Source organism: Micromys minutus (assembly GCF_963924665.1).
Source record: "Micromys minutus genome assembly, chromosome: 6".
In the NCBI taxonomy this organism is placed as follows: domain Eukaryota; kingdom Metazoa; phylum Chordata; class Mammalia; order Rodentia; family Muridae; genus Micromys; species Micromys minutus.
Window position 1 is genome coordinate 3684577 of NC_137975.1, and position 144179 is coordinate 3828755.

Consider the following 144179-nt stretch of genomic DNA (forward strand, 5'->3'; position numbering starts at 1 on the left):
GTAGGACACCACGGTGTGTTTGAGATGTTCTTTCTAACCAAGGACCGCCTTGACTGATGACAGTTCACTATGGAGTTAAACAATAACAAAAAGAAAGCTGAAATGAGGTGTCTGAGAGAATGGAATGTAAGACTCACACCCGAGGACAGGCAGCCCTGGAGGTTGTCAGTATGGCCGAGTCGAGTTTCTTAGTGCTCTTTTCTTCAGAGACAATCTGCTGCCTCAGAGGCATTCTCATAACTGACTGAGGGATGAAGCTGGAAGGAGAAAGGACTCATGGGGTCCCCAGCGAGCCTCGGGTGATAGTCCCCTCAGCACAGGGCAGCCGAGGCAAGGAAGCAAAGCCTAAGGTTCTCTGCTTGCTTGGAGAACAGTGGTTGGTTTTGGTGCATCATGCTACCAAAGACTGCATGGAAAATTGCACCTCCCTCATGAAAGGACAGGAAAAGATGAACTTGCTTTAGTGTTCAGGAAGAAACGCTGATGGAAGTATTAGACACTGGGATCTAACGGGGAGCTGCGCCATTACATTTTGGAGAGCCAGGAGGCCGTCTTCCTCTCTGCCCTATGAATTCACTGAAAATTCTTTCTACTGTCCTCTCCTGTTTTTTCCCTTCCTCTCCCCAAGCCGTGTGTGTGTGTGTGTGTGTGTGTGTGTGTGTGTGTGTGCGTGTGTGTGTGTGTGCTTGCTTTCTTTCTCCCACTGCACATGTTCATAATTAAAATAGTCTCCCCTGGGCTGCTCCCAGCACACCAAGGATGCTGTTCCTCCTGCTCAGATCCCAAGCCATCCGCCCCCTGCACTGAGTAGGGCGGGCCAGTGGAATAGAGAATCACCTAGGAATCAATTCTCTCTGTTTTGAATAAACTACATTTGTTTTTAGGCCCCTCCTTAATTTCTTCAGCTTAGTTTCCTTTGAAATGAGTGTGCAAGTCAGAGCCCATGCCAGAGCACTTCCAAGGTCTGAAAAGCATCTGCTTAGAAGCCCCCGGGGACCTCAAGAGAGCTCCTCCGCATAGCTCCCACCCCAGGGCTGTCGAGAATGTCCATCCTGCATGCAGGCCGCAGCCGACTTGCCAGAGTGCCGGTGGGGTGCATAGCAAGATTTGAACTACTGTTCTAAACCAGCCTCGCAGTGTGAAGACTTGATTGTGCAACCTGGCTATTCAAGAGGAAACCAAACAGATTTGAGGGCAGGGGCTACCTATGAGTGGAGAGAAAAGTGCGAAGTACGGATGCCCAGAGGGATTCTGGGACAGCAGTACAGGACAAGAGGAGAAAAGAATCCCAGGCCATGCTTGGAGGTAGTGCAGATGATGGTGCAGAGACTGGACAGGAAAGAAAGCAAGTGGAAACCAGTGACAGGAGGCAGACTTAGCGGAAGTGGTACCAGCCTAGTCCTTAAAGTGACCACTGTATCTTTAAACCTATCACTGTGGGAAACTGAGGTGGGTTTAGGCCTGGGATAAAATAGTAGGACATTAATAACCAGATTCAGGCATGTGAGCAACTTCCCATAGGAAAGAGGCAGAGATTAGACTCTCGCAGAAGAGACTCGGGAGTGAAATTCTCCCTACAGGTCTGCAGAGGGCATCCAGAAAGGTGGGGACCCCCAGGATACTACAACATAGAGCTCAGCTTACCCATCAAAGACCCACTCACTGAAAAGCCTGAAGGCTGTCTTCACGAGGCTCTCTGGGTCACAGCCAAGAAACAAGCTGCAGGGACCCCAGGCATCCTCCAACTCCGTGAGTCAGACTTTCCCCAAGACAGCAGCCGGCTAAGATTTTCCTAGGGTGCTGTTCTACGCATGGAAGCCTGCCTCGGTGATTTTCCCATCTCACACCTGGAGTTTGGGCTGCTCCCCAAGCCAAGAATATCGGGGCTCCTTTGCCCTGGGCCTGAAGGAAGACAGCAGCCAGCTGAGCCGGTGCACTCAAACAAAGAGCTTTTTGTGGGCGCACTCTCACTGGATACTGAATAAACCTCAAGGGGTAGGAATGCCTGCCAGTTACCACTTTTTAGCTAAGGCAGTACTAAATAATGTAACTTGCCTGAGGTGGTAAGAGACCAGGGAGGCTGGCTTCCCAGCAGTCGGACCTGCCCCTAACACACAAATACAAACCGCAAACTACAGCCCCAACAAAATGTCTGATAGCTCTGGCTTGCTCCCTCTCTCTGATACATCTGATATACTAACTGTTCAAAAAGTTATCTGTGGATTGATGTTAAGGTGATATAGGATTGGACAGTGAAGAGGTAGGTGGGAAAAAAGGTAGGAAAATGGGGAGAAACAGATTGTGGGAGAAATCAACATGGAGCTGGAGAAGGCAGACCTAGTTCCTGTTGGCTGTAATTAGTGATAGGTAAGTATCAATATTCTACAGGTCTTTTTATCTCTTATAGAAAGATAAGTTTGTCTATTGGATGTAATCTTATTGTATAGAGGGTTTGTGGATTGAGAATTTAATATATAAACTTGCATGAGAAACTATCGGACCTTGGATAATGTTTATGCCGGGGGGGGGGTGAAGGAAAGAAAACTCCGGGTGGTCGTATCCCCCCTGAAACAGAAACAGCAGGGTGGGTGAATGACCGTCCTGGAAGGGACCGTATGATAGTCTGCGCTTGGCTCCATACTAGAACAGCGTCCTTGGAGTGAGATCTTGGGACCGGATAAAAGGATAAGCCTCCTTTTTAATATTTACCGCAACCGTTATCAAATACACATGCCATACCGTGCATTCTCGGGCAAGAGTCTGTTGGCTGTTTGCTGTCCTATAAATGAAGATCATGGACGTCTCAGAGAAAACTACCACTTACAAGATCGCTTCCATTTCAAATCTGGTGCCTTAATTTTTTAAGATGAAGCCATGGGAGCCGTTCAGAAATCAGTCACCTCTTGTGTAAGATGAAGTCCCGGCACCCATTTGTAAGCTTGTGTACAAACATGAACCTGTGACACAGCGTGTTGTCCTGTTAGTGAGTGATGGAGGGACATGCAGCTTCCTTCCTCATGGGAAGGCGTGACAAAGGGCTGGGATGCCAGCCACTGGCAACAGAGGGTTTAGGACCGGCTCTCCCAGAAAGGCCAGCCTTAGCTTCACAGTGAGATCCTTCTTCAACACATTCCTCCCAAAGGGGCAAGGGATGGGGGAGAAAGGAAAGAAAGAAGAGTGGGCTGTCATTTAAACCAGACTCCTCAAACTGCTAAGTAAATCCGAACACTTCTACACGGGTTACAGGCTTCTACATGGGGGGGGGGGGAGATACTCAATAGAAACTGGCAAACTATGGTCTAAAATACTGGCCCCTGTTGACGTTTTCTGACTCTTAGACAAATTTAAGTCAGTCTTTGCGATGTTTTCTCTTCCCTTGAACATCCCTTGTCTTCAGCTTCTCCTCCGTTCTATGTGGCCCTTTCTTAGGCCCCTACCACCTAGTATCAACACTGCCTCTGCGGGGCATGGGGCATTCAAGCATTTTGTCTCTTGCCTCCCTTGCACAGAGACACCAGCCCAAGCTACACAGTGACGGGGCCATGAAGCACCATGTGCTACTTTGGTCTAAGTCAGACAGAGCAGTTAAGACTAAAAGCGTTGGTCACTGTGACTTGAAGGGGAAAAAAATCAAGCAGGTGGAATTGTGAGGCCGGAGGTAGCTGGGTCCGCAGTCACTGGGTCCGCAGTCACTGGTTAAGGGGCTGCCTGGCTGCCACTGCGCTCTCTTAGCTGTAAAAGGAAATCTCTGGCTTAAGCTACTGGGATTTTTTTGGTTACTTCAGTCTGGTCTGGGGGAGCCTAATAAACACCTCCAGTAGCATTTCAATTCTCAAGGAAATCATCTGTGAGAACAGTGATGTAAACAGTTTCAGGAAACTCCTCAGGGCTGCTGAGGTGAGCATCACAGCACAGCAGCCCCCTGCGGTCTTACCACTGTGAGCTTGAAAGTGTTCAGGGCTTCAGGCAAAAAGGCCCCAGAATTAGTTTCTACCTATATAGGGGGAGGGGCTCATTTTCAAAATGGTTTTGAAAATTAGCCACATAGTCCCAGGGGCAAGGCCACGTTATCAATTCCCTTTCGTTTTAGGAACCTGTTGGAAAATAATTCTGGGTAACAAGATGAAAACTACGCGACTGTGTGTTGTATGGTGTCGGCTGAGAGGGGAAATCCCTCTGAGAACTTCCAGAGAGGTCTTCCCTGCTCGGAACATCACAGCTGTCTAGACGGTGGCACCACCGCACGCACTCAAGGAAGGCTCTCAGGGAGCTAGCAAGGTTCACCCCAGGTTCACACTTACAAAAGACACCCCCATTACACGGCTCCTACGAAAGTCAACCAAGCAAAGCAGGCATCACTGGTCCGCCCCGAGGACGTGCCTCTGCCCTTGAAGCTCACAACCCTACCAGTAGAGACGGTCCTCTGCCACTTGCTGTCCCGCTGATTCAGAAAAGGCCTCTGAACGCTGGCAAACCTGGTGCCCGGAACCTGTCTGATTAACACTCTAGATACAAGTCCTTCGGGTCTGGCAGCACAGGCCAACCGAGTCCCAAACCAGTTTATTAGTTTAACCGAAAGGTGAACAGATGCTGGAGATGCAGAAAGACAAGCGTGCAAGCAGCTGGGGACAACATCCAGCTGTCTGCCCAGGAGCAAAATCAAAACAACTGAAGTGGAATTAAATAAACAAGGCCATGTTTTACCCACTCGGACTTCCACTGTCTTTTTTAAAAAATGTAAATATATATATATATATATTTTACATTGCAGTATATAAATCTAGGCTCTACATATACAGTATAATTACACAGGGTGAGCACATGGTCATAACATGTATGTCTTGTGAGCTACACCCTAAACCAGGGCAATAGCTCTGCATTGATTTTTTGACCTTGACCCCCAAGAAAGCCAGGCGGAGGCTAGGTTTCCCTCAGTCTTCATGATGGTTGTAACCCTTGCCAGCTCCCCTCCATGCACAGAAGTAAAGACTCCCAAACGAAAGAAGAAAGTGCCTTCTGACAATTAGTTGAAAACTAACTTGCCTCCACGTTCCAATCCAGCCTCCTAGAAACACCAGGGTAGTGTCAGAATGTTCAACAAGGGAATCTGATGACTTCCTGGCTCTCTCTTTGGTCCACTGCCACACACCTTTGAGCTTTTCCCGGTGTTTCTTGTTCATACAGCTATTTACATAACACAAACGCTATATAACCTTTGGGGCTATAGTACAGGGTTAGGAAAGAAATTCCCTGTTACAATCTGGACAGCATATTCTGGTTTCATTCTCTTTATTTTTGGAATAAAAACCTGCATTTGGAGAAAAATAATTAAAAAGGGACAATAATTTGAAAGTGCTTTTTATACATGTCCGCTCCCTCACATATGGCTTATTTCATTCAAGCCCCAGCATAGCTCAGAGTATGGTGCCATTACTGCTGAAAAACCAACATTAACAGCGTGGCTAGGAGAGCAAGCGTGGGACGAGAGAGGAAGCTGCTCCCATCTACCAGAAGGGGCGGGGACAGCATCCACCGGCCCCTCCCTCCCTGTGACTTGAGCACAGGGATGCTCCAAAAGTGAAGATGGAAACTAGTCACTGTTAGTCAACGGGGGACATTTTCTAAGGGGTTATTAGCAGGGGGTGGGGAGTCACTGCTCAGAAATCTTTCACGGGCTTGAAATGGTTGCATGTAGTCAATTGCAGCAGAAATGTTTACACCTGAGGGACAGATTGCACAGAAGGTAGAGGTACAAGGCTCCAGATTGCAAAAGACTGAACGCACACTTTTACGTGCAAAGGGCAGTCCGAGGGTGGTGAGTGGGTTAAGACAGAGACCAGTCCAGGTGAGTCGCTGTTTCTCTGCGCTTTCTTCTCTGGCTGAAAGGTTACAGAAGACCGGGGTACTTGTGCAATAATGATTGTGGTCTGCTTTTTAGGAGAGAACGCAGAAGCACTACAGGGTTTCCGGGAATTGGAACAAGCTCCTGTTGACCCTGGGGACATTGTGATGGGGACCAGCAAGGCACGCAGGCCTCTGAAGCTCCAGCAGACACCGGCAGAGGGCAGAGACCACTGACCCATCCGAACCTTTTCATGTGGTCTTTCATGCAGCCCGTGGCCACTCCAGCCTCTGCAGTTTGGTCACCTGGTGGCTTGTGAGAAAGTAATCCTGTCCCTTTACAAAGACAGAGCTTAGGTGTGTAATACTGACATGAAGAACACTCGGCGTCCACAGTCTGAGACCAGGTTCTCGGTCCCTTTTGTTTCCCTGTAAAAAGTGACCTCAACTTCCTGGGCCATTGTGCAAATTGGTTTTTCCATAGTCCAGAATATCCTATATAGTCCTTCTGGTATATCTACACACACACACACACACACACACACACACACACACACGTATATATATTTTAAGATATGGACCGTTTTGTATTCACTCCCAGGTCTAAGAGCATCAGTGAGCCATTTATCCTTTAATGTCAAATTCGCTTCCACTGTCCCCCAGAGTGCTCTCTCTACACTCTGTAAATATCTGTCGCTGTCACCAATGGTCCTCAGCACTCGTGGTGGTTGGCTCAGCCTCACTCTGCCTTGGGCAAGCAGGGGTGTGCTGTGCCTTTCAGAGGGTGATCTTGCTGTGCCTGTTACTCCAGCATCCCCGCTTAGCTGTCCTGGGCAGCGTCAAGCTGGTCCGACTGCGCAGCCTCACCTGCTCTTCCACTGAGTTCTTTTTTCGTAAAATGAAATCAAAGTTCACTTGGCTGTTCATGGCATAAAAGACGTTTGCAGAGTCTGGGATCACCAGTTCTAGGAAAGAGAAGGAAACAGCAGCTGGTCAGTGCGGCCAGTTCTGCCCTGGCCCGAGGCCTGGATGGAGTCTTTGTTCCTTGACTATAACCTAGACCAGGCAATGTGGACAGTTCCTCGTGACGGGTCCCCAAACCGTGATGCCTATCTGAAAGGAAGCACATGGAGTCAGAGTTCCTCCCATGAACCTAACTATTCAAATACAGAATGTTAAAGCCTCAAGAAGGTGCAGGAGTAGAGACACCAAGGACAGGAGGGTCCCAGGACCACAGAGTGAGAATGAGAACCCAGGCTTCCCACAGCCCGAGGGAGTCCAATTACTTCAACAAGACCTACAGCAATTGTCAGACACCTTTACTTGGATTAAACTAAGATACTTTCGGCATAATTCCGAGTCAAACGAGTTATTTATTCTTCTTGGGTCACTGCTTTGTCCAGAGTTTGTTTGCCTTTCAACACCAAACAACATCCACATAAGACAGTACATGCCATTAATTTTTAAGCAATAGTCAAATTCAGTGATGCCCAGCTAAACACCTGCAATTTATAAACCAGGGGAATACTAAATTGTGTCAATGAAAAGTTGTTTGATTCTGCTTTAAAGACCACAGAATAAAATGGGCAGATGTGGACACTGGGCTTTGTGGATGTGAGGTCAGAAAAGAAAGTGGCAGGGGCTGCTGGCTGCACACCTGGGTGAAGTGAGCTTCCGGTGAACGCCTCACAAGATCAACAGGCTCTCCCAGACTGGTGCATGGTGTCCAGGGAGCCACAGGGACTAACACCCCAGTCTTCCCACTCACGCTCGCCTGTTTTGGGATCATGATAATTGTTCTCCCGTCTCTAGAGCAGTGAGCATTTCTGCAAAGCTCTTTCTGGTACATTATTTATGGTGATTTCATAATTGCCCTATACTATACTAGCGACCAGAGAGGGCATTTCTCTCCAGGGAGCTGATTAAGAACTTTGGCCGGTACCACTCAGCTCGGGGCAAAGCTAAGCCCGGGTTTCCCTCTTTGAGCCGCTGGGTCCACAGATCCACTGGCCTCCTACGCCGCAGCCACATGCTACCGTTCAACGGACCACATTGGGGATTTATCACTTAAACTGTAACTGCATTTAGGTATTGCAACTGCCAGTCAGCGGACAGCTCCACCTGAAAAGGGCTCGCTTCATAGGCACAAGGACCTGAACTTCATTCCCAGAGCCTGCACTTAAATAAAATAAAATAGCTAGATTTGGAGCTGGAGAGATCTCGTGAGGTTAAAGAGCACCCGGGTTCTATTCCCAACACCAATAACCACCTGTAACACTAGTTCCAGAATTAAAAACCAAAACAAAAATAATCAAACAACAACCAAAACCCAAACTCTGGCACAGTGACATTAGCGCTTCCAGGTCAGACAAGGCCGAGAATCACAATGTCAAAGATGTGCGTGAGGACCCGCCCAGATCCAACAGGTTCCATGTGGTTCCCTCTGGTGACACGCAGAGACTGCTCGTGAGAATGTACTTCTCATGGGGAACCCAAACAGTGGACAAGAGGAATCCTACAGAAAAGCGCAGGAACAACAGCAAGCAAGCGTTGGGGGCGGGTAGCAGCTTGAAACACTTGATGCCAGGATAAGGTGATATGCAGCTTGTCAGCCTGGCACACCTAGAAATCACCAGCAGGGGGCATGAGAGACAGGTCAGTGAATATGAGCGCCTGCTGTGTAGAAGCAGGAGGGCTCCCCTGGGCTTGCTGGCCACCAACCTTGCTCCAGGCTGAGAGACAGTAGGACACATTTTTACCCACCTGGCCACACATGTGCGCACACACACACACACACACACACACACACCTGTGCACTCATACAAATATATGCATATGTCCCTGCCAGCACTAGGAGCCAATGGAAGTATTACATGCCCTCTCTGCTGTCAGCAGTGAAGCTGAGAGTGTGCGGGCAGTGCCTGCCATCCACGGAGAGCATGCCTACCTTTGTCCTCCGAGATGACCTGCACCAGCTCATACTCCTCGGCTGGGTCCGACTCCAGATTGTGCTTTGACATGGCTCTCTGGATCACAGCGGGGGTTTTATCCTGGCTTGTCAACTGCAGAGACCACAAACACATTTGTAATGTGCTAGGCTCGTGGTTCCTAAGCTCCTGACCTCTGACCTTTGCTGTCATGTAGGTCACTAGGAAGGACAGAGTAGGTGGCATAAGAAGCTTCTGGGTGGCGGGAAGAAGCGCCAGACTCCTGAGAGCTAGTACTGCTTCTGAGTAGGTGAAAGATGGCGGACGGTGGTCACGGGGCCACCTCACTAAAACGAGGAAGACTACTACCTACCATCCTACCCCAGTGAGTTCCCAAATAAGAGAACATATATGAACGATGGACAACGGGAGACATTCTGAGCCCTGGGCCAATGACATCTTCATGTGTCAGCCTAACGCTAGGACATTAATTGACAGCCAACAGAAAGAAATGGATATAGTTCTGTCCACTGGCACTGCAGAAAGGGACAAGACACTATGACCAGCAAACCGTCCGCTAGAGAAATGAAAACCCACGTCCACAGAGGACTCCTGAGCCACGGGACGAGAATAAACTAAGAACTCAAAACTGCAACAGTGGGGAAGACTCTCGAAAATGCACCGAGTAAGAGACAAAGTATGGCATTAACCATGAACCCTTGTCTGTGGCTTTAGAGAACCAGCCTCAGGCTTAAGGGGACTGACTGGTGGAAGGGCCCAGGGAGTCTTGGTGTGGCTTCATTTGGCTTGAGGTGGCAGACAGACAGATATATACACAGAGACTTTTAAAACTCAAAGAACTGAACATTAAAGTCTGTAACTAAATGTGAATCACACATCAATAAAAATCAGCTTCTAATTAAAGCACAAATGTAATGTTCATCCTCAAGTCTGGGTTCCGTCGTCCTTATCTCGGCCTGAAGGTTGATTCTGAGCATAAGCTTGGATGGCATGAGAAAAGAACATGTGTGTGTCATGTGTGACATCTTTAAAGGCCAGAGAACTGAAGAACTCAGGGTATGCATATTTTAAAAGAAAATCTGTTCTCACTAGGAGCAGATTGGTGGAGCTCGGTGTGCACGGGTATGTGCACACACACACGGGGGGGGGGGGGTGAGGGAGAGAGGGGGGAGGGAGAGAGAGAGTGGGCTTGATTTCCTTAGGGCTAAGATGCCTCCCTCTGACCCTCTTGGCAGCTGGCGTTTGGGATTCAATAACTAGCAAATAAGGGTTGAATAGATTTATCTAATACTAAAACATCTGTCTTCTATACTTACAAGGAAGGAATTGGTGAACACAAAAATTTTAAAAGAGGAAACTATTATTTAGCAATATAAAGAAAATTATCTCCAAATAGAACCAAAGTAGACTGGTAGTGTAATGTTGAAGGGGAAGGCCACTTGTGGGATAAATGTTAGGCTAAGATAAATTAGATTTCAGTTTAGAAATCAAGCCTTCCTCTTCAGCAAGAAAACCAGCTTACAGAATACTGGCAGTGGCCATGGGCTTTCCTTGGGTGTTCATTATTTTGTGGCACAAAAGCTACACAGAGGAACTGATAGTTACATTAGTATTAATAGCAGAGAAAGCTCCAGATTTCACCCTATGCAACATAAAGGGTCTCAGGAAGGGACAGTGACAGGGGCTGTTCTCCCAAAGGCAGTTCCTATTCCAAGGAAGGAAAACTCTGGGGACTCATCTATTTATATCTACTCAACACCAGGAGAGTGCATTCGATCCACGATGTCTCCTACAGGTACAGTTTTGTCCTGAGCACACTGGCGTGGGCACGGTCCACAGCAGTAACTGCTGGGTGCATGCATACATTTGTACTCTGATTCCAGACACTGTGGTCATGTAGGTGGCCCCCATCTTCAGGTTGGCCTATAGAACAGAAGCATTCGGCTAGAGTGTGCCCAAAATACAACTACTGCAGATGCCCTGGGCTCCCGGGGCTGCTGTTCCTCAAGAGCGTCTTTGTTAGCTACTCCCTTAAGGCACTGTCTGAGCCTCACCACATGCTTGTTCCCACGCGATGGGGTAACACACTACTGGACTCCAACACCAACCCTGCATCACCCATGCTTCTGACAGTACTAAACAGTGTTATTTGGATGTCCCTGAAACCTCTTCCTCTGGTAACTTCACCGGCCACTGGCCACCAGATGGCCCCAGATCCTCCCTCTTCCATGGAAATCCTCCCTCTTCCTTACTCTCCACAAGTTACCAAATGGCTGGTAACAGGATGAATGGCTCTAAAAGTAAAACCTCACTTTCCCTATCACCTTGAGCCCAGCGTCCTCGTTCAAGGCCTTATCATCCCCTGCATGAAAGAGGGGAGCAGCTTCCCCGGCTTGCTGCCCACTCCACAAGGCTAGTTACGCTTCTCACGAATGAACCTGATCGTTTCTTAACAGGAGGCCTTCAGTGAGACCTTACTGCCTGTACAATTAACACAAAGTCCTCCACCAAGGTCAGCAAACCACTTCCAATCCAGTCTGGCATCTGTTAGGATGTCATTTAGTATGTGACCTCTCTCTTCCATCCAAGTTCTTTGAAGATCAATGAGTCTTGCTCATCTCCCTCTCCAAAGCCCAGGCCGGTACCTAGTGAGGACACATCCTCAGTGATTACTGTATTCAATGTCGGACCAGCAAAGGTTAGAAGGCAATGACTCGGCCCACTTATGGCACACCTAGGCCTCAGTTTTCAGGCAAATGAAGAAGACATGGAATTTATTGTAGATTTTACTACAGAGAATATTTTTTCTTCTCTCTCTCTCCCTCTCTTCCTCCTCCCCCTCTCTCTAGTGCATGACAGGCTCTGCAGACTAAGAAATTTAATCACCTAACACAAGGCCTTACACAGTTAAGGTTATCCCCATGAGAGGCCGTGTATGTATTCCAGAAAGACAACCATCTAATGCAGTTTTTCTAAGAAGCACATAAAAACTCAATTCTATTTACTGATGAAGTGTAGCTACTTTCCTACTCAAACTGCACCTCCGCCTTAATCACCCACTTCAGGAGCTCAGCTTGGTCCAGATGGCTAAGGGGGAAAGCTTAGTCACCAGGAGCTACACTACTGAGAAGGCGTGTTAATTTGGTAGTCAGTGCAACCGTAGGAAGAGTTCCAGGAAGGCGTGTGAAGCAACAGCATCCACCCTGGACTGTCCCACGGTTACCCACACTGAGCATCATGAAATGAGACCCCCAACCTCCAAGAATAGGTTTAAACAATTCTTAAGATGTCAAAACTATATCCTATAGGTGCCTGTGCCATTACGTTGCTGTTTTTCATGCTGGTTTTGTGTGCATGTGCAGACAGGTGTGACAGACCCGCCCCGGCAGGACGGCGCCTTACCATGATGCTCTTGTACATGTTGCCGTTGTTGTCTTCCACACTGATGCGGATGATGCAGGTGTCCTCGTTCTGCTGATTGTAAACAGGAGGCAGGACTGTGGAGGTGATGGACGTCACGGAGACAGAGCGCTTGTGGATTTTCGGGTTGTTGTTGCAGGTTGGAGGGGAGGACAGGGGGTTGATTAGGGACGACATCCCTGAGGAACTCGTGTCCATGGAGTGGATGGAAGAACAGGAGGAGGAGGACTCAGAGAGCTGGAAGAGTGAGCACATGCCCAGAGGAAAACATTAGAACCTTCACACACACACACACACACACACACACACACACACACACACACACACACGCCATGGGCTCATGGCTCATGCGACTGTCAGTGACTCAGTGTGAACTCACTCTGAATCCAAGAAAGGCACAGTGGTTCTTCAATGGCCTGTTCTTAGTTGTCCCTATAAAGGTGACCAGGAGATGGCAGCAGATTCCAGACTACACACGCCCTATAGCCTGCGTTTACAGATGCTCGGAAGCCTTTGTAAGAGCTCACGGATTCTCACCAACAGTCCTCAGTGCCGCCTCGGAGAACACTCTGCCCTGGCTACTTCACACCCAGCTTTGTAGTAGGAGATAAATGTCCTCATGTTTAGAAGCATCTAAGATAAGGACTACAGCTTATGTGGTTCTGCTGGGAGGGCCTCAGAGATCACCTGACTCCTATGTCAAACAGAGAAGCCGGAGGCCCAGGGAACACTGGCCCCTGGTCCATCCAGCCAGTCACACCACTACCAGGACCAGAGCGCTCCAGGCATGGTGCAGCTATGACAAGTGCGCTCACTTGGGCCCGAGCCTTGATCCCCTCAGCGCTGAGCCTGCCCATTAGCTTACACTCACCTTTCCCACTTAGGTCACACTTGCAGGGTGGTGAGAGAGGGGCATTAAAAACCAGCATCATCAAAACCAGGGCCGAGAGCAGTGAGGCAGCAAAACCAAGGCACAGCCCCTGAGTATCTCCGCCACTTTCCTCATTGCTGCTAGGACTGCGGCATCTACCTTACAATCTACATCAAGGCCATCTGAGAGGTGTGTGCTGCAATGTCCTTCGCCCAGTGACTGAATATTTAAGATCCAACAAATGTTAATCACCAGACAAAGAGATACTTAAAAGCATCAGGGTGTGTTCCTGACATAAAACTATTAAACTGAACCGTTCAAACATCAATGGTTACAGAAAAAAGTATGTGTGTGTGTGTATGTGTGTGTGTGTGTTTAATATTCAGAATGAGTTAAGCTGGATTATATTATAATAATCCTATAAAATATTCTAGAAGTCATTAAAACTCACTATTAACTACTTCTATATAAATCTGCCATTCCACAGAAACAAATTAAATTTAGCTTTCTGATAATGTGGCTTCTAAAAAAATATAGGGACTATGTTAGCTGTAATTTCTCAGGGTTGCTTCTCCCTGTGGCATCCTCTGTTAAGGGTTCTTCCATGGGTGTTCTATTTGGCCAGCAAGCTACAGTGCCAATTCTAATATGTCGTGTCTGCAGTGGAACTGCTGTGATACCGTTTAGCCATGTGTTGCTGGTGTTTGGAATTCTTCTTCTGTTTCCAAGTGACTCGGAGTGGATAATTTTAACAGCATTATCTGGCCTGCAAGTCTATCAGCCAGGAAGGTCTGTTCTCCAAATGCTGTTTGAATTTTTTTCACTTTCACTCCCTTTTCCCTTGGGCTCTCCGTGATCCTAATAACATTCATAGTTGAGGTGATAACGCATTAGGGTGGTGAGCTCACATGAGTCATAAAGGGAGCATCTGATGGGCCCCCACCCTCCTTCCAAGAATTTAAGTGGCAAGGAGCACTCACAAAGTAACTGCTCACAAGTGACGATAGAGTGAATACAGAGAGGAATGCGAGTCACACTTTACTTTGAAAGAAAACAACCTCATGTGGGAGAGCAAGAGAGACCTCTCGGAGGCCGCTGGGGGGGCTATCACAGGACACCAGGTTATGACTATGGAAGACATCCAGGCTCATGTGGGATTTCCTGGGTAACGTACAGGGATCTTGCAGCACATTCATCTTTAAGTTTGTAGAAACCTGGCTCTGGGAAAGATTCATGTAAAAATATATAGATGTAACCTATGAGAGAAATTATCAGACAAAAAGCAGAGTTGTGGCAACAGCAGCATGTGCAGGATTACAAAGACCCTGTGCTTGTGTGTATGCGCGTGTGCATGCATGTGGGTTTGTGTGTGGTGTGTGTGTGTGTATGTATGTGTGTGTGTGTGTGTGTGTGTGTGTGTGTGTGTGTGTGTATGCTGCTGGGACAGAGCCCAAAGCTGTGTTCATGTTACTTATAAACTCTACCAGTGAGCTGCATCCTCGGCCCGAATCCTCATGGTTTCCTAGGGTAACATGGTCTTACTCTACTGCACCAACAGTCTGAGCAGGGGTGAGAAGGTGTGTGGGCAGCACAGCCATGCTCACTTCTGTATGACCCCAGATTATGGGGCCCGTTAATCATTAGACCCTGTGAAAAAGTGGACAAGTGTGACCTCACTCGAGATTTTTTAAAATGTATGTGTTAAAATCTCTGCATGTGAGAGGAAAAGAGGTGTGTGTGTGTGTGTGTGTGTGTGTGTGTGTGTGTGTATGTGCAGGTATGTATATGCCGGGGCACACACATGTAGAGGAGAGAGAGTGACCTCAGGTGACAGTTGCTGCCCTCTGCCTTGTCAGGGACAGGTTGGTCATCATTTTGTACATATGCCAAGAACTTCTGAGAGGCTCCTGTCTCAGTAATTCTGAGTAGTTCTGGGATTCCAGGTGGACATACCTATCTGGCTTCTTGTACTTTGAAGGAATCTCAACTCGGGGACTTAAATTTGTGTGACAAGTGCTTTATCACTCAACCGTCTACTTCTGGAGAATGACAACATTCTGGGTTGTGGATACATGGTTTTTAGCTGTCTGCAGCATTTTCCCTTCAGCTTATGAAACACAGTGAACTGTAACTGCCCTGGGCTCCAGTCACGGCAGAGCTGACCTCTCTGAGCGGCCCATAAGGAGGCTGAAGGAGATATTTTGTCTTACTTGTTTGTGCAGCCATGAGGAATGAATTGGATGAGGATCCCACTGTCTATTTCCACTGTGGGACACTAGCTCACCATTACCAAATCCTTACCCCACTGAAGACTGCGCCCTCTGCCCTGTGACTTGTTTCCCGCTTCCTCCCAGTGAAGCCAGATCCTCCCTCCCCAGTTCGGTTATTTATGCTGGATGGGACCACATGATAGCTTCTGGCAATGGAATGCTAGTTAGTAGGTATGACCAAGAAAAGGCTCTCCCTGCGCGTCTCTACAGGGCGAGGCTTCTTCCCCTCCCTCCAAACAGTTCAGCATGCTGGGAGGATGTTCTGGAAAGCTTATTTCTCCAGATAAAGAAAGGACAGGTAACTGGTTTTGGGCTAAAACTGTGGTGTAGGGCCAATCCCAAAGTAGCCAGACCCCAAGAAACATGGAGGTTGTTCTGCCTTGTGGAGTTTTAGAGAGCTTCCCTGGGTGGCGGGCCGAGGGGCACTCGTGGGAAAGTAAGACAGTGCACGGCACCAAAAAGCTGCCATGCATCCAAGTCCCGCGCTTTGTTCCCGCTTGGGAAATCCCCTATCTTTTGACTAAAGTATAGTTATTTTATGGGCCATAACCATGTTTCCAGGGATAAACAAATATCCCCTTAGTACTTGTATCTCTTTCTCTTGGAACTCTGGCTCTGATGTACTGAAACCTAGACACAGACATTGTTCAAGTGGCAAGCAGCAGGTCGGGGACGGCAGCAGGAGGGAATTATGGGAAAGCTGAGTGTGTACCTTCTTCTGAGGCTCATCTGGTGTGTCCATGGGAGTGATGGAGCCCTCCTCGGCCTCTGAGTGGTTTGACTCACAGGAGGACACGCTGACCGAGTCCATGCTCTCACCAGAGCTCCCGCTGGCTGTGGACTTGGGCTGCTCTTTGGTGGGCGTGCTCCCGGGGATGAGTTCAGACCCCAGAAACAGTCTGCAGGAGACAGAATGCCAAACATCCAGGCTGTTACAAACCCAGAACCTATGACTGACCGAAGAATGTGTGCCAATTAAGCCCTTAATGCTTTTCAATCATGTATGTTCTCATATAAGTATTTTTTAAAAAATACTATACTGTTTCTAACAAATACTAGTTGTCCCAGTAGATTCTGTCCAGCCTCAAATGACACATAAGTTGTTTAACTGATGCAGCCAGAGTCCTTCTAAGTCCTTGGTCCCCATCTTTTAGCAGTCAATGGACTGCTGTGACGGTCAGAATACCAGCACCCCACCCTTTATTGCTTCCAAGCCCAAAATGAACTTTGTGAAGCTGGAAAAGGTGGGTGTGCTCTGAATAAGAAGCCAAGGACGAACACTTCTGCTTTGAGCCATCTGGCAAACTAAAATAGCCCGAACCCTTCTCTTAGGTAAGAAATATTAAAACCTCTTTTGAGCTGAGCTGGTAAGCTGTAAGGGAAATCCCTACAGGCCAGGCCTTACAGAAAGGGGAACTGAAAATCGGAAGCGGATGAGCTATTTCTGCAGCTGCTCTGGTTGGGAAACACAAGGTATGAATGTTGGCAAAACAGTCATTGTTTAAAAAAATTAATTAAACATAATAATGGGGTTCCGTTGTCATTCCCATACATGTATACAGTATGACCTGATCGTGGATTTAACAAACATTTGGTACCGTGAAATGGGGGCTCTGCTTACCAAAATAAAGTGGATAGAACCTAATCTCATATGAAGCCAGGCACTCAAAGAGCTTTACCCTCAGTAAGGATATAGGCACAGGAGACACAGGGAGGTCTGTCTGTCCTAGCTTGAGTCTGTACAGAAGAAACAATGACTCTATGCATGACGGACCAGATGGGCAGGAAGCCATGGAAATGAGGCTAAGGGAAAGTCCTGCATGCGTGTAAGAGGAGAGCCAGGAGACAGTGAGACTGGAAAGGGGGACAGACAGATGCAGTGCCCAAGAAGATTCCAGAACTGCTGAGCCACAACCCACTGATCCAGGAAGCACTGCACCCTCCATTCAGGAAGATAACCGATATGTCTGCAGGCAGCGACTGGGCTGGGACGTGTCGAGGTGGACTGCTTGGCCTGCGCTACTTGACCAGGGAGAACTGGCCAATAGGCCCTAAGGACTGTCCTTGTTGGCCTCTGGCCAATGCAGGTAACGTCACCAGAAGGATCGGTCTCAAGTTTGTAAGTGAAGGGATCTGCGTGAGGAAGAAGCTTCTAGAACTAAGACCTGCCTTCTCTGATTCCTCAAATGCTGAAGACCAGCTCTGCCGAGCAGAGCAGGACTCAAGCTCCTGCTAGAGAGACTAGTGCAGAAGCCTGGATCAAAAAGCACAATGTTCACTCCCTTCCTCCTCTCCCTTCATCTTTCCAGATGGTAAAACCTCCGTAAACTCAGCTCTGAGCCGAAGCTGGGTGTGTGCTCTGATCTTCCCGTTGTAAGTTCATGATCCACTGTTTCCGTACTTCGGTTTCCTGGGCTCTGTGACTGCAGCTAACTATAGAAACTTTCCTTCATCGAGCTGTAGATTTTATAAACATACGCACTGCTCCTATAACAGCCCTAGCTTCCGGCTCACCTTGCCCGTTCTAAACACGTTCACTGATCACTTACTCCGTGTGAAGTAGCATTTACAGTCTACAGACTCCAAGTGAATAAAGCCCAGGCTTATCTCCGTGGCGTTTACACTGTACAGACACATACAGCACACAGTAGGGTGGAAGAAGTTCAAAGACAGAAGACAACCAAGAGAGGGTGCCGAGGAGAGGTGACATGAAGGGCTAGAGTGGCCACCACGTTTGTCACGGAAAGGAAGTGAGAAAGTGAGCCAGGTGGCTCTTTGGGAGAAACATTAGTAGAGCGGAGGTAACTAAAACTAACTGCCTGATGTGTGCAGAAAGGCCCTGAGGTAGCTGAAGTGCAAAGGGTAAACCTGGAAAGGGGACAGGCAGACGGAGACAGGCCGACCGACCGGGTGGTGCTGATGCTGTGGGGTGGTCCTGTAGCTAGTCTAGGGCCTCTGGATTCTATCCAAACAGAGTGAGGTCTCTCAGAGTTGAGCACAAAAGGCCTCCTCATCTACCGTACATGATGAACAATGTTTCTATCCCGGCAGTGATTACTCTAAACTAAGAAACAGCCCACAGGAGTGAAATGAACAGAGGAGAGCCCACCACCACATCTCTCAGGACAACGCATTCTGGACAACATCGGAGGAAGCTGGTCAGGAAAAAGAAGGCCATTTCCAGCCATCGGAAGGGCTACTGTGAAGGCCCTGAGCAGGCGACAGCCTGGTGCGTTTTAAGGTTTGGCTAGAAGACTGGCGTGGTGAGTCTTGGTGAACCAGAGCAACTTCTGTAAGTGAGAGAAGGTTGGGAGTAGATCCCATAAGGCCGAGTAAACTAGGACCTCTAGAGTTGAGACTTTATTTCAAAATAAAACCATTGGTGTTTTTTAAAAGTGGTATAATCTATTGTTCAATGGGTCACCAGGCTATTGAGTGGAGAATGAACTGTTGGGACAGGAGGACAGACAGCTGACAGCAAGACTGTCACCAGAGTGTCCGGGGGAGGGATGGATGGACCTAATGAGCCGCTTGAGTGCAGGACAGAAAATGCACCCTTTAAGTGAGCATTCAGAGCTGTGAAGGGGGAGGGGGACTCACAGGCTCAGCCTCTTCACCATGCTCTTCCGAGGCTTAGGGGAAGTGGTGTTGGCGTCGGCAGCAGCTTCAATCTCACAGGAGAGGGCATAGCTGAGAAAGACGGGGAGGTCTGAGGTCAGTATTTAAGCACAGAACAGATTCCTGACTCATGTGATTTATTGGAATACTGGATTTAGAGGAAGGTTCTGCATGTCCAAAGTAAAGCTGTGGACTGTGGAGTCCTGGCACCGAGGATCAGTGGGAGCTTGCTGATGGCCACGTTTGATAATTATACAGTGCGTACCTCCCCTCCTCTGTTCACAGACAGATGGACAGATGGACAGAGCCTGTTCAGCTCTGCAGGCTTCAACATGAGGACGTGTGACACTGGCAAGAGCTGAAGCCGACAGCAGCCTGCCCCTCGATCATTCCCATCCCACCCCAGGGCTGGAGGGACGGTGGAGTGGGGACAGCCACCTTCCCTCTATGGATCACCCCGCCCTTTCTGCTTCCTCCTCGCTATGTGACTGTGTCCATAGACACATTATGTTGTTTTCTAACATTATGTTAGAAAAGCCAAAGAAGGTGCTTTTGTAAACATCTAACCTTTGGGGAATAGACATATGAATTATATTAGTTATAAAAAATATATATATAGTTACTGACATTAGCTCTAATGGCCCAAACTGCCTCAATTAAAAATAGCCCTGCTCCAGATATCGAATGCTAACTGATCCAGCCACCAGAGGAGTTTGTACTTTGGAGTCTCTTGTGGGAGCCTGAGGCTGTAGCTAGCACAGGTGCAGGCTGGGGAGGTATGTGGTCATGACGCCGTCACTCCAGCATCTCAAAGTTAGGGAGTAGCCAGGCTGACCTGTCATGACTAGTTATAGTACCCCTCAAAGCATCCAAGTCTCAAAATGGCAAATACTTATTGGCTGTTTATTTCCCTCTTCTTTATGATAAATCTTCAAAGAAAATCTCAGGTCTACCTCAGGCATCAGCAAACTTCCTCTGAATCATGGAGAGATAGTATTTTAGGCTGTGGGCCATGTGACCTGTCTTTACCGCATGAGAGCAACCATGGCTGTAAATGAGTAGGCTGTACTCCATTAGAGCGTTATTTATGAATCCTGAAATTTGAATTTCAAATGGCTACTTCTCAATGCCATATTCTTTTATTTTTTCCTTCTGCCACTTAAGAATGTGAAAGCAGGCAGCGGGCCACATATGGCCCACAGTCTAATCTGACAACCACCAGACTAGAGGGAAGGTCGGAACTCACTGGGCCAGTATCCAAGCCCTGGAATCAGTGTGCCTTTCTTTGCACATCAGCCAATGTTTTGAAAGCTCTGTCCTCTGCCCCAGCCATACCAGAGGCATCACTGGCCTCCACACACCCAGGCTGTCAGAACTCCAGGCCTTTACTCATGCCCCAATCTTGCTCTGTCTGGAAAGTTCTTCTCTAGCTCTTCTGGTGGTATCTCCCTGCCCAGCCTCCGTGGTAATATCTGCCAATCTTCCTGATGCCCCAGCACTTCCTGGCCAGTGACCTGCCCCTGCTCATAGGTCCACAGATCTTCACTCTATTTCAGACCCTACAACAGCCACCCAAGAACTGTCCAACAGACCCAGCGAGGTCCTGGCCACTACACGCCTCTTTCCGGGACCACCATTGCCCAGGACAGGTGACAGATAGGTCTGCCTACCTCTCCTCCTCTGTTAGAAGCTGCTGCCTCTGGAACCACTGGATGAACTTCGGGTCTGGGCTCATGCAGTAGCTGTTGCAGGCTGACTGAAGGAGCTTTATCTGGGCGATCACTTCAAATTCCTAGAGTGGACAGAAAACCGGGAGACTGAATAATAGGGTGAAGCAAATGTAAAGCTTTTTGATGTGGAACTGTAACCGTGATGTATGGAGAAAGCCACTGAAGAAGACTGCAATTCGGCTGCCTTAGAGAGTCAATGAGTAAGTCTTTCGGGGTGGGATACAGGTCAAGGGTAGAGGGCCTGCCTGGTGTTTACATAATGCCCTGGTTTTAATTCCCAGCACAAACAAAACTAAAATTTAAAATATGCATCACTTGAGCTCCTTAAGTCCGTGTATGCTTCCGTTCTCGACCCTCTCTTCTCCTTGAAGAAAGAGTGCATATAGATAAAACAAGCCACCCAAGGAAGCCAACTCATTGGTCACCAACTCAATTCATAATGGCACCTTCCTTCCTGCTTCCATTCTTGAATTTTTTTTTTAAATATAAGATCATGAAATATGTAAAACAACAACAAAGAAAAACCCAAACTTTTTTTCTACTTCTATTTCTTATTTTAAGAAAAAGAGAAATGAGTCAAAGCTCACGGCTCTTGTATCTTGTGCCTTCTCCAGCTCTTTCTCCTCAATAAATCCATGCTGGGACATGACAGTCTAAACAGTCCAGGGTCTCATAAAGCTGAATGTTTAGGTTTTCCAAATCCTTGGGTTTTTACTACTCCAGTAAACCATCTAACTAAACCTTCGAAAGCTTGCAAGAGAAGCAAGGACATAATTATGCCCCAAATTACGTATAGCTCTTCACATGTTCCAGGTCCCTTTCTAATGTCACAGTCATGACAAACTGTAGCTGTCGGCTTCACACTTAAACTCTGTAACTTCTCTGTCTTAAAAGGAAAGAGGGTAGTATCCAGGCTTATGCTGATATTAAAGGACCATAGGCAGTGCACTGTGGGAGCCTAACAGGATGGGACAGACGCAACTGGAGAGCTGGCAGAGTTGTTGTCCCTGTCTTTGAATCAGTGGTCTCATCCCAGTGCTAACTCAGAATATTTACCACACGCCACAGGAGGTTCAGTGGATGAGGGACAGAAAGCTCCGGCTGGTTCATGCTGGTATCCTGTTGCTGTGGAGTCTACCCAGCTAGCTTCTCTGCCCGGTGTCTGCATGACGGTCTTTGTTCCTTCATGTTTCCCTGGCCTCATAGGCTCAGACTAGACTCAGCCCCCCGTTTGCTTCTCTAAGAAAGTCTCCCCACCTCTGCTCTGAGCTTGTACAGATATATTATGGCTGCCTGCTCATCTGCCTGTCTCCCTCCTAGCCTGTAGGCTTCATGAGAGTAGACCTCTGGTTTTCCACAGCACAAGTTCCCAAACTCCCTGGTCAGGAACAACCAACCAGTGCTGGGAGTGTGGGTGGATGGACAGCCGGGTAAAGGACAGTGAGACCCTGCAGGGAGTCACCACACTCACTCGCTTTCCTTCCAAACCCTCAAGTGCCTATCTCATGTCCATGTGACACAAAATTATAGCAAAATTCACACTTAGAAAAGAAAACACAGTTCAGGAGGCTGGAGAGATGGCTCAGTGGTTAAGAGTACTGGCTACTCTTCTAGAGGTCCTGAGTTCAATTCCCAGCAACCACATGGCAGCTCACAGATGTCTATAACTTGTTTCAGGGGACCTGACTCCCTCACACATGTAGGCAGAGCACCAATGTATATAAGATAAAAGTAAATTATAAAACTAACAAACATATTGCAGAACCACTCTATCCCAGAAGGAGCAGGTTTGATATAGAACACCCTTCCTATACTGACAGGTAAGATAAAAGATAATCACCTACTTCTAGTAAGGACGCCATGTCCTTTCCTCTCCCAGACAGACCCACAGGCGTGGTCGTTTTGTTAATGTCATTCACTTTTAGAAACTTCTTAAGTAAACTTGGGGGTTTTTGTTGTTTTGGTTTTAAATTTAATTTTTTAATTAAATTTAATTTACCTGCACATGAGCACACACAAGGTGTGTACAACGTGGTATTTTGGAATACGTATTTGCTACGTAATGACTAAAACAAGCTACCCAATGCATGAACTGTTTCACATACTTTTTTGTAGAAGAATATTCCAAATATATTCTCAGCAGTGGTTTTAATGTGCATAACATATGGCTAATAACTATGAAGAAACCCTGTATTTGTAAACGTAGCTGTGAAGAAGGCGATGAGGGAGAAATCTCTCAAAATCTCTCTGTCTCTTTCTGTATTAAGGATCAGATACAAGGCCTCGTTGAGTGCCAGCCACATGCCCTCCCATGGAGGTGTCCCCGGCTCTGCACTGCCTTCACTCTATTAAAGAGATCTGCCGAAGGACTACATTTGAACTCTGGCTTGTTGCCAGCTTACTGTGAGCCAGTCCTTGATCTCTTCTGTCCTCACTTCTGACTGAGGGTTAGGGGAAGAGCCAGCTGGGCTCCTGTGGAGGAATGTGTAGGAATGTTCAACGTGATGCCAACGTAATGGTATGTTTTAAAATGTTCAGCGGGTATTATTTTTCACACCCTGTCTCCGTGTCTTTCGGTTTTTCAGGTGAAATAATAAAATGGCAAAGTGCAGCTGAGGGTTGTACTTACCCTTCTTCTTTTCTCAAAGTTGATCAGTCCGCCCTGAAAGAAATGTTTGGAAGAATGTAAGCAACCCAACTGCAGAGCCACGTGCTGTTGGATCACAGTGAACAGGGTAAAGAGATGAGAAAGCCGTAATTACTAATGTTCTTACAATCTCGGCGACTCTAGAGCAAGGCAACCGTCCTTTTCTTGGAGAAAAATGTCCCTTTATTTAGGATGGAGCATCTCCTAATATGTCTGAACCCAACCACAGTAGGAATGATGAAAGCACTGTGAGTCAGACCAGACACATTTGCCAAGCTAGTGAGGAGCGAACAACCCGCTCCGCTTGTCCTTCGGCCACACAACAAAGACAGATGGCCACCGACACACGCTGGAAGCCAAATCGCCAGCGATTTATCATAAGGGAAGTCACTTCTCAGCAGCATCGTGGACATTAAGTTTCAATTCTTCATCACCACCATCCCTCTCAGGGGGTAAATTCGATTCCTCAGCATTTGCTCACTCCCTGCAGTTTCTCAGCCCTGATGGGAGTCCCCGGGATAAGCTGAGGCAGAGGGTGTGAAGAGACATGAGCTTGGGAAATGCAAAATGAACGGGCATGTCTATACCACCTAAATAACCCAGGGAGTGTGTAAGACAGCTTCCCTTTGTAGCTACAGCACACGCGCAGTGGGTTTCACAGGGGAACTGGTGATGGGTGACGATGTAGGCTGCCTGTTTGGTACAGTGTTGTGTTGGGGTTTTTTTCCTGTGACTTATGCTTGTTTACCATCGACAGGATCCGGACATGAGAGGCAAGTGCTCTGATTTAGAAGCCGAATCCTATAAATTACATTCAAATCTCCTTTCAAATATCAACTCCTTTTCTAATTGACATTTTATTGCTACTATTACCAGTCTACTTGTGTGAGTGGATTTTATGTCTTTCCTGATGTGGGTCCAATGATCCACTCCTGAGCAGGCAGCAGCGACAGGATCCGTATACAACGGAATGAGGGGAACCTACTTGAAAATCCATTAATCTGTCTCATCCACCCCTGAATCCATCTGTGTCGCCGATGCTCGGACCCCCCCTCCTCAGCAGGCAGTGCAGTCGTGTGTGTGTGTGTGTGTGTGTGTGTGTGTGTGTGTGTGTGTGTGTGTGTAGCTAACCTTGCTCTATCATCGAGCTAACGTCCCTTACCTTCCGGCCATTTCTGCCCACCTGCTGCCATTCCTAACCACTGCTGCTGCTCGCATGAGCTGTGCTTTGTGACATCTCTGCGCCTTCTGGTGTTTGTTTTGTTTTGTTACCACCCAGTCATGTGTATTGTGGGCTCTCAGCAGATCCTAAGAGACACACGCTTCTTTCCCACGCAGCCAGGAAGAAGGCTACAGGCCTAGCTCCACTAACTGCAGAGAACCTACCTCAATGTAGTCCTGAAGGGCAGTGTCCAGCATGGTCAGGTCTGTCAGGAAGGTGCCGAGGTAAGGCACGGTGCCCTGCATCACACCCTGAAGAGGAGGCAGAGCAGGACTGTCTTCACTGTCACCGAAACGTTAAAGGCTTCACAACACACACACACACACCAGAGAAAATGCTCCTGGATGAGACTGATTTGGAATCGCTAGTGTCTCTTGCAGGACTGAAATTGCTTTAAAGCCTACACACACAGGACAGAAACTGCATGACCCAGTGTCTAACTTTCATTCAGGAAAAGCAACCTCCAAGTGTGAACCAGTAGACCACACTGCGTGCAGTGTGTTCACCGTGGGGTCTACTGCGCTTAGGCCCTGGTATGCGGGCTGCTCTCTAGTGTGTGTAGACACTTCTAGCTGTTTGGAGTGCCCCGAGAGCCTCAGCCTCAGCATCACTCAGAGGAGGGCTTCCTGATGAGCGAAGGAGTCCAGGCTGTCAAGTGTGGGGGGCATCACTGTGAATGATTGGCCATCAGAAAGACAGAGAGAACAGTGACGTTAGGCAGGTTAATCTGGCAAACTTCTCTTTAACCACATCAATGGTGGGTGGTCTCAGCACCGTCGATGTGACAGCAGATGCCACACAGACACCTCAGAACTCCTTCAAAGAATGTGAGAAGAGGGGAAAGTCATCTCTGTGAAATTCTTTCCAAACAGGTATGACCCCAGTTTAATCACTGAAGACACACACAGGCCCAGACTGTGGATGTCCTACGGGACACTGAGGTGACTTGATGACTGTGGTGGTCAAGACAAACAAGTCAAGACTCTGAAGCTGCCAAGGACCACGAGTGACTGGAACATTGAGACATCTATGTGCTATTGGTATGCTAGACTTGGATCTGAGAACAGACAGGTGGACTCCAAGTGAAGTCCAGACTTCAGCTGGCAGGGTTGCGTCTGTGTGCCTTTCTTAGGATTGTCTGTTGTACAGCACCACTTTAGACAATGTGAAAAGTGGCAGAAATGAATAGATTTTTTAACCTCATCTCCTGTGAGTCTCTGTTCTCCACAAGGCCACTGAGGCACACGCATTCTTCCAGAAAGATAAATGGGGGGGATGGAGTGGCGCACGGATCCCTTCTCATATGTGCAGATACTTTGGGAAACCGGCAGGAACCAGGACAATACCAGGCCTCCTGGCGCAAGGAGGGCCGTGTTCTCGGCCAGTCCACACAGGACTCTGTCCTTCGGAAACTCACTGTCAGCGCAGTTTAGTTTGCCCTTCTCTGTTGTGTGTGCAAGGTCGCATCCTGAACTAAAATCATCTCTACCCTCCCTCAGTAGCAGCTATTTTTAACTGTCTTTGAACAACCAAAAAGTTGGAAACACTTTGAGTTAGATCAGCTTTAGGTTACAGGAGAGTTTCAGCTCTCACAAACATCGCTATGATATATCCACCCTCAAGGAAAGTTCTCTCCAGGCAAGGATGAGAATTGTCCTCTTCTGTCCCCATACCCTATGCTAAAAGTTGGGACTTAAGGACGGGGTGAAGATGATAGCAACTGCTTTATTGTCAGAAGGCTGCTTTCAGAAAGGACGCATGGTTTTCTCTGGGATGTGACAAGATCCGGTTAGGACCCAGAATATTCAGGAGACTGGGCAATGATCAGAGGTGGGAAGCAAAAGGGAATGATGTTCTCTACATGCAAAGACCAAATCTTCCTAATGGGAGACAATGTGTTTCCTTGGCCACTTCATCCCCAAAGCTGACAGACATACAGAGCCTAGGAGGCTTCTTACCAAGATGGCGGCAGCAAGCAAGTGAAAGTGGGTGGAGACATCAGGAGCATGGAGATACCTCCACCAACATCTGCATGTTCTCTCACTCCCTCCCTCCTCCACCCTGTGTGTGTGTGTGTGTGTGTCAGGAGGATGGAGATACCCCACTGAACACTTCTCCATCAACAGCTGGTTGTCTGCTGAATTTGTAACTCTAGGTGTTCATTTTCTGCTGGGTCTAACACTTTTGCTAAAGACCTCCCAGGCTAAGAACAGATTAGGCGCAGAACGGAACAGCCTTCTGACAAGTGTGGGCACCCCACAGAAGGAATATGCTGATGCTGTGAGCCAGCCGCCCAGAGGTGCACAGGCCTCTCTCCAGCTGGCAGACGTACCATGTCCTTCTGCAGCTGCAAGCGCCTCTGGGTCCGCTTCTGGTTTTCTTTCACACTGCTGTCCAGGTTTGCAAATTTGGAGGTTCCTTCCTAAGGAACAGGGCACAGAGGAAGGTCATGAAGGAGACCAGTCCTGAGAGAAGGAAAGGCATCTCTACCTGGGTTCTACAATACAGTCTCTTCCTGTGTCCCAAGATGCCATGCTGGCCTCCTGCAGGCCCAGGCTGAGTTATGGCTGTGCACAGGGGCCCTGCTGCAGCCTGTACATGTGGCGCTCTGGGATGATCTTGGTCTCTATCGACTCTGTAAAAGCAGAGTCCCCAATCTGACTAGAATGTCCACCACCACCAGAAGGTCAGCAATTCCCAAAATGGGAAGATATATATTTGCTCATCTTGGTTTTCATGCAAAGTAATCTTATATCGTAAAGCTGAAGCTTTCTTCCTGCACATTTTATGACTTTGTTATCTTGGCCTGGAATGAATGCGCCAGCGTTCTCTGAAGGAAGGCCACTGTGTGGTATTGCTTAGCTAAGTGAAACCTTTACACAGCGAGGCCTTGAGGAAGTCCAGTGCTGGAGTACATCTTGATTAATGAAAGGTGAGCCATTTGTGGGTTTCCCTTAGTCCTGATGCCTCCCCCGTTTGGAACTCTTAACAAGTCTACCCTTCCTCTTGAGGCCTGAGGACAGATGGCCCCCCATGTTCCCCACTTGCTGCCTGGAACAAGAACCCAGCTTCGACATAACAACTAATCATGGGTTTGCTGACTGAACATAAAATGTTTCAGTTTTGTGGTTTCAGGGTCTTGTTAACTTCTTATTTTCCAGGAACTGCTTGAATGGACGGCAATTTCACAATTCAGTATAACCTCTATGTTTGTTTTTCCTTAGTCAGTTTCTCCCAGGGGAAGGGTATCACATGACCTTAGCATGTGACCTTACATCATCGTACAATTACAAAAGGAACCCTTCTGGGTGTTAGGGGCTGACTAAATGAAGCCAATTCATCAATGCATTCTATCGGTAACCAGCTGTGATCCCGGCTGGGGAATGCCACTGGGGACAGAGTCCAGTCTCAGACGTCTCTAGCACAGGTGACATTCCACAGTTTTCTTGGGGACACATGACAGGAAGCTAGTGCTACTTCCTGTGCCAGGTGGCTGCGAGAGCTCCCAGACCTTTTGGATCTAGTTTGCAGTGAAAAATCAACTCTGCCCGACATGAAGACAAACATCCACCTCTTCCTAGTGTATAACTTCTTCCAGAACCTCAACGAGAGGAGGGAGAAAGGGCTACAAACTATTATGCATTTATCTAAAACAATTCTTCTCCTCCTCCTCTTCTTTTTCCTTCTCTTCATACTCTTTCTCCTCCTTTTTTTAAAACAGAGTTTAACAATGTAGCTCTGGCTAGCCTAGAACTTGCTACATAGAGAGTTGCCTGCCTCTGACTCCCAAGTGCTGGGACTAAAAGTGGTTCCTCCATGCCAGGCTTACTTAAAATTCTTAGTAGGGACTTCTAAAAATGTTAAAACCCAAGAATCATAAGGCAGCAGAGGGATCTTAAGGAGCACTGAGGACTTGATCCTTTGAGCAGGGGAGTAAAAGGCCAGAGACAAGGAGCAAAGTTTGTTGATTTCATGACTGGTTTCATGAGAATGGGATTCCATCCCTGCCTGCAGCGTTCAGACCCGAGGAGTCAACCATGCACAGTGCATTCCTATAATCTGAACTCTTGGGAGGTCAAGGCAGGGGGGATCCTGAGTTCAAGGCCAGCCTGGGGCACACCATGAACTCAAGGCTATTTGCACAGTAAAATGCTGATAGAAGAAAAAGAAAAGGATGAAGAAAGAAGAGGTGACTCCTTGTTGCTGGCTCTTCCCAATGCAAATCCAAAATTCGCAATGATTCCCTCTGTGGCCTGAAACTCCTTACACCACCACCCCACCACAGAAACCGTTGAGCTGTCCTGCGCTTCTGTGGCCCGCAGCTCACCACCCTGGCTCTTTTCCTCCTGCCTCCTTTGCTGTTCACACTCCTCGCTACTCTTTCTGCTTCCTCTTCCTGCTTCTCAAGCCATTTTGTTTTCCCACAGACTTATCACAGGAAGTGACTTCAATCATCTCTGTGTTGACGAATTCTAAATTTCTCCCGGTGCTTCCTCCAAGCTCTCACATGGATCCCTGTTCCTCCTGCGCTCTCTGACCTCTGACCTTCTCCCTAGGCAAGTTTCTCCCATTGTCTTGCTTTGTCTCTGCTTTTGCAGAATCCAGGTGCCTTCTGTTGTTCCCATGCCTCAGAGACTTATAGTAGGTCTCGATGACTGGCTCCTGGGTGATGGCTGGATTTTAAGATATGATGGTTAAACTGCAGCTTGGAAGCTACTGGAAACTTGTGTTTGGATGGGTCTTCACAGTGTGAATGCCCTTGCTCCAACCTTGATAGTACCTCACTGGCCACTCCTTTCCACCGGAGCCAGACTCTTGTGGGTGTTTAGACATGCCTTACACTATTGCAGCCAGGGACACCTGTCATCTACCAAGAGGGACAAGAACCAAGATTTGATGGTATTCTGTTCTCCTATTGGTTTGAAATCTACAGAGTCAAAGATTCGGAATTATTCCAGGTTTCCGAAATCGCAAGGTTATAATAAATTTAAGTCAGACTTTGAAAAGGAATTTTAAAAAAATCATTTTTAACAGTTAGAAGGAACAGCACAAATGTTTGCTGATTACTCTGCTGCCTGGGCCGTAGTACTAGAGAAGCGGCACATTCACATCCCACATTCCACAGCTATCAGTCAGTGTAGGAGACACATTAGAGACAGGTCGGTAGTTTCCCCAGTGCTTATTCTGAGAACGTAAGTACCTTGATGTCATCTACAACTGTGCTGAGGAGTTACGCCCAGAACTACACAGTTCGCATGAATAATGATCAACAGGGAGGAGAGGAGAGGGGTCTGTGCACACACAGACCGCCCGCAGCATTCCACCGGCACTCATGACAATGCACAGGCCACCTCGACTCATCGCCAAGGTTCTCAGTTCCTGGGGATTTGAGCCTTATATGACATTTTACTTAGAGTACTGAGGTGGATGTCTCCATTTCAGAAAGGTTTATGGGATCTTTAATGTCTAGATATAGCTTTGCCTCTAAGGTTTCAGCCAGAAGACCGTCACCAGGCAATGAGCTGCACTCAGTTCAATTTATGTGCCTGTGGAGGATGACGCCGGGCTATTGGGATTTCGGTGTGCGGCTCCAGTTGGTCTAGCTTTGTGCTGCAGACTGGGAGGCCACTAAGCCAGGTCCTTCCAGCCAGATGGGTTTCCATTTAAAGTCTGCAAATCCAGAAAGATGCGAAACAAGGGGCAACATAACACCAGGAATCGCTGTGTGCTTAGTGTGCAGTTCCTCAGACACCAGGGCACACTGCCCACCAATCTCAGCTGCTCCCAGAAGGAACCGGAGCAGGAAAAAGACAAAGTTATGTGAATGACAAATCCAGTGATTGGTGCAGTCCAACAATGTCTTCTGGATGTATAGTTCATGCAAGGAACTATACCAAGCATTGGGAAAACAAGGAATGGGCCTCTGATTGTCCCTAAGTTGGTGTCACAGTTCAGCTATACTTGATGTTGGGTGTGGACCTTAGGAATTACAGGCATGCTCCATTTACCTATGGGCCTTAGCTAGGTATAAAAAAGACAAGAAATGCAGATGGTAGAAACTGTGAGGATAGTAACTAGCCTGTACTAACCGATTGTGCATAAAGTTATTTGTCATTATGTGAGTAATTATTTTAACGTGCCCACAGTCATCAACTATGAGAGAACTCCTGGACACAGAGGCTGTTATCAACCTCCATATTTCTAAGGACTAGTTCAATGTTTCATAAACACTAGGCACTCAACACATTTCTAAAGGAGTAGAATGACTCAGGCTATTCCTTTGCCCAGCAGGCTCGGGAGTCCCCACTGATCTGGTGTCCACTAAACATTGCCAACTGAAAAAACATTGTGCCATTTGGTCCAAACAAAGGGTGTGGACCTGCAGGCTGGCCTCTGCCGTTGTAAGAGCTGTGCTGCTGAGAAGGGAAATAACCTAAGGCCTCACATCCACACAACCGATGGCACTGAATATCTGCTTGTTGAACACATACACATTTGAACCCAGGTTTTGATGTCCAATTGTGTGGGTGAGAAGGAGAAAAGCTCAAGTGGGCTCAGTATTTTCTCACTCCCAAGTTTCCCAGATTCTGTATGAGATAAAAATTCTGCCTCCCAGGAGGCTGAAGGAACTTTAAGCTGATCGTCTCCGTCACCTGGGGCCCCCTAGGATCCTCACCTTCATGAGTAGTTCCCGACTGGTTAGATGGTTATTATGATCAGAGAAGATATCTGAAAGTTCTTCAAACATCAGCATCCTGTCCCTATGAAGAAAGGATGAAGGAAAAATAAACAACAGAGACACAGGAACTCCAACACGGCAGCGTAGCTGTCTTCAGTACTTGCTGCCTGGAAAGACTGTTTGGCTCTCAGGACTCGGGTCATGCTGCACAGATTGAGCTGATGAGTGTCTTCCCGTGCATAACTTTGTAAAAGACCAACAGGGGCACCAGAAAGATAGGAGGAATTTTTCTAATGATGCCTATTTAATTTTAAAAAAGTATGATTTACTTGGAGCATCAGGTTCTAGAGTGATGCTTCCTTAGTTCTAGAGTGATGCTTCCTTAATTAAGTTTAAAAAGCATTTATCCTAGTAATATACACATAGTCCTGCAAAGGTCAGTCACCTTGGACAGACACCTAATTGTAGAGAGAAAGAGGTTATGGCCAAGAGCTTGCCCTATTCTCACTGCTAACTGTTGAGAGCTGCAGATACGGAACCCAAATGTTTGGCATCCTGGGCCAGAGTTCTTACTCTCAGAGTCAGGGTGGCCCCATCATGGTTCTACAGCCATGGTGGATGGGTTCAAACCTCACCTCACTACCTCCCTAATGTTCCTGGACAAGTTGCTTAACTTTCAGATTTTAATGTTTCCCTCTGTACATAGGAAACCTGTTGCCGGATGACACAGTGAAGCACCTGTAGGGTTCTGGCTCCTCTCTATGCACTGCCCCTCAGGAGCACCCTGCTTGCCTGTGCACACCTCTCTCCACAGCCAATGAATGGATGATTCTAAAGGCCACAAATGATTAGCAACCAAATCTCCACATATGCAACATCGTCATTATCATAAAATGCCATTGCTAAGACTTATTTGCATTTTAATGAGTATAATATTATTTGTGCAACAAAACCATAAAACTATTTCTGCTTTGGAGAAAGATAATTAAAAACTTAATTATTAAAGTATTTCAATAGAAATAAAGTAGGTAGGTAGCCTCTGTTTGCTGAAAGCTAGAATTGTAGATCATGATGAAAATGGTGAATAGAGAAGAATGGATCTTCTCTTTGACAACTGTGATGGTTTGCATACCCAAGGAGAGGTGGCACTTTTAGAAGGTGCAGCCCTGTTGGATTGGTGTGTCACTGTGGGGGTGGGTTATAAGACCCTCATCCTAGCTGCCTAGAAGTGAATATTCTGCTAGCAGCCTTCAGATCAAGATGCAGAACTCTCAGCTCCTCCTGCACCATGCCTGCCTGAATTTTACATCCGACTGTTCCTCTGCTTATGGGAAACAGTAATGAGGGTTGATATCAACTGCCAACTAATGACTCCTTAGGACCCATATCTTTCATCAAATGTATGTTCAGAGGAAAATTTATCAACTCATCTCTCTCCTACAGAGTGACCTGCATTACTGAATATCATAAAAAAGGAGAAAAGAAGAGAAACAAGAGTGGGAGTCATGAAAGAAAAGGCTGCATTTGCTGAGCCCATGCTTGAGGTCACACAGGCACAGGGGAAATTTTCCTGAACAGAACACCAGTGGCTTATGCACTAGGATCAAGAATTGACAAATAGACCTCATACAATTGCAAAGCTTCTGTAAGACAAAGGATACTGTCAATAGAACAAAACGGCAACCAACAGATTGGGAAAATATCTTTACCAATCCTGCATCTGATAGAGGGCTAGTATCCAATATATACAAAGAACTCAAGAAGTTAGACTCTAGAGAATAAAATAGTCCTATTAAAAACTGGGGTACAAGAGCTAAACAATGAATTCTCAACTGAGGAATATCAAATAGCTGAGAAGCACCTAAAGAAATGCTCAACATACCTAGTCATCAGGAAAATAAAAACCAAAACAACCCTGAGATTCCACCTCACACCATTCAGAATGGCTAAGATCAAAAACTCAAATGACAGTAGATGCTGGCAAGAATGTGGAGAAAGAAAAAGAACACTCCTCCACTGTTGGTTGGGTTGTAAGCTGGTACAACCACTCTGGAAAACAGTCCGGCGGTTCCTCAGAAAATTGAACATAGTACTACCTGAGGACCCAGCTATTCCACTTCTGGGCATACACCCAAAAGATGCTCCAACCTATAACAAGGACACATGTTCCACCATGTTCATAGCAGCCTTATTTATAATAGCCAGAAGCTGGAAAGGACCCAAATGTCCTTCAAAAGAGGAATGGATACAAAAATTGTGGTACATTTACACAATGGAGCCCTTACTCAGCTATTAGAAACAATGACTTCATGAAATTCTTAGGCAAATGGATGGAACTAGAAGCTATCATCCTGAGTGAGGTAACCCAGTCACAAAAGAACATACATGGTATGCACTCACTGACATGTGGATAGTAGCCTAAAAAGCTAGGAATACCCAAGAAACAATTCACAGAACTTATGAAGCTCGAAAAGAAGGAAGGCCAGAATGTGGATGTCTCAGTCCTTCTTAGAAAGCAGAACAAAATACAGGAAGAAATACAGGAACAAAAAGAGGATCAGGAACTGAAAAAAAGATTACCCAGAGACTTCCTCACCTGGGGATCCATCCCATATGCAGTCCCCAAACCTGGTCACTATTTGCTGATGCCAAGAAGTGCTTACTGGCAGGAGCTTGATATACATGTCTCCTGAGAAGCTCTGCCAGAGCCATGCTGATAGAGATGAGGATGCTTGCAGGTAACCGTGGGACTGAGCATGAAGGAGCTAGAGAAAGGACTGAAGAAGTTGAGTTGAAAGGTTTCCAACCCCATGGGAAGAATAATAATGTCAACCAAACAAACCCTCCACAACTCCCAGCGACTAAAACACCAATCAATGGACACACACGGAGAGACCTACGGCTCCAGTTGCATATGTAGCAGAGGAGAGAACTGTCTGGCATCAATGGGAGGAGAGACCTTTGGTTAGTGAAGGCTCTTTTTCCCAGTGTAGGGAATGCCTACGCACTGAGGTGGGAGTGGGACGTTGGGAATGCAAGCCTCTTCATGGAAGCAAGGTGAAGGGGAGGGGAAGGGAGGGGGGAATGGAATAACATTTGTAATGTAAATACAGAGAATATCCAATAAAAATGTTTAAAAAAAAATCACCATGAAAATCTATCTCCAATTATGTCTGTAAAAAAAAGAGAGAGAGAGAGAATGTATTATTTGGTTGAGGTGGAACCCACCTGTGGTGGTTCCCTGTTTGCTGAACTCTGGGGAAGGATTAGGAGGGAGGCCTTGGAGGAGGTGTCACTAGGGATGGGCTTGGAGGTTTCAAAGCCCATGGTAAATCTAGCTTCTCTCTCTGCCTCAGTCTCCTTCCCTCAACCCTGACTGCCAGTCAAGAAGTAACGTCTTAGCTACTTCTCCTGTGTTGTACCTGCTGGCCACCATGCCCCCTGCTATGTTCATAAACTAATCCTCTGACACTGTGAGCAAGTACCTGATCAGTCAAATGCCTTCCTTTATAAATTGCTCTGATCGTGGTGTCTCCTCACAGCAGTAGGGCAGTAACTAAGACCTGACCCTAAATGTGAATCATACCATCCCACGGGCTGGAGTCCTCAGCAGAACAAAAAGGAGAAACCAGTTTCAGTACAAGAACTCAGTGATCTGCTTTCTGACTGCAGATATGATGGGATCAGCCACTTTCTCTTCCCACTGCCACGCCTCCTACAGCCCTAGAACTGTAAACCAACATGGACCCCTTCTTCCTTAAGTTGCTTTGGTCATCGTGTTTTATCAGGGCAGTAGAGACTCTACCTAAGACAGCTTCTAAATTTGAACTAAAATGGGTACAAGCTGCCCCTTCCTTTGGAGAAGAAAAAGAAAAAAGAAAAACCTCTGGTGCACAAGCCAAGTTTCAGACGTTAAAGGAATACCGTAATGACAGAGTAAGATCTCTGTGTTGCTGATTATTCCAGAGGCTGGACCGAGAAGTATGAGGAGAAAACAGCACCAAATGTTAGTAGTTAACAACCTCAGTCAGGCGCCGTGAAAGGAGCCCCTCCCCTCATTAAGACATTTTAATATGCTGGAGTGGAAGTAGACACAACCTCTTCCTACCAAACCTCAAAAACTGAGACCCTAATGGTGCACATTATCCCTCACACTCTGGCGCAGCTCAGGGTTTTGGAATGAGGCTGAAAAATAGCCGGAAGTCATGTAAACTGTCCAACGCCATCACTCCACAACCTCATCCCTCCAGATCCAGATAACGAGCAGCCCTCCAAGTCGCTGAGAGGCTGGTGAACGTGGCTCTGCATCCACGGAGAGTGAGTGTGGTTTCTGTAGCTGCCCACCCTCGGAATTCATTAAGGCAGCCTTCCTGGAACGCACGGAGGGTTTCAAACATGTTTCTCTCGTCATATAATATGTGCTCTGACGGTAAGGATCCATGGTACGGAAGCAGCAACATATAACCCCAGCCGGCACAGAGCAGGCTCTGGGGAACTCACTTCGGGACGGCAGCCCAGGCCTTTTTCAGCCGATAGATGGAATTGGACTGAAGAGCGGAGACGATGGCTCTCAAGGAGGAGAAATTCTTCAGGATTCTACATTCCTGTGTGGGGAGTGAGGAGACATAAAAGGCATTTAAACATCAGTATTACAGTGGGTTGCTGGTTTCCGGTGTAAGAGGTATTACAGCTGCTATGAATTCTTACCACCGATAGGCAGCTGTATAAATACTGGACATCAAAAAGTGACTCCTTCCTCCCACCCCAGTCACCAAAACACTTTATAGGTCTTGGCACCATGAGCTTGTTTTTCCCTCTAATATACTTTTGCGTTGTTGTTACAGTTTTATGGTTTCCAGCTTTCCCAGTAAAAACCACACGAGGAGGGCCTACAAGGCAATGCAGAGAGTGCAGCTTTCTTCAGCAAATAGCGTACGCATGCCTTAGAAGTACACGTAGAGAATCACTGTGCCCTTCAGGCCTTCCGCGTGGGCTGGGAAGCAGCCACCGTAAGTTCGGGTGGTACAAAGAGCTCGAGGCCCGAGAGGTGTACAGAACTTGGCAATAAAAATTCACCACAAGCTGAACTTCAGCTTTCACGGTCTTAGCCAAGGGGGGAGTATTTTTATCCACATTCATCTGGTTTCAAATTGGCTTGTCCAAGGATCGTAAACATTCAGAAACACCTTGGTACTTCGATGCTTTCAAAATAGCTTGGGCTTTTAAAAATAAGATTCAGTATTGGCAGTGTTTTGAAACAAAACAGAGAAAGGACAGGAAAGGTTCTGGGTGTCGTTTTCTGAGCAAGAAGAAAGGCTCCATGCTTAAAAGCACTCTACCCCAAAGGGCCAAGCCCATAGTGTGGGCAGTCAGTGGTCCCGGAGGCAGAAAGTTTGCAGATAGTAGGGCTGGTAAAACAGGGAAAGGATCCCATTGTTGGCTGGCCTGGGGTCTGTCTAGGTCAGAGCAGATGCTTTGTAGAGGTCCACGGGAGTGCAGTGTTCCTTCCACACCTGAAGACACTGGATGAGCACCTTTGGCTTCATGCAGAACATGTCAGCCAAGAGGTGCCAGAGTGGTTGGACAAAAAGGCAAACTTGCTTCAAGAATCATTTTTCTAAGCAATGTTGATCTGGACTATGAAGTTAAAACAGAACTCTCCAATTTGTCATGACAAAATTTTGCACGCCAACCAAACCTGTATAACCTGAAGTGTTGTCTTCAGAGTAAATTTTAATATACTTCATAAAAGTCATGCCCAGTCTTTTAAATTGTCTTGATGCCCCTTTATTTAAAAAGAAAACAGAAGAAGAACAGAGGCAGAGAGAGAGAGGGAGGGGAAGAGAGGGAGAGGGAGGAGGGGAGGAGGAGGACGGTGAGATATAAGAATGACAGAGGAGAGAAAAGACAGAAAGGAGGAGGGGGAGGAAAAGGAGAGAGGAAAGGGGGGGCAATGGCAGAGAAGAATATGATTAAGGAACAGAGGGAGAGGGAAAGAAAGAGGGGAGGACAGAGAGGAAGGGAGAAGGAAAGAGAGACAGGGTAGAGAGGGGGTTGTAGCCCTGCTGCTGTCTGGAAACCTCCCTCTGACAGCACGGTTCAACAAAGGTTCAGCATCCCAAAAGTATGTTCTAAAAATCAGGAAACTTGCAATAAATAGAGACACCCAGGCCCCAATATATCATGTCCACCGTAATAAACATATGGAACACATTATTCAGTAACAGGCTGAGGCTAAGGGCTTGCGGGAACACATGAAGCATCTAGTCCTGTTTCTAGAAAAGAAGGCATATTCCAAAAGATGCAGTGTAAATCCAAAACTGCAGCGGAGGGGCCAAGCCAAGGGTACACACCCATATTCGGTCAGAAATAGTTTCTACGTAAAATTAATATCATTTTTCAAACTTTTTTTCAACAAAAATCAACTATGAGTAATGAAGGGAGCATAAATCTTGGCAGGGCGCCGCCTGCGAGTTTTATGAAGTTATTCTCCCCAATTTCAAGAGACATAACATATTCAACATTGGGGGAAACCCACTGTACTATCAAGGCAAAGGCCTCTTGGCTTCGTGCACATTGTATGCGATGCGGAATACACTGGAGTTACTCAGAGTTTTCTTATCATGTAAACACACGTCTATATTTAACTTCAACTGAAAGTCCTGATCTGAGTCACTTTGCCCACACCGGGATGCTGCGTTCAGGCTGTCTACGTAGTTCAGCAAATGTGAGGCATGAAGACCGTTTACTTTTGAGACATAAGTGTTGTGATAAAAAAAAATTCTTAAATTTCTAAGAAAGAGGCACTCCGCGCCAGCACCACGTTCCCTCAAAACTCTTGCTGTTACTTTTGTGGAAAAGTGAGTTCTTTACAATGTCCATCCTCTGTTTCTTGCTTTATGTGTGCTTGCACACGCACGCTCGCGTGCAGATACTAGCTTGTAGGGGGTAATAAACAGGCATCTTAAAGATTCAAAGCAAGGCAACTTCTCTGGACCTATTGTGGCTTTGCTCTTTGGTCAAAAACAATACAAAAGTGTGACAGACTTGGGTGTTGTGTCCTATAAACAAGGCACGGTGGAAAAATACATCCAATGGGACATGAAGCTGAATGTGTCCTGGTTGAGGGTCAGCTATGGCCCAGAACATAGACTAATAGGTGTTCATATATTAACTAATCTCATAATCCTTCTCACTGTAGCTTCTTCTTACCCAGAAGAAAACTTTCATCTTCAAGAACGTAGAAATTCAAGAACCTAAAATCCTACTCTTCAATGAAGTGATAGCCATTCTTGCTTTTATAAAAAATGTGTGTATGTGTGTGTGTGTGTGTGTGTGTGTATATATATATATATATATATATATATGGTTGCTATTTGAAGACACACCAGAAGAGGGCATCAGATCCCATTACAGATGACTGTGAGCCACCATGTGGTTGCTGGGATTTGAACTCAGGACCTCTGGAAGAGCAGTCAGTGCTCTAAACCACTGAGCCATCTCTCCAGCCTCACTACTGTCTTTTTTGATCACGAAACTCAGAGATAACTTTTCCCTCCTTCATTTCTGTTCATTTTCTATTGCTGACCCCTGTCCTGCATAGGGTGAGGTCACTCAGTGAGTCTGGCTCCTGTGCAGCTAAATCAGTTGTGGTCCATCTTATTACATCCCTAAAGTGTAATGTTGTAACATGAACACACTAGGAACTCACAACATAGATGAACAATGAGCTAGAGACTGTGACTCTCTCTACACCGTGTTAGACACAAGTCATGTGGGGTGGGAATGGTGGCTCCAAGAGACTAGATTCTGAGCCTCAGCAGAACATAATTCATGCCTGCAGTCAGGAAGGTCATCTACCAAACACAACGACAGGTTTTGTTAAAGACAATTACGTGAGCAATGTTGATCCACTTCTGGATGACTCTGGCTCGCTGCTGAGTTTTGAGTTCTTTGCTCCCCAGGATGGTGCTAACGACACACTTGGTGAGGGTATTGAACTGAGAGATGGTGGCCCGGATCGTAGGAGCCAAATGTTTGTTTTCTTTTTTATCCCGCTGAGACCAAATGCAGCCCAGGCAGTGGTGAGGTACTACTTTCTTGAATAGTTGCTGAAACAAAAGAGGGATGGACATGAGGAACACGCAGGTGCTTTACGCAGCGTGGCATCTGGAACATCTGGAATCAGTGGTGTGTAAGTGCACAAGCCACTGCTTGACTTGCCACATGGTTTCCATCTTAACACACAAACAAATCAGCGGTGACTGGATCAGAGAGGCCCATGTGCTGTGTTGTTTGTCTGTTTGTTTGCTTGTTTTGTTTTTGCTTCTTGAAACAGGAGCTCTCTATGTAGTTCTGGCCATCCTAGAAGTCGCTACATATACCAGACCGGCCTCAGCCTGTATCTGCCTACCCAGTGCTGGAATCTAAGGTGTGAGCCACCACACCCAGACTCCCACATGATCTTTTAGATTTGTCTAACCGAGGGGGAAAAAAGATGAGCAAAAGAAAATTTAAATCATCAAAGACATATTTATCTACTCGCCCTGCCCCAAAAGTCAAGTAACTCTGGTAAGATCAGTGCTACTAATCAAAAAGGAAAACTGGGAATGGTCATTTAACCCCAAAATCCTGGACACTCAAGAACAGCAGCTGCCTGCCATGGGGACAGATGATCTGGGGCCGCCTGGGAAGAAGCTTGGGTAAGAATAACACACGCCAATCTCCCAGAGCAACCGGGTCTCGTTCTTCAAAGCAGAGAAAGAAACTAACAGGGGGAAAAATTAACTTCACATACTCACAGAAGAATGGGGGACCTAAAGTCTGGGTTTCAGGTCTTTTCCTTCAAGCAATGAAAGTCAGATTTTCTTTATCTTTCCCTTATATTAGCAGCTGGACAACAGCTGATCAGGCTGATCGGACTCTTGTTTATACACTGAACATACGGTGTATGAACGCTGGTATTAGGAAAGGTGACCGTCAGGTATTCCACACAGACTGCGCAGTCTACCTCCCCTACTCTATTTGCTTTCCAATTGGATGGAAACTGGCCATTTCACATGCTACAAAAGTTCAGTGCTGAAGAGTAAAACCACTGTGATAATTACTAGTTTTTGGCTATGTTTTCCAGCAAAGTCCAAGCTACGAAATGGGACTAGCAAACCAAATGCGCACAGCACAGAGAAACAGCCAACATTCAAATATGCAGGAAGCTCACATGGAGACGGGCTGCCAGATATGGTCACATGTGGACTCCGTGAGCTTCCTTCATCCCAACTTGGGCTTTCACCCCTTTACAGTCCTCCAAATAAACAGTTCAGCTCTTGAAATATTTATGAGTCCGAAGGGAGAGAAATACTCACAGAACAGGGTAGATTCTGTTTCACTAGGATTAGAATTCTTACTTCCCTCTGTGACCCGAGCCCTGAGGAAAATGCACTTTCACCCAGGGCTGAAGGAGAGCTGGGGCTTGAATTATTCACACCAGTGATTCACATAGAGCCTTAACTCTCCTTGTACAGACAGACTCTCTCAAAGACTCAGAAGGAATTGTACCACAGTCCCCTCCCTGGGCCAATGGCGCTGTCACCACCCCACGTCTTAAGTGGAGGCACATCCGAGACACAGCAAGAAGACCTACTGCGTCCATGTAGGTCAGCTGTTCCGCCACGAGGTCCTCTGAGAAGCTGGTGAATTCTGCTGACCCTCCACTCTCCAGTTCCTCTTCCTCTTCCAGGCTGAAGGAGGTGCCCAGTCCATCTGTCACAATGGGGAAGCAGTCAGCACATGGGGCCTCGGAAGGCTTGGCTCACAGCACCAGGCTATCCTCTCAATCTGGAAGACGGGGACTAACTCTTCAGAAAACCACAGGCAGAGGTGAACACGAAGAACTGAAGCAAAACGGAGACCCGATCCTGTGTGTTCTCGTGTTCTTACTAAGCTCAGAGAGGCCTTGAGCGATCCCCTGAAATCATTCAGAGGCTAGCCTAGGCAAAGACTCCCGAGGGGAAGCTGAGCACAGCCCTCATCTCAACCCCCACCAACTCCATCATCACTTCCAGACTAATCCCGCTAATACCCGCACCCCAGCCCTGCGACCCTTGATGGTTGAGCCACTGAGAACCAGGTGGCCAGCCAGTGTCTGGTAAGGAAGGACGGGTCATCTGGCTTTCACAGATGTGGAGGAGACCCATAGAACTTTCAACAGTATTTAGCAGACTTGAGTGCTGCTAAATCAAAGGGCTGCTGTCACACAGGCCTCCACACAGAGGGTGCGAACGTGTTCAACAGATTGAAGGTAAAGGCTCCGGAAGCCTATACAGCTGCGCACCCATCAGAAAGTTACACAGGTCAGAGCCTGAAGAAGTCCTTGAAAATGACTGCCCATCTGGAAGGGCCCGGCTCCGGGAGCCTCCAGCCTCCTGTTTGAAGTCTCCTCACTGATGTCTTCTCCCAGGCCTGAGCTGTTTCCTAGCCTCATTCCCACCACCCTCCCTGCTCCCTTCCAGTCAACACTGCACTTCCTCTGGGGACGGGGAACCTAGTCACACACAGCCGTATCTAGGCGGAAATTCAGTTCTGGGTTACTGCTCCCTCAGCATGGTCACGGTTGTTTTTAAGTCTTTTCCTTCTCTTTATGGGGTCGCTGTACTGAATTGATAAATCGTATTCAAAGCTTCTGATGAGAAACGGGGTACCCAAAGTGAGACCTTTACCTATCCAGTACCATGTGCTACCTGCCCACTCTGGTGGCAGGGCTGTGATTACAGGACTGGCTCTGGGCCTCAGAGCTGAAGGTTCTGTTATGAATGGGATTAGGTTACATCTGGGAACGGTAGGAGAGAGTCACTATTCCTGCTACCCTAGTACAAGCAAAAGTACCCCACCCCATAGAGGACGGTGGAGCCTCATGGCACTACTTCTCCACTCAACTCCGGCACTTTCAGTGAAGAAGAAATCTGCTGTGCCAATCAAAGGTTCAAAGAGCCTTCTATTCCTCCTGATGACTACAATGTACTCTAATACCCCTAAAACAATGCAGAAGCTGTCTAGCTTCTGTCAAGGAGAATACAGGGTAAGGACTAACTGCTCACTCATCCATCCATCTACCCATTCATCCACCCACCCACCCACCCATCCATCCATCCATCTACCCACCCACCCACCCACCCACCCATCCATCCACCCACCCACCCACCCATCCACCCATCCATCCACCCACCCACCCACCCATCCACCCATCCACCCACCCACCCATCCATCCACCCACCCATCTATCCATCTATCCATCCATCCATCCATCCAGTACTTGTAAATCTGGCGTGCACCTAGCATGATGCTATGTGTGAAAACTATGATCCTTTCTCTCTGAGACCTGGCATATGCTTTCCCTGCTCCTGATTCTCTATGGAGTTATATTAAAATCTCTATGCACAGTTCTGCTTTTGCAGACATACAGGAAAGCTCACTGCTTTCCCTAGTGTGACATGCGGGGGGGGGGGGGGCAGTGAGGAACACAAGGTAACCAAGTCCCGACACTCCTCTCCAGGAATGGAGCCTGCACTTCATAAACAGGGTCTGGAGCATTCTTGGTAACAATTGCCCATTCTTAGGAAAAGATTCATTCTTAGTTACTGTCTAAGGTTTTTGTGAAGTCAGGGCACCACCCTAGTCCCTGCCTCTGCCTGCCAAAAGAACTCTGCCCTTCAGTCCCTGAGCTGGAGAACACCAATGACTGGTCCCACTGGTTCCCCAATTAGGCATGGGGCCAGGGGCAGCCCCAGTGGGGAGAGCTGGGCTCCAGTGCAGGAGCAGCAGCAGCAGCAGCAGCAGCAGCAGCAGCAGCAGCATTTTCTATTCCAGCACAAAGCTGGGCAGGCAGGAAGGAGGCCCTGAAGGGAGCTGGAGCTTCCCCGTATTCCAGCATTCCTGGCAGATGAAGTCATTTGAGATACAAAGCCTTTGGCAATCTGAGCCAAATGATGCAATTGCTTTCCCCTTCTCTGGTCCCCAGTACACACAAACCAGTCAACAGGTACCGGGTCGGAATTTTAAGTTACTGTATTTGCTTTGGCTCTGGGGTAGCATCTCTTATCTGTGTTAGGAGCCATTTCCTCTCCCTCACTGAGGAAACCACGCATTACTTCTAGGAAGCGCCCATCAGAAGTTCCAAGTGGGTCAGCTGCCGTGGAGACTGTAAGCCGGAGCCTCAGTGAAAGGATATATCATCATGCCTGAGCCTGACAGAACCTCTGGACTCATTTCTTCAGAGCTTGGCACATCTACGGCCAGCAGTGGTGGCCCTGCATTTGTCGTTGGAAACTAGAGGTCAGCCTTCAATAGGAAAAGACAGCCTCAGAAGCTTCCTCTGATCTGGTCCTTAGAGGCAGTAGGTGACAGCAATCCAGGCTGCCGGGGGACCTGACTGTAACGCTTTTTGGAGCAGAGGAGAAACACCTCCTCCAAGCTTCTGTGAGAGGGAAGTGGACCTGGATCCTTGTCAGACACACAGGGCTGGTTTTTGTCCCAGGTTTACATCTGACAGGACATGGTAGGCAGAGAATAAGTCACATTCACAAGGGGAAGTTAAAAAACAATCAAGGAAACTCTGTTCGTGGTAACAGTAGGAACCCTGGGCAGTTACTTAGCTTTTCTGAACCGGTTTTACAATTTAATCTTTAAAAATTATAAATCCAGTCTTGAAAATCCCTCTTTTCACTCTAAATCTTAAGGCACTGAAGTTAACAGTTCAATAATTTTACACCTCTCCCAATTTTCTAAAGGTACCAGGGTTTCTTACTGAGTCAATAAATGGGGAACCCCCACATTGCAGAGTCCCAGCGGAAGTTTCCCTGGGACCAAACCAGTACTCACTGTCGGAATCCACGTCCTGCTTTTGAAACTGTTCAAGAAGGTTTTGAGCTCTCCTCTCTGGGTCGGAGCCAGGCATCATCTGTTTGAGATACTCCAGCAGCTTCTGCAGGCAAGGGAAGTCAGGGGGCTCCCGGAAGTCTTCCGCACACTGGTCAAGCCAAGCCCTCAGGATGGAAGCAATGGCACTGGGGGGAGACAGAGAACCCACTGAACCCGATGCTTGTGGCACCCCAGACAGGCCCTGGATACCTCAGCTGGTAGCCGAAGGGGACTTGGGGGGATTGATAATGTTTTGCTGTTAGAAAAAAATCCATCCAAGGCAGAGGAAAGGTGAGAAGAGGCTTTACTGAGTTCCAACAATCCAAACACAAGCCACTAATCGAGGATCTGCACAAATTAAAGACCAGAAAACCAGGCTATCAAGATGACGCAGTAAGTAAGGCACTTTCTACCAACAACCTGAGTTTGGTGCTTGGGCCTCACATGGCGAAAGAGAAAAACAGCGCTAACAAGTTGTCCTCTGACCTGTGCTGTAGCATAGCCAGCCCTTCAGACTTACACAGATAGATGAACAAATGTAATAACACAGAAAAGGAACCTAAAACTAGCTATATTGATAATTGGGACATAGCTGTCTACTATTAAGGCGAAATCCATCTGGATTAAGAAGTGTCTGGATTTGGGGGAAAATACCTCAGTTTAATGTTACAAATATCACCAGGGCTTCAGCACAAGGATCCAAGCTTTCCTCATAAAGTTATCCCTTTGTTTCCCAAATTACAATGAGACACCCCCCCACCTCACTCTCTACCCCCCCCCCCCATGTCAGGAACCACAGGGTGGAGAAGTTCTGTGTGTGTATCAGAGGTCAACCTCCTATGCTACTTCTTAGAAGCCATCTACCTTGTTTGTTGAGATGGGTCTCTCACTGGGACTTGGGGGTCATCATTAGGCTAGGCTGGCTGGTCAGCAGGCTCTGACCATATCCAACACACACACACACACACACACACACACACACACACACACGCACGCACGCACACGCTTCATGCGGTACTTTCATACCAAAGATCTGAACTGCAGTCAATGATGGCAAAAGTCCACGAAGAGTAAAGTCAGCCATTGGAGTTCAAGCACAAACAGCAGGAATGCTTACCCGGTGACCGTTTCTCTAATGTGCACATCACTGTTTCGAATCTGTGGACTATGTGGCATCTACGTGGCTTAACTATCTATGTGAGTCGAACGACATTAAACTGCCATAACAAGAGAAGTGACTCAATAATCTAAAACTTCAAATCAAATTTAGAAAAGCTATACTTCCCTCTAGAAAACTGAAAGAAAGTAACTTGGGCTTTGAATTGAAATTGAAAACTGAGCTGGGCAGTGTGACACCTGCCTTTAGTCCCAGCACTCCGGAGGTAGAGGCAGGCAGATCTCCGAGTTCAAGGCCAGAGCCAGTCTGAAGGCTGCCAGAGACACAGTGAGATCCGGACTCAGAAACAAACCAAGAAAAACACTTGAAAACATGAGTACAGTGAAGCCAACAGCTTTCAATTTGGGGCCTTCATGCCTTTCAGTTACTGAACTTAAATACCATACTTTTAAATATTTATCAACAGTTAATATTCCACAATTCCACAATTAGACTTAGTAGGATATTTAAAGAGAGAGAGAGACTACACAAGGTCAGAGGAGGATGGATAGGGAGAAGGAAGGGAAAGGAAAGGGTGAAAGGAAAGAGATAAGGGTAAATTTCATAAAGATACATTGTATACATGTATGAAACTGTCAAAGAATAAACAAAATAAAAATCAACTTATCATGAAAATGTTTATTTTTATAACCAATACAATTTGTAAGTAATTTTCCTTCCTTTGGTAAGCAGAGAAATATTATGGGCGCATAGTTGGGTTGCCAGAACACAGAAAACCTGCATTTAAATATACAAGCTAGATTCTTACAAAGGAACACTTTTATAATTCTTGTTTTGGGGGGTGAGCTCTTTTTTTTTCATTTTTATTAAATATTCTCTGTATTTACATTTCAAATGTTATCCCCTTCCCCCCACTCCCATCCCCCTCCCCCTCCCCCTGCTTCCAGGAAGGTGCTCCCTTTTCCAATCACCCTCTCCCACCTCAGCACCTTGGGGGTTCCCCTACACTTGGAAAAGTCTTTCTAGACCAAAGGCCTCTCTTCCCACTGATGCCAGAGAATGCTGTCCTCTGCTGCATATGCACCTGGGGCCATGGGTCTCTCCGTGTGAACTCATTGGTTGGCGTTTTAGTCCCTGGGAGCTCTGGAGGGCTTGGTTGGTTGATAATGTTGTTCTTTCCATTGGGTTGCAAACCCTTTCAGCTCCTTCACTCCTTTCTCTAGCTCCTCCAGTGAGTTCCGTATGTTCAGTCTGATGGTGAGCTGTGAGCATCCTCATTTACACCAGCATGGCTCTGGCAGAGCCTCTGAGGAGGCATCCATATCAGGCTCCTGCCAGTAGGTACCTCTTGGCATCAGCAATAGTGACTGGGTTCTGTGGTTGTCTATGGGGTGGATCCCCAGGTGAGGCAGACTCCGAATGATCTTTTCTTCAATCTCTGCTCCTATATTTGTCTCTGTAAGTCCTGTTGTGAGTGATTTGTTCTCTCTTCTAAGGAGGACTGAGGCATCTGCATTCTGGCCTTCCTTCTCTTTGAGCTTCATAAGGTCTGTGAATTGTTTCTTGGGTATTCAAAGCTTTTGGGGGCTAGAATCCACTTATCAGTGAGTGCATACCATGTGTGTTCTTTTACGACTGAGCTTCCTTACTCAGGATGATAGCTTCTAGTTCTATCCATTTGCCTAAGAATTTCATGAAGTCATTATTCTTAATACCTGAGTAGGGCTCCATTGTGTAAATGTACTACATTTTCTGTATCCATTCTTCTGTTGAAGGACATCTGGATTCTTTCCAGCTTCTGGCTATTATAAATAAGGCTGCTATGAACATGGTGGAGCATGTGTCCTTGTTATATGTTGGATCATCTTTTGAGTATATGCCAAGGAGTGCTATAGCTGGATCCTCAGGTAGTAATATGTCCAATTTTCTGAGGAACCTCCAGACTGATTTCCAGAGTGGTTGTACCAGCTTGCAATCCCACCAACAGTGGAGGAGTGTTCCTCTTTCTCCACATTCTTGTCAGTATCTGCTGTCACCTGAGGTTTGATCCTAGCCATTCTGACTGGTGTGAGGTGGAATCTCAGGGTAGTTTTGATTTGCATTTCCCTGATGACTAGGGATGTTGAGCATTTTTTTGGTGCTTCTCGGCCATTTGGTATTCCTCAGTTGGAAATTCTTTGTTTAGCTCTGTACCCCATTTTTAATAGGATTATTTGATTCTCTGGAGTCTAACTTCTTGAGTTCTTTGTATATATTGGATATTAGCCCTCTATTAAGATGCAGGATTGGTAAAGATCTTTTCCCAATCTGTTGGTTGCTGTTTTGTCCTATTGACAGTGTCCTTTGTCTTACAGAAGCTTTGCAATTTTATGAGGTCCCATTTGTCGATTCTTGATCTTAGAACATAAGCCATCTGTGTTCTGTTCAGGATATTTCCCCCTGTGCCTATGTGCTCTACGCTTTTCCCCACTTTCTCTTCAATTAGTTTCAAAGTATCTGGCTTTATCTGGAGATCTTTGATCCACAGGGACTTGAGCTTTGTACAAGGACATAAGAATGGATCGATTTGCCTTCTTCTGCATGCTGACTGCCAGTTGAAGACACTTTCTTTTTCCATTGAATGTTTTTAGCTTTTTTGTCAAAGATCAAGTGACCATAGGTGTGTGGGTTCATTTCTGGGTCTTCAATTCTATTCCATTGATCTACCTTCCTGTCTCTGCACCAATACCATACAGTTTTTATTACAATTGGTCTGTAATACAGCTTGACATCAGGGATTGTGATTCCCCCAGGAGTTCTTTTATTGTTGAGGATAGTTTTAGATATCCAGGGTTTTTGTTATTCCATATGAATTTACAAATTGTTCTTTCTAACTCTATGATGAATTGAATTGGAATTTTGATAGGGTTCGCCCTGAATCTGTAGATTGCTTTTACCATATTAATCCTGCCAATCCATGAGCATGGGAGATCTTTCCATCTTCTAAGACCTTCTTCAATTTCTTTCTTCAGAGACTTGAAGTTCTTGTCATAAAACCTTTCAGTTGCTTGGTTAGGGTCACACCAAGGTATTTTATATTCTCTGTGACTATTTTGAAGGGTGTCGATTCCCTAATTTCTTATCCTTTGAGTAGAGAAAGGCTACTGATTTTTTTGAGTTAATTTTATATCCAACCACTTTGCTGAAGTTGTCTATTAGGTTTAGGATTTTTTGGGGTCACTTAAGTATACTATCATATCATCAGCAAATAGTGATATTTTGACTTCATTCTTTCCAATTTGTATCCCTTTGACTTCCTTTTGTTGTCTAATTGCTCTGTCGAGGACTTCCAGTACTATACTAAACAGATAGAGGAAATAATTCTTAAAATAAAGGTGGGTAATCACTACTCCCTTCCTATTTCAAAGAGAATGCAGCCTTTCAATGATATTAATGAACACACATGCACTGAAGAGAGGAGAGGAGAGAGAGGCAGGCAGACAGACAGATAAGACAGAGGTGTCAGTCTTACACCACACTACAGAAGTCAAAGGAAGCTCTGATGTAACTGTTGTGAAAGCAAAGGGCCTCTGTAATCTAAATGGACGCTCACATAGAAATCCAAATTTACAAGCCACCCCTGTAGGTTGAAGCCTGCAATCCCATTTTTCTGGAGACTGAGGCAGGAAGGTTGCCTGGGTTCTGGGATAGTCTGGTTTACAGAGTGAGTTTTAGGTCAGCCTGGGTTACATTGTCCCATTATTCAAAGGGGAGGGCAAGTGAGAAGGGAAGGAAAAGAGAAAGAAGAGAATTAAGAAAGAAGAAATCTTAACCTACAGGCAATTCAGTGATATTATTGTATCAATAACTGTTTAACTGATAGTTACTGCACACTTTAAAATAAAAAACATGATCACTTACCAAAAATAGTAATTCTCACAAATGCATATAGACTAAAAAGTAATATATCTACTCCCCACTCAGTCCAAACCATTCCCATGATTTGTTACCGCTCTACAGTATATACTCATAGGCTTTCTGTGGCTATCCATATTCAGTATACATGATATGCAGCTATAAATCAACGTTTTCCCCACTTCTCAGCATGTTACGGCACCTCTCCAGCCACTGCCTCTAGTTATCCTACAGGCTCTCCTGCCCTGTCCTGCTGCAAGGGCACACCTAAGAATCCAAGGACTCCTTCATTAGCAGGCGGACATCGAAAGAACTTCCAGGTCCTTGTAAACGATTATAAAATGGATGCCTCGGTCTGTATCTGCGAACATGCGTGAGTACTTCCCCAGTCTGCGTGCAGAAGTCAGAGCTGGAGTCATGAAGGAGTCATGGCCGGCATGACCATGGTCCGAACCAGTCCATTCTGTCCTAACCTAACACTTTTACCTCACTGTGGTGAGAGAGAGACTTCCTCATCTAATCTGCTCTAACAGTGCCCTTGCCAAGGCTTAACCTAAGGAGGTTTTGAAAATTCATTGCAATCTTAGACAGAAAAAGCATTTTCTCATACCCCCCCCCCCCCCACTAAATGGGGAGAAGGAAGAAATCAGAGAAACAGCCTAAGCAGAGGAGCAGACCCTTGCCCTCCTTCCAGCAGTGTTCCTCAGCTTGCCAGGAACGAAGGGTTTCTGGAAAGGCCTGGACCCTTGCCCAAAGTTCACAGTAGCCTTATGTTTGCCAGGCCTGGGAAGAAACTTTCCATTCTCAATAGAACAAGCAGCAGATACAAATGCCAGGCTGTTAAGATTCCAAGAAGGAAAGCGACATCGCAAATATGACAGAGGAAAGAGGACAGCAGTGTTTCCATCCTCCTGGCCTTGGCTGCGCTCCTCTACAGGACTAAATGGGAGAATCAGGATCTTTACCAGGAAGGGAGATACTGGCTGCAGTCACAACTGCACAAGCAAAGTGAGCCTACTCCGCTGGAGAAGTCACTTGCCCCTGTGCGCAGAACAGGAAGGGGCTGAGAGAAAGAAAAACCTAATTCCTTACCATCAGGTTCACCTGCCAACCTGGAGTTTGTCCACATTGGCCCACTGACCCCCACCTGGAGAAGGGCAGAAAACCCCGGCCTGCATCTATCCAACACTGATTGGTGGTGATTTCCAATGGCCTGAAGTCAGTGGGAGTTTCTGAGACACCTCAAGAGAGGCATAATTGTTGTTATGCTCACAGTGACCTGCCAACGGCAACAAAGGAAGGGGCTGTGAGGGATAAATGGCTTGGCAAAATCAACTCAAAGAATTTGCCACCAATCACAGACACAAACTGTGCCTCAACATTTGTGACTCCACACCTGCTGGAAGAAGGTCACAGCTTTGAACAAATACTGCACATGTGACAGAACCATGTGTGCACATACAATCATGCATGCATGCATATGCACACTAAAGGTCACACTAAGGCAAAGCAATTCAAAGATATCAAACTAGAGTATTGACCAGAAGACAGAAAGTCTATGTAGACTGGAGGAGTACCAAAACCAGACAGAAAGATTAAAATTCTATGGCAGTGTGTATTAAGGAGAAACACTGATGTGCAGCCTTCTTTTCCATAGCAACTCTTTGATGGGTCAAAGAGCAGAACTCCTCTGTCCTAAATGGAGGTTTGAGTCTAGTAGACATGCCAGATGGGTGGCCAGCTCCAGCAGCCAGTCTGATGGCAGAGGGGATTACCAGCATACGGTTTTCTACCTCAGGCATTCTTGGCAAGAATCACCTTCCCACCTGTTGCAAAAACCTATTGGAAAGAAACACAATGGTCATGGGCCCATGTGTGGAGCCTGCTAAGGTCAAGACTAAGGCTCTTTCTTCCAGGAGAGACGTCAGGGAGAATCTACGCCACTAACTAAACTAACATTACTGAGTACTCTTTGTTTTCCGCATCCACTCACTAGTTAAGTGGTAAATGTCACAACAGAGGGTCCAAGGACCCACAGAAGTACTGATTTTTACAGGAAACTTGGTCAAGGCTTCAGGGGTCTCCCTAGGAGCTGAGATCTTAAGGACAAGGAGTTAGAATCAGTAGCACAGAAACTGGAGCATCACTGTAAGCAAAGGCCTCAAGGTAAGACAGCCAACACTGTAGGCTTGAAGAGCGTTTAATAAAAGTACAGCAAGAGGGAATGAGCACATTATAGTGACACATGCTATGCCTGGGTGACACATGCTATACCCAGGTGACACATACTACGCTTACTGACTGTTTGGCCAACACAGGTTGTACTTGGTAACACCTGGTTTGCAGGGTGCCTTGGTAGAGGGGCAAGCATGAGAAAATTGTCCACACTTCCCAGACACCAGTAGGCTTTGGGCCTCATGGAATACAGCGAGAGTACTTACAGGCCACCAACGCAGTAGCTGCCCTCCAAACACAGATATGACAAACCCAGAGACTATGAGTAGGTATATCAAATTATCTTAAAATCCCAATGGTGACTACATACTCTAGAATTAATGTTTAATACAATGGTTGGGGGGATATTATCTCTCCCTTGATGTGTGTTTACCAAGCACGGGAAACAGATCACCATCACACAAAAAGAACAACGCTGTCCACTTAAAGGTAAGTCTTTCCTGCCCCAGAGCCTATTTGAGATGATAGTTTGTATTTAATCAGTGCCAGAAAATAAAGGCAAAGAAACTTTTGGGAAAACAACAGAGTGCTTCCTTTTTCTAGGACATTCTCTACAAACTCCATCACGTTCTGGAGCAAACTTGGAGAAAGTGCAACCTAAGAGCACAGCACATGTTATGGGGAACATGGCCGAGCCTCTGCCAAGCCACAGCAGTAGGATGTAATACGCTCTGTCTGCCTCGACCTTGACAGAACCGGGCCCTCCACTTTATTCTCCAAGTCACTGCATGCTTTTCCTGAGTCTTGGGGAACAGAACCAGACAGGGGCTGTTGGCAAGATGGTTTCAGTGATGAGAAAGAACAAAGAAAGGGACAAAGTTTCTTTTCTGTTCTCCTCCCCTCTTTCCAGAAGACCGGACACATTACTATCTGGACTTGTCAGGGTCATCTGCTCAGCTTCCGGTACTTTCCGCTGTCACACTGTGACGTTTGTGGTACATAAGGATTAAAATGCTGGGGTGGGAATGGAAGGAGGGGCTGTGATAGAGCCAGAGGAAATAAATGGAAACAAAGCCAAAAACAAGATCTAAGCACAAGGAAGCATAGATGGGGGTGGGCGTTAAACTGCCTCAGGAAGACTAGGCAGAGGAAGGCACAGAGACAAACAGAGACAAACAGCTATGTATGGGAGGGGCAGGAGGAGCTGCGCCTGGACCCTGTTACCAGACTCAAGGTTACTCACACATCTGTCTTTCATTCCCACACTGAAAATATTTTCTTTCTTATCTCGGGGGAAGACTGAAAGGACCCCATGCTGAAAGAGCACAGCCTTGCTAACTCCAAGCTCTCTCTCGTCCACTTATGAGCCTGGACTTGTCCCCCACTGCCCAGGCCGCTCTTGTAGATGGAGCAACCATACGGAAGGTCATTAGAAGTTTTAAAGCACCCACAATGCATTGTTCTTACTAAGCAATCAATAACTTTAACATTATTAGAAACGCGTATCAGCCACTCATCCAAGCTCTAACTTCAGGACCTCGCCAACTCCTTCCCCAGTGCCCTGGTCTGAGCAGGGAGTATGCTTTATAACCAGGGGCTTCTATCTACAACCTGCTGAAGCCCTGGACGGAGAGTCCCTGGGGGTGTCAGGTGCAGCCAGGTACAGGACAGGAAGCAAGACCTCCTTTGATGGCGCTGACCTTGTCTTTCATGTCTATCCTCCATTCCTTCAAACCAAACAGACTTCACCATAGCTGTTTGGGGACCCCACTGGGGGTGTTACAACAAAACAACAGCTGGACAAAATAGTGGTCATTAAAGACACCAACAATGTCTTCTGAGTTCAATGGCTACAATAAATTCGTCCTAGGGGAGGTTTCTTCCTTTCTGGTTCAAAATCTGCTACTGGGAGGAACGGCATTTTATTTATCATGTAATGTGTTGGTGGAAGGGTGGAAAGGGCACAGGTGAAGTGGATGTGAGCTGGGCCATTTTCCTCCATAACAGGAAGTGGCTTTCCTGAGTCCCAAATAATGGTCATTTCTAGGAGTCGGGGCGGGGTGTGGAAGGCAGGGCACGTCCTCTCTTCCTCACACCAGAAGTCACTGTGTGGCAAAGGTCTTAAACACTGGAAGCTGTGGATACAGAACTCTTAGCAACTTGAGACACTCTGGTTGATCCAGCTGACACTTTCTGGAAACTGCTGAGAACCGGAATGGGACTCTGAAATTTGGAGCCATCCTGAGCAACCTGATAACTTTCTGTTTAAAAAAACACATAAAGAACACCAGGCAATTCCAGTTCAAGACACAAGAAACCATATTTCATCTGTATTTCCATATTTTTCATCTTTACAGTCCTTTGTTAGCTTCATTATATCCATTTTTAAAATATCAGAAACGACTGGCAACTTGGTACATGGAAGCTTATATAAAGTATGTGGATCCTGCTACAATTTGCAACAAAAACTGAAAAATCAAACCATTTGGAGTTCATGGGTGAACCTAATAGTGATTCCCAGGCCCTGCTACAAAACTGAAGGCAACGGCCCTGAGGTGGGGGGTCACTGGATTCCTGTCTGAGGTGGGGGGGTCACTGGATTCCTGTCTGAGGTGGGGGGGTCACTGGATTCCTGTCTGAGGTGGGGGGGTCACTGGATTCCTGTCTGAGGTGGGGGGGTCACTGGATTCCTGTCTGAGGTGGGGGGGTCACTGGATTCCTGTCTGAGGTGGGGGGTACTGGATTCCTGTCTGAGGTGGGGGGGTCACTGGATTCCTGTCTGAGGTGGGGGGGTCACTGGATTCCTGTCTGAGGTGGGGGGGTCACTGGATTCCTGTCTGAGGTGGGGGGTCACTGGATTCCTGTCTGAGGTGGGGGGGTCACTGGATTCCTGTCTGAGGTGGGGGGTCACTGGATTCCTGTCTGAGGTGGGGGGGTCACTGGATTCCTGTCTGAGGTGGGGGGGTCACTGGATTCCTGTCTGAGGTGGGGGGGTCACTGGATTCCTGTCTGAGGTGGGGGGTCACTGGATTCCTGTCTGAGGTGGGGGGTCACTGGATTCCTGTCTGAGGTGGGGGGGTCACTGGATTCCTCTCTGAGGTGGGGGGGTCACTGGATTCCTGTCTAAGGTAGGGGGTCACTGGATTCCTGTCTGAGGTGGGGGGTCACTGGATTCCTGTCTGAGGTGGGGGGTCACTGGATTCCTGTCTGAGGTGGGGGGTCACTGGATTTCTGTCTGAGGTGGGGGGGTCACTGGATTCCTGTCTGAGGTGGGGGGTCACTGGATTCCTGTCTGAGGTGGGGGGGTCACTGGATTCCTGTCTGAGGTGGGGGGTCACTGGATTCCTGTCTGAGGTGGTGGGTCACTGGATTCTTGTCTGAGGTAGGGGGTCACTGGATTCCTGTCTGAGGTGGGGGGATCATTGGATTTCTGTTATGTGCTGCCCACCTGAAATCACAAGGGAACAGATGCCAGCAAAGGAAAACACCAGCATTTGCCACGCCCTGAATTACCTCGCCGCCACACAGTGTTTTAGCTTGGCTCTTTATTCATGACCGAAGGAAACAGCTGTGATGTCATAACTCAACAATAAGCAAATCAGAGCCTGACTCCTTTTTCTGACTGTTTTATTCAGTCTGTTATATATGCTTTCTCTGAGGAGAACAGTCAGGGAAATTTCTCAAAAGCCTAGTATAGTTGACTGCATTTCTGGGTTTTGTTTTTGGAAAACTAAATACATTTATGTTAGCTATCACTGAATTGAAAAGGACTTGGGGATTGTATGCCCTAAGAGCTCAATTTTCAGATGAAAACCCTGAAACCAAGAAATGTGAAGTGTCTACACAGAGGGGCAGAGAGGGGCACAGGAGCCAGGCACCTCACCTTCCATGTGGCTGCCTGCTTATGAAAAGTAACACAAACGAATACCCTTCAAAAGAGTGTGCTCGGAGGCGCACAAACACTGTGTATCGGGGTCTCCTACCAAGGCACCGGTGCTATTTAATGTCATATCTCCGAATGGGGGGTGGGGGGGAGAGACAAGTCTTGTCCTTCACATTCTAGGATGTCTACTGTCACCCTTGACCTCTACATGCTAGATTCCAGTAGCACACACCCAACTTGGGCACAGCCAGTGTCTCCGAATGCTAGTCAATGTCCTCTGAGAGACTAAAGTCGCTCAGTGAGAACAGTGTCTCAAACCATGCTTCTATGCAGCCATAGCCAAGAGGAAGCCAATACTCATTGCTCTGGGTCAGGGGCCAGAGGTGTGGGGTCCCTGAGGGATCTGCAGTGTTACACACAGACGGGGGGGGGGTGCTTCCCTGGTTTCTGCTCAGGAAAACAAGGCAGTGGTCATGTAGAGATGGACACTGTCGGGATAGTCACCAGATAATGGAGACATGGAATACAAATTAATAAAGGGAGAGCAAATGGGAAGAAGTAGAAGAAAGAAAGAGGTCACTAGAGAGAAAGTTTTAACATTCCGGAGTCTGGGGGACAGAGCAACCATTATAAAATAAAGTGCAATGCGTTCTTCGGGCATATTTCTTTTTAAAAGGCAACTCAGTTTGAGCAAAGGGGTCAAGAACTTTCCACCAAGTCACTGTGAGGCTTTGGGAAAGGACTATTGTCCCCAGATGATGGACCCCTCAGGGGAGTACTGTGTGAAGCTCTTTGTTAACGTCTCATGTGCTTAAAACTCGAAAGCCCTTTAGAACAGCTTAGCCTGGAGTTTCACCCACATCAGTGTTCCGAGTGTACAATGAATTTCAGTGAGACTTTAAAATAATGAACATGGCTTTTCACATCCAGGGTTCAATCAATTTTCCTAACTGCTACTTCCCCCAAACCTATTTAATCTTAGAACACCCTCTGGGAAGCAGAAAGGCTCTGGGTATGTTTCAGACTGTACTCTCCTCGCTTCTCTCTGTGGCTAATCAAATGGTAAAATTCCAGATTGATTGCCTTCTGACAAGAATGCATGTCAATGTGCTTTGCACGGAGTCCACTCACACACAGCACTTGGGCACACCAGTCCCTGCAGCCTTCTGCTCTCTCCTGGACACCCGCAAACACCCACCAGTACAGAAATCCTACTTTAGCAATTTTTCATGGATGAACAAAGACAATTTTAAACACTCTAATAACCTTGTGATTTCCAAACCCTAAAGTGATCAGGACTCACTAGAGGGTCTGAAGCCGCAGGTTCTCAGTCCACTAGGTCAAGTTAGACCATCTGTAATATAAGCATCTGAGACCTAGGACATCTGATGTGTGACCCCAAACGGTTGTGACCTATTGAGAACCAGAGACTGGCCTAGAAACAGACTGTCTTCATTTCTAAAGCGCTTCATGGATGCTGAGCTGTAGGTGTTCCCATCCTGGTGACCCATATTAAAATGTTTTCCATCTTCACAAACCTTGGTACCTCCTTTCCACAGCTCACTAGGGAAAACCCAAGCCTTTTGTGAATGACTGAAGCTGTTCACAGTGTAACCTCAGCCCCACAGACTCGCCTTCCCCACACGCACTGAATTTCCTTGAGCTGGCTCTGCTGGACCCTCTGCCTGGCCAGTTCTACTGTCTAAGGCTGGACTGCCTTTCAAATGTCACTGCTCCCAGAGCACATCTCCTGAAGTGATAATGAATGGTTTTCTCGTATTGTATTTTCCCCATGACTTAAATATGTACATTAGTGTGTCTAGTTTTCTGCAATACAATTATATATTTTTTTAATTAAATGTAGATATCCTATTTGGGAATCTCTTACCTCCACACCTATAGTCTCTAAGGCCTGGGGATCATCAGGAAATCTTCTGGAGAGTTAAAAACGAAACAGGAAAGTCAAAGTATGTTTCCACTCTCTGATTTTTGGCCCCAAATTAGTATTTGACATTAGAGATTATTGGGATCCCAGAATATCCATCCAATCAATCTGTTCCAGAACACAGCCCCACAATGGCTTCTATCTCCACACTATGGCTAGTTCTTCAGTATCTAGATCATTCTCCTCAATGTAAACAACTGCCCATTAAAACAGATCATACCTGATAACAAACCAAAAAGCCTTCCTAATCCCAGAGTGCATGCCATGAGATCTGAATCCTCCGTCTCTACATTTCACCACACCTCCACCTGCTGACCCTCAGGACTGCTGGGCAGGAAGTCACCTCTCAGAGCCCTCTCCACCTGACATATGGCAGCGTTGGACACAGTGGGTAGCCCATTTGGAACTTGGCTTCATTCATCTTCTGAGATACAACGACCCCTTCTATCTTCCCCAACTGTGCTCACCCCACAGCTGTGCTTGTCTTTTCATGAACTCAAAACAAGACAGAGAAACAGACCCAGTCTTTGGGCCTTAGCTCCTCTGTCTCCCCATTTAGTTCCCAGGAGAGCAGAGGCAGTAGTGTGGCTTTAAATACCACCCAGGCTATTGAAAAGACACCATTATCCAGACAGCTGACTGAGACCAGACTCACTGACTACCTCAAATTAGCATCCACTACTCACTTGCTGATAGACACGCCCACCAAACTTGATCCCCATTCTCGGTCCTGCCTCAGAAAGCTGGGGTTCTATTACAGCCCTTGGCAGTGTCCTAACCCTACTTTTGGTCTTCCAGATAAGCTATCTGTTTCAGTATCTGCACTAGCCCTTGCCTTAGTCCAAACTCCCATCACGCATTGCCGGGACTCTTGTGAAGGTGCTAACCAGGCTTCCTGCACCCTGGCCTCTGCCCCCAGAAAACCACAGCCAGCCTGGTCACCTAGGCTGCTGTGCTGTTCTCAGTGGCTTCCATGCAGCCTGGTAACATCTACTCCTTGTTTATAGCAGCTGGTGAGCCAGAGATGCCCAAAGCTGGGGAATTGAGTGAATATTGTTAGATAACTTTCTTGAAAGAATGGGCTATAGGTAATTTTAAAATGTATAGATATATTTATTTTATTTGAATGAATGTTTTGTCTGTGCACCACATGTATACCAGGTGTTCTCAGAAGTCAGAAGAGGGAATGGGATCCCCAGGAACTAGAGTTACAGATGGTTGTGAGCCACCATGTGCATGCTGGGAACTGAACCTCAGTCCTCTGTAAAAATATCAAGCATTCTTAACTGCTAAACCCTCCCTCCAGCCCTGGCAAAGGTGTTATGGGAAATCATGGCGGCACGGCAGCATAAACATAAACTCTGTTTCTGTGACAGCTGTTCTCAGACCCACACTTCTGCTGCCTTGGTTTTGCAAGTGCTGAGACTGAAGGCACGCACCACCACGGTCAGGCACCACCACGGTCAGGCACCACCACGGTCAGGCACCACCACGGTCAGGCACTACCACGGTCACGCACCACCACGGTCACGCACCACCACGGTCACGCACCACCACGGTCAGGCACCACCACGGTCAGGCACTACCACGGTCACGCACTACCACGGTCACGCACCACCACGCTCACGCACCACCACGGTCACACACCAAGCTTGATCTTGGCCGAAACCCTGCCCTGACTGAGAGTTGGTAACGGGAAGGAAGGCACACTCACTTCCGGATCACAGCCTTCGACTCGGGCGAGCTTTGGCTTCCATCATCTTCACAGTTTGGGTCTGTCAGGTTTCCATACCTTTAAAGATGAAAACAGGCAAACAAAAATAGTCATAAGGCTGCTCTCTATAACTTCAGACATCAAACAACACACCAGGAATCATTAAGGAAATAAATATATATGAAATGACAGAAAAATCGAGCAGCATTAAGAAAAACCAAGATGGATAGATAAGTGCACCCCAACAGCGTCAGGATCTAACTATCACACTCCTTCAGAATGTTCTTACAATAGTCCATAGTTCCGGGAATCTCTTCTGTACATCGGAGCTTCATCTTGGCAAGAGAATCAGATACCACACACTACAGAGAAGGCAGCAAGAACTCTCATACAAGCCTATATTCCACGCTGCTGTCTATGGCAGGAACACACAACTGAGCAAGCACACAAAGGTGATGCAGCCAGGAGACTCCTTTTGAGTACAGTGTTGGAGGGTCCTGGAAACAACCTTGGACTCTCAGGCTGGGATGGAGGTAAGGGCTGAAGAAGAGTCTCCTCTGCAGACATCAGCTGCAGTTGGTGACCATACCTGCCCTGAGCCAGGCTGATCGAGACTCAGGCTGAGAACAGATCTAGGCTCCTGCTTTGGGGAAAGCAGTCAGTGCTTAGAATTTAAAATTTTGCTCGTTGCCGACTCAAATTTTTACTAAATACGTTGACCAGTGCCCAAGAACACAATAAGCTCTCATTTCAACTCTACATGTAGAGAAAATTCACTCTGTACTAATGTGCCATGTTTTGTTTTGCAGAGAATATGTATCTGGGGGCCGCAGAAGTGGCTCAGTGGTAGAGGGCTTTGCCTAGCATGCCCAAGGCCTGGCTTCAATCCCCTGCTCTGCAAGCAACATAAGAGAACATGTATTTAGTTAGTAACTGACACTCAGTCCTACGGAACACTCCATTAACTAGAAAGGGCTGGACTATTTCTGCATTTTTCCTCCTAAGACGACAGAATTCAAAGTCCCTGGGGTTTGAAAAGCTGTTTGTTGTCCCAAGGTGTTTGATATTAGAAATTCTGTATTCGGTGGGTTTACATTTTAAAGAGAACACTTTGTCTTGTATAATGGGATTAAAAGACCCTATGGGTCCTTGGTCTTAAGATTTATAAATTCTTTACAACTGATGGTCAGTCCATCTGGTGTTCCAATCACTCCATCATGACAAGTTCCAGGTTGCGTCCTTAGGCACTACACACACACACACACACACACACACACACCCTGCTCCTTTCTCCAACTCATCAGCTTTATTGGTCTGTTGGCCTCTCGACGGTATTTTCCATGGTCATGACCCTTCTGGCCTCTCCACCCTGTGCACCTGTGGGGCTCCCAGGGCCCCTCTCTGCTCTTCCTGAGACAGGAGTTCAGTTAGATTAAGATTTCCTCAACCCCACAGCAGTCAGGCAGGGGTGGGAAATGAAGCTCCCAGTAAATAAACAAAGTGGGGTTTTTTTGGCTCTTTCCTTTGGCCACCATCATAGTGAACTGTGTCCTCATGTTGCCTCACAGCGGATTTTGTGGTTTGCTGAAGTGGGAGAGTCAGGAGGAGCAGGAAAGGGGAGGCCATTGCAAAGTCACCAAGCTTCCCAATCTCTCCCTATAGCCCTCAGTTACTAAATATGGCTCACGATCTTTGTTTTGTTATGTTAATTTGTCTGTTGGTGTTCCTTCTGGAGCAGTGAGAGATAGAAATAAACAAGGAAGATCAAGTGCACCTCCAAGGAAAAGATACACATTTTACTGATAGCTTTCTTCTCAGATGTTTTTAGTCGAAGCTTCCAGATCTTGTGTGTGTGTGTGTGTGTGTGCCTAGTTTCTCCTGTTCTCCTGCTCTCTTTTGGTTCTTTTTGGAGCTGAAGTGGAGGTTGGGTGGCACCAACACCTATCTCAGAACCTCCCCCAGAATGTGATACCAGCGCGCACTGTCCGCTGGTGCCCAAGAAAGACTGAGCAATGTGCACTAATTAGCCTGTTACCATTAACAATGGCTAAGGTCATATTCCTTCTCTCCAGTGCCAGAATGTATGTCCACAGTCCACAGCTGGGACCAAGCTGATGGTTTGAAGATAACTCAGAGGCCTCCAGGAGATGTCAGTTATCAGGGTTGGAAGGGCACAAGGTCCAGGTGCTGGAATCTTGCTCCATCCGACCCATGCGGAAAAGCCAAGCTCTGCACTTTCTACACACCTCAGTCCAAACAGTTCTTACCCTGCTGTTTCTATTCTGCCTCTAACGGTGGCCCTCTTCATGTTAGAGCAACTCACCAGCCACTTAACTAATCTCATCTCTGGGTGTCTACGCAGCCATCACAACAATTCTGTTCAAGGAAGTTAGGGCATGGCCTCTGTCCCTTCAGATCCCGCCCATGATTCCAGTCTGAGAAAAGACCAGTTTCACCTCTCACAAACCATGAAATCTTCTGCTCACTGCGTTCTATCCATAACGTCTGCGTTTTCCCTCCCCCACTCCAGATCATGATCTCTACCTGCCTCACCAACCTGTCAATCACCCCTCCGGTACCCCCACAGCTGACTCCTGCTTCTGAAGCTTCCCCTGGCAGGTTCCCTGGGTCCCTTAGATCTTTGCTGAAGTGCTGCCTTATCAGCAAGGCCTTCCCTGGGCATTCTGTTTAAAATGCAACGCAACTCTAACACCAACCCATTCACCCCCTTACTCTCTACAGCTTTCAGTATCTCTACACGATATAAGGTCAGTGTTGTCCTGTTGGGTACTGACTGTAACATAAAGGTTAGGTGAGTCTTTGGAGCTTACAACAATGCCTGTACGCAGCTGATGCGGGAGAGACATCTGTGAGGAGCAGCGATTACTGTAGTGAGGCCACAGCACACACGCCAGCAGACTGCTCTAAGACTTGGGTCAGAGACTGCAAAAGTATCATCTGCTTCACTCACACAGCAGCTTCCCATGGCGGTACTCTCATCTCTCAGGGCTTAGGACAGTCGTTCCCAGCTTCCTTCCTCACGCTCTGCTGTGGTGACCTCCAACCATAAAACTACTTTCATTGCTACTGCATAACTGTTAAGCTACTGTTCTGAATCTAAATGTAAATATTTTGGACATTACGGTTTGCCGAAGGGGTTGTGACTCACAGGGTGAGAACCACTGGCTTAGGAGCATAAAAACGTTTATTCTGAGCTTTGACTGTGGTTAATTAAAACATCCAAAATTAACATTAAAAAAAGTTTTAGGATTTTTTAAAAAAGAGATCCTGGTATTATTGGTGTGAAACCCCAAAGGTATATGAACTGTTATAAAGGCAAAGGTAGGAGAACCTTCTAGAACTGAATGCACTAGACAGGGGTGACTGTCTGCTCTCGCCCTTTTGTTATCATTATGAAGAAGTAATGCTCTATGGGAAAAACAAAATGCATTTCATTTTGGAATGGGGAACGTTTTAATGCTCCTGTCAGAGTTGGTTTTACCAGACAAGGAATGCTGCTTTTGATGTTTCCCTGAACCTGCTCACAGCTTCCCATCAAAAAAAAAAAAAAAAAAAAAAAAAAAAAAAAAAAAAATCAAAGCCAAGTTCACTTCTTCTACTCCAAAGAGGTAGACAGAATGTATACACGTGTGTGTGTGTGTGTGTGTGTGTGTGTGTGTGTGTGTGTGTGTGTGCGCGCTTAACTAATGGCAACAGAAAAGCCCAGACAAACCTGTCAACAATGTCATCTCCAATCTCCACAAAGCCTTAGGGCTGGAGATCAAAGCTCAACCCCCTTAGGCTTCCCAAGGAGCAAGTGCCTTTCTTCATAAAACTGAAGTGGAAACCACATTGCCAGATGACTTCTGACGTGGGTTTCTCATGTTGTCATCAGGCAAAATGAAAGATTTACCGTGCCTTGTATAGTATAGCTGCAAGCAATTATTTACCATCGCCATAGAATTACTTGAGTAAGAGAAAGAAAAAAAAATGTTTAACTATGGAAGAGCCACTTCCAAGGAGTTTATCTGAAACCCATCTGGGCAAAGTACTTTGCATGTACCTGAAGTGAGGGATGACCAGACTTCGGTCGTTCAAAGAAGTCCTGAGTTGTCCACAGGCGCCATCACTCTATAGAGAGGACAGTCTCATGTCTGTGCTCCAACAGCCATGTCTCAACAGAAGCAGACCAGGATGTGGTCATCCTAAAGAACTCTGTGAGCCCTACTTGATGCTGGCAAATGAGCCGCTGATAATAACAGGTAATGTGTGTCTGATGAATTGTTCACTTGATTCCCATAATAACCCTACAGGGTGGCATCTTTCTTCCAATTTCACAGAGAGGTAAGATGTAACCCAGAAAGCTTACATAATAAAGCCTGGGTGACATCACTGGCAGGTGGAATGGGGATTTGAACCATGGCGGCAGCCTCTGGGCCCAGCGCTAAATCACTGCACTCCCACACATGCTGTTAGGCCCTACCTACTTGTCTATTTTACCATGTCAGGACCCTGCCCGCTCATCCATGAACTCAGTCATCATTGGATATGGATTGTTTATTAAGGACTGTGCCCAGGTACTTACTGTTCTAGACTTTAAGAATAAATCACTGGGGCTAAGGAAATGGTTCAGGGGGTACAAGACCTTCCTAAACGAGCATGGTGACCTCAGTTCAAATCTCTAGTAGCCATGTTAAAAGGCTGGACATAGCTGCACACAATTAAAACTCCAGTGGATGAAGGAGACGGAAAGACTGATTACTGCAGCTACCTCCACGTTCGACAAAAGGTGCAGTCTCAAGGAAATGAGGCAGATAGAGAAGAATACCTACCATCCTCCTCTACACACACACACCTGACACACACATGTATGCCCATGCACACACACACACACACACACACACACACACACACACACACACCTGACATATGCATGTATGCCTGTGCACACACACAGACACACCTGATGTACACATGCATGCCCGTGCACACACACAGACACACACCCTGACATGCATGTATGACCGTGCACACACACATACCTGATGTACACATGCATGCCCGTGCACACACACAGACACACACCCTGACACATGCATGTATGCCTGTGCACATACACACACCCTGACATATGCATGTATGCCTGTGCACACACACATACCTGATGTACACATGCATGTCCATGCACACACATACACACACACCCTGAAATATGCATGTATGCCTGCTCATACACACCTAACACACCAAAACTTCGGCAGAGAGTGAAGAAGAGTGCAGACAGAAGAGGCCTGGGGCAAACACACAGGACAGGACGGGTTCTACTCCTCTCTTGCTTCCTACTGCAGCCCTGGGCCTGGTGTAGCGGACAGTCAACACAATCAAGAATTAGCTTGCCTTCTGCTATGGACAAAGGAAAGCTTGGAGAGGACAGAGGAAGGAGGGATACTGGGTGGGAACAGTGAATGACAGAAGGAGGGAGTGAAGGAAGAGACCACACAGGAAGCTGCTGACTTACCCTCTGGGAGTCTTTGAATGAATCCCAGCTTCAGAACACTTGGGCATCCTTTTGCTGACCCACAGAAACTCAAGTTGTAAGGCATGAAAAAAAAACACCCAGAACCTTGGCCTGGGAGAAGCATGCAGCAGCCAACAGTTGTCTGGAGCTTCACGTGAAGTGTAGGACGGCTTTGCACTGCTTCCCACAGACCAGACAGGGTTGTTTTGAAGCTCCCTGAATAATGCCCTCCACAGAAGGCACTCCCACCTCCCAGGTCTGACAAAGAACTGGGTCATGGTCACTTTGTCCAGTTCCCACTGTGAAGTTGGTTACTGGAGGGGAAAGGGTAAGTCATGGGGTGGGGGTGGGGGACATATTCTAGGCATCCTCTGCTTGGAGAAACAGAAGCCAGGATCCTTGAGTCAGTTTATTATTATCAACAAATTTTAAGATTCCAGTGTCAGCAAGTAGACTCATGTAGGACAGGGTATATGTCTAAGTGTGTGTGAGGTGCATATATGTAGTGTATGTGCTTGGTGTGTGCAGGTGCATGCACTCCTGTGTGTATACAGACACCAGAGAGAAGGAGGGTTGTGGGGGTGGGGATGAGCATTTATTCTCTATCACTCTGAGCCAGGCAGTCTCACGAAGTCTGGAGAAAGGCGGCACCAGCAAAGGCAGTTCTCCCGCCTCTGCACTCCAACAGCACTGGGGTTACAGGTAGAGGTGTCCACTCGGACGTTTTAGGCAGATGTTTGGGGTTCACCCTTAGGACCTTCTCTCTTGTGTGCTCTGACCCACTGGGCATCCCTGGGGACCCTGAGCAAATTCTTAAAGGGATTTGTGAACAACTGCTTTCTTCTTTATCAATTGTTAGACAATGGCCAAACTACTCCTTTAGATTATGAGTTAAATGTAAATTTTTCTACTTACCACTCAGAATATTCATATCGTCTTTCAAGTTCTTGTCAGCTTTCTAACTTCCAAATATATACATACTTTAAAAAAGAATCTTTCAAAGTAATTCAATATTCTTCTCCAATTTAAAAAAAAAAAAAAAAGGTAAATGCATCCTGCGGCTGTTGCTAAGTGGGGAAAAGAAGCAGAAAGACTGAGCCTAAGGAAACATTTTTATCTCTTAGGCCTTACAAACCCTACTTCATGAGGAGAAGGTCTGGCTCTAATGTGAGGCGAAGCCTTTGACGGCACCCCGTCAGTGCCGGTGTTAGCAGAACTTCACTGTGTCCCACTGACAATTCCCACCGGTCGGCTGAGTGGGATGCAGGTCCACTTGGTAAAAATAAAAATCAATTGAATTACCGCATCAAAGTAGCCAAGGAGAGAACTTACTTCCAGTTTCCGACGTTATTATGGTTAGAGGTAATTCTAAAAGGGTACCAGATTAAAGTTTTCCGGTTAACCCAAGGAAACTGGCACAGTCACAGGAGGGAACAGTAATGGGGCCTGTCTGCTGAGGCTCAGGCTTCTGGCAGTGATTTCCGAACTTCGAGACCACAGATGATCGAGCACATGGCAGAGGAGACACGTCTGACCCTTGGCCTCCCTGAGTCCAGGAACATGAGACGTTCGGAGAAAATCTCCCGAGACGTCCTTGTTTCTTGGCCATTGCTGCAGTAACAAACTACCACAGGTTCGGTAGCTCCCAACCTGACTGTTGGACAGGTCGCTGTTCTGAAGTCCAGCGTGGGCTTCAGGGAACATTCCTTTCTATGTGCTCTGAGAAACCACTTCACAGCCTTCCTCCAGGACCCACCTCCTCCCTCCATCTGCACAGATGGATGCGTAAATTGTTACAAAGGTTTATCTTCTATAGTTCTGTGAGCTAAATAGTTCTCAATTTGCGAAAACCTTTTTTATACAAAAGACATCTGATGCCCCGTTTCCCATGATCCTCTTCACTTACTAAGAATAACCTCAGCTCTCACAGTCAAGGGACCAATCTCTCTTTTGTTTGCTTGTTTGTTTGTTTGTTTTTTCTAAGACAAAGCACATCCAGAGGCTTTAACTTTGCCCAAGGAGTTATCAAATCTCAGACCTAGATATTTAAACGTATCTACTGTTTAGAAAAAACAGTTTAAAAACTGGAATGTCCACCACTAAGAAACTGCCATCCTTATCAGGGTATCCAGGATGTTTGTATTTTAAACAAGAAACAAAGAAACAAAGCAACGTTTCAATTTCCTGGCTGTTTTTGCACCTAGTCAGCAGAATGACACCCAGGAGCCCACGGGCCATGACCTCTCCCTGGCCTCACCATCGAGGAAGAAGGCTTAAGAGTCTCCTTTGCACTACGCCCCATGGGAGGCTGGGAGGACAGTCACTAAAACCAACGCCATCATTGTGAACAGCTTCGGACAGCAGGGATGGAAGTTGAACTTTAGTACTCTTAGGACAAGTAGAAGGTTAAAATGCCCTGACTGGAGGTAAGAAGGTTATGCCTGAGACCCTCCAAATGCTGCCAACTGCTTCCCCACTGAGAGCCCTTCCCCCTGTCTTCTCCGGGTGACACATGCTAGCAGGGACCGAAGACTACTTGGCAAGTGCATAGTTTCACTTCAGGACTAAGTGAAAACCTTTTATTTCTTAGTGAGATTTGGGACATACTGCATGCGGTTCTCACACCCTTAGCCAGCTGCTTCTCAGGAGGCGTTTGTGAACTGAATGGATTTGTATACCATGCTTTTTACAAAATGTACTACTACTACTACTTCTTATCTGCCAAGGGCAGCACTTTTTCTTTTCTTTTTTTTTTTTTTTCTTTTTTTTACTAAAAACATATCTAATTCTTACTGTCTTGATGGGCAGGTTAGACCCCCGGCTGAGTGGCTTCCACAGCAGTATCTTCAGATGACCCCAATAGACTGGTCATAGCACATTTGTTTGTTAGACACTGCTATTCCCAAACCCCTGCCACAAGCATTCCTCAGAGGTGTGCAGATACACAAAGGAAATGTGGGAATTCGGATCATCACAAATGCCACAGAGAAGGGAACACCCGTCACGTTCTCCAGTTGTAAAATTTCCCCTTCACTATCAAGTCAAAGCACAGGAATCCCGTGACTGAAGTGTTGCCTTACGTTACCATTGTGTGGCTAAGGAACAAGACACAGGACCCCGGGACCAACATGCTATTATATCACTGCATGCTTATAGAACCTGATTCTGAGAGGACTAAAACCAGGAAGAAGCGTGTATTAGCCAGCCGGTCGGTCAGCTTTCTCTCACTGAAACGAATACCTGAGCTAATCAGTTTACAAAGAGAATGCAATTACTTTGGTTCAGTTTGGGTCCACGCGTGGTTAGCCCTGTTGTTTCTGCCTGAGCAAACCAGCGTATCTCAGGGGAGGCGTGGAAGAGCAAACCTGCTCACGTCAGAAGGAGCGGGGCGGGCACTGAGGCTCCCTGTCCTCTGGGAAGGTATTTCCCAAACCATCTGGAGCCTCACTAGGATCTGTCACACAGACTTTGTGTGACACTTAGAAGTACTGCAGAGCACAAACTGGAAATAATCTAATTTTTTATTCCCGTGCCTCATTCAGCCACTGCACGATCCTAACACAAACCCCACAACTAAAGAAAGAGAAGCTGCTTTGCCGTAAAATATCCTGAAAATCTTAAAGCAGGAAGCGTTTGTGGCCTAAGGAAAACACTTTCAGGTAAATTTAAAACATCTTGGTTAGATGACTTTGAGATGGGATCCTACCCTGTATCCTAGGCTAACCTCAAACTCACAGTGAGTCTCCTGCCTCAGCTTCCCAAGCGTTGCACTTACAGGCATGAGGGTCACAGCGGTCTTAATTATATGCATATTTTTGTGAATAGGCTTGATGAAAGTTCCTTTCTGCCAGCGCACGTCACATATTTAAGATGATGGGACCTGTGGCAAGCTCTGTGCCATTTTCCCACAATGCATTGTGTGCGGGCACTTTGCATTAAGCAGCTGATGATAGCTTCAGAGTGACAGCAGCTGAGTGTACTGCTGTGGTGGATTTCCCAAGTTTGTGAAATATCATTTCCAGGGAAAATGAAATGAGGAAGCAGTCAGGAAGATGACTAAGAGGGCTTCCCAGCCGCCCTTTCCTCATGAGTTAGCACAGAAGGAACCACACGTACCAGAAGAGAGGGTCTGAATCACACAGGGGTAACGCGCTTTGATCCCTCTGCTGCTTGACTGGATGTTTTGGCTTTTTTTGTTTGTTTGTTTTTGTTTTCGGAGCTGCTGGATGATCACTTGTGAATGGAGTTGTAATGAACAAATGGTGTGAGATACAGTTCCTGAAAACCCATGGCAACCAGATACAGGAAGAAACTCGTTCTTGTCTCTACATAAACAGAGTAACATCTTAAAGCATGGGTTGCTAGGTGGCCTCTGCCTTTAAGCTTCCCAGGAGCCCTGTGAGGGGAACGGAATGCTTTCTTTCCATGCTGACCTGAGGGCCGAGAACAGCTTGGCGGGGGTTTCTGGAGACATGGCTGCCCCTGTTCAGCACGATGTGGACATTTGCTAACTTAGTTATCAGAGAAAGCCAGACTGTCTGAAAACCGCAGGTTCTGCACCTCCGTGGGCTGCTCTCAGCTCCCACTGGGGACCACTTGTTGAAGGGGCCTCTGGTTACAACTGAGGCTGGGCATCTTCCGTGTTATCCGCTTCCCTGCTCCTTTAAGTGGTGGAGTGGGGCTTTACACAGACTTCTCAGAGTGAAATGTACGCTTGACATTAGAGAAAATAAAATCTCAAAGCCCAGCGCAGTCAACCCCCAATGAAACAACTTTCTCTTAGGTTAAAGGGAAGCAAAGAAAACCTAAGTCTGGCGCATGATGAAAGCAGAGCAAGTAGGAGCAAGTGAGTAGCCGATCCCCAATAAAGAGCAAGTAAGGGATTAAAGTAAATGTGGAATTGGCCAGTCATGACCTCAAAATACTGTCTATTTGTCAATCACACAGACCTAGGGGAAAAAAAAAACTATGAACAGATGAAAAAGAAATCCCAGAAAGTAAACAGTTCCACACATGAGGAGCCACAACTATTAGTCTTAAGGGAAATCAAAGCCTGACTCCAGTGGGAAACAAACGCATCAGCATCTGCACGAATCTACCATCCGGTTATTACAGGATTAGCACATACTGCAATCGCTCGCCACAGTCCTTCACATGCCAACGAAGACACCAAAAGAAATACCTTACGATTTCTGTCTGAGGCTCACGAACAAACCTGACAACCAAAAATGGTATTTCCGAAGGTTATCTTCAGAACAGGTGAGTTTGCACAATAAATTGCTTCCTCTTCATTACAGGCATAAAAAATTCCCAACAATCAATCTAAGAACATAGCATTTCATAGAATCTACGATTTCAGCGTGAGGAAGAAATGAGGAAGAAGTATTCCTGTTGAAGTTGGCACACACAGAGACAAGGTTAAATTTCTGCAGAGAAAGCAAACAGCTGGGATTTGTTCCTCTGACCTCCTCTTCCAGCACATATTAGAACTCTATACCGCCTTGTATGGTGACTCAGCGAGTGCATCCCGGCCTTATCTTTTGCAGGAAAATGTTGTCCTGCAGGGTGGTTTAAGTCTGATGGAACTGGCCTTTGCAATTTGAGGGGTTCCCCCAAGGGAATGGAATACAGAATTAAGAGAGTAGGGTCATGGGGAAGAGCCCCAAGTGAAGAGCCCCAAAGTTTAAGCACCATCAGCTCAAAGTAATCCATCTCTGAACTACCTCAGGGCAGAGGCAAAGTCGTTTCTATCAGAATCCCGTCTATGTGGTGTCTTGCAGAAAGCCTGCTGCCCTTTACATCACACAGGTAATCCTGCCCTTAATCCTTCATTTCAGAAACAAGCAGGGATTGAACTGTGAGATCACACTCAAAGCCAGCCTTAAGCCCACTCACATGGCACAGGCTAAATCTTAATTCTTCATTCAGCTACACTCCAAAGGATAGTCTGAGTTCAGTGCGATCAGAATCCGCACTGGATCTGCTGTTTAGCCATTGTTGTACAGTTAGTGGTTAAAAACCCAGTGATTCCATCCACAGAACAAAGAATAGATGTTAAAAAAAAATCACCAAATAAGAAGTCATAGACTAAACACTCTATTTCCTGGTGTGTGTGTGTGTGTGTGTGTCCAGTCCTTAAGACAGACAGCTGGAGCTTACGTGCACCCCTTCACACACTGTGGACATCTGCGGGCTATTATCAGTGAAGTTACCGCCTATGGAGAAGAGGTCACTGATCTCAAAGTGAACTTGTAAGAGAATTTCACTTCCACATACTGACTGTCAACAATTACCAGGGTCCATCTTTTTACAGCTATGAAGTACTGAAAAGAGAAACTTGACATAATTCTCCAATTTCTACTTACACATACGAACTATTATATAACAACCCTGATTTTTAAAAGAAGACCCACCAAATTCATGTTTTGTTCCAGGCCTAATGCTTTGTCGAGCACTGTCATGCAGAAAAGGACATGGATCGAATGCCGTAGCACAGAACTCGGTAGGCAGTTCAGTGGAACATAAAGAATATGCTTCATGGGTGTCCCTGAATGTGGACACTCACACAATCATTTCTCTGTGTGTGCACCCACAGGAACACAAGCCCAATGTTTAGGATCTTGTGCCCACAAAGTGTCTCTGTTAAAAGTGTGATGCCCAGGGTAGGTCATTGAGGGGCGGTGGCACCTTCCATGACATTCCTACTTGACAGTTTTTAGTCCCTTTCAAGAGGAGAAAGCTCAGCCCGCCTCCTCTTTACTCTGGAAATCGAGCAGCTTTTCCCACCATTCCCACACTGACTTGTTATGGGACCAAAGGCAGCAGGGCTGACCCATCACAGACTAGAACCTCCAAATGTTCGGCCTGAAGTCAACCCTTTCCCTTCATAAGCTGATTGTGTCAAGTGTGTGTGACATGACAGGGACACAAAGCTAATGCTACCCTGTCCATAAACTTAGCCTGGGATAGAAAGCTGTTTATTCAAAGGCTTTCTGAAGAGAGACAAATATTACATAAGTTATCTGACAATTCTTAATGAGCAGACTTTAAAATCAAAGAACAAATTAGGAAAAACATTCTCAGTATAATTAAAAGCAAAAATGTAATTTCTTTACTATACAAAAAATTATAATTTGATGAATAATAATTAGATTAAAATAATTCAAAGGAAAAAGGTGTAGGACAGGAGGAGTTCACACCCAACTAGCGGTGTTTTTGAAACACTGTACTCTACTCATAAACGTGAGAAGCTTGAGTCACGAGCCCAGTTTTCAATGGACAGTTCAGGTGAAGTCAGCTCAGTGGAAGACAGAACACCAGTGCCTGGGGAGTGTGTGGCCTGCAGCGGGGAATGCTCAGAACAGCCGTGTGGCTGGTGCAACCTTCTGAAGGCCAAGATGGCAGCCTTCCAAATCTCTCTATCCCGGCGTGGCCACTCTTTTATGAAGTTATACCACAGGAGTCTCAAAAGCACGAGGAGAGCACGCGCACGTACAAAGATGACACCCGTGGCATTGTTCTCACACATTTTCAAAACAATTTTAAAACTAAAAAGTGCTTAATTCTTTGTCCATGAAATTATCAAACCAGTAAGTACCAGAAAGAGGTAGAAGAAAATCTGCCCATATGTGCTTAATGGAAATAATAACTCACGTTTCTTGTACTCAAATATGGCAGCCACTAGAACAAGCAGTTTCCAGATGCAGAGTCACAGAATGAACTCAGATATCTCCAAGATGGATAAGTATGTAAAAATAAAAACTGTAGGACGCTTTGTGCGCTCTGACTGATTCCGTTATGTCTTATGGCTCAGCCTGGCACCCTCGGACAATGTACTCAGTAAACTCTTCTGACAAATATGTCTATGAAGACAATATATGATGCACTGTATATTAAGAATGTAAATATATGAAACCTTTTCATGTATATATGAAATTTATACTTTAAAACCTAAAGTGTTCCTTGAGAAAGATAGCAATTTGAGAAAACTTTAACATTCTTTTCATACTTTCCATCATAGAAGAATTTTTAACATTTTCAACATGGTTGTATATTCCTTTAAAATTAAATACACATACACACACATCTACACACACACATACATACACACACATACACACACAAACATACACACATGCATACACACATACATATACATACACACATATACATACACACATACACACACACACACACACACGCACACACACAGACACAGACACAGACACACACACACACACACACACACACACACACACACCCCAAGCCTAACAAAAGCATTGGCTGGCTCCCACTTCCTTCCTTAGGCAGGAAACCCCAGACTACAAGGATCGGAATGAGGAGCTTCATGATTCTAAAACAATTGTTTGGCTGATGGTTTTCTTTCTTTGTTCCAGGACTGAGTCAACATAACTATGTTTATGAAGTGTCTAAGGTTCGCTATAAATAAAACTAAGGTAAAGGGGAAACAAAGATTGTCTAATGTGAGTCACAGTGAACACTTCTGAGATACGCATGCTCCTTACAACACGGAGCATGGAGAGTGCTCAGCACATGTCATAAACACTGGCTCACGGTGACTGTAGACAGTCCTGACTGCCACAGCAGAGCCCCGACACATCAACTTCTTCCTACAAACGGATCTAGGATGGCGCTCACACTTCATACGCATGAGCACATTCAGACCCCAGAACAAGGAGATAGCTAGCTGGTTCCCTACTTGTACAGAAATTATAAAAATTAAAAATTAATCTGTATAAATTAGAAATTAGGAGTAGCAAATGGAAACCTACTTTTAATTCTTTTATTTTTTTAACAGGTTATTAGTTTTGCTTTGTTTTTGCTTTTGCTTCTGAGACAAAGCATCGCTCTGTGGTCCATGCTGGTTCCTAAGGACCAAGACTAGAAGCATGCACCACTGTATCCAGACTTTATGGACGTTTTGATGGGATTTCTTTACCCTAGAAACAGACCATGTAGTTGATTCTCTGCACGCCACTCATTCCAAAGGTTGGCTTTTCCTCTTAATCTTGCCTTCTTCCTCCTTCCCAGACTCCCAAGTGCCCTTGACTCAGAGCCACACTCTGTTCCCTGGGCTCAGCCTTAGGCTCCCACCCCACACCCACCCCTGGATCTTACCTGTCCAGCAGCAACTCCAGCACTTCCTTAGTCGAGGCAAAACCTCTGTATGTCGACAGGAAGATGCTGATGTAGGTAAAGTCATTGTCCCCAAAAGCTGTCAGCAGGTTCTCCACAAGCTTCTCCAATGTACCAGCTTTGATGGTCCTGATCTTACAGGTCTCGTACTGACTGACTGTGTGTCCTGGAGGCAGCTGGTCCCCTTCAACCTACGGGGACAGATTCAGTATTAGGTTCAGAAGGCATCACTTCCTGCTGTAAAAATGAAAACGTTGAAATACTTTTTCAGTCTACTCTCATACAGCTTCTCTAAAGGTCATGTAAGTAAAAGTAAAAGTCACAGTGTGTTCTCCTGTGAACACAGTGTGGCAGAATGATGGCCATGGGGGCGAGAGCGTGGCGGGGGCTCCTCATCATTTCTGAAGAGAGAGAGATTTTTACTTCAAAGCTACGCAATGGATTCTACTTACATTGTTAGTGACAGCAAGGGTGACGGTAATACTTTATCAAAGACATTGTCTGTCACCAGATGGAGTTTAGCAAACTACCAACTATCTCACAGTCTTTGTACTGTTAAAGATATGTCTTCAATCTCATTTTTAAAAACGAGGCCTACCATGGTATGCCAGAAGAGTCAACACTTAATAAAATCTGATCGTTTGAAATATTTGTGTGTGTGTGTGTACACATACATATATACACACTCATACACTTTTATACACACACATTTATACATACAACATATACATACACACATATTCATAAATAACATATCACACACACACACACACACACACACAGCATAGGGTTTATGTTACCCGGCTGACATTATGGTCACAGCCTGAAAAGCCAGGGATGAAGCCTGTTCTCCAACGCACCCAAAGGAGACCTAAACATAACGTGACAGCCTTCAGTCCACAGACGGGATGTACAACCTACTTTCATACCACCAGCAGCCAAGGGAACTGGGTGAGAAACACCTGCCCTGCAAAGCTCGGGGCCTTGCCCGGGGGAGCAATGGAAAGGGTGATGATGGGCGCAGGTCCTGCTCTCGGGAAATCTGCAAACACCAAAGGACAAATACTTACCGAGAGAGAGAGACAGCGGCTGGGAAAAGCAAGCCCACAGTTCTCAGTGACATCACTATACATTAACACACGCAATGTGGAAAGACCGGTGATAAAATGTGAAAGGCTTGAAAACTGAGGCTGAGGGAAGAGAACCAAACTGCAGAAAAATAAGGGTGTGCCTTGCACTCTCAGTAAAGCTGTGCCTAGCAAATTACATGCAGATGTAATTTCTCAAGTTGAACTCCTTCATGGGTGCTACGGAAACTGACCTACCAAGAAGAGCTCTGCAATAAATCTGTTTCCAAAGCAAATAGTCTCACTGGTGCAAACGTTCTCATTGGTGCAGAAACTACCAGGCAGTTCGTCCGAACTATAAATTGAATTACTCAATACTGACTGCCTAATGCCCTAAATCGAAATACATGCATACAGAAATCAGAGTGACAAGATATGAATCTCTAATGGTGACAGTTGTGGCCCTGTCAGAAGTTAAAGTGCAAGAAGAAAATTAGCCCAGAGATTGCTTTCAGAAAGACCCACATGGTGGCAACCACTTTTAGGTTAGAATAGCTTAATGTCATTATGCCTAGGAGCTGACAGAAAGACCAGTGTGTGAGCCTCATGGCTTTGTTTCTTCTTCTTCTTCTTTTTTTTTAATTTTCTAAAGATGAGGCTGGAGAGACTGTTCAGCAGTTCATACTTCCTGCTCTCTCAGAACACTCAATTTTAGTTCCCAGAACCCATGTGAGGCAGCTCACAACCGCCTGGAACTCAGGCTCTAGGGGATCTGGCCTCCTCAGGCATAAACACACATGTGACATACATGTGTACATATATGCACACAAATACATACACACCAATGAAAATCGATTTGGGAAAAACAGGAGCTTTTCTGTAGGGGATTAGGACTGCCGGCTCCTCTCTTCTCACTTCGCACTTGTCCCCAGAAGTTCCAATTAAAGCAGAAACAGTGAGTGAATGGGCTGTGGTCTCGAACTCTAACTAACTGCTGTGTAAGCACTATCTATGCACAGTGCCACTTTGAGCGGGTACTACAAAACACCGGGTCGTTTTGTTCTGTCTTGTTTTAAGAGAAGGTCCTGTGTCACCTTCAGAGACTACAGACATTTCTTTACTGCTGACTTTCTTCGCCTACAATGTGTCCATACGTGATGTCAAACTCTAGCAAGTAGGTATGACACACAGCCTTTCTGTGAGCATCTTACAGAATCTCATAATGAAGTACAATGCACTGAAGACGTAATTTATGTTTACCACTGTATACTTTGAGAGAAAAATCAAAGCGAAGACAATATAAAATATAATGCTAATTAGCCAGGCCTAACGGCTCACACCAGGGTGAAGGACTGTTGTGAGTTCAAGGCCAGCCCGAGCTACAGTGTAAATTCCAGACCAGCTTTGGATACAAAGTGAGAACCATTTTCAATAACCAAACAAGTAAATAAATAAAGTATAAAATTTAAATTTAAATACAATAAAAATATTTATTTAAAAATAACTGTATCTCTTTGAACTCTTTCTTAATGTAATACTAAAAATATAAGCATGCTTTGTAGTTTTTGCTTTGTACTTCAATAGATTCTCAAGATAATTATTTGTTTACACAATAACATATAAGTCATTAAAATATATTTAATGCCAAGGGTTACAGGCACAAGGCATGGCTTCTCCGTTGGTAGGAATGTTCGGGCTCTAATTTAAATCAAACTTCCTTACTTTGTGATATGTCGGGGCTCCCTTACTGAGCAGTTCTGAATTTGATGACTCTCACCTTACTCTGAAGTGCAAACTCCACTGGAAAGCTAGACCCTTCTTATGAAAGCAATGCTGACTGAAGAGAACTAATTTTTCACTGAGATTGATGTGGCCAAGAACTCAAACACAGAGAAAAGTGCTTGTTGGAGAACTCGACCACATGGGTCCCTCTTCCTGCCAGAGCAGACGTGGCAGGCTGCCAAGGGCACTCCCTGGGGAACGGAATGGCTGCTCCAGCCAGTCCCTTTCTTTCACTCAGCATGCAGGACGCTTCTTTGTGTCCTGACTCATTCCTGCTCCTCAGAGTTTGTACATCAGGAAGAAGCATGGGTGACTTCAGAGACCTTAGTAAACTGTGCTCGATGCTCAGATATAGAGGGTTATTCGTGAACGCAGAAAGCAAGCACCAGTATCAGAAAGTGAGATACAGCTCTTGGCTGGAAGCATCCTCACAAACCTCAACAAGGAAGGTCGGCACTGGTGCATTTCCTCAGTGTTTGCTGTGGAGCTTCCATAGTCTTAATGAATACACTAAAGGCTACTTGCTGTCATAAGGCAGACCAGATTTTTTGTTTTGTTTTGTTTTGCTAGGTTTTTAGATGAATTTTAACTGAGCAATATTCAAAAAGTACATTTTCACAAAACAAACGAACAAGTAAACACTTAGAATTATCTGCTGACTGCTAGAATTATTTTGAAGTAAAGCTGTACAGAAGTAAGATATAAAACCGTATCCCCTGGGCTAGCAAGACAGGTCAGTGGGTATAGGTGTGGTGCTCAAAACTGACCACCTAAAACCCATCCCACAGACCCACATTCTGGGAGAAAGGAACTGACACCCATAAGTTCTCTTCTAATCTCCACATGTACATACACACACACACACACACACACACACACACACACACACACAAAACAAACAAATAAATACATTTTAATATCATGTGCCAGATTTGATAAACTAAAATGTTAAAAAGTTTCATTTTTTTTTGCAGCGCAAGAGTTCATAGGTCCATAATCCTTTTAAGGAACTTCAGAACCTATTCTTGTATTATCTGAATAACTTCTAATTGAAGTTTTCTCTTTAAAGGTGGAGCCTTTGGCAGACACTGTTTAGTAAGTCAGACTTGGAAAGCCAGACACGGAGGCCTGAGCCTGCCCTGAGGGTTAGCATGCTAACAGGAAACAGCTCAGTCTGGGTTTAATCAGAACTCATGACTTTGCTGACAAGACCATGATACCAAGGCCACAAAAATGCTACATGGCTGTGGTTTTGGTCAACTCTTGTTACCAGAACTCAGCTTTTTCTAAGAGAGCATGTTCAGTGCCCATAGTGTAAACATCTACAAGTCTGCCCAAATAGTGGAGCTGGTGCACAAGTCCCTAAGTGCCGCCGCTCACAGAACCTGTGTCTAGGCCCACGAGCTTACACCGGCCAGCTGCTTAGGTATGAACTCACTCTTCTGCTAGGTTAATCATGCCAGTTAAAGGATGGGGAACCAAAAAAATTATTGCAGATAAATAATAATAACTAGATAATTTGGAAGCACACAGAAATGTCTCACATGTTATTTGGGACCTACCCACAGAACTAAAAATCTCTACTCATTTTAAATGTAAACATGAGTCTCACAGATACATACAAATGTATATGTACATGTGTGTACTTATTCATGGCTAGGGTAAGTCGCGACGGGTTTATAATTTGAAGTGAACTAAGGATAATTAGCCTTTCTATCACAGCAAATAAGATCATCCCCACATGCGTCTAATTTACATATTCTTCACTAGATGTTTTGAAATGCATAATTAGCATCACCTATGGTCCTAATTAGATGCCTTCTCCATAGCCACCTCCCTCTTCCCTTTCCAGAAACCTTTATCTTCTTTGACATGATCAACTTTTTAAACAGTCACCGAGCGAGTGAGAACGTGTCCTTTGTCTTTCTGTGTTACTGAAAATAACAGGCTCCTGTTAAGGATGGACAATGTTCCATCGTGCAGATATACACCACACCGGTACAACCCACTCACCCATTAGTCCCACACCTTGACAAATGTAAACAGTCTTTCCGGAACAGGCAAGTTCAGGTTTCTCTTGTAAGTCATTAAATGATGGAACTTCCTTTGGAGATGTGTCCTGTAGTGGGGTTGCTCTGGTTATATGAAGATTTCATACTGGTTTCCATGCTGGTAGTGTGTCCTATACTCTTCTTGATGAGGTCATCAGTCCTATGCTAACACGCAGTGAGTAAGGCTTCGTCTAGTTGTTGACTCACGTATCAACACAACAGTACCACAAGCCAGCAAAGCCTTACAGAACACCAGGCCGTTCGGTACAACACAGGAAACATGAAAGGAAGCCATGAAAACACAGAGGCAGGAGGTAAGCTACTGTTTTTCACCTATCGTAAGGCCACAGGTTACAGCTCCACAACGGAAGACAGGTTAACAAGAGAAACCTGCTGCAAATGATAATTTGCGGTTTTCCATGACCTGTGAGCCTTCAGAAAAGACGGCTCAGGGAAAACAGTGTGTCTGTGCCAGATGGAGCCACGGAGAGCGTGATCCGACCTCAGTGACAGAGCTAGAGGTGGACTTGACACAGCCTGCTGGGACTCTCCCTGCAGTGTGCCGTATTAGCTACTTTTCTACTGCTAGGATAAAACACTATGGCCAACTTGTAGGAAGAAGGAGGGTTCCAGAGGGATCCGAGCCGTAGGGGGTGGGGCACTAGAATAGACAGACGCGTGGTGGCTGGAGCAGCAACCGTGAGCCAGCCTCTCAGCCTGCAACCTGGAAGTACAGGGCAGAGCTGCAAAGAGTGCGTGGCTTCTGAAACCTCTAAACCCACACCCAGTGACACACTTCCCCCAGCAAGGGCATCTCCAAAACTCACCCCAGTAGCACCACCAACTAGGGACCAAGTATTCTGATAAATTGGGAACATCCCATTCAAAACACCACATCCGTCTTTCCTGTGGGCAGAGCAGAGCCCTTTCTGGGATGAGAGACCTAACAGCTATCACCAGGTAACATAAATCAGGTCATTTAGTTATTGCAAATCTTACACCAAAAGGTAGAGTGACTTTTGAGAAACATTTTAGTTCGTCCAACAGCTTTGGGGAAGAGGTGGTTTCGTTTCTGTTTGAGGAGATAAAGGGGAAGAGAAGCCAAAAGGTCAAAAAGATTTTGCTTTTACCCCCCTGTCCTTCAGTTCCAAATACTCTATATGCAAACTATCTACTTGGGGAACCATTTTCTGAGCCCCAACATAACCCAGTGTGAGTGAAGTGTGGAGGAAACACCAAGAGGGACTGGTGTGCTGGGCATGTCAGAAAAGGCTTCCGGAGTAGGTGGTGCCCACACCTTGACTGGCAGTGTTGGCAGGGGTACAGCAGGCACAGAGCCCAGCATAAACAAAGTAACTGCAGAGAATAAGGCATGGGGGAAGATGGTTGCAAAGGTAATGGGACAATGGTGGCCAGGCTAGACCGTCAGCCAGTCCTACATGACTACAGAGGTCTTCAGTGATGTACCCTACGGGGTGGAGATGCTAGGTCCTCTAGTGGGAGGCCGATGGGAGAAAGTCCGCTAGCTGTGGTCAGAAAACTTGGTGCTGAGGAGAGAGTGTGGGTGAAGAGGCTTTACACTGGGAGAACAACCCGTGAATGGCTGCAGAGGAGTCTGTGGAAAGGGCCTTAACTGATGCACAGCTAAGAGCTGGTCAGAGAGCGTTTACAAAATAAGAAAGCCATGCAGACTTAGTGAACAATTAAATTCTGTGCAGAGGGAAAAGAAAGAATCCAGAATTTCTGGCATCCTGATTTCCGGCATGGCTGATTGAACATAAACGACGTCACCAAATCAGAGGAAACGGAGAGGTGGTTAGAAGAACTGGATTCTGTTTAGAGGAGCTGGGGACATGATTCCTGGTTAGATACCTGTGAAACAAGCATGAGGGCCCCAGTCTAAGTCTGGGTCCCCAACACCCACAGTAAAGCAGGCACATCCGTAACCCTGGGAAACAGGGTGCCAACGGGTGGCTCCTCGGAGCACGCTGACCTGCCACTCCAGCCAGTGAGTGAACTCCAGATTCAGTGAGAGAATCTCTCAAAAAATAAGGCGAAATGAAGTTGAAGAAATACCCAGATGTCAATCTCTAGCCTCCACATACACATGCATGTATCCACATGTGCATGCATGTGCACACACAAACATACACCTATACAAAACACACATATACTGTACATGCAAATTTAATTAGTTAAGTAACAACAAAAATGCACAACTTGACTTGACCACTCTCTGAGAAGTCTTATAGTGGTATGAACTAGGTTGACGACATGCAACGGGTATGTATCAAAGGGGCATTTTTTTTTTTTTAGAAATCTAACAGTGGGCTGGAGAGATGGTTCAGTGGTTGGGAGCACCTGCTGCTCTCCAGAGGACCCTCATTTAGTTCCCAGCACCCACAGCCGGTGGCTCACAACGTAACTCTAAATCCAGGCCACTGCTGTCTCTGGCCTCCTTGGACACCTGCACTCAGGCACCCACGGAACCAGAACAGTAAACAGAAATCTAGGAGCTGGGAAGAAGGGTTCCAGAGGGGAAACTGTTCTAACAACCAGACAAGATACTCTTCCAGTAAGTTAAGTAAAACATGATGAAGAATGAAAACCGAAAGTTAAAAATAGAGATGCTTCAAGAGGAAAGACAGCAGGCTGGGAGGAAGCACCTGCACATGTGCCAGATTCCATGGTGCCATTTGTGGGCAGAGAACCCAGAAGAAATCCTCTGCACACAGACACATAAGCAGGCATCCCCACGTCTCCCATCCAACCGTGAAAACACACCACGGTCTCGCCAACAGCGCATGCTGCCCAAGCCAGCACGTACCACTTGCCAACTACACACCCTCTCTGGACTCTAGTCAGTGGCATCGTGTTAGTATGGATTCGACTGTGCTGGGAATATGTACATCAAGTGTGACAAAGCAGGGCTCCTGGAGAGCTGGTTTCTCGGCACCCACTGCTCAAGAGTCCTTCTCAGAGGCTGTGGACGGCAGCTGAACACTTTTCTCTTTGTGTCCACTGCAAGTGGAGTATTTTGTTACCACTATGGTCTTTGACCTCAGAAAAGTTAGAGAATTTGCCTCTGGAGTCTAGAATGGGATGAAAAGGAGAAGTGAGGAGGAGGAGACTTGAGGGAGTTCAAACGATGAATTCAATCAAAACAACCCTTCGGTGTTTACCTCAAGAGAAGTCACCTGTCAAATGCAGCCCCGTGTCCAGGCCTCTGAAATGAGTGTCCTTCGTCCTCAGGAAAATGCTAAGGGAGTCCTATCACAGAACAATAGCCACTTTATCGCACAGAAACCCCATCCCCCTCCATCCTGTCTCAGCAAGGTTTCCTAGATGGCCTCTAAAGTCCAGGAACCCTCCCTGAGGAAACAGGAAGTCGTTTTTTCCACAGGATAACTTCTTTAACATTTCTAGCAAATCACTATTTCTGGCCATCTTCTAAGGGTTCAGAGTTTGCTGGGAATGGTCTCAGCCCTGCCTCCTCTCTATTTTCCCTGTGTTTGAAAGCAGGTCCCAATACCCAGACTGGCCTCAAACTCTTAGCGCTCCTGTGCTCCCGCTGCCTCAGTACCCCCACATCAGACTTGAGATGCCCATGACTACTGCACCGTTTCTGCTTTTGTATCTGAAGTTAATCTAGTATAGAAACTAAACTAGTATAGAAAGCTAAACCTTAACGTTCCAAATGTTCTGGTCATCTATTTGAAAGGAGAAATCACCTGCTACCCTGAGAAGTCCAGGGACTTAAGTGTTTGAACTGGGATAGCGTTTTCTAAACATCACACACTGACCCACAGAGAACACAGAGCAAACTTCCCCAAATCACAGCCCCTCCCTGTCCTTCCATTGAGAGTTTCCACTGCCCAAGGTCTACAGATGCTGTGGTCCCAGGTTCATGGGTGTCCTTCCTATCTGGACTTCCATCTGATTGTGTATCCCAGCCAGTATCTGTCTGTAAGGGCTGGCAGGACAGAGTGAGCTCCTGTGTGACCTACTATTCTTTATGAATGAAGCCAATTATGAAAGGAAAGCCTTCTCCATAGCCCTGAGCTTTCCCACAAACCTGTAGAGGCCCCGGACAGCCCCCTCGGCTTTATCTCCTTGAGAGGAGTTCTAAGTTTCTAGTCACAGACCCTAAGCTTGGGGGGGGGGGGCAGAATCACTCCACATTCCCAAAAATCATTAGCTTGATTCTTCTTATGTATATCACATCAAGAAATCTCGCCTCCCCATCTGCTTGTGGGATTTAACCGAAGTAAGTATTTCCCACCATTTGGGGACTAGAGAGGTGCAGAGAGCATTGGTTGCTCTTTCTGAGGACCCAGGTGCTATTGCAGCATCCATGGGACAGCTCGAAAGCTGTTACCTCAGTTCCAGGGGACCCAACACTTTACCTCCGTGGGTACTGTAGACATGTCCACACATATATGCAGGAGAACATCCACACATACAATAAAATAAGTAAGTCTAAAAAACAATGCGGACCTAAGTGAGGATCCCATTACCCACATTAAGGTGGGTACTTCACATGTCTACTGTCTCAGTACTGGAAGGAGGAGAAAGTAGGACCCGTGGGAGTCACTGACAGACAAACGGTGGGACAATCTAACAGAATCCATCCGCTCCATGCTCAAGCAGAAGCAGTCCCAAAACTAAGACGAGAGTGGATGAGAAAGATGTCTAAATTCCATGTAGCACACATAGGTTCATGAGTGTCCTGATACACATGTACACATGCACATGAATACACACACACACTCACACACACACACACACACACACACACACACACTCACACACACACACACTCACACACACACACACACACTCTCACACACACACACACTCACACTCAGAGCACAAAGCCCCACATCAAGCTGTCAATGAACTCTACTCCCTGGATTTTAAAATCTCAGCAATATTAGATAGCTCATTTCTTTTCCTTTCCAATATAATAATAATAATAATAATAATAATAATAATAATAATAATAATAAAGTTGATATGTGACTTTAAAATTCAAATATAAAATGCAGTTTTATAGCTAGCACAAAGTTGGGGAACACAGGGTTTCTGGCAAGCCCTCTCTCTCAATACTGTGTTAGCATAAGTAAAACCCTACAGCACAGACTGCATGAAAGAGCAAACAGGGATCTGTCAGGGCTCGCGAGACTCAGTGGTCCTGCTCGGAGGGCTCACTCACTGACGCTCACTGACTGCTCTTCCAGAAGTTCTGAGTTCAAATCCCAGCAACCACATGGTGGCTCACAAACATCTGTAATGGGATCTGATGCCCTCTTCTAATGTGTCTGAAGACAGCTACAGTGTACTTATATATAATGAATACATTTTTAAAATTAGGGGGAAAAAGATGAAATAAATACAAAACGTAATTTAACTTCTGAGCACCTTGAGCCCACCCCTTGGGAAGAGACACTGCACGTCTTCATGTCAAGCACTGTTTTCCTGGTGGTGTAAATTAACCCTCAAAGACTGTTACTGCACTGTAAATGCAGAGGAAGGGGAAGAGCTGGCATGCACGACTGAGCACTCGCTGTGGACCAGATGCCCAGTCCTTGCAGCCAGCCGTTCATTACGACAGGAATTGTCATGGCTTCTCTGAGGAGAAGCAAAGAAGTAACCAAAGTTACTCAACCAACCAGCACAGGCAGCAGTGTCAAGATTTAAAGGTGGCCACCTTTCACCACGGTAACCTCATAGCATAAAGCAATATGGTATTGTCCGCTCGGCTTCCATATCTGAATACTTACAACTATCAAAACGCAACAGCCTAGAACACACGCTTCCCATCACTCCCGTAAGAACGCTGTGAGATTAGAAACAGGCACGAGGCAAAGCGTAGGCCGCTGTCACCCGCTGTCCACAAAGACAATGCTGCATGTGACGTACTAAAACGCTTCTCATGTCTCCTCTAGCCACACGACTTCTGCTACAAGTTAGGTCTTCAAGTCCACAGACTTAGGGAATCAAAAACAAAATAATATTAACTGAAAACAGAATATGGAAAAAAAGGTAGATTTATAAAGTCTGATATGTAAGAGAGGAAAAGAAGGTATCAAATCGAGAACACTACTGGCTGGGAAGAATATAGGTGCAGTTTCTCCAAATGAAAAGAAAATGAAACAGCAAACATTTTGTTTGTTAAATATTAGTGATCAGAAATACACATGTAAAAAGGAAGGCATCACCTGTAAAGAAAAACCCTGTCTGCCTGACAACAGGGTCACCCGTGGCTCATGATGCACTCCGATGTTATTTAGTGAAGACATTATCAACATGGCCTCCACTGTGCAAGGAACTTAAAGGAGATACTAAGGAAACCTTAGTAGATGAAGAAAAGGAGGGGTCCTGCTGTTTGAAGATCTAATATTACAGATTACAGTGCAAATACAAACTCTTTCACTTAATGACTCAAAGGCATAAAGCCTAACATTAATTAACATTAAATAACATAATTAACATTAAGTAAATGCTATGTGAAAGACAGAAGTCTTAAATGGGAAATTACAGAACCCTGAGGTTCACTGGTCTGATTTACAAGTGACAGAATAAACATGGTAAGAAACCAGATTTTATTTCTAATTCTAGGCTGATAAATCAGTGAGAACCTTGCTAGCATTCCCGATGAATCCAGGAGTTGGCTAATTGATAATCTGTTGTCTTTGCTCCCAAATGCACTTAAGTCAATTGATTCCTTCAGCAAATACCTGTTGGGTCTCTACTACATGGTTTCTGGAAGTCACGAGCACTGTGGAGAACAGACAGACATGGTGCCCAGATCACCAGACGAACGGACCTGCTCTGCACCTAAATACGGTGAGAGTAAGTCCTGGGCTTTTTGCCGACTGCCCCAGTCCCACAGAGACAGTCTTCCAGCGATGTGCATGCGTGAGTTTTACGTTTCCATGCCTGGGAGACACAGCCTGCTCTGTTGCCATATGCACACAGAAAGCAGGAACAGGGAGGGTGACACTTCCTCCTGTCACTGAGTGGTGAGCAGAGAGACCCCGGCCAGACACAGGGGACCTACCAATGAGTTCTAGTATCCAGTCATCACAAAGATGAGCTTCTATGTTTTAGAATAGTTTAATTTGTACAATTTTACCAAGAAACAGCACATACTTGGAGATTCAGCTGTCTCCTTCCTCATATGCTAGGGGTTTTCATGAAAAAAATCACCTAAGGTTCTGAGTGACCAAGGACTCCAGACCCCGTGCTCCAGAGGACCCAAAAGAAAGCCCCAGTGCTGGCAGGTGCGCGGGCTGCCATTTGAGGAACACGGACTGACAGTATGGAAAGGCAGAGAAGGCCCAGCAGGGGGACAGGAGAAATCGGCCACCACAGCTGGGGGACAAGGCACCTTGACCTCCCGCTCTGTTTTCTTGTCACCGATTCTTTGCTCACTCACTGTGACAGTATAGAAATGGCCTTCCTAGCTGTGGGATAAAACTTAACTACTTGAGATCAAAGGACTAGGCGGCATGTAAAGACTTTCCTCACTCATGCCAGTGGCCTAAGACACTTTCGAGAAGGCCATAGTGACCGTTCTTGGGTGTTCATGCCATGGAACCCGGCAGGTTTTGCGACAAGAAGGGAAGGCATTTCAGTCAGCCTGTGGAGTTGGCCTCTGTCTTCATTTCTTTTCCCGCGGGCTGTGCACTCTGTGGAAATGTTTTTAGAGCCTACTTCCTGTGGAGAGCAGAACCTTCCTGGAACTCACTGACCCTTTGCTCAAGAACAACAGTAGGCTATAAAAGGTCCCCGAGGTGTTCCTCCGCCCTTGCAGGGCACTCAATAAACTGTTTTCTTCTAGGAACAATTAAAATCCTAAGAATACTGTGCATACATCTCACGATAACCTTATTCAGCCGATACATATATTACCCTCGCTCTGCACCTGAGGAAACCGAAGTGCACAGAAGCCAAATGGCTTGTTCTATTTCACGTGCTAAGTGGTGAAACAAGGATCCAAGTGGTCTAGACTCAGGCTTTGACTTAGCCACAGTACCAACACAGCACTTACAAATCCTGTAAATGCACAGGCCCGGCATCCCTCGAGTCACGCCGCCCATGTTTCCCTGCCACACCGTACCACCTCACACACTATCTGATCTTAGACCAATCATGTTTGGGGACCGGTTAGGGGAGGGGCTATAAGTCACCAAGTATGTCAGGACAAGGTGAATACAAACACAAGTGCGTTGTGATCAGATGGGTCCACACTGCAGAGTCTACAGGAAGAATGCACTGCAAACAAGAGAGAGGGTACTGTTGGAAGACAAGAGATAACCGGAGCACAGCATCTCATGCAGACCACACTCTCTGATCCAGAGTCACCATGGGAACTGGGTATAAACGGCAGGCTACGTACACACCCACCACCCACTATATCCAAATGTTGTAACTGAGGCTGTGTACCCATGTCACTATGGCAAGCCCTACTGAACAGGGGTCACCACACCAGGCCTAGATGGACTCCAAGGACGAAGAAAGGGAAACCAGAGTCGAGGGAAGTGGAGAAATCTCCTTCTCCACGTCTAGGAGGTCTGCTCTTCCCGTCTCTTCTCCAGCCCTCTTTCTTCTTCACTTGAACAGGGAGCCAACGGGTTTTCCCTTCAGTCGCCTGGCAGAAGCTTCGGTCAGAGCAGAGGTGTACACCCACTCTGGACTGTTTCCCACTGGAGCAGATGAGACGGCATGCAGACTTGCATCTCACTGGTGAATTTCAGGGAGGACCTCACTTTCATTTGTGTGGCCTCTTCTGACAGAGACTCCCTCTGTGATACTCTCGTCAGAACCTCGCGGCAATTCCATTTAGAGATATGAGATGGGCAAGATCAGCGCTTGCCTGCACTGACCGCTCCTGTCAGGGCGCACATGGCAGACTCCAAGAGCCTACCCCATGTGGGCTGATACTGCATGAAGCACAAATTCAGGACCTACACAAACTTCCCCTACTGGGGACGGGGAGGGAAAAACAGCATCTGCATCAGCTAGGTTATTATTATTATTATTATTATTATTATTATTATTATTATTATTATTATTATTATTATTATTATTATTATTATAACAAATGGCAAAGGCGGGCTAGCCTCTAAGGAAGAGATCTGTACTTAGCTCACAGTTATGGACATCAGAGGTCAAGGTGATCAGCTCAGCTCTAGTGAGGACCTTGAAGGCCAGAGGCCAACACAGTGACAAGAATCACCTCCAAATAGGAAGCAAGAGTGACTCGCAGAGCCAAGGTGGCTCTTGCAGTGGCTCACTCACATAAGAACCGGGAGGATCCACCTCCTTAACCTTAAGGGAGCCTCCTCCAATGACCTGCACATCTCTGCCTGAGCTCTGCATCCTAAAGGATGTACACCTCCCAACACCAGCACCCTGAGACCAAGCCCTGGAGAACCCTATCCAAACCAAAGCCCCACTGTAGGGCAAACTTTGGAATCACCTGTCCTGTGTTGCTAACATTTTTAAGGTACGTTTTTAGTTCTTTACATATAGAGTGTATTTGACCAAGTGTAACCCCAATAACCCTTTCATTTCCTCCTCACTCGTACTGAACCCCTTCAAATATTTAGATCAAATTAACATGACAGAAATCATGGGACTGTGAAAAATTATAACTGTCTAGATCTAACAAAACACAAGTTGTCTTGTCAAAGAAGTGTAATGGCCATGTTGCCAGCAGTAATTGTATGTTTGGATTTTCAAATTGGCATCCTCCCCCTCCCTCAGAGAGAGAGAGAGAGAGAGAGAGAGAGAGAGAGAGAGAGAGAGAGAGAGAGAGAAGGCAAAGCTGTAGCCCCTTCCTTTCCAGGAATGCGATTTAACTTAATAGCTGAGCTAATAACCACAGGCTGCTGACTTGCTGCTCACAAAGAGGGCACTGTCTCCGTGAGGGGACACAACGGTCCTGGGTGGCGGAGTCCAGTGTCTGTGCTGACTGACCACTCCGTTATGTAAGGAATGGAGCTGTGCCACCGCCTGTTACCAAACGCCACACTGCTCTGTCTTTCTAATCAAAGCGGGAAGGCCTTCCCCTCACGGTCAGAAGCTGCCCTTGCTTTTGAGGTTATAAAGCTGAGATTATTCTTAGCCAGGGAAACCATGGACATAGCTGTTGTGTCCCCACCTAAATAACACCAGGAAAAGAAAGAACAAAACTTAGAGATTGTAATTTTAAGGTTTAGGAGCCAACTATGCACAAAGGTGACAGGCACAGAAAAGAGCCAGACTCGTCCACAAAAGACCTATGCTTTTAGCTAAGACGCAATTGAGGAAAGCAGCGTTTTTCAAATCTACTTGAGTGACTTGGTCGACCCTCTTTAGACACTTATCAATTCATTTTTCCAAGAAAGACAAGAGAAGCACAAATGGGTCATCGACACAAAGCAACAGAGCCCAGGGAGCCCAGGGAGCCTGGGGCTGCTCAGCACCGGACTCGTGCAGTGTGGAGCCACGCCCACAGCCACAGCCACGCCCACAGCCACGCCCACGCCTTCCGGATACAGGTCTCTGGGGCGAGGAGGGAGGCATATCTTTAAAAGGACCTGCAAGTAAATCTGGGAAGATGCTTGCTGTTCAGGGTGGGAATAAGGCTGAGAAACAAAACAAATGTTAAAAGAGAGGCAGCATTCAAACTGTGCAATGGGGGAGTTCAATGTACGGTAAGCAGTCATTTTCCCAAGGGGCGAGCCCTTCAAACACCAGTATTTTAAATGTTTCATTTCTTTTGGTGAAAATGTTTCAGAAATACGTTCCTTTGGCTGCCTTCGAAAGTAGGACATACTGAGTGTGATTTACCCTTCACTCACAGCCCAGCAGGCCGCCAGTGTGAGGGGGCTGTGGTGTGCACCTCTGACACCGATCAAGGGCTTATTCCAAAACTCTCATATGCCCTTTCTCACTAGAACTTAGCCACATCTCTTCCTTGCACACATCCATTCAACAGAAGCTCCTAGCTTCCATCTCTTCATCTACAGCGCTGGGTGAGGGAAGGAGCGAACCCATGACCGCTAGAGACCAGTGGAGAAAACTGAAGAGCCATCAAGAGTGAGCGAGCAAAGAAAGGAAGGCACTGTTGCTGGCTCTCAGGGAAGGGAGGCAAAGGAGGTAAAAGGACCCTAGGGTAGAGAAGGATTGCCCTGCAATGAACAGACTGAGGAAGCTCCCTAACAGGGGACATGTGACCACAGCCTGCCCCTAGGAAATGCAGCTGTTGCTATGAGCATTGTCAACCTCCAAACCTACCCTTCTCAAATCTGCTGCTTCTGGAATACACACGTGCGCACACACACAACACACATGCGTAGACACACTCACGCACACCCCTATGCTATGCAGTAAGAGCTGGCCTGAAGTGTCTATTCCAGAAACCCTTGCACTGGCATTAAGATCTTATTTGTTTTTACTTGGTTTTCTGCTTGTTTCTGTGCATACAAGTTGGTGTGTGTGTGTGTGTGAGTGTGTGTACCTCATGTGTGCACATTCATGCACATGCATGTGTATGTTTTAAAAGGAAAAACTGAACTACCCAAAAGCCCAATGGTGGTCATCATCTTTAAAGTATACAAGATTTTAAACATCCTAAAACTATGGCCACCCAGATAGACTGTGACCTTCCTAACTCCACCCTCTGTGACTCCTGTACCAACTCTTCTCCTTGGCCTGGCCTCCGATGTGACAGTACAAGTTCAACTGTCTTCTATGTTCTCAGGTCGGTGCTTCATCCACAGACTTCTAACCTGGAAACCAGTCCAGCACAGTGAGTCTAAAGTGCCAATAGCGGCATCACTAGCTTCCTGGCACCTCAAAGACGGCCCGTCCAGTGCCTCTGCCTCTGTTAACGGCCCAGCAGCACGCTGTCATGGAGGGCCCTGCCTTTCCTGAAGATTCATAGGCAGTTAATGGTTGATAAGGGAGAGACTTTCCTCGGTGGTGTAGCCCCTGGTAAGAAGCCTGTGCCCCAATGATCCTGTGAGCAACTGTAAAGATACTCAATGAGCTACCAACAAAACAGAGCTGTGTCAGGAGCCAGATGGGAGGAAATGGTTTAGCATGGGTGGAGGGGAACAGAGAGGGTAAGGGGTGTGTGTGTGTGTGTGTGTGTGTGTGTGTGTGAGAGAGAGAGAGAGAGAGAGAGAGAGAGAGTGACCAAAATACATTGTGCATATCTATAAAAACATATAATTATAGATCACCAAAATTTGTTAGTACAAATATTATAAGTGTAAGTAAATACAGAAAAGTTGACCGGCACTCATATTCTTTCTTTGGAGTAAAAAAAAAAAGTTTTTTAAGTAAAATAGAAAAAACTTACTACAGTAATTATCCAGGTTTCTGAATTATAAGATAAAAGGGATTGTGTGGTGGTTAAGAGCCAGGATGCTGTGAAATCTCAGAACCAGACAATGGCTCATAACCACCTGTAACTCTTGTTCCAGGGCATCCGGCATCCTCTCTGGCTCCTTGGGCACCAGGTACATGTAAGTAACACCCATACACACAAAATAAATTAACTCCCTTAAAGCACTTTTAAAATTCAATGAAAGAAGGTTTTGCATGTGCCCAGACACAGAGACATGATCATTTTCACAGCCGTGATGAGCTCTGTAAAGAGCGTAGGGCCAGTTAGTTGATGGGCTTTCTTCAACTCTTCTAGAAGCAAGAATAAGGAAGGGCATGGCCCGCTGCTGACAGCAGGGTCATTTGGACTGATAATACAAGAAAGCAGAACTGTTTGACCCTATCTCTGCACCTATCTTCCGTATCAAGTAAAAGGCCTTTGAGCTCGAAAGGGAAGAGCAACACAGCCAAGAAGAAACTGGAGCTCAAGACCCAACAGACGGAAAAGAACGGCACTGAGCCCCGTGAGTGATTTCGCAACTCTAGAGGCAGGACCCCCCACCCCCCTGCTCGGCAGAAGTGCTCAGAACCCTGATAAACGGAAGAGAAGCAGATTCCACTGGTGTCTCAGCGAGGCATCAAGCAAAGGATGCAAACGCAAGTGAATGAACAGAGACCACAAATGACAGGCGGCTGTTCCGTGACTGGGCCAAAACTCCAGAGCTAGTTTGCAAATAATGATCACTAGCAGCTAACATGATATCATGAGAAAAACAAAGCCAGACCCAACTAAGGATCCTTCTGTGCTGACCCACATGTGTGCCCCTGGTGCCTGCTCAGAGACACCGGAACCATCCCACCCTCTCCATCCCTTCTGATGAAGATGTGTGCATTGAATAGTTGTGGAGCTGGCTAGATCTGAGTCCAAACTCCATGTGAGGCCTGCCGAGGGGGCTGCAGTGTTTACTGAGAAGATACGCAGAGCCTCTGTAAACTAAACGAGAAGCTATAGCTTAGCTGTTGTTTTACTGAACTGGGATTTTAAGAGATGATGAAAAACTAGGAAAAATATGACGATTACTAATAAAATTAAACTTAGTGAAAGTAAATATTTTCCATAGTTAGATGGTTAAAAATCTATTCTGTAAGCACAGGCCTACTAAGATAGTTTAATGGTACTTAACAATGATTCCTACTTTTAAAAAGATGCGAAAGAATTTTTTCGAAATTTGTCTTGAATGTAGAACATTCACAGAGAGACCTATCTCAAGTCCTATACAGAACACAGCTAGTTTTAGGCAGAACTATATGAAAACTGCCAATACTTGACCATTTTAACACAAAACTGATGGCTGCGTGTAGTGTGGCTTAGAAGGTAACACGGGTTCCCTCAGTACCGCGTGCTTCGGTGTGCAGAGAAAGGACATTTAACTGCCACTGGGAAAGGCAGCGCAAGAGCTGGTGTGTGAGGTGTGAGAAAGGAGGCTCCTCAGACACTGACATCAGAGATGAGACCCTAAGAGAGAAGCAGCCAGTCTGCTGTGGCGTACAGTGTGCAAACAGGAGCTCAGGGAACTGCCCCAGAAAGGGACACTGGAATTTGATTCTTTCTGGTCTTCAAATCTACAGTGAGAAAAGCTCCAAAATCGCACAGTGTTCATTGGGAGGCTCCAATCTAGGGATAAGTAAACAAAGGAATGAATGATTGTGATCAGCAGACGTTCAAATGCCTGGTCACGTTCAGGCTGTCCTTGGTGTTCTGGTGCTTCCTATCTCTAAAGGAGCTTACAGAGCTTTTAACCCAGCTCCCTTGAAAATCTGTGTGCTTACCAACAGGGCTGGAAATATCTGGGGAAGGAGAGGCAAAGGCTGCCTGGCTCTCTGTCAACGCCGAGGGTGAGCGAAGTCAGCTAACTCACCAGGGCAAGCGCTCCGCACACAGTTCCGGTTCAGTGACTCCTAAACGCTGTGCTTTAAGATTCCTTCCTGGAGACAAATACCATCTAAATCTACAAGCTTCAGGAACAAATGTTTGGTGGCTTTTGTGGGCAATTGTATTATAAAACTCAAGCGTGTCTAAGACATCATTTTAAAGACTTTGGCTCCAGGAGAAAGAGCTGAAGCAATCAGTCACGTGCTCCACATTTCTTACTCTTGCCTGCCAGACATTTTTTTTCTTAAATTAAGAAAGGAAAACTGGGTCAACTCAAAAGAATTTTTACAACTGTCAGAATAAATACAAGTCCATAAACTCATAAACTTTATTATTGGGTGGGGGGACTTTGTCCCCTCCCCAAGCTGTAAGTATCCTTTGTTGAGAACCCAGTCAAACATACATACATACTGTATGTACTGTAATGTAGTGCCTATATCTAATGCACTGTAAGGACATCTTTTCTGGGAGAAGAGTGATATGATCCCAGGTCAGAACAACAGCCTCATCCAATTCCCCCACCATACACACACACCCATCCCTGTGGCCTCTTCAGATGTGAATGGGACACAGTAAGGAAAGGCTCTCACAAAACACAGCAAAATCTGTCTGGCTTGAGTCCAAGGTCACTAAGAAACATCTCGCTTCTTAGAAAGAATCACCACCCATTAGGATCATTTTTATAAAGGGTTTAATCACACAAAAGTCCCTTCTAGATGCCGGGGAACCTTAGGGCTGAGCTCACAAGACAGGCCTTCAACAGGCAGAACTGCAGCATCCTTGCTCCCTTTTCTCTCAGGTGTCCTGACTAACTGAGGTGAGACTGGTACGCAGGTTTATGTTCCTGTAGGGTCTGGTTTAGCTGAAGAGTTCCAGATCAACGTCAGCCTCTCAGACCTTAGCTCTATACAATGCTCCTGGGACCAACCTGCCATCTGGGGGAGCAGACCAGTTGTCCCGGTAATGCTCCGGACTACGCTGACCACCAGAACACTGACTTGCAGACATTCTGAACATGATTCAGTTTTTAAAAATGGACACATCTTATCTGGGGCCTTGTTCAAACACATGAGTAACAAAAACAAGGTTTCCCAATTGTGCTGTTTTGATATTTCTATTCCATTCTATCCTAATTTAAAAACACTATTTTCATAATCACTGAATTAATATGAGACCCTCACAATCTGCATTTTAAACAGTAAGGTCAGAGAACAGCACTGTCCAAAGTAAATATGATGCCAACAAGGGGTGACTTCTGAAAGAGCCATAGTTAAAATGGTGACAAGGAATGTGTTTCATGAATTCTAACAACACATTTGACCTATCACACCCAGGCAGCATTACTTTACCACAAGCTCACTACAAGAAATCGCTAAGTATTTTTTATCACTAAGTCCTCAAAGTTTGAAGTGAATTTTGTACGGGCAGACAGTCGGGCCAGGGGAACTCATTTCAAATGCTCTGGAGGCTACCCCTGGGCAGCACAGCGAAAGCTCTCCTGGTCCCACAGTGCTGCACAGAGCAGAAGAGAGACGTGGTCCTCTCCTGCTGACTCCTCTGCACATTCAGTCACGTGCTCTCATCCCACACAGCGCTATCAGCCTCCAGAGCTCAGAAAAAGGCCAGGAATTTCACAAAGACCAGAAAGGAGACTCGTTATCACCCTGAAATGCTACACAAAGTCAGGAAGCTTTGAGTTTGTGGATGAGGGGCCTGGGGTATCAGAAACTTAACAAATATCACAAGCAACTCAAATCAAAAAGTAAAATTTGGAGAACCTGCTTGGAAAAATAATATTTGCCAATTACAAAGCTGAATAGAAACCACAACAGCAGCTCTGTCAAACAGAGCCAGTGAATAAAGATTGGGGGGGGGGGGGGGGGCAAGGAGCAGCAGGAAGAACTGTGGCTGAGAGACTGGAAGGCACACATCATTAAACCCTGCTCTTGGGGGCAGAGGCAGACAGATCTCTGAAGGGTCCAAGCCAGCCAGAGTTACTTAGTGAAGCCAGGGCACCGCCACCCCCACCCCACATTCACACGCTAAGATTATGAAGGAATGTTTTCTTGTTCCGTATTTTTCAAAGCAAGCACATGCTCTGCTGGGTACTGTGATGCTTTGCACATGCTTGGCCCAGGGAGCCGCACTATTAGAAGGTGTGGCCCTGTTGACACTCCTCCTAGCTGCCTGAGGATGCTCAGTCTGTTTCTGGCATCCTTTGGATGAAGATGTAGAACTCTCAGCTCCTCCTGCACCATGCCTGCCTGGATGCTGCCATGCTCTTGTCTTGATGATAATAGACTGCACCTCTGAACCTGTAAGCCAGCCTCAATTAAATGTTGTTATTTATAAGACTTGCCTTGGTCATGCTGTCTGTTCACAGCAATAAAACCCTAAGACAGATACCTACCCAGGGAAAAGGCAAGCAAGCAGGGAGGGAGAGTCAGGGCAGTCAGAAAAACCTCTGATGCTCTGAAAGCACCTAGAAATGGATGGCACTAAACAGACAAACAGCTTTAACTACAGCTTTACATGGTTGTTGAAAGTAGAAACTTAAAGTTAAGAATCTAAGAAAACAGGGTAAAGGGAAGGGTGCAGGGCAAGAAAGCAAAGTGGTTTGCGTCTCACTGGGAAAATGAACTGATCAGAGAATATTGTATAATTACATAGCTTGTTTCTTAGTCTCTTCCCTCTCCTTCCCTCCTTCTCCCTCCCTCTCCCTCTCTCTCTCCCTCTCAACCAAGTCTGGAGCCCAAACTGGGCTCAAACTTCCATAAAACCCTGTGGCTAAGGTAAGATGTCCTTGAATTTCTGACCCTTGTTCCCACCTCTCAAATTCTGGGATTATTGGTATGTGCCCCCATGCTTGGCTGGTACAGCACAGGGGACAGAGCACAGGGTCTTGTACCTTCTCAGTAAACACTCCCGCAGCTGAGCTGCACTTCCATTGAGTCCTGATGAGAGGGGCACCTCTCAGAAAGCATCCACACAGCAGACCCACACCCATCTCAGCACAGGAGGCTGCATAGCACGTACACCCTGCACCATTTGGCCAGGCCCCTCTGAATAAATATATTCAACAGAATAAAGCCAGACCAGCTTGACCCTGGGTTCATATACATTCGAGGGAAATTACAGTTTAGGTATCCAATATATAGCATAGATTAAAAAACAGAACAAAACAAAAACTCTCTAAGTAGGGTGATCTGGGGATCAGCAGAAATAAAGTTCCCAGAGGTCCACGTCTGACTGGTGACTCAGACCACTATATCTCTAAGAAGTCAACAGGTGAAGTTCGAATTTCAGGACAGCCCATCTGTCTATAAGGTTCACTATCACGTCACAAGATGATGTCGTGAGGAAATTAGATATTGGTAATGAAAGAAAGCAAAGGCAGAATTCCCTTCCCTCGTCCTGGAGTTGGCTGGACAGTGCATTGTAAATCCAATATAGCTGACTTATTCAACGCTTCCCTTTTGTTTCAAAAACTGGCACTGAGCATACAACAAATGATGAGAAATAACATCATTAAATAGATGATGTTTTAGTTCCAAGACAACCTGGTCTAAGTAGAAGGACCTGTCTCAAACAAACCTGGAAAGAACTGCTGTTGAGTCCAGGGAACATCTCAGATGATGTCCCAGGTTCTGGGGATGCAATGATGAATGAAATGTGACCCAAGCCTGAGGCACTCAGGTGACTAGGGGAAAGAGCCCAGGTTGATGGAGCACAAGGTGATGTAATCTCAACACCTGGGAAGCTAAAAGTAGGAAAAGCACAAGCGCATGACTAGCCTGGGCTACCCAGTGACTCTGAGTCTAGCCTTGGCTTATACAGCAAGATCCTGACTCAAGGAACAGAAAATTATCAGGGTAACAAGAGCTGCAACAGCACTTTGGGTAAGTGCTGAGAACACCCCCAAAGAGGCAATGAATCCAAGGACTGAAAAATAACCGACTAAAGATGGCGTCTCAGCTGACTTGCAGGCATGTGAGACTGGAAGCCCGGCAGGCGGACACGGTGGGCAGTGAGGTAGAGAAGACTGAGTCTGAACGTGAACTTCACTCCATAGAATGACGTTTACAGCTTTTCATGGGGTCAGCCATGCCAGGAGCTAGAGGGTCCGATGAACGGGAACCTTTGAGATCATGTTCGGCCTGGCATGGGTTCTAGCAGAACCTCTTCAACCCTCTTGCTGGACATCAGTGCACAGGTTGGGGCAGAGGCTGGGGTCATTCCTTCGGCCACTAGGCATCAACGTCTGTCAAGCACTTGTCCCAGAGCACTTATTTCTTTAGGGACTGCCTCAGTCAACACTGGCTAGGAAACTATTTTTGTAAAGCACATCAATTAAAGGCAGCCCATGGAGAAACATTTGGGGCAACATGACCCCCACACACAGAGAGGTATTTCAGTGGGGGCAGAACAGCTGGATCTCCCTCCACCCAGGATACCCTGTATATCATGGCATCTGAAGGCTGGTTCCGAAGCCTGTGCTGATCAGTCAGTGCAACGGCCCCTCCCCCTGTGCACCCCAGGCAGTCAACAGGGTTTGTCAGGGACAATGTGAACAAGTCACTGATTAAGCATCCTGGTACAGGAGACTTAACTTTCAGCTAGATCTCTGAGTACAAGGGTCAGTGAGCTCCACACGTCAGCTGAGAATGGGCACAGATTAACAGTGTGGGGCCTGGGTACCACTATCTCAACTGAACAGGATCCAGGATGCTAGGAGAGACCCATTTGAATAGAAGTTCAAAGTTGTGGCCAACCAGCCAAAGACCCTGGAAGCTATTTTTAATCCAGAAAGGACAGGAAGGAACAAGAACAAAAAAAAAAAAAAAAAAAAAAAGGAACTCACACAGGAAAGATGGAAAACAAGAAGGAAGCATCTGTCATAAGCAAGTGGAAAGGCGGTGGGGAAAGCGGCCGGGAGTGCTGCAGGAAAGAGGTGGGGGTGAGAGGAAAGCACAGAGAGCAGCCACCGCTACTCAAGCATTTTAAACATCTACACGTCTACACGGCAGGAGGGTTGGTTCACATTCTTGCTCCTGGCTTTAGGTCATGAATTCAAATCCCACACTGGCTTCAAACCCAAGGGCTGACTCTGCAGTCAATGTTCACTCTCTGTGCAACAAACTAAAAGGACCAGCAAGAGAAGGAGTGTCAAAGAGAACAGGAAGTTTCCCTATGCAAGGCGCTCATGACAACTGTCCTCTGAACCCTGTGAGGAAGGTTCTTCAGTCTCACCCCCGCCGATGGACGGCACACCCCGTGCTCTGCAGCCTCACTGTGCCCACAGCACCGGGGGTACAGACCGGGGTGGCAGGGCGGAAGATGTCATTAGGGAAGCAGGGTGCAGAATATCCCTTACAGAGGGAGGAGAGGCAGGACCAATGAGCAGAACTGGGTGGAGAGTAGAGAGGGAAAGTGAAGTCTTCAGATTAAATGTTTGCATGACAACTCAGTGATACACATTAACTAACCCAGGTGATCTTCACACAACCCACAAGCAGAAGAGAAAACAGGTGCTACCCCGATTTACAGATGAAGAACCCTAAAAAAATGTGATAGTTTCAAAGCCACACAATTACTTACTGGCTTGGGACCCCAGTACTATATTAACTGGTCAGTAAGAGGCACAAGGAGAAAATTTATCATTGCTTCATACAGTAAGTAGTTTAGGATTTGATATTATGCTGCAAGCACAATTTGCTAGCACCTTAAATTTCATCCACCAGAGTCTAACACAGGGAAACAGAACTATTTCCTACTCCCCTATTTTTCCACCAGAAATATCAATTATAGAAGACAGAACATTAAACGCTATTGGGTCCATTTTTTAAATTTTTTTTAAATTTGCGTGTCTGTATGTGTTTGTGTGTGTGGGTGCCAACAAGAGGCCAGGAGAGGGTGTTAGATCTCCCCAAGTCAGAGATACAAGTGGTTGTGAGCCTCCCATGAGTGCTGGGGACTAAACACCCTCCTCTGGGAGCGCAGCAAGTTCACTCCAGCCCCAGCTTAACAACAAAACGTAAATATAAACATAGCCCAACAAAGTAACTGAAAACTGCAAGACACTGAAACACTGAAACACAAAATGTCAGATCCTAAAGAGCAATTCCGTCTTTCACTATGCAGGTGGCCAACAGAAAAACACAGAAGATATTCATAAGGGTTAATCCTGAAGCCCTTCCCAGGGGCCTTCCGGCAGGAAAGCTTGTACAGTTTGGGTTGAATCTACTGTTGGATTTAAGCCCCTAATTGGCTGCTGGGAGCTGGTGACACTGTGGAAGGTGGAACCTGACTGAGGAGACAAGTTCTTGGAAATGCATCCTTGGCGCTGCATCTTATACTCCAGACCTCTCTGGTCACTTCCCTATGTTTCTTGTCCAAAGTGCTTCAAATTGTTCCTCCACCCCTCTCCCAAGACAGAGTGAAAACAACCAACAAAATAAATCCCCTTAAACATTTAGGTGCAGCGTCCTCTGAGCTGTGAGAAAGTGGACACCATACTATTTTAATAGCAAATGTTACTAAACCCTGTTGTGGTTGGGCCTTCTGCTATTGTGTGCAAAATGAGGGGACAAAACTGGGAAGGGGATTGAGACAGTTTCCAAGGCATTCAGGGGTTGCTCATGACCCCAAGCTTCAGAAGGCACATGTAGCAAAGTCTCCAATCTCTTTGATGTTCCATGGCTGGGCTCCAAAGTGGGGAGCTGACAAGGCTCCTCTCAGTGAGCAGGCGTCCAGCAGATCCGATGCCCTCTGCCAAGAGTCTTACATACATGAGTCATGTCAACCTCATGGCAACGCAATCAGAAAGGCACTGGAATTGGCTCCACCTCGGAGCAGAGGAACCCAGGCTTCGAGGGGACACACAAACTCGGAGCTCACACCAACCAAGCACACAGGAGGCAGGGATGACTTTTCAAAGCAAATCTGTGGGACTCCACCAAGCAGCCTACTCACCCCAGGTCCCTGCAGGAAATATTGCTGAAAAGGAAGAACAGCCAGGAGGGGCCGGCTCCTAAGAAAAGCCAGCAGAGTTCAAAGACCAGTGTGCTAATTCCTGAGCCAGACCTGGATGGTGCTGAGCTTCCCTGTTAATGCTTGCTCAAGTCATTTTAAAAAAAGAACTTGGTTGTTGTGTCTGTCATTAGAAGTCAACCTTTGGACGGAGGGGGCCACTCTTTTCCCTAGACTTTGCAAACTAACCCAATGCTTCTGACTTCCTGGGATTTTCCACTTAGAACTATCAGCTATCTCAACAAACAACTTCAAGTGTTGCATTTCCAAGTGGGGAAAGGAAATGACCGTAAAGCACTGGATTTTTAACCAACATCTGTCTAATCCAGCTTCCGTTATTTTTACCTATATCCATGAGATGTTTCTGTGTTGAATTTTGTAGATAAAAACTGTCCTCAGAGACGTGGAAGGCACACAGCGGCCTGCCAGAGGGTAGCAGACACTTAGGTGATGGTCCAACCAGCAGCAGCATTGTCAGGAGAAAAGACATGGTCGGGGCCTTCAAAGTGTCCTTATTATGAAATAAAAGATGCTGTCTTGCCTTGATTATACAAAAGATATTCAATCAGCAGGAAACAGAACAATACACACACACACAAACACACACACACACACACACACAAACACACACACACACACACACACACACACACACACTGGGGGGGGGAGAATCATAGCATTGTTAAATACACACAGAAAAACAAACAAACATCCAGAAAATGTCTGGGGTTTATGTGCACAGGATAAGATTACCTGCTGAAATGAATTTAAATAAACAGACACTGAGCGATAAGAAGAGAGACAATCTGGGGCAATGGGGTATTTGTTTGTTGTTTTAATGAGTGTTTTTTAAAAAAAATACCTAGAGCCATTGACACACGCTCTCTTCCCAAACTACCACCACTGGTTCCCTGGGAGATCATAAAGGGAAAGATGGGTGTGGAGAGTGAAGCTAGCCAGAGCCTCACACCATCAGAGCACAGCACAGGGCCACAGCATTTCCACAGTGGGGAACAGGAGTCGTGAAGAGCTAACTTTTCTCTATGTGCACAGACAAGCTTCCTGCAACCGGCAACTAAGTAGTTGCCTACTGAGCGCAGTGGGCTCGTCTGGAAAGTTACTCAGGTGATCCCAATCACGCCCGGCTGAGGAAGAGGCTACAGCATAGCAGTATAGATCCTGCAAGGTAAGCGAATGCTTGAACACAGAGGCTGAGAGACAGCTAGGGATTTTAGTGAACCTGCGAAAGCAGGAATGCCATTGGCCAGGACGCATAGCATGGGGGAGGGGTAGAGACGGAGTAGGGACAGAGATAAAGACCAGCACACCTAACTGTAGATGTCCTGTGTTCCTAACAACATGACTATTAGGTTAAATGCTGTTATCCCAGAACACGCCTCTGTGATCACAGCGCGGTGGGCTCAGCCTTTACTCTCCACGGTCTGCAGATTCCACACGTTCCTTTGAGGGGAAACCAGAAGAGCCATCCACAGAACCCTCTGGAGTCTGGGGAGCTGCACAGAGTTCTGCCTCTTTGCTGCAGAGCCTACATTGATACTGTGTCTCTGGTTGTGATAGCAAACACACCCAGCTCTGGAGTTTCTCCTCCTGGGAAAGGAGGCCTTGCTGGTGAGTTGTCTTAGTGCACATGTCCCAAGGAGACAGGAGTGACACTGTCCCCAGGAAAGCAGGCCAGCTTTGGTCTGGTCAGTGCATGGAAGGCCAGGTCCCCAAGACCTCTGCCTGCCAAGAGAACCCCACTCTCCCACACACACACCTTCCTTCCCCGTGCTGTCTGCTCTGCCATCAACGTCCTGTCAGTCCCTTCTTCAGCAAGTGTCTCTGCAACCTTCCTCTGGGGTCCCCCTTGCTCCAGTCTGGCTTCCTTCCAATGTACCCCCCCCCAAGTCTGTCAGCACTGTAAAATGAAAATCTGGCCACACGGCCCTGCTCAGAACCCTGCACTGTCACCGTAACAGCACAACTGCAATGCCACAGCTTACAGACCCGAGAGCTGAGACCCACGGCCCGAAGGGCCAGGTGCCCACCTTGTTCTCTAGCCCTGTCCCTCGTCACTTGCCTACCAAGCTCCGGCCTCTTCCTTGGGCTGAGCCTCCCTGCCTCCTCACACGCTGTGCTCTGGAACTGAAATGGTCAGGGCCCTAAGACTGGCTTTTTAAATTCCTCCTGAGACACAGACCTCCACGGAAAAGCCGGATCTGTAGTCAGCTTACCCGGGCAGCCCACCAGCCCTGCCTCATCCACAGTCCCCAGCGGGTGTCACATCCACAACAGCCTGGAACTGGCTTGCTGTCCGTCTCTCTCTTGTAACCCTTTAGAACACTGTTTACTGAGCTCTGAGTCCCCACACTTAGCATGTTGTCAGTGACGTGGTAGATGCCATCTATCAAAGGCACAGTTACAGGCTCACACACACGGCAAAAACACGCAATATACAAGACCAGCAAGAGCTCTCACAAAGATTGTGTTTACCCACAAATGACCCAGAAACTCCAGAGAACCCCAAATCAACTCTGTGGAGCTGGCCACACCCACTGGCCGGCCAGAGACAGACTGCTTGCTGGCTGCGTTTCTCTCTAGGAGAATGAGGCAACTTTTATGATCCCTCCATGTTCCCAATCCTTGCCCTGCTATGTTTATAGAAATCAGCCTTTTCGGCCAAGTCGCACACTGGGGCCGAGATGGTTCACTTAACTTTTCAGGTATTCTAATGTAGCGCGTGTGTGATAGTTACAGCAAAGCCCGAGAACTTAGAAGGAGGAAGTTTGAGAGGAAACGTACACTGGAGATGAGACAGAAACAAACACCAGCAGTGCACCGATAGATTCCAACGGAGAGCTAACGTGGAGAGGCACATTGCTTATCTCTCTTCTTTACTTTCCCAATCTGAGATTCCAGGGGGCTGTCACCTTATCTCATTAGAGAAGTAAGAAAGAAATATGTATGTACTAGGGATAGGATGGTTATTTTTAAGTATAAAGAGTTAATATGCCTCTAAGGTTTATGCTGTTCTTATTTGCCAGAGGTAGACATGTATTTTTTAGTGTTTGTAAACATTTTATTATTCTTATGTATGTATGTTTTGCCTGCATGTATACCACGTGCACGCAGTACCCAAAGAGGCCAGAAGAGGGTGATGGATCCTCTGGGACTGGAGTTACAGCCAGTTGTGAGATCCCGTGTACGCTGGGAATCGAACCCAGATCCTCTGAACAGTAGCCAGTGTTCTTTAACCACTGACCCATCTCTCCAGTCCCTAGACATGCATTTTTAAAGCTAAACTCTCTGGGCTCACAAACTGAAATGGATGTTCTTACTTAGCCGGCACTTACCGCTTGCTCAGATGCTGGGAGATTTTGAAAGCAACGATGATACCTGTGTGTCAGGCAGTTCGAATAGCTTGTGTTCTCTTGCCTGGCACCGGCTACCATATTTTGGACTAATTATTTGAGAAACATGTTTCCAAAGTCGAAATGAAAAATATCGGTTGCTTAGTTTCAAATGGTTGCTAAATTTTGAGCTTTACTCTGTAAAGCCTAAATTAAGCATTCCAACAGACATGAATAACTCAACCCAAGGCCTGTTTTCCTAGATGAAAACAAGGATGACCAACAGTAAACCAGAGGCTCCTCTGGGGCTTATCTCCTTTCAGCTCTAAACTCCCACTCCTGCTCCCCAACCACACAGAACTGGAACGCTGGCCAGAACTTTTTAACTCCTGTCTGCCCTTCTGTTTTCAACAGTCCGCAAGTCGGCAGGCACAGTCGGAGCTCTGGTTTTAAAAAGCACTGGGAAATTTTCTTTTTGTTCAAAAGAATAATTGCTATCTTTGTGTGTGTCCTGCTCTGTTCCAGAGGGAATGTTGAGACAGCCAGAATCATTACCTAATTGATTTTTCTCGCTCCTACACCCCTCTGCTCCTCCTTCTAGGCTGACATCTTCATGGTGATTTGGCTTTAAGTGAGAAACAGCCATACATTTGTATCTGTCAGGATAATATGAGTCCCCCGAAAAAGGACGAAGCCTGATTCATCCACTCAGCAAACATTTATTGGCGGTAGTTACAAGATATTATCTACTGGGGAATATAAACAGACAATTACAGCAGCAGAAGGGAAACACGGAACAAGACACCAGCAAGATACCCAGAATGCTCAGAAACACAAAGAGGCACAGCTCCTCCACCCTGGGGGGATGGGGGACCCAGAAGAGAGGTAGTTGACAACTCAAAGAATTTCCCCACACGGCCAACGTCCACCAAGCACTTCTATAACCCAAAGGTGGCCACAGGTCGCCTCTCTCCATGGCCTTTATTTCTATGGTCCATTCTCCTCCACCTAACTGGCTTCTGCCAGGCCCCCACCTATCAAAACTCCAACTCATCCTAACCAAAACTCGTCAAGAGCTGATCTGAGCTAGCGTGTGACAAGCCCCAGACACCAGGGCCCTACTACAGGGTCACATGATCACAGTATAGAAGTGTAAAAAACCACGAGACTACCCCTGGCCTAGTCCACTCCCCAAAGCCGTCACAAAGTGAACCCATTAGTAACAGTTCAATATTAAGCTTATCCTAAGTGTGACATGTTTTTCTGGACCATCAGTCTGTATCGCTGTGAAGACTCCAGAGCTCCTTCCCTGAATCCTTTTCTTCTGTCTCTTCTAGGCTTGGTCTAACATGTACTATTCCTGCTTCGGGGAATACTGGTCCTTCTCAGTTCCTTTGTTCCTGTCACTGTGGGTGTGTGCCACAGTGCTGGCATCAGAGACAAGTAACACAAGTTGACCATGTGTCTTTCCAAAATGCTACAAATGAAGAGAGTAGTTAGATGAAATTAAGTTTCAATGTCTGTCCGTGATGTGGCTGAAGCCACGTTCCCATGAGAGCTGTAAGTTGATAAAACGGCCCAACTTAGATGTTATTGGAAAGAAAATGCAGGTCAAAAGTTTAACGCTAGTGTCAATATGCAGTGGCCACACTACCAAAGGGCCAGACTACCATTACCTGCATAAAAATCCAGCCTAGACTGTCCCCAGTTTCTGTTTTAGGACCAGGGGCATAATGTTTTCCAAGAATGATCACAAACTAAGCACAAACTTGAGAATCAAAATAAAATAGTATGACTTACATGTCCTTCCTGTTCTCCATATAAAAAGGTGTGGCTATTTTTTATCTTTTTTAAGATTTGTTTTATGTGTCTGGGTGTTTCACCTGCGTGGAAGAATGTGAATTACATGTGTGCCTGGTGCCCGCTGAGGTTGGAGGAAGGCACTGGATCCCCCGGAACTAGAATTACGGATGGAAGTGAGCCACCATGTGGGTTTTGAGAAGCAGACCCAGGCCGAGCACTGTGCAGAGCTAAGTCATCTTCCCCAAACACGCCATTCTTTAGCTACGTTTCCCAGAACTGAGTATTAATTATCCTCTGATTTCAGCACTACAAAAACAGAAAAATTATACTCCACTTTTTGAAACTTGGTATGGTTTGGGAGATGTTATTGTTTAGATGGGGTCTTGTGTAGCCCAGGCTGGCCTTAAAATCACTAGGTAGCAGGGGATGGCTTTAGGTTCCTGATGTTCCTGAGTGCTTGGCTTACAGGTGTTCAGATTTCTGAAGACCACTGCAGACACCGTTCCAAGACTGTGCCTACCCTCACATGCTGGAGGACCTCAGACACATCCTTCATGCGCCGCTCTAGACACCCGAAGTGTCGATGTCTGCCACCATAACGCATCTCATAATGCACAGCTCAGGTCCTCATTCAAAGCATAAAGAAGACCAGAAGGCTACATTTTCAAAACCCTGCACCAAGAACAATCTCTAGGGGTGGAATGCCCTGCGTGGGCCAATGTTAAGGAAACAGCCTTAAAGCCCCAGGCAGTTCTGGACAGCAAATCTGTACCTGTATACAAATCCAGCCTCTACTATTTCCTAACTATGTGACCCTACAGGAATGCGAGCAGGTCACTCTGGGCATTATGTTCCCTGCGTATAAAGGGAAGATGAAAGAGAACACCGTAATACCACGTCCCCCATAAAGTTGTTGTCAGATGCCAGTGTGCATGAAGCCTTCCTTGCCTTACCTCAACCCCATTAACTCTAAAATTGTTCACTTTGAAGAATTCTGCATAGGTTACTGGAATGTAGAAAAACAAACATGAAGAAGCCAACTGGGTACCAAAGAGAAAGATTTCATAATTGCTGTGGCTCAATTGGTTGAGTCATATTAAGTTAAGCTGGGATTTTCAAGGACAAAACAAAAGATGAAAAAAAAAAAAAAACAAAACCCAAAACGAAACAAACAGACCAGGACATCCTCATAGGACACCTAAGACAAGAAACCAAGCGGCATTCCAGGCAGAGTTCTAAGAACTGACTTTTGGTGAGCAGTATGGTAGCTGTGAGTCACTTGTTCAAAAGGGGAGGAGGGCAGTGTTCCTCTGTGGGCCAGAAACAAGCTTACATGATCTTCCTCCCGATTTTTCAGATCTACAGTTTAACTCAGAGCCAACCCCTCTGAACTCTGTAAGGCTATGGAGAGGGCACAATGCGAAGAGAAGAGGAGTCAGGGACCAGAGTGGCTGATAAGAGTCACTAAGCAACTGTCAGCATCTAAACAAAGGACAGTTTATTTGGGTTGGGGTCCCCTCTATTGCTCACGTGACAGTCTTTGTGACCATGTCTGGCTAAATACTAACACTGCCACCCATGCAGCATGTTGCATCATTAGAAAGAGTTAAACAGCCCAGCACTGTGGTGCATGCCTTTAATTGCACCATTTGGAAGGCAGAGAGAGGCAAATCTGAGTTCAAAGCCAGCCTAGTCTACAGAGCTAGTTCCAGGATGGCCCGGGGCTACCCAACACCAGGAAAAAAACGCAAAGTCTGTTTGAAGTCAACTGGTTTAGTGCTCATTAGTCATTGACAAAGAGCCACACAGGTCAAACCCACACCAACATCACACTTAAATATATTGTATGTATACACAGAGCCACCACAAGCAACACAGCAGTTTGTCGGCACTCAAAACAGTTACTGTTGGGATCATGTTCTCAGTGAGGCACCTGCTTGGGAAGTAAAGACCTCCAGTTTTCACTGAGAAAGCTCCTAACTTAGCAGACCATATCTTCAATGTCACTAGCAACTTACTATCCTGGTCAACAGTATCCTGACCTGCATAGTAGCAGGAGATCCTGACTTAAGCACAGTAGCTGGAGATCCTGACCTGCATAGTAGCAGGAGATCCTGACTTAAGCACAGTAGCTGGAGATCCTGACTTAAGCACAGTAGCAGGAGATCCTGACCTGCACAGTAGCAGGAGATCCTGACCTGCACAGTAGCAGGAGAGCCTGACCTGCACAGTAGCAGGAGATCCTGACCTGCATAGTAGCAGGAGATCCTGACCTGCATAGTAGCAGGAGAGCCTGACTTAAGCACAGTAGCAGGAGATCCTGACTTAAGCAGGTTGAGAAGGTCGGTGCGGGGGCTGGAGGAGAGCCTGTGTCAGCAGCCATGGCTAAGGAAGATAGGGCTCCCGGTGTCCTGCCTTCAACTCTTACAAGAGCCCTGGGCACTTCACACTCTACCTGGAAACACTGCTCCACACCTTGTGGGTTCTAAAACTAAGGACCAGGCAAGTGCACACTTCCCATTGCTTTGAAGTCCATAACCCACAAGTCCTAGTGTAGATCTAATGAAGCCCAGCAAGTGCCTACCCCACCTTGCCTCTCTGCAGACACTGTTATGATCCTTCCCAAGTCATCTGTAATACCCCCTCCCTCTCCCTCTCCAGCTGAAGAACTCCTCCATTCTCCCACATGCTCTTGATCCCACTGCCGGGTTTTCTGCCTTACATAGTCCCTTCATTTGGGATGTGTTGAAAGATTCATTGGTAGAACTAAGAACTCACATGACGCTCCCCAAAAGTTTATGGAAAGCAGATTTTTCCAAGTGTCTGCCCCCTATGAGACGAAGCACACTTCAGCCTACTCCCATTCTGCAGAAAGACAGTCACAGTGGGACAACTTGCCGCCTCTCAAAGGAAGCGGGTCTGAAAGGCCCTGTTGCTTGTGCATTCCTAGTTCCTGGAGAGAAAAGGGTATCTTCTGGACACAGTGGTTTGTGGCACTTGTAGAAGCTAGTAGTGCTCCCTGGCCAGTTATCCGTGTGCCTGTCCTCTTCTGCCACAACACCCCCAGTCTGTTTGCCAAATACCTCAAGATGTTTCCGGAAGGTTCTGAATTATTGACAAACTTAAGGAAGATGCTTTGGAAAACACCGAGTACTAAAACAGACCTGTCCGGCTAGTGCAAACACTTGGCCATCAGCAGTTTCCTTTATAAGACCAAGGGGGAGAAGGGGGGGAAGGGGGGAGGCCGCCTTGGCTAAATAATAATGATATTCACAGAAGAGCCGTCGCTGAAATTCCAAAGTTCGAGATCTCAGAAGCTCTACTCACCCCTAGCCATCTTGCTCCTTTATTGGCCGCCTGTTGAATCTGGACTCTTTTGAGGGTGACATGGTAAACGGCTCCTTCCTCTACCTCTTCACCCCAGTCCTGAATCGAGCTCTGCCGAGGATGGGATAGAGAAAGAAAAAGAGGGTCGTAGTGTGTTGTTGTTTTCTTCCCCTTGGCTAACCACAATCTATCCCAGCTGCTTCCCTGCTTACAGGCTCTCAAAGCCCAAGACAGGCTGTTCGGAATAAATACTCCCAACAGCAACACCGGACACACTGCGACAGGCAAGGCTGAGATTTTCTTGGCTGGCAGCCTTTTTCTGCGGTATCAGGATCCTTCGGCTTCTCCGTTCAGTTATTTTTCCTAAACTAGCCACATATGTTAAATCGTTTTTTCATGATTTTTTTTCCTTCATAAGGAAACTGTGGTTTAGTCCTAATCAACTCTGTCCCTTTAAGTGAAAGACAAAACAACTCATTTGCAAAAACAAAAGTTTATACTTCTCTTAGGTACACAAACATTTGAGCAATGTCGATTTTAAACTCCCTCAAACAAGTGTTTTAATGCCAAGAGCCCTCTTTGGGAAGTGAAGTCCTACTTCTTTTTCTCCTCTTATTGTTTTGGAACCCCAAAAAAGTTACGTGGGGCGTGGAAAGTTTTTATTTCCGAGAAGAAAAAAAAATCCCTCTGGCAAGTGCAGAGAAAGCAACACATCTTCACGCAGCCTCCACTGAAATTTACACAGCGACCCCCTGGATGGCCGTGTCGCCAGCTAAAGCCCGGGTCTGTGTTAAAGGGCTGCTGCTGGGAGGCAGAGCACAGGCGCCGCTCCCCCAGACTGAGTTCTGTCCTTCCCAAGTTCTGCTCTCCTGACAGGCATCTGCCTGTCCCAGACACCCCGCAGGCGACGCCTGAGAATACAGGCATCGTTTCTAGGGAGCAGAGGCACAGAGAGGGGAAGGATACAGAGCAGAGTGAGAAAGCTCCCCTCAGAGCGCGAGGTCCGGGTGGCTCCGCTCAGTAGACAGCACAACAACCCGGCCCGAGAAAGCGGGAGATGGGAAGATTCCCCCTGCAGAGAAGCGTTCGGGGAAGGCGGGGAGCTCGCGTTACCATTTTAGCTTGCCAAAGTAATTTCATTCTCAGTTTTCTCTCCGGCACACGGACGCTGCATGGTGCGCCCTGCTCCAAGGCGGCCGGGGCGTCTCCCGGGCCCGGCTCCGGGTCCCCGCGCTTCCCACGCGCCCTGCTGCCCCGCCGCCGCCGCGCGCGACTCGGCCACAAAGGAGCGCCGGCCAGCGAGCGAGCAGCCCGGGAGCCCGCGGCAGCAGACTCCTCCCCGCCGCTCCGTGATGTCAGGCTTTCCTGTTTGTGCTTGCGAGCGCACTCTCCCTTTCGGAAGCCCGGCGGATCAAGGGAGCGAGCAATTGTTTCTCCAGCTCCGGAGTGGTGGGGGAAACGACGCTTTCAAGTAGACCGCTTCAGCCGTGTTTCCTGGTGGCCACCAGGTGCCAAAATAGAACCATGTGTGCCATGCATAGGACGTGTGTGCGCAGCCTGCGCCTGCTTCTCTGAAGGAAACTGGGGAGGAATATCCTGTGTGATCTGCTTTCTATTTGGAATTTAGAGCAATTAAATCAGAGAGCCCTCGGTTTCAGAAAATATTTTCTTAGGATAAGGTCAAATGCTATATGGGTATCTAAAAACCATGGCTAGGGGCTCTACCCTGCCCGCACTTGCAGCTGCCTGGACTTGCTCCTACTGCCCACCCTTGTTTGTGGCTTTCTTGCTTTTCTTTCCTTTTCTTTTCTTTTCTTTTCTTTTCTTTTCTTTCCTTCCTTCCTTCCTTTCTTTCTTTCCTTTTCTTATTTTTTTAACAAAAGGTGGCCCTGGCTAGCCTTGAACACTTCGAACTTTTGTGGCAATCCTCCTGCGTCTGTCTCTTGAGTGCTGAGATTACAGGCACGCATCAGCTCCACCTCCTGTTCTGATAAAGCTCAGTTAGTTAAGGCCTTCCATTCCCACTGTGGTGGGAGAGGGTTTTGCTGGATCTGACAGTATGTGACTGAGGCCAGAACTGGTTCTGGGGGTTTCTGAAGCCTCTGTGAGTAGCCATGGGGGGGGGGGGGGGTGCTAACTACTGCAGGGAAGGAAAGCCTTTCAAAGGACAATGCTGGTAAGAATTTTATCTTAACACAATGGTCTGTATGGGACAATACATTACATTTTAAAAGATCTAGTTTTAATAAATCAACAGCAAGAGATAACTCACAGTAACGCAGCCAAAACTGCACCAGCCAGAACTCCACAGCAATTACAAAAGCCTCATATTTTCAGGGGTCACCCCTGATCAATTTAAAGAAGGCCTCCTCCTCACCGTTGTGCTAAGGCACAGCACTGAGCCTCGGTTAATAATGAGTGTATCATGAGCTGAAAAGTCAGGCAGTCAAGTGCTCTGGTGTCTCCAGAAGAGCATTAGAAATGACAGCAAGGACACCAAGCAAGCAAAGGGTCTCTGCACACTGCAGAATGTCCCCAAGTCAGTCAGACACTCCTCATAAAGCCTGAGGCTTCAGGGTCCAAGACTGAGTTGGAGGGAAGAATGATCTTTTACAACCAAATCTGCTGTTTCTGTGTTAAATATTGAATACGCACGCAGACATATACACACACTCCTTCTGCCGTGTGCGTGCTCAGAACAGAGTGTCCCAGGAGCGAGAGGGGAGATATGTGGAGGCCCTTCTTAGCCACCTCAGGGCCCTGGGTCACACCTAGAGGACTTCCTTGGTGATTCTGAAGACAGCAGAGGCAACCCAGAACAGGTAAGCAGCGCTTTGGTTAATTTCATCACCGCTCTAACCTAATCTATTCTGCAAGATTATTGAAAAACTTCTTCACAGATAAACAGTTTCATCTCCAGAATTTCCCGGAGAAGGTGGCTTGACCCCCACAAACCTGTCAGGCTGTAGTTCTTCCCTCCCCTCATCCTACAGCGGAGTGTGGACTGGGAGCCTGGACCGGGAAGGGAAGGACAACTGAATCCGGTTTACACCGGTTTACACCGAGACTGACCGGTGGGAACCAGCACAGACCCCGCCTCCCTCCGGTTTGCTCCCGCGGCTACAAAATGGGTCAAACCTTACAGAATTTCAAAAAGGGTTAAATACAGTAACGTGCAAATCACCTGGTGCACAGAGGGTTGTCCAGAGGCTCCATTCTCTCTGTACTGCCTTCCCCTAAGGGAAGCACTGCACTACCACACCTCACCACACCTCACCTCACCATACCATACCACACCACACCTCACCACACCTCACCACACCTTACCTTACCATACCACACCACACCTCACCATACCACACCACACCTCACCATACCATACCACACCACACCTCACCACACCACACCACACCTCACCTCACCACACCACACCATACCACACCACACCACACCATACCACACCACACCTCACCTCACCATACCACACCACACCACACCTCACCTCACCACACCACACACCTCACCTCACCTCACCACACCACACCTCACCACACCACACCTCACCTCACCTCACCACACCTCAACATACCACACCACACCTCACCTCACCTCACCTCACCACACCTCAACATACCACACCACACCACACCACACCTCACCTCACCACACCACACCTCAACATACCACACCACACCTCACCACACCACACCACACCTCACCACACCATACCACACACCTCACCTCACCACACCACACCACACCTCAACATACCACACCTCAACATACCACACCTCACCTCACCACACCTCAACATACCACACCACACCTCACCATACCACACCTCACCTCACCACACCATACCACACCTCAACACACAGCACCACACCATACCACACCACACCACACCACACCTCACCACACCTCACCACACCTCACCACACCATACCACACCTCACCACACCATACCACACCTCACCACACCTCACCACACCTCACCACACCATACCACACCACACCTCACCACACCATACCACACCACACCTCACCACACCTCACCATACCACACCACACCACACCACACCTCACCACACCACACCACAGCTCACCACACCACACCACAGCTCACCACACCACACCTCAACACACAGCACCACACCATACCACATCATACCACACCACACCTCACCACACCTCACCACACCACACCTCAACATACCACACCACACCTCACCATACCACACCTCACCTCACCACACCATACCACACCTCAACACACAGCACCACACCATACCACACCACACCACACCACACCTCACCACACCTCACCACACCTCACCACACCATACCACACCTCACCACACCATACCACACCTCACCACACCTCACCACACCTCACCACACCATACCACACCACACCTCACCACACCATACCACACCACACCTCACCACACCTCACCATACCACACCACACCACACCACACCTCACCACACCACACCACAGCTCACCACACCACACCTCAACACACAGCACCACACCATACCAAGCACTACAGGCCCAGACTTCATGAGAAGCTGTGTCATGTTTTCAATGTGGAGAAATCTGAAATGATGTCTTCCGGATTATATTAAAGTTCCAGAGAGCTTACCAAGAATGATTTGTTGTGCTTATTCCTGAGAAGATGTGATTTTTATAACAATCCTTTTATGAAGGAAAAAAATCCAAATAGCTGAACGTATGCCTAAATTTTTGTGATTTAGAAGTATCAAATGTTGAAATCAATGAGGGCTTTTTAACGTTTATTTTGAGCTATTTCACTTCTAATGAACACTCGACCACAAACACAGGACTCTCTGCACTGAGGGGATGCTGAGGGGCTGGAGTCTGCTTGGGGGCTCTGGGACTGCTGAGGACGTGTAGATCTGAAGTGAAGAACATCAGTGAAGTGTGTGTCCCTTGAGTGTGCCAGGACTCCGGAGGAGCTTGTAGGAGAGGAGAAGAACCCTCAACTGTGAACCCCTTTTCTTTAGCACTTTTAATCCAGGAAGAGAAAGAGTAAAACTGTTTCTATGTAGCTAAAGAAAAAAAAATTCACTTATAGGCAATGTAATCAATGTTACGTTTTCACCAGGGCTTTGGAGTTAAAGTACTAGTTAGTATGTGAGAAGCATAAACCTATAGCCCATATATCTGGCAGTGTGGACTGATTTACCCAGTAAACACCTTACCTAGACCCTGACAGGCCACCCAGAAAACAGCTCTGAAGCCTCGGCGTCTGGCTTGTTCTTCTCTGATACGTTTGTTCCTAACTGCCTACTCCGTTTGGTGCTGTGCTGATTGGCATGGCTGTCCTAGTTTTAATTTTATGTTGTGGTATGACTTGTGTGAGTGTGCACAGGTCAGGGAAAGGCATGCTCACCTGAGCTGGCACATGGGAAGACCAGAGGTTGACATCTGGATGCCTTTCCTTAATTGCTTTTCCAACTTCCTCTTTGGGAAAGGGTCTTTGACTGAAGCTTACTTTTGGCAGACTGGCTGGCCAATGAGCTCCCAGGATCCTGCTGCCTCCGCTCACCAACCCAGGGGTTCCAGGGTCTGAGGTTCCAAACTTAGCAAGTATGGTACCCACTGGGCCACCTAACCCATTCTTGCCCCAGTACTGGGGATTCACAACCAATGTTTGGACTTCGCTCTGCGTTGTTACTTTAATGTATTTGTTCACTCACTTGAGTTGATCTTCTGTTGACATGTATAAATAAATAAATACCTATTTGTAATCTTCCAGACAAGTCTGTGCTAAGCCCAACTACCAGCCAACGGAGGCTCTGAGCAGATGACAAGCAGGACTCCATCAAACGGAACAGCTTCTGCCCTACAGAGGAACCCAGCCGGGCTGAAAGGCACCCTACAGAATGGGTGAAAAACCTGCAAAACGCCTGACCAATAACGAATTCATATCCATGACAGATAACAGAGTCCTATAACTCAATAGCAAAAACATAGCTATAATCCAATTAAAATGGCCAATAGGCCTGAGTAAGCATTTTAGGAAAAAATGTATAAAAGGCCCACAGTATAGAAAACATATCTTCTATCATTCACCAACAGGGAGAAGAACGGAAAGAAGAAAGGAGAAGCAGGAGGGAGGGCTAGGGACAGTGACAAGTATTATGAAAATGCTACACTGCTTTGTACACTAACTAGAAATGGATTTTTGAAGATGGATGGGAGGTGGGGAAGGAAATGTTGAGGTCCATGTGTTAAGGAGGATGCAGATAAAGGGGCCCCTGGAAAACTGTTGCTGGCAATGTAAGCTGTACCCACTATTGAAAGAAAACATAGACGTTTCTCAAGAAGTTAAAAAATATGTAAAATTCAGTAATGCCAATTTTGGCATGTATGAAGGAATGTATTTCCAGATCTCTAAGAATCGCTTCACACTTCCATGCTTATTACAACACTGTTCATAACGGCCATACTACAGATACAATCTGGACGTTAATCAACGGATGAGCAGATAAAGGGAAACGTGATGCAACTTTATTTTATTCTCCAGCTTTTAAAAAGGCAGAGTCCTTTAAAGAGGCTATGTGGGTGGACCTGGAAGAGGCTACGCTGAGAGAAAGAAGTCAAGCTCAGAAAGACAACCTGAGCTCTAACATCCATGGAGTCACGCAAACACACATAGAAGCAGTGCGCAGGGGTGATTCCTGGCGGGTGTGGGAGTCGAAGGTAATGGTCAAAGAATGTGAAGCTTCAATTACAGGAGAAAACATTTTGCACAGGACTGACAGCTCCTGTTGCCTGAGAGTAGACCTGTGTTAATAAGATAGCGGCAGTAATAAGGGGGCAGGAAGAAACATGGAAGACGATGCATCTGTCCCTGGCCTCGATGCTAATGATGGTTTCATGACTATGTACCGATCACCAAGCTTATCAAACCATAAATATTAAATCTATGTACAGCATGGCACGTGTCAGTACACCTTAATGAAGTCACTTTAAAACCTTGTCTTGAAGATGACAATGCCAATATAAGATGGCTAGAAATAGCGAGACCTTAGCTCTGTCATCTCCAAACCCAAGGCTGGACTATAATGTCCTATGCCCAGTCAATAGTTTAGAGGAAAGCAGTTCTAAGAGAGAAGTAATAGCAATAACTGTGGGAAGAAAAGGAAGAGAGTGGTCTAAGACCCCTTTACACCTTGCCTTGCTGTGGTTGAAGAGCAACTGTCTCCACCCCACTCACAACTACTATCTAGAGGCCAGCCTTTCCTAGTCACTGCTAATTGATTCTAAATAAAACCGGTAAAAGGCATTTACAATAATTTTATTAATAACTATACCTTCAGCTACCTCTAGGCCCTTAATGATAACTTAGAAGGAAGATATAAGCAAATAAATCAGATACTTCCTAACTTTTAGCTCCAGCAGTATCTCAGTGAGGCAGAAACGACTCCATCCCATGGACAACCTATGAGTGCTTCTCCCTCCTCTTCAAGCTTGCCGGCTACGTTGCTTAGCAATCAGCTTCACACGCTCAGTTTCCCAGTGTCAGCTGGGCATTCTGTTAGGGTTGTTTCCAGCTGTGAAAACTGGGGCTGGCCTGGGGCTGCAACTCATTGATAAAGTGTGTGTTTAGCGTGTACAAGACCCTGGGTTCAATCATCAATTCCGAAATCAAAAAACCAACAAAAACCCTGGGGGTGCTGCATTCGCCTACTTTTTGCTTGAACTTTCAACCTTGCTTTGCAAAGGATAAGGACCCAGTCATGCTTGGTTAAAGATGAATGGTCCTTTAAACCCTTCTTAAACAATAGACAGTTGCTGTCATTTTCTGAGCCAAACTGACCTTATCACAGAGACACTATAAGGTATCAATTAAAACTCTCAGTGCTCTGCCATTAGATTATTCTATTCATGTAAGAAAATTATGAGCATTTTAGACACTATCATTGCAACTAAAGAAAGGGCTGCCCTGAGGGATGGAAAGTACAGGCAGAAGAAATACAAGCAAATACCATTCATCCACTGCCAGGCCCGAGACAACGGGCTCCCACAGCCATAACAGAAAATACTTTTCAATTAATATTTTAATCATTTGTTGGTGGTCATTCTTAATTGTTGGCGATGCTCACTCCCAGAGGAAGATGATTTATGGAATACTATTTATACCTGGGCCTAATGCACATTAATGTCTCATCTAATTATAGATTTCTATAAAAGAAAAAAAGGGCACAGCCAGCAATTGTCCACAGAGATGAAAAGATCAAAACACAACAGCTGGCTGAGACGTATCACCAGGTTCTGGGTGACACCCAGTGAGACAGTCAGAGGGCAAGGTGAGCGGGTGACCTAAGCGCAGATAAGGGGCTTTGACCAGGAGTCTGGAGCATTACTGGACAATTAGCTGGATCACCTTTTCCCCCCAAGTCTAAAGGACCATTCTTTTGTCATAAGCATGGTAATGAAATAGCAGTAAGCCTCAAATAAAGGAGGCTGACGTGGCAAAAAGCCATGGCTCTTCAGTCAGAGACATCTACAGTTGAGGTCTAGCCTGACCACCTCACTTCAAGGCAAGACCTTCATTTCAACCCATTTAGTCCCACTGAGAAGATAGAATCAGCCTGACCTAGGAATGAATGGAGACGTCAAGCCCTCAGCACAGTACCCAACAGCACGATTACTACTCAGTGCTATGGGCAGCGGGGCTGCATGAATGAGGTTAAAGAGCTGCAGAGTATAGGAAAACGATGATGCTAAAAATCAGGCTCAAGGCTCATGATACAAAGATCCAGTGAGAGCCCTAAGTCTCACACACTGCCCATCAGTGAGCAGCACTTCCTGAGTTGCTACAACCCCAGGAAAACGCTGAGCTCAACGTTCCTGCCTACTGTGATCCATTTTCTCCCTAGGCAGAGTGATCTTTCCAAATGACATTACCATCTCCCCTGTCTTCTACCCCCTCTAGTGGTTCTCTATTGCCAAGGATGAAAGCCTAAATGCTTCCTGTACCCCATGGAGCCTGGCTGTGGCTAGCCCCTGTCCACCGCTCACCTCACTGTGCTACCAAACTCCATGTTTTGGACAAAGTCATGGTCATGTCCAACCCCTCCTAGCAGAGGGCAGGATGGCATTTCCCTTATGTGGGACACATCCCAGCCTCTTCTTGCTCTGATTAAATACCCATTTCATTCATGTGCAGCCACAGCACCATAGCCCTCTTTCCTTGTGAGCCAACCACAGTTGAATATCCGTACTAACAGCTGTAACATTCTTTCACTAGACTGCAAATGCTAGGAAGGCAGAGGTGGCATGTGACTAATTTTTGTAAGGCTTAGATGGTGTTTAAACATTTTAAGCTCTTTTAGCCCACCATCCACCAGAGATAGTGGGAAAGAAAAGATACAGGGGAAGTGGGCCTGTTTAGGAGTGGTTTTTGGAGCAACATTGCTCTGTGTTGTGTGGAAATCAGCAGTTCAGTTCATAGGTCAGCAGCGGCAGCTCCATCCACTCATGAATACTTCACAGACACACCAGAGTGGGGATAGCAAACCTGAATCAGCAGTGGTGGCGCTGCCTACAGACACTGCCAAGCCTCAGCCTTGGCTCCAGTCAGCAGCAGGGATCAGAAATTGGAGACCAGCAGTGTTATGCAGTTATCTCTACACAACAGCCAAGCTCAGTCTCAATCCCTGTCTGTAGAGTCCTATGTATACCCTCCAAGTATCCCACGTCCTCAGCACATACGTGTCCTGCCTCAGCAGATGCATCTATCTCAGCTGACATCACTGCCAATCAGCTGGAGTCTGAGGAAGTGGCAAGAAACGGCAGCACACCACCAGAAGTTTTTGGTACATTTGTCTCCATGGAGTACTGACAAACGTAGCTCAACCGTGCAGTGTAAGGCAGACTACCTGTGTGTTGTTAGCAAAGAATCCTTCATCATGTGTCCTTTCATGTGCCTGCGTTAGCAGAGCATCCTTTCACCTGTGTCTGCTTCCGCACAACATTACTTCATGTGTTTGCTCCAATAAAACATCACCTAACACAACTGACTTTCTAAAGAGCCCTTAAGTTTTCACATCAGTTCCAGGTTTCCTCTCTCTATTCTGTGCTAGCACCTCACAGATCTGAACAGAGACCTGCTGTGGTTATTAGCATTGCAGATGCCAAAAAATAACGAGAGAGAGAGAGAGAGAGAGAGAGAGAGAGAGAGAGAGAGAGAGAGAGAGGGAGGGAGGGAGGGAGGGAGGGAGGGAGGGAGGGAGGGAAAGATGATTTGGCAGGTAGATGAGGGAGGCCATGTTATAAATTCAGTAAGTCGTAGGTTTATGTTTAGGCAATATATGATTAGATAGTGGAGAAGGAGACAGAGAAAGAGGCTGGAGGAATAAAAGAGAGGGAAGCTATAGGTGGAGGTTGACAGAGGAGATTCTGGAGGCAACATGGAAGCCGATATGTACATTTTTCTCAGCACATCTCTACCTTGATGGGGTTGTTATGATCATTTCTGAAGGTTTCCATGGGTCTACTTTATCTTTTCTGGGTGGGCAGTTTGTATTTTTGTCCACTGGTTGTAAGCTTATCATGTAAGTTTGTGGATTGAGAATTTAACATATAAACCTGTTTGATAAGTTGATGGTTGTGAGTCATGTTTTTACCGGGCTGTGGAGAATGTGAGCTAAATTCTCGTCTGGTTGAGAAGCAGCTGGGGTGAGCGGTTTCAGCTTTTACAGAGGACACAAGTTCAGTGCCTAACACCAGTGGGCAGTTGTGGCTCCAGATCCAGCAACCTATGGCTTCCATGACACCTACACTTAAAATGCACACAAGCACACATGTGTATGCATGATTTTAAGTTATATTTTTAAAGGTTTAAGTCTTCAGGGAGGGAAATGGGAAGGAAGAGGTGAGGTAGATATCATACAAGAGGCACCATATACATGTATGAAATTGTCAAAGAATAAGTAACTCTGATTTAAGCTCTTCAGGTAATACAGCTTTTCTTACAAAGGATGCTATCACATATACTTTTGAAGACAAAGAGAAGCATAGTTTGGAAGAAACAAATGGGTGCAAAGAGAATCACGTGGTTCTAAGGAAACAGAAAGAAGTGAGATTTAAACCATGTGATCCAGGAAAACAGTTTGCACTTGAGAACTTCTGGGGGAGGAAATTGGATTCTCCAACAGTGTCAGCATGTACCAATGGAACCCCAGTGTGCTTGCCTGTCTTTAAGTTTTCTTCTCTGCTTTGATTTTATTTTGTTTTTGTTGGCTTTTTGTTTTGTTTTTCATGTGTGTGTGGGGGGCATGAAGTTGGGTGAACAGAGATATAGGAAGGATCTGGGAGAGGAAAAATATGATCACAATATATTGTATAAAAAATAATAAAACTTTAAAAGATAATTTGAAATGATAAAATACCACATCAACCAGATGATTCTAATACTCGTCTGTAAGTTAGCTTGTGAGGGTAGAAAGGACCAAGAGAAGGCCATGGAAGAAAGCCCTTCTAAATTAGCAGCTGCACTGAGAGGGAGAATCGGAAGGCTCAGAAGGGAAGAAATGAATCTGAGGGTGTGGGAGGACTACAGTCTGCAGCCGATGACAGGCCAAGGGCATACTACAAGAAAATGAGAGAGAAAGCAAACAAACGAAAAAAATTAAAAGTTTTAGGACGAGAGCTCTGAGAATGTGGGACATGTAAATAAAGATAAAATAAGATCCCCCCCCTTTTTTTTGCTTTGGGTGATAAAAAAAAAACAAACAAACAAACAAAAAAACATTGGCTCAGTTCTTAGGAGAAGAAACTAGAGTTAGTGGCAGAGGAACGCCCTAAGGGAGGGAAACTAATGATCCACACACAGGGAGTCCACAGGAGCAATGAGGGGGGTGGGGGTAGGAAGGTAGTGATGGGAAGAAAGCTCACTGCACTTACAAATTCTCAAACTGAAGTCAGTGTTGGAAGACAGTCAATGAATTTGTCAATATTTCAAACAAGCTTTGCCCTCGGCCATTGTTGCTAGATGCTGAGTAGATTTTTTTAAGCAAGCTCTATTTTAAAAACCTGCAAGTGTTTTTGAAAAAATTATGGAAGTTATTTTATGACACTCTTCGATAAAATGTAACCAAAGTTAATTCAAAGTCTTAGTGAGGTCAGTTACATAATAGCAGAGTTGCTGGATAGCTTAAACACTGTGTTTTCCCAGAAATATTTGTCTTCTGGATGAAACCAAGAATGGAAAGTTCCTGGCTTCAAGAACAACGCCTGAGAAGGTGGAAAGAAAAGAAAAGCCTACATAATGGGAAAGAAACCTTAGCAAAAGTCAACCAATCTGCCACAAACGTGCTAACTTCTCACACAGAGAAGCAGAAGCTCAAAGAGAAGTGGGTTTCACACTTTGGAATAACCCCCACTTTCTTAAAACAGAAGGGAAATGAAAACAGAAAATGTTTCATGCACTGCATTGCCCAAAAAACATCAGATAGCTCTTTGGGCCTTGATGTGTATAAATCGATGGGGTCAGTTCACAGTGGCTAACACTCATTGAAAGCATGAGGCGAGGTCTTATAACAGTTAGCTTTTCTGTTGCTGTGATAAACACCAGGCCCCAAACCTAACTTGGGGAGGAAAGAGTTTAATTTCACCTTATAACTTGCAGCCTACCATCCGGGGAAGCCAGGGCTGAAGAGGCCATGGAGGAACACTGCTTAGCAGACTGTCCTTGAGTTCTTTCCCAGGCACCTTTCCTATACAACCCAGGACTACATGCCCAGGGTGACATCACTCATGTTGGTCCGAGTCCTCCCAAATCATTAATCAAGAAAATGTATCTCAGATTTACCTACAGGGAGTTTCTTAATTAAGGGCAGGTCCTCCCAAATGACCCTATCTTGTGTCATGTTGACAGAAAAACAGGCAGCAGCACAGGCCTAGAGGACAGGAACTGCCCTGCTGGGTGTGATAAAGGGCTCACTTGGCTCACTGGCTTCCTCCAGTGACAGAAGACCTGCTGCTCGTGCACTTGCCACGGTTCATTCCCAACTACCTGGTTCTCCCTTTGAATTCCCTCTCTAGGTGAAGAGGTGGTGAGATCTGTCTGTCTGCCTGTCTGTCTGTCTGTGTGCCTACGTGTGTTAGGAGAGGGGAGAATTGATAGAAGAGACTGGGTTTTCATCTCAAAGAACAGACATAAAATTTAATGATTTCTCTCAACATGCATCCAATAGAAACACCCTGTAAAGAAACAATGGTCCTCAGCCAGACCTAGAGGCCTGTAATCCAGCTGTGTGGAAGGCTGAGTCAGGAGGATGCAGGCCTACGTGTGCTACAGATGGGCAATTTAGTGAGGCCCTGCCTCAAAATGGAAAGTTAAGGGGTGGGGGAAACACTTGGGCTCAGTGTGAAAGAACTGCTCACCTTGTATATGGAATCAATATACATAGGTTCAATCCCCATTAATGTGAAAACGGAGGAGAAAGAAGGGGAGGAGGGGAAGGAGAAAAAAATGGCAACCAACTAGCCTAGTTGGTGACTTGAGCATTCAGCTTTCTCACCTCTACCTTGAAGGCTGCCCACCTGCTGGGTTGGTTTGTAATGGACCTTGGAACACAGCACAGCCAGGCTGCCCACCTACTGAGCTGGTGTGTCGTGGACCTCGGGACAGGGCATGGTCCTGGCTTTAGCTCATGACTTTATACTAAGAAGCAGTTGGCCATCTTGGCACCCATGCCTTATCCAAAGTTTCTGGTCTTATGGGAGGAAGCTCAGGATAAAGTGTGGGGGGATGGGGGGGGGGTAGCAAGTTCGTAAGTTTGGTTCTAAACATCGACACCAAACTGAAGCCACCCCAAAGGACCCAGAAAGATTAGAATCAGTCCTCAAGCAGCCAAAAGAATGATTGACTTGGGGTGCAGGGTTCAAGAATTCCAGGACATAATTAGACTTTCTAGGAAGGGTCAGGGAAACCATTCCACAGGAAGCAGCTGATAGGAAAGGCCTGTTGTGTCTCTGTCCTCACAAGAGGACTGCCATGCCAGCCAGTGGCTGCCTGTCTCTGGGAGAGAAAAGTAGACATTGTTAGCTGTTACACTTGTCGGAAAAACCAGATCTGTACTCCAGCCGACGTACAGAGATCGACAGAGATAAGAGAACCACTTTGCAAGGGTCTTAGATACCAAGAGTTAGATTTTAAACGTCTTTGCCTACCTAGTACTTGGAATAAAGTCTTACTGAGTGCCCACTGTATGCTGAACCCTTCCCTAGACATCTGGGGATGAACTCATGGAGGAGGGGACAGACAAGCAGAGCAGTTTCCTCACTGCATGACGGAAGCTGAGAGAAGACAAAACTGGCAGGTGGCGGGCGCAGGCCAAACATGCAGCATTTAAAGAGAAGTCTCCAGAGAAAGTGACCTTTTAAGGTGAGACCAGCCTAGTAAACACCAACAGTGAGAGGCTATAAAGGCAGAGAGGAAGGGAGCTGGGCAGACACATGAGACAAAAATGGAGCCAGTGCTCTCTACTGTGGGTGGACATCACCTAGACCGGTGTGGGTCCGAGCAGGGCAGAGGAAGGAGGGATTTCCCTGCCTCACCACTTGGGCTGACATATCACATCTATCTTCTCTGAGCTCAGATCGGATCTACAACTGGAATGGCTATTCCTGGCTGTCAACCTGACTATATCTGGAAAGAACTACAATCCAGAATTAGAAGGCTCGAATGTGATCCAGATCTTGAGGCTGGAAGACACAGGTTTCTGACCTGGATCTTGTCTTGGAGATCTTGAGGCATGGTGGCTATGAATCCCAGGAGACTAAGGCAAGGAGATCTCTGAGTTCAAGGTCAGCCTGGGACAAAGCAAGTCCCAGATCCAGACATGGTGGTGCACACCTTTAATCTGGGCCTCAGCCTCTGCTGGAGACCCGCATAAGGACATTGGGAGAAGAAAGACTCACTCTTCACCTGTTTGCATTTTCTTGCCGGCACATCTGTTGGAACCTACCAGCCTGTGGGACTGAGCAACTACTGGATCCTTGGACTTCCCATTCACAGCTGCCCATTGCTGGGAAGTTGGACTGTAAATCATCATAACGAATTCCTGTACTAGACAGAGACTAGCCATAAGTTCTGTGACTCTGGAGAACCCTGACTAATACAACAACCTTGTGCTCCCTGATTCTCAGGCCTCTGCCCTCAGAGAGAACTGCACTACCTCCCTCCCTGATCTCTTCTTTACAGACAGTACATCCTGTGATTTCTCAGCTTCTGTGATTGGATGAGTCAATCCTTGTTAATTCGGTATCGCTCTTATAGATTTAGTTCTGCTTCTCTGGAGAGTCGGCCTAATAGAGGAGACAAACATGGGGATGTATACTATACCCAGTTAGGAGGGTAACTGCGGGCTTCTAGGGAGCCACCCTGACCCCGCATTACAAGTGACAGTGTGAGTGCTGTATTGTGCTGGGATGATGGATACACAGCACTGTGCCACTGTGCCCGACCCCTTCACAGCACTTCCGTCTTACAAACTTGCTACAGCATCTTAGGTTTACATTAGTGCCTCGCTCCCTCTGGGAACCGGAATGCACTTACCAGAACTCAAGAATTATGTTCCTGATGGTCTCTCCAGGGTTGTCTGTCACCTTCTCAGCACCACTCTCCCCGTGAAGGACATAGCTGCCCGGTGTGGCCACACCACTGTTCTCTCATATAGGCATGCAGGCCGGGGCCATCCTAGGGGTAGTGTTAGCAGTGCATGTGCCATGGGAAGCCGAGCTCTCAATCATACTGGTTAAATCTGGGTGTGGCCATGCGCATCAGTATGTTCAGCTACTCCACAGGCTGAGGTCAGAGTCTGAGGCCAGTGTAAGCATCATAGCAATATGTCCATTCCACAGTAGAGAAAGAGAACTGAAAGGAGAGGTGGAATGAGAGGGACAAGGAAAGAAAAAAAGTAATGAACTTAGAGCCGGAAGGAAGAGCAAGTCACGTGGGAAATGCTGCCCTGTAACACGGATCCCCTGGCTTCCAGAAGAGGCACCGCGTTCACAGCCCAGCAGTCTGTGAGGGGAAGCAGACGGCAGCTGATGAAGAGACAAGCGTTCGCTTGGCAAAATGACACCATAGATGAAAGCGTGGATGTCAAAGATGACAAAGGCAATTTCCCAGCAAACACTCGTGAAGGAGGGGAAGGGCCAGAGTGCAGGTTGGGGGCCGCAACCTTCAGTGCAGATCCCTGGAAGACTTCATGCAGGAGTTTCCTGCCAAAGCATGCATATTGCTAAGACCTGAGCAGGGCTAGAGATGTAGCAGAGAGGGAGAGTGCTCGCCTAGCACGCACGGAGACCTGGTTCCCTCCCTCATAAATCAGGCATGGTGGGGCTGGCCTGTGATCCCAGGACTTGGGAAACAAGAGGCAGGAGGATCAGAAGCTCAAAACAATTCTAGTAACATAGTGAGTTCAAAGCCAGCCTGGGACATATGAGACCTTGTGTCAAATAAATGAATAGATAGAAATCTACTAGATGACTAAGTGGGTGAAGCCACTTGCTGCCAAGCCTTATGATATGGTAGAAGGACAGAGTTGACTTCTGCAAGTTGTTCTCCTAAGTCCACATGCTTGTAGTGCAAAGGAAACACACACACTCAGTAAACGAGTGTGTGCATGAGAGAGAGAGAGGGAGAGAGGGAAAGAGGGGGGGAGGGAGAGGGAGAGAAGGAGAGAGAGAGAGATGGAGGGAGAGAGGGAGGGAGGGAGGGAGGGAGGGAGGGAGGGAGGGAGGGAGGGAGGGAGAGAAAGAGGAAGAGATGGAGAGAACAGACATGACCACAGTCTGACAAAAGTTAGAACAGCACTCCAAGGAAATGCCTTTAAGCCACTTCAATAAGTTCAACTTTTTTAAAGCCCCACTTAAAAAGTGAAAAAGGACAGATAAAGCTGACATTTTTATGAATAACTTTCAGTGAATTTAATACTGTAATTTTTCTGCCTCACAGGATTTAAGGAGGTGCAGGAGGAAATGACCACGAGAATTCTTTAGGAAGGTGTGATCCTTGATTTTCATGTCGATTTGCCATGATTTAGAACTCCCTGGAAGAATTATCCTGACTGCCTAAATTGATCTGCAAAGACCCACCCCAAATGTGTGCAGAACCTTCTAGTAGCATCCAAGAAAAATTTAAAAGGCACAGCCCAAGCAAGACACCCCTAACCTGCTGCTGCTCGGCCCTCGCTCTCATCTGTCCATTGGCTGTGTCGCTGATACTTTTGCTGATAGTGGAACCAGCACCCGCAGGTTTCCATCACTGAGTAAGAACCAGGGGCTCTCCAGGTTTTCTGTGTAGCTTTGGTGACTGAGCAACTAACAAATTCTCAGCCACTCCAGTCTGAGACCATCATTGATAGGGATGCTCTATCCACTGAGGAGCCCGGCCTCTCAGGTGTAAGACAAGGGCTGTTGCTATTTGAGAGTAAACTAATTTTATAAAATAGCGTGTGCATGTGTGGGGGGGGGGGTGGCTGTGCATGCACGCTCGTACACACCATTGATCCCTAGAGAATCCTCACTAATACAGAAGGGGAACGGCAAGAATCTGCCACAGATGAAGCCTCCCCGCACCCCAGCTCACTTTCCACGCCAGGCTCTAACTCATCTCCCTAAAACACTGCAGTTGAGATATTCCCTCTGCTCACTTTCTGCTTTTCTGCTTTTTCCTTCCAAACAAAGGTCTGACTCTAGCCAACAGTGTCCCCTTCTCCACACAGCTGGACCTCTTTGCTCCCACCTGTAAGCCCAGCATCGCACAGGAGTGAAAAGCTGGCTCAGCATTCTGCAATGAAGCATCCAGCGTCTTCCGTGCTAGACAGGCCCCGTGTTCCAGGCCTAATTCTCGGCTTGGCGTTCGGCCTGGTCCCTCTGTGGCTATGGCCCAGCTTCTCCATTTCCATTCTGCCCGCTCCTCCCAGAGCTTGGACGTCAGCCCACAAACCTGAGCTGTGTCTGGAGCCTGCGAGCTGCTGACACACATTTTATCCCCTTCCTGATTACATTTCCAAGTGCCACCTGTCCCTACACTGCTCGGGCCCTGCCATCTTGCCATATTCTTCTGCAACCACTTCCAGTGCTGGCCTGCCAGCTTAGACTTCCCAAAGTTCCCGTCCCAAACTTTGTGCAGATCTAGACTCTGCTGCTTGTGCTGAGCAGACCCATTTTAAACAATAGCTTAAACCACATCAAAAGACATTCAAAGCCATACCGGCCAGAGTCCCCAACATGCCACCAAAAGTGACTTCTTGAATGTGTATATATCCTTCCCTCCAGCCCAGATCATCTCACCGTCATTCCTCCCCCATCCCCTACGCTCACAGAACCCCAGCTTAGTCCAGCAAACCCCAAAGTCTAGAGAAGACTTTCTTCAGTTCCTCCCCACGTGGACATTCCTAATAAACAGTATGCTGAAGAAGTGACAGGCCACAATACCTCCCTACACTGGCTGGAAATCCCATTGCCCTCTGATGGCTTGTGACCCGCTATCTAGGCTCCTATTTGGAATTTTACTGCATTCTTTCTTATTTTACATGTCTTATCTCACTAAGGATATAAATAAATATCCTGGGAATAAGATCCATGTCTGATTACTTAGTGCAGTAAAATACAGGAAAGGGGAGGAAAAGGCCAAAGGGCCTTGGCTTAATTTCACAGCATGAGTATCAAGTAGTCCACAGTCCGTGTCTGGACAAGCTCAGCCGAGGACTCCATCCAGTCAGTGCTGTGCCCTCCCCTCCATCTCCTGTAGAAAGTGGACAGCAGCAGCAGGCACGGAAGACCCACTCGTGTTAATACAAGCGGGGTTTCTGAGTGTGATTAAAGAGGCATCCAGCACAGCACACGACTGCCTGTTCCTTACAGCAATGAGGTCCAGGTGTGGAGACCACACTGCTGGCTCTGTCCTGTCCAGGCCTCTGTGTGAACAAGGAACATTATGCTCCTGGTGTGTCTCTATTGTAACCCCCTCCCCCGAGTTTTCTCTTAGAATTTTCACATACTTAAGAAAATATGACAGCAATCCCACCAAAACCCTGGTAGAGAGGCTGGATCACAATCCCAACAAAAATAATTATAGTCCCCCAACCACAGTCCTCTGCCTGCATTTTCTAATCACACTGACATTCAGATGGTTTCCATGTGTCGTGTTGTTTTTGACTGTGTGTGTACAGTGCCCAAACCTAGGTCATGAGCTCAAAAAGGCTATGGTCAGGAGCCCTACAGTACCAAACAGGCATCACGAGTCTGTTTTATGAGGGAGCATGTGTGACGGAACGTGCTTACTCATTCCCCCAGCATCCCTTCTGGGAGATGAGCATCCCTGCTGAAGTGCTGGGTTCTCGGCTCCTCCGGAAGCGTCAGGGAAGATTCTCTCCGGCTCACAGATTTGATGGAGCTCTGTGAAGGCGGCACAGCTGCTGACAGCCACTCAACCCCCCTATTTGGGTTAACATGGGGTGGTCTGAGATACAGTCCTAGTGTCCCCGAGGCCAGTGTGTGGGGACAGATGCCCTTGGCTGCAAAGCTGGATGGAGACGCGAGGCAGCAAACAGGGATGATTTGTGTATCATTCTTTCGTAACTCTTTTTTTAAATTTTAAATTATTTTATGCACATGGATGTTCTGCCCACTTGTACGTGTGTGAGGGAGTGTCAGAGCACCTGGAACTGGACATACTGACAGTTGTGAGCTGCCATGTGGGTGCTAGGGATTGAACCCAGGTCCTTTGGAAGAGGAGCCAGTGTTCTTAACCACTCAGCCATCTCTCCAGTTTCTAGCTTAACTTAAAAAAAAAAAAAAAAAAAAAAGAGGCTTAAGGAATAGTTATTAATGCATACTTTTCCATGATGTTTAAAAATTCATCAAAAGTTTTATGTATTTTTAGCATTTTAAATTTAAAATTACTATCTTTATTTAATTCTATGAACTATCCTGATACTGGGCACCTTTACTTGAGAAATTCCACTTTTCCCAGATGTTAAGTTCTGACATCTATTTCTAGGTCTTCTCTTTCCCTTACAGACATATTTATAATCCTCACAAACTGAACAAACAAACTTCTACCAAAGGTAGAGTGGGTTTTAAAGACAATGAAATATGGAAGCAGAAGTATGGAGAGCGAGGTGCTGAGACACCATGAAAGCACTATGAGCGCAGTGTTGACTTAAAGAAGTTCAACCCAGAGGAACCCATAACGCACCATAGCTGTGGGATTCCATTTACACAATGTGCAAAACATGGAGCAAACAAACTGCTGACTCTTAGTTCCAGAACACCCTAGTAAGGTGAAATGGACTCTGTTGACATTGGCTCATGATTCATGTTCATACATCATGACTTGGTTTACATTTCTTTTTATCATCCAGTAATGGTCTGCAGACACGGCTCAGTGACTAATATGTGTAACGTGTAACATGCTGAGCTCGGGGCCGAAACAAGAGGATCTACGGGCTGGAAGAACAGTCTACTCAAAATGGTGTGCTCCAGATTCAGTGAAAGCTCTTGTTCACAAACTAAAGTAGAAAACATTAGGGAAAGACTCTAGACAATGTCTGAACTGCACACAGAAATACACAGGTGAGCACACGAGAATAAAACATAAATGTGTACAAAACCTAATACCCTATTATTATTTTAATGAGTCTCTCAACTGATGTCTTCAACAGAAACTAGGTATATGAGCAAAGAAGGGAGGGAAAAAAGGGATTCTTAACCAATAAGTTTATAGTATTCTCACTCAGTCAAGCTAAAGAGGAAGAAGCTACCCTCTGCAGAAAGATAGTCACTGTGTATCAAGTGCAGGAAGAACCAGAAAGAAAGAGTCATGGCCTCAGCTAGGTTTTGTTCACTGATGTTTTTCTACCTATTTCACTTTGAAAGAATCTTTGATAATAACCACAGGTGCTTGCATGAAAATATGAAAGATCACACTTGGTCCCAACTTTCCAAAGACCAAACGAGCTCTCCCCCTGCTCCATGTGGCAAAGCCATCACGGAATGCTGACAGACCTTTGTGGCAACAGGTTTGTGGTGTGGAGAGTGCACACCAGCAGCAGAGAGCAGGCCTCCGAGAGCTGCTGGTGGCTCTGTTTCCACTGAAGGCATGGCTCCTTTGTTTTGGAGAGTCTTGGCTTCGATCTGCAGCCTCATCAACCCACGGCACGGCCAGAATCTGTACGGCATGTGCGAGTATTGATCTAGATGATATGAAAGTGTAAGAGACGCCTGAGAATGACAGGCCCCTGTGCTGAGAAGGACATGCAATGTTTGTGCATAATACATACTGAGGCTTTCTCTTGGTGCAAACCGACCCCAGTGGCTTCCAGGATGGAACAAAGTTACCAACAGTTATCAGAGTGCAACACTCATTGCCACTGACTTAGAAACATACCCTGTAACCTAGGTATGACTCACTCTCCTTATCTACCTGACAATGGTCCCCAGATAGCAATCCCAGAGTTTTCACAGAATCTCTCCATCTCATTCTTCATCCAAACATTCTTCACTGGGGTAAGAAGACAGAGCAACAAGATTATAAGCCCTGTTGGGTAACTTCTAAATGTTGGAGCTTCTTCAGGGAAGGTGACCTGCCCACGGGGGAGTTGCTTCAGCTAGTTACAGCCCAAGACTAAGGAGGTCAAGGTCATGAGCCTCTTACCCTCCCGGCCAATTAGCTTTGATATGTTCCATGGCTACATCCTATATCCCTAACACAAACAGCTGTTTCAAAAATGGATGACTCTGATGACAAGGGGCACTGGTCCACAGCAGAATGGGTGAATTAGTTCAAATCTATCGTGCTAATGCAAAATGACACAAAGCATGTTAGAGACATTAAAATTACATCACCTACATAAAAAATACATGCACCTAGTACAAAACATTAAAATTTTCTCCAAAGATTCAAAGGAAAATGGTACCAAGCAATGTCTCACCAATGTGTCCAACCTCTCGTCTGATTACCAAGCAGAAAATGGTCATGTGTTCATACAACCTGCTTCTTAAGAAGACTAGCACACCATGAACCTACTTTCTCAATTCAATCATTTCTTAAAGAAAACAATTTATCACAGTAAGTGTCCCACCACTTGGAAGGGAAAGGCAAGAGAATCTCTGTGAGTTTGAGACCAGTCTGTTCTACAGAGCTCCAAGACAGCCAGGGCTACACAGAGAAACCCTGTCTCAAAAAACCAAAAAGCAAAAACAAATCAAAGCAAAACAAACAAACAAAAAAAAAAAAAAAAAAAAAACTAAGCAAAAACAAAACAAAAAGAGAACATTCTACCAACTCTCAGGGGTCCCCTAGCAAGGAAATGGCATTCAGCATGACTCTGCAAAATTCACACCCTTCATCTCTCACTTGCTGTTGAGGATTTGATTTGTGCTTACATGGGAATTTCCACATCCACTGTTGGGCCCTGCAAACAGTTGGTTTTTTTAATGACCAGGAACAGAATCAACATGAATGGGAAAGCAGAAAAATCAGACTTAAGAGCCTGCCAACACATAAGAGTCAGGGAAGTGGCCCCAGAGGTCACTCCCCTGCTTGGGTCTGAGGTAGCAGAGATTAAATATAGAATTCCTTAATTAGGGTTTTACTGCTGTGAACAAATACCATGACCAAAGCAAGTCTTTTAAGGACAATATTCAATTGGGGCTGTCTCACAGGTTCAGAGGTTCCGTCCATTATCATCAAGGCAGAAATATGGCACTGTCCGGTCAGGCATGGTGCAGGAGGAGTTGAGAGTCCTACATCTTTATCTGAAGGCTGCTAGCAGAATACTGGCTTCCAGGCAACTAGGATGAGGGTCTTAAAGCCCACACCCACAGTGGTACACCTACTCCAACAGGGCTACACCGAACAGTACCACTCCCTGGGCCAAGCATTTATAAACAATCACATAGAATACACAAATATTAACTCAGGAATATTGGAGGGGAATGTGTTAGCCATGTGGAGGTTCAAGAATGGCCCAGCCATTGAGCTACTAAGGCATATTAGAAACAACACTATGCATGTGACTTTCATTTGTGAATCCAGAGCTCTTGGGTGGGTGTAGAGCCACAGGCACCTGTGGGAGCATAGAGCAGCTTTTAAATATTTACCGCTACACATGGCACACAATGTTGTAGGCAAAAACTTACTATTAAAAGTAATTTCAAGATTCTTGGATGGAATACATATGTGCCATGATATAAGATTAGGAGCTGGGGTGAATTGACTTCTTAGTAGGTTACAAATTTTGCCTGAGCTATGTGGAGATCTCTTCCTGCATGTCTGAACTAATACAAAAGGTTTGAGCTCAGAGGTGCTGGGAGCCCCTGCTGTGCAAAGAGACAGGTTGCTCAAAACTCAGGCAGTGACAATGGAAGAAGCTGCCTGCCTCCTAAAACCAGATAAAGAAAGAATAGAGATAAATGAAATTTGATTTAATTGGTTTTAGGGATAGAAGGAAATACAATGATAACTGTTTAACTGGTTTTAAGTATACATGGAATAAAGAAATCCAGGCCCTTGGTCTCAAATGTAGGAAAATAAAGTCATGGAGAGAGAGAGTAGAAGGAATAAAAAAAAAATGTTTAAAAAATGTTTTTAAAGTCTATGCCAGGGCAACTCTTGGGATCTTTGAACATGGTCTACATGGGATTTCTGGGATTGCTTAGCCTGGTATGTCAAATTTAGAAGCTGGAAATAGGTGTATACAGTAAGTAGAAAGGAATTTAATTAACATTAAATACATAGATGAATAAATATCTTCAGGCTTTTGATCTTAAATCGTAGGTCAAGAGTAGGGGGTAAATGGAAAAACTTATCTCTGACAGATAATAGAAACTTATATTGACTCACGTTAAATAAAAAGAAAGTGGAGATTTTTAAATCCATAGAAAAGAGAATTTAAGTATATGGATGAATAAATAACTTAGGCCTTAATCTCATGTGGGTCAGCATAGGACATGGTAGGGGAGAACTATCTCAACAGATGATGTTTGTTTACATTCTTTCAATTGCTTTGAATTATTTTAATTATCAGAATGAAGATACTTATAAGTTTGGTAGTATTTATGATACTAAAAATCCTATGAGAGAAAGATCAAGATATTATCTATATCTGTATTATCTAGATCTTCAATCTATATCTTTAGTAATTTCTGGTTACTGGACAAAGGACATGCTATTTTGGGAGAGAGGCTCTGTATTTGTGTTGACAGGAAAGAAAAACGCTTTGGAACCCTTCCAGAGTGATATGAATCAGACATGACAGGGGAAGACCCCCCTGAAGATCTTGGCAACAGAAAAGAAAAATTTGAAAAAAATTAAACAGGACAGGTAATTCGATTTGTTGATTCCTCAATGCAGGAACAGCCTTATAAAAGATGTCTCTAGCCAAAAATGCAGCTAAAATTAGACAATAAATCTTGTTGGTTGTGGGGACCTTAAGATTCATCATGTCATCCTTCACATTGCATGAATAAAGATGTATTACAATTGTTTTTTTTAAAGATTTATTTATTTATTATATATCAGTACTGTATCCGTCTTAAGACACACCAGAAGAAGGCCTCAGATCTCATTACAGATAGTTGTGAGCCACCATGTGATTGCTGCGATTTGAACTCAGGACCTCTGGAAAAGCAGTCAGTGCTCTTAACAACTTAACAATCTTTCCAGCCCTACAACTGGTTATTGATTAAACTAATTCATAAAAGGATAATTGTCTTTCACCTGCTCAAAGGAGTAAAAATTCATCCTTAATTGATCTATGCATCTTATATAATCCATGCAAATATCTTAATAGTACTAAAATTTTCACTGTAAGATTCATATATTGCAAAATTTGCAGCTCTGACAAGATTAATCTGAGGGGACACTGAAATGACCTGCTGTTCGAGCCCCTGCTACCTGATGCTGTCCAGAGACTTGGCTCTAGAACAGCTGCAGGATTTGCTGGTGATGGACTCAGTTCATCCAGTCTTTCAGACAGATCCACTCAGAACTTCAGTCAAGGCCCATGCCTCCTAAGCATACAGAGACTGGATAACAGGTGCTTAAGAGAGCTATCTTTCTTAAGTCTAACCAATTTTTCTCATTTTCCTGCCCCTGCCAATCCCCTAAAAAATTTTTCATTGCTCCTATTTGGCAGGAAGAAGTTGTGAAAAGTCACTATCCCAATCCCTTGGGTTTGGGTGTGTGTTTATGGTTATTTTATAAATTATGGATAGGTTGTCATTTTAAGGGATATCTAAAAATATATGGGATAGATTACTAAATTTCTTCTTAAAGCATTGTACAGCCACAATCTTACATTGGTAGAAATCTCTATAATTATGCAAATTGAAGTTATTTCTTACATTGGTGCAGAATTCATATATTGATACAGATTAAGTTTTCCTTTGCTATAAATCTTTGTATATTGATACAAAATTTGAAATTAATAGTTATTCTTAGATAGATATCGTGCCTATGCAACTTATTTAAGAACACAAATCTTTATCCAATAAAATCAGAAAAAAGAGAAAAAAACAAAAACAAAAAACTTTAAACCCTCTCTTAAAAAAGAAAAAAAAAAAAAAAAAGAATACAAGGCTTGACCCAGTCCTATTACAGCTTCTATTACAAACTATTTCGAATGCTTAAGTAATGAAAGTTAAGGGCCAAATAGTATACTAATGGTTATATTAAATTCTGATTTAATTATAATAAAGTGTTTTTAATATGATTCAAATAAAAACAGCTAAGAGTAGTCAAGTGTTAACAGTTCAGATTTACTTTATATAGTCTTCAAAAACGTCAGAAATCCACAGAAAATTATATTAACACATTATTAAGGATCATTTGACTGGAGACATGTCTGCTCCTGACAGCACCCCCTTCAAGGTTCAAAGAAGAAACTGAGCGTCAAAACTCCATATGGAGTTGCTCCCGTTATGGCAAGTTAGCCACAAGATAAAAATTGCCCTAATTCATCTATAGACAACAATATTGTCCAGGAAAGATCATTGTAAGGTCACACAATGAGTAATTCTTGACAGCTTAGATCTGCCAAGACAAAGTAAGGGAGGCATTGATAGGTCCTGCTTCATTCAGGTCTGTCAGATGGCTCTGGGTCAGAAGACTAAAGACAGATGCTCTGACATTTTGAAGAATAAGGCACTGTCCAAGTAGTGAGCTGTCTCTACAATTTGTTTAAGTTTTGGAAACTATGTTTTTGTGCTTCTTATATATTCAGGTAATATTTAATTTGTTCTCAGATTTCTGATGAGGTTGAAGACTAATTATAGTCTCATAATAAAACTTAAGTTGTTTAGCATTGAAGAAATGATATAGATTTGAAAAGACGGTTTTCATATAATACAAATTAAAATTAGAACATAATTCAAGTATAAAATTATAAACTCTTTAAGTCAGGATAGACGGTAAAGTACTTTACCTAAATTGACAAATATGATGGACTGGATGTATATCATGCTTTATAATTTACATAATTGTTATGGTTACATTCAATTTATATCTGAGAGAAAAAAGCCCTTTTTATTAGACAAAAGGGGTGAATTGTTAGGGGTTTGATTTGTGCTTACATGGGAATTCCACATCCACGGCAGGTCCCTGCCAACAATTGATTGTTTAACAGGTCAATAAAAAGCCAGTGGCCAATAGGTGGGTAGGGGGACAGAGGTGGGACTTTTAGGATTCCCAGGCAAGAAGCACGGAGGAGAGAAGGCAGAGAATTGCCATGATGGGAGTGTGTTAGCCGCATGGAGGTTCAGGAGTGGCCCGGCCAATGAGCTAATAAGGCATATTAGAAATAATGTGGTATATGTGTGTGTCTTTCACTTGTGAATCCAGAGCCTTGGGCACCTGCCAGGAGCTGCATCTCACCAGGGATTTTTATGTATAAACTAAACTGAGTTAACACTGAATTGCTGTTTGACCTGAGCATCTTTCCTGCTAGTTAGGTACTTATCTCTCTTAAGAGCTGATAGTTTTTCAACCTAACCCAATTCTCTCTTCATGAATATATTATTAACGTACACACCAGCTTCTATTTATGGTTGGGTTATAAAATATGACACCAATGTTTGTCTATCATTTCTGAAAACAGTTTCTTCATCTCTGTTGATCTCATTTTTTTAAAAGATTTATTTATTTATTTATTATATATAAGTACACTGTCGCTGTCTTCAGACACACCAGAAGAGAGCATCAAATCCCATTACAGATGGTTGTGAGCCACCATGTGGTTGCTGGGAATTGAACTCAGGACCTCTGGAAGACCAGTCAGTGCTCTTAACCACTGAGCCATCTGTCCAGCCCAATCTCCTTGTCTTTAAAGATATTTTTGTTTTTTTAAGACAAAGTTTCTCTGTGTAGCCTTGGTTGTCCTGGAACTCTCTTGAATGCAAGACATCCACCTATCTCTCCCCCTTAGTGCTAAGGTTAAAGGTATGCTCCACCACCAAAAGTATTTTGAAAGTTTCTAATACAATCCACAAAATAACAAATATCTGAAACAGCTCATGCTCCAGTGTCTAAGCACATCAAATCTTAAAATTAATCTTGGGAAATCTCTCTCTCTCTCTCTCTCTCTCTCTCTCTCTCTCTCTCTCTCTCTCTCTCTCTCTCCTTCCTCTCCTCTCTCTCTCCCTCTCTCTCTCTCTCTCTCTCTCTCCCCTTCCTCTCCTCTCTCTCTCTCCCTCTCTCTCTCTCTCTCTCTCTCTCTCTCTCTCTCTCTCTCTCCTTCTTCTCTCTCTCTCTCTCTCTTTCTCTCTCTCTCTCTCTTTCTCTCTCTCTCTCTCTCTCTCTCTCTCTCTCTCTCTCTCTCTCTCTCTTCCCCCCCCCCTCTCTCTCGGCTCATTCTCATTCTCTGGCCCGTTTTGTCTTCACCCATGTCTAGCTTGTTCTGTGTGTGTGTCTCTCTCTCTAACTCTGCCTTTCTCTGTGTGTGTGTCTCTCTCTTTCTCTATCCCTTTCCCTCTCTCCCTCTGCCCCCCTCAGCCTGTCTCTGCACAACTGTCCCAGTAAAACTGCCCCCTCTTCTCTGCACTGCTTTCTTAAGTGGATTCCTGTTCCTCTCTCTTCTCATTAGAGTTGGGCGTATCCTATTCTGTCAAATCTGTCTCTGATTTGTCACTTTGTCTGCCACTCAATTAACCATCACTTTCAAACACTAGTACTAGTACTTCCTTCTACAAACTAACTTTACCCTCAATGTTTGGGATTAATGTGTGTACTAAGGGTGTGTCTGTATTTCAGCCAGAGGGATTAAATGTGTGTGCTAGGGCTGAGCCACACCACAACTAGAAACAGGGTTTTTCAGTAAATAACACAATCTCGGGGCTCACAGTGTGATCAAACATCCTGCAACAGCACAGCTTTTCTATAGAATTCCAAATATAAGCACTGCCAATAACCCTAAGCTGAACTGAGCCTTACGGTGGCTTAACCGTCACTTACAACAAGGTTTCACAGATACACTTAAAAGCCACCACATGGGACAAACGAAGCAAAAAATAAATTGATCCTGTTTAGGATTACTGAGCAGGTTTAATATAATTTCTAAGGGATAAAACAGGAGGAAAGAATGTTCCCCAAACTTGTAAGTTAGAGATATTCTTGCCCCTTGCCCCCCCCCCCCACTCCCCAGCAATGGGAAAAGAGACACTCTGTTGTTCTTATGGGCACAAGCAACAGTCACGGGCAGAGCAGATGGGAGTCCTCTGTCCATTCTAGCTTGATGCCTGGAATGGCTGGCAAAGCTGGTTTATACCTAGGACACATAAAAATCCAATCAAATCCAGTCCAATCCAGGTAGCCCAGGAGTCATAAGAGTAGGAGAGCTGGCCCTCCCCCTCACCCGCTGTACAGCACTTGGGAGAAGAGGCCCAGCACCTCCCCTGGGCAACACAGTGAAGGCAGCCCTGAAGTCATGGGTGCGAGTGAACCCAAGGGCATTGAGAGCAGACCCTGACTCCAGCCAATAGCTATACTGGGTGGTCCAGCCAGAGCAGTGCTGGAGAGCTCCCCCTAGTGGTGCAGACAAAGGAGAGCAGCATGCTGAGCAGCTCAGCCACCACTCAGGCCCAGATCCAAGGCTCTGAGTTGTCCCACCCCCAAATCTATCTCATCTGCCAATGGCTGGGATATGTGAAAGGGCCAGACCTGCTGATCCAAAGCTGCAGGATCTCCGTGACACAGGACAACAACAGGACAGCCTGAAGGAGACCTGATGAGGATCCAATATTGATGGTGTCATAGAAGCTAGAGATCTTGAACCAGACCAGTAACTCATTGCAATGAATATTTGCAAGTGAAGCTGTCTGGACAGAGGGATACACTGTGGGACACACTGTGACACACATCAGCTTCCACATGGACATGTTTTCTATGCTTTGGTTGCTTGTGGGTGCATGTGTGCATGTGTGTTTATATCTGGGGGGTAGGTTTCAGAGGGCAGACATAAGGGGATAAGGAGAGGAGTGCGACCGGGTGCACAATGTGAACTCACAGAGAGTCAATAAAAAGTTTTCTTTAAAAAGATGTGCTTGGACATATAACGTGAACCATAAGGGGATCTATCCCTCAAACATCTCGTTCCCAAATGAAATGTTAGTTGTAGGGCCAGGGGAGAGGCAAGTAAGAGTGAGAAGTGAGGGAGGGCTATCATCAAAGGAATGCAAATAACTATCGCTGTTGATCTTGATTGTCAGATGGGACTGGAAGGTGTCATATTGGTTTTCTTCCTGTTGCTAGTACTACATACGCTAAAAGGGGCACCGTAGGAGAGGAAGGGCTATTTTACTTCCAGTTCCAGGCTGTCCCCTATCACTGAAAGGAAGTCAGTGACAGGAAGCTGAGGCAGCTGGCTGACTGAGAGAACACATGCCGGCACAGCTGAGCCCTGTTCACTCTCTCCTCTCCTACACCATGGGGCCTGAGCCCTGTTCACTCTCTCCTCTCCTACACCATGGGGCCTGAGCCCTGTTCACTCTCTCCTCTCCTACACCATGGGGCCTGAGCCCTGTTCACTCTCTCCTCTCCTACACCATGGGACCTGAGCCCTGTTCACTCTCTCCTCTCCTACACCATGGGGCCTGAGCCCTGTTCACTCTCTCCTCTCCTACACCATGGGGCCTGAGCCCTGTTCACTCTCTCCTCTCCTACACCATGGGGCCTGAGCCCTGTTCACTCTCTCCTCTCCTACACCATGGGGCCTGAGCCCGGTTCACTCTCTCCTCTCCTACACCATGGGGCCTGAGCCCTGTTCACTCTCTCCTCTCCTACACCATGGGGCCTGAGCCCGGTTCACTCTCTCCTCTCCTACACCATGGGGCCTGAGCCCGGTTCACTCTCTCCTCTCCTACACCATGGGGCCTGAGCCCGGTTCACTCTCTCCTCTCCTACACCATGGGACCTGAGCCCTGTTCACTCTCTCCTCTCCTACACCATGGGGCCTGAGCCCGGTTCACTCTCTCCTCTCCTACACCATGGGGCCTGAGCCCGGTTCACTCTCTCCTCTCCTACACCATGGGGCCTGAGCCCTGTTCACTCTCTCCTCTCCTACACCATGGGGCCTGAGCCCTGGGAAGGCAATGCCCAGGTGCAGACTGGGATGTCCCACCTCTGTGAACACCATCAAGATTACCTCACGCAGACATGCTTGCCCATGGGCCAATCTGACCTAGACAGTCACTCACTGAGGCTCTCGTCCCAGGTGATCCTACATTATATAAGGGTGACAATTAAGTGAAGCATGCACATGCACACACACACACACACACACACACACACACACACACACACAGTGTTTACAAGGGAGATTCCAGGCAAGACTTATGAGAGGGGATGTCCTGACGATGGTGTCACTGTGGGAACAGGCAGGGCACACGTGAGACAGAAGGAAAAAGAGTCTCTGCTGTGGACACTCCTACTCTGCTTTCTGGCCTCAGTGAGGTGAGCGTCCCTACCTACCACACCCCCCTTCCCTCAGGATGACACCCTCCACCACGATGGACTGCACCCCTACACCCCTCCTTCCCTCACAATGACACCCTCCACCATGATGGACTGCACCCCTACACCCCCCCTTCCCTCAGGATGACACCCTCCACAATGGACTGCACCCCTACACCCCTCCTTCCCTCATAATGACACCCTCCACCATGATGGACTACACCCCTACACCCCTCCTTCCCTCACGATGACATCCTCCACCATGATGGACTACACCCCTACACCCCCCTTCCCTCACAATGACACCCTCCACCATGATGGACTGCACCCCTACACCCCCCCTTCCCTCACAATGACACCCTCCACCATGATGGACTACACCCCTCCTTCCCTCATGATGACACCCTCCACCAAGATGGACTGCACCCATACACCCCCCTTCCCTCACAATGACACCCTCCACCATGATGGACTGCACCCCTACACCCCTCCTTCCCTCACGATGACACCCTACACCAAGATGGACTGCACCCCTACACCCCCCTTCCCTCACAATGACACCCTCCACCATGATGGACTGCACCCATACACCCCCCTTCCCTCACAATGACACCCTCCACCATGATGGACTGCACCCCTACACCCCTCCTTCCCTCACGATGACACCCTACACCAAGATGGACTGCACCCCTACACCCCCCTTCCCTCACAATGACACCCTCCACCATGATGGACTGCACCCCTACACCCCCCTTCCCTCATGATGACACCCTCCTCCATGATGGACTACACCCCTACACCCCCCTTCCCTCATGATGACACCCTCCACCACGATGGACTGCACCCTGCACCCCTCCTTCCCTCACGATGACACCCTCCACCACGATGGACTACACCCCTGCACCCCTCCTTCCCTCACAATGACACCCTCAACCATGATGGACTGCACCCCTACACCCCTCCTTCCCTCATGATGACACCCTCCACCACAATGGACTACACCCCTCCTTCCCTCATGATGACACCCTCCACCATGATGGACTGCACCCCTACACCCCCCTTCCCTCACAATGACACCCTCCACCATGATGGACTACACCCCTACACCCCTCCTTCCCTCACAATGACACCCTCCACCATGATGGACTGCACCCCTACACTGAGCAACACAAGTCTTCCTCCCTCCAGTTATTTCTTCAAAGGGCAAAGGCAAGCCCCAACAAAACAAAGCAGAAGCTAGCATAAGAGTAAAGAGCGTGCTCTGGAATTAGGAGACTGGCGGGGGCTCTGTCTCATCACTCATCACTGTAAGATCTTTGGGAATCTTACAGAATTGTAAAAACTCAGTTTATGAAGCGAGTGTTGGACATTAGAGGATAATGATGTCATTCTGCAACTCGGGACAAGTCACAAGCTCAGATCATCGGCTTTTCTCCTCGCTCCCTCCCCAAGGAGTCGCAGGTGAGGTCACCAGATAGTTAGTTGTGTACCAAATTGTCTGGCCCGTGTATTTTCCATTGTGAAACCCAGTGTAATGGCCCTGCGTTTGGACAGGATCAGACATTCCGAAGGCCTGTCATTGGAATGTGATCATCCTTTGTCTCTGCCCCAGTGCAGCTGTATTCCAAACTCGAATGTCCTGATGCCACTTACAATGGATGGGTATCACTGGCTTTGGTAAGAAGTGTCTCCCAGTCTGCAAAGCTACTTTCAAAAACTCAAGAGGAAGCATGTCAGAGGACAACCAGCTATGTGAGAACAAAGTTAACTTTTCAGTACAAAGCTCGTCTACTAACAAGTCAGGCCTCTATAGATGTCTGCTGATGGCGTGCAGACCCGTAGCACTATGGCCCAGGCCAGCTCTCGCCAGTTCCCACCAGCTCCCCGACCGAAGATAAAGAGGAGACAGAATTTCCATGCTGATTTTATTCCCAAGATGGAACATGCATTCTGTCTGCCGAAAACAATAGCAACGATGATTCCAGACCCTCAGACAACATGACACTCCACCAGACACCAGACTGAATGAGACTCTGAATTATTGGCTCCTAAATGCCAACAGCCTGAATACAAAGAGTGAGACCTGGGGGTCTGGAGAGGTGAGTCAGAAATTAAGAGCAACAGCTGGTCTTCTCAGAGGTTCCAAGTTCAATTCCCGGTTCCCACAAGACAGCTCACAACCGTCTGTAATGCCAGCTCTAGGTGATCCGACACCTCACACAGACCTACATGAGACAGTTCAGTGGGTGAAGGTGCTTACAACCCAGCCTGGCATGTACAGGAGGAAAGAGAGACTCTACATATGTGTCCTCTCACCTGCATACATACTCTGTGGCATGAGCTTCTACACGTTGTTGTTGTTGTTGTTAATAATAATAATAGCAATAATAATAATAATAATAATAATAACTTTTTAATCAGCTTGGGTGGTTGGAGAGATGGCTCTGCTAAGGGCATGCACTGCTCTTGCTGAGGACATGAGTTCAATTTTCAGCACACAATCCAATGAATCACAACTACCCACAACTCTAGCTCCAGGGGCATCTGATGTGTCTGGCTTCCACAGGCCCCAGCACACACACACACACACACCCCACACACCACACACATATAAAAAATAAAAATAATGATTTCAGAAGTGAGACCTCACCAACAGCAGCAGATGGGAGGAAACTCGGTGTGTTCCATCTTTACCGGGGTGCTCTGCGCTCTCCTGTCTCTCTGACCAGCATGTGCTCTTCCTGGCGTGGCCACACCCACCCTGTCCATTCTCCAGATGCCAGCCCACATGTCCTGTCTCTCTCTCCCTTTCCTAATCCCCTACACTCAGATAAAATGCTCTGTCCCCTGGCAACCTAGTACTTTCTTTTAATTTCCTCGATCACCAGAATAATGATTAGATTAAATAAATAAGTCCGGGGTATTAAGAGCACCAGTTGCTCTTCCAGGGGACCTGGGTTTGATTCCCAGTAACCACGTGGCAGCTCACAACCGTCTGCAACCCCAGTTCCAGGGCTTCTGACGAGCTCACATAGACACACGTGCACACAAAACACCAATGCACGGGAAATAAGAATAAATTAGTCGGTTTGTGTTCCCACGGAACTAGAAGTTGCGAGGCAGAGATGTGTCAGTGCCGGTGCTCAGGATGTAACTGACAGGCAGGCTCGGTGGGAATGGAATGACTCACTTCACTGACCCACACGAAGGCAGTCATTCATTTAGGCATTTCTCTAACGATCCATATGTCTTTACAACTAGTACTTTCATTAGTTTAATTTTCAAATATGTGAAAAAGACACATGGAACACAAATATATAAGATCATATTCATATTGCTACTGCCTGGAATTGACAAATGTCAAAAGGTCTTCACATTACTTCAGTTGAGTAAAGATTATTTTCAGGAAGCTGGAAAAACGGTTCACTGGTTATAACTACATACTTGTGTTGCAGGAAACCTGAATTCAGTTCCCAGCACTCACATCAGTTAACTCACAACCTCCTGTAACTCCAGATGCAAGGTATCCAACAACCTCTTCTGGCCTCCATGGAAACATACCCACATATACAACACACATGCGCACACACACACACACATACACAAACATAAACACACACATACACACACACACACAATTAAGAGTGAAATATGTCTTGAAACAGCATTAAGGATTTTTCAAAGAAACAAAATACTACTGATTTTTGTGATCAATCTGAATGAACTAGGGAAGAGAAAAACTGGGAACCGTATTATGTTTAATCTTCCTATAAAAGCAGTAATGTATGCATCTTCCAGATTGTTTTTTAAATGGAGACTTGAAGGATTCACTCCTGCCCAGAGTTAACACAGCCAGGAAATGTCAGGACCGCATTTAAACCAACTGCATTCCAAAGCAAAACTTCGGTGCTTTCCCCTTCAGTCCTTACACTGGATTCTGCCCGTGTCTGCAAGGAACATGAGCTTTCTGAGCCAGAGAACGCGCTTTTACGTATGTTACACATTCACTAAACATATTGATGAAATTCCTACTATGGGCTGTGTGCTGCTGTTGCTCATGTATGTGCAGAAAACTAAGTTAAACGGGCACCACATGCATAAGCATTCTGCCTAGTCAGTCTACGCTGAAGAATAGGAAATGAGGAAGTGCTGAGGCCACGGAACTTTATAAGCACATACATGTAACATGTATGTGCACAGACATGTAACATGTATGTGCACAGACATTTATATTATACATATTCATCAAAGGGAAACAAAGGGACAGCAGCAAAAGGCTGAATCCAGGGCCCTGGTTGAGGTGACAGTGACAAAGCGCTGGCTGGGGCCCCTGGACTCTTCTTGGTCGGTCCCATGAAGACTACAGTGTGCGCACTGTACTGTGGGAAGACTATAAGGGCAGAGTACATTTTGTTTCCACAGTCAGAGTGTGAGATGTCTGGCTGAGCACTCTGACCCTGGCTCTGGGGTTCAGGTTTGGCCCAGCAAAGCCTTTGAGTCTTCTCTCCTGCACCTCCTGCCTGCAGCAGAAAATGGCTGACACCACCCTTCACCCAGAGATCATTAGTCTTCCGGTGTACGCGGTACCAAGGGCTTTCCTATAGTCCTCCACGAAGCCCCAGTGTGTCCCCTTGGACTTACTCACTTCACTTGTGACAATATTGTCCTCAGTTTGGACTCCTCTTGGTTAATTATACGTACGGTCACCCATTTGGATTTCCAGCTCTTTTTTCCCTCCTCAAATCTTCAGCACTCACAGTTCTTCCATAGAAATAACAGCTCTTCCATAGAAAGTCTCTGCCTTGTTAAGGCGTAATTACCTCATCACAATGCCCCAGTCTCTTTGTCTGCCATTTTTAACTGCCTTGGTCAACATTTTTTATTTTGAAACA

General features: G+C 46.3%; 1 protein-coding gene across 2 annotated transcripts; it reads right to left on the reverse strand.

Moving 5' to 3' along the window:
- Positions 1 to 4573: 4573 nt before the first annotated feature.
- RGL1 (ral guanine nucleotide dissociation stimulator like 1) lies at positions 4574 to 109554 on the reverse strand. 2 transcript variants are annotated; one of them, XM_080917861.1, is made up of 18 exons: positions 109400 to 109554; positions 108287 to 108397; positions 73543 to 73751; positions 58887 to 58964; positions 44120 to 44304; positions 40887 to 41005; positions 39142 to 39357; positions 35747 to 35850; positions 31244 to 31328; positions 26900 to 26989; positions 24732 to 24818; positions 23328 to 23360; positions 20639 to 20760; positions 18951 to 19040; positions 16063 to 16249; positions 12192 to 12446; positions 8789 to 8903; positions 4574 to 6806 (listed from the first exon to the last, which is right to left on the reverse strand). In XM_080917861.1, the coding sequence occupies exons 1-18, from the start codon at positions 109424 to 109426 to the stop codon at positions 6619 to 6621; spliced, it is 2301 nt and encodes a 766-aa protein (XP_080773987.1). In that variant the 5' UTR covers positions 109427 to 109554; the 3' UTR covers positions 4574 to 6618. The 2 variants fall into 2 exon arrangements, with proteins under 2 accessions (XP_080773987.1, XP_080773988.1); XM_080917862.1 differs by lacking the exon at positions 39142 to 39357.
- Between the last annotated feature and the right edge of the window lie 34625 nt (positions 109555 to 144179).

What these genes read in the sequence shown, in the direction of transcription:
- RGL1 (XM_080917861.1), bottom strand. Translation starts at nt 109,426, where the DNA reads ATGAAATTACTTTGGCAAGCTAAAATG. An exon ending in TACTTTGGCAAGCTAAAATG is followed by an intron (nt 108,398 to 109,399) that starts GTAACGCGAGCT and finishes CATCCTCGGCAG; the next exon opens with AGCTCGATTCAGGACTGGGG. An exon ending in AGCTGACCTACATGGACGCA is followed by an intron (nt 39,358 to 40,886) that starts GTAGGTCTTCTT and finishes CTTTTGTTTCAG; the next exon opens with CAACTATTCAAGAAAGTAGT.